The sequence below is a fragment of the Rhipicephalus sanguineus genome, chromosome 3 (assembly GCF_013339695.2).
Source record: "Rhipicephalus sanguineus isolate Rsan-2018 chromosome 3, BIME_Rsan_1.4, whole genome shotgun sequence".
In the NCBI taxonomy this organism is placed as follows: Eukaryota; Metazoa; Arthropoda; class Arachnida; order Ixodida; family Ixodidae; genus Rhipicephalus; species Rhipicephalus sanguineus.
The window spans coordinates 186,061,187-186,205,365 of NC_051178.1; the positions used below are offsets into that span (position 1 = coordinate 186,061,187).

General features: G+C 44.8%; 3 protein-coding genes across 3 annotated transcripts; 2 read left to right on the top strand and 1 right to left on the bottom strand.

Annotated features, from left to right (window-relative positions):
• The first annotated feature begins 8,298 nt into the window (after positions 1 to 8,298).
• Positions 8,299 to 69,061, top strand: LOC119387830 (sterol regulatory element-binding protein cleavage-activating protein-like). Its single transcript, XM_037655359.2, is given in 29 exon segments — positions 8,299 to 8,565; positions 14,737 to 14,887; positions 19,107 to 19,129; positions 19,132 to 19,220; positions 23,551 to 23,708; positions 24,211 to 24,348; positions 25,698 to 25,774; positions 25,904 to 26,018; positions 28,023 to 28,210; positions 29,633 to 29,759; positions 31,679 to 31,827; positions 32,469 to 32,563; positions 34,425 to 34,523; positions 34,741 to 34,853; positions 36,593 to 36,746; positions 41,446 to 41,548; positions 41,755 to 41,968; positions 44,806 to 44,945; positions 45,690 to 45,928; positions 47,274 to 47,389; positions 48,044 to 48,274; positions 48,840 to 49,089; positions 52,735 to 52,820; positions 53,416 to 53,501; positions 54,534 to 54,664; positions 56,081 to 56,161; positions 62,037 to 62,249; positions 66,279 to 66,341; positions 67,621 to 69,061. Coding segments are annotated over 28 exon segments (3,807 nt in total). The 5' UTR covers positions 8,299 to 8,565; positions 14,737 to 14,738; the 3' UTR covers positions 67,801 to 69,061.
• A 17,622-nt stretch (positions 69,062 to 86,683) lies between these two features.
• LOC119386185 (neprilysin-1) lies at positions 86,684 to 89,140 on the top strand. The gene has a single exon (XM_037653523.1). It carries the CDS (start codon positions 86,684 to 86,686, stop codon positions 89,138 to 89,140), a length of 2,457 nt encoding a protein of 818 aa, XP_037509451.1.
• Positions 89,141 to 108,908: 19,768 nt separating this feature from the next.
• LOC119387831 (cyclin-dependent kinase 5 activator 1) lies at positions 108,909 to 114,120 on the bottom strand. Its single transcript, XM_037655360.2, has one exon. It carries the CDS (start codon positions 113,966 to 113,968, stop codon positions 112,847 to 112,849), a length of 1,122 nt encoding a protein of 373 aa, XP_037511288.1. The 5' UTR covers positions 113,969 to 114,120; the 3' UTR covers positions 108,909 to 112,846.
• Between the last annotated feature and the right edge of the window lie 30,059 nt (positions 114,121 to 144,179).

A 144,179-nucleotide genomic window follows, 5' to 3' on the forward strand; every position in this document is an offset into this window, starting at 1 on the left:
TTCAGCTCGAAGTCGATGAATATCTAGCTGGAATATTGCCGAATTCCAGCCGGAAACTGACAAAGTTCAAGTTGAATGTTCATCCACTTCGAGCAAAATTATTGAACCGTAAGTCTTTCAAGCTGGGATTATTTCAGGTTCGACAATCCAGCTGGAAATAGAACTTTAACAGAGGAGCCATTTAAGGCTACCGTCAGTCCGTGAGCTGCGAACAGAAATGATCATCGTCATGAACCACCACACGCTCTCTTCGTCCTCTTCTTCATCGCCGTCGTTTTCTTCAACTTCTGCTTCGCTCTCAGAACACATGCATCGATCTCTCCGGCTCGGGATGCAATAACTCTGAGGGGTGAGACAACGAGTACACAGAGAGATAGAAAGAAAGAAAGAAAGAAAGAAAGAAAGAAAGAAAGGAAGAAAGAAAGAAAGAAAGAAAGAAAGAAAGAAAGAAAGAAAGAAAGAAAGAAAGAAAGAAAGAAAGAAAGAAAGAAAGAAAGAGAAATAAAGATAGAGAGAGACATTCTAGAGGAAAAAATTTCTTAGCGAGGCGAGATTCGAACCCGCGATACCCATGATCCGAAGGCGACACTCTAGCAGAGCATAGCATAGCCTTGTATAGTATAGTATAAGCAGTGGGACGGGAAAGGGAAGTGAGGGTGAGGAGGACGGATGTGAGGGAAAGGACGAGGGATGAGAGTAAAGCACAGCATAGAAAGAAACCGGAAGAGGAAAATAGAGAGAAAGAAAGGCAGAAAGAGAAAGAATTAGAGAAAGGGAGAAAATCAAAGAAAAAGAGCGAAAGAAATAGCGAGAAAAAGAGATAGAAAGATAGTGGAAGCGAGAAGTACAAAGAGAGAGAGAGAGAGAAAGAAAGAAATGGAAGAAAGAGAAAGAACGATAGAAAGACCGAGAAAGAAATAGAAACAAGCAGAGACAAAAAAAACAGACACACAAACTGAGAGAATAGACAAACAAAAGAAATAGAGGAACAAAGAAAGAGAAAATTTGCAAAACTTAGCAAAAGACCAACAGCCACGACCACTCAGGTGCCCATCAGTTCCGCTGTCTCTTAAACATTGAGCCTCCAGTGGAAGCTACACTATTTCTTTATTTTTTTTTATCTCGGAATCCATCGCATGCCTACAAGGCCTAGCACTTCCAAGACCATAAGGGCATTGGCAATGCATTGTGCACAGGTGCTGTACGTGTGTTTATTTACATCGTTACCTTTCCGTTCTCGTCTCGGAAGCCTCCCTTGTTACAAAATGGAACACAGCAAGTTTCAACAATCCTTCACAACTTACTGGCATAATTCAAAACGCGCTACTGAAGCGTCGCGCTTAGGCAGTCGCAGGTAGAGTCACTGTATATGCTACCTTTAGGTAGCAGAGTTGCGCATAGGTCCGGCTAGCAACCACAGCTATGCGGTGAAGTCGCACTTCGTTTTTGCAGGCGACATGCCTACCGTGTCGCCGATTAATCTGTCTGGCGTGTCGAAGACCGGCGGTAAACATTGGCTGTCGATGGCTAGTGTTAATTCAGTTCGCTGCAGCGGTGGCGTCGAGAAATAAAAAAAAAATGGCCCAAGCAGCAGCTTCTCCGTAATGCATGGTTGCTAGCGGCGTTGGAAGACAGATGCGCAACTCTGCTACCTAAAGATAGCATATACAGTAACTCTAGTCGCAGGCAGTGTCGTCTGCTGTGGCGGCCTAAACATGGCGGCTTGTAGTAGTTCGCGCGCACGGCGCTTGGGGCGCCCATGCGCAGCGCCCGTGAAAAATGCTTACAGGCCGTAGAAGAATGCTTACAGGTCAGGCAAATACCGGAGAATTGGCGCAAATATAGAATGAACTTAATCTATAAAGGCAAGGGAGAAAAAGATAAGCTTGGGTCGTATAGAAAGCTAATTACATCGGTACTATTGGCCGCGAGATCGAGCGGAGTCACCGCCTGGCGGCTTCTGGCTGAACCGCGCCTAGTGTGGATTGCTCCATGCGTCGTCTGCTAGCCACGTTGTGTTTGCATGCGCGCGTACGTCATGCAGGTCCTCAAGAGGCGGTTTGTTCCGTTGCGTTAGTGATGATTTAACCACTCGTACGGATGCCTAACACGATGTAAAGAAGCATTTGGCCTTGACCGGCTGTATATGTACTGTAATAAGATCAGTGAGTGCACTTGTCGAGAGTGCTGTGTGTGGTCGTCGTATCCTCCGTTCACGAGAGTCATATCAGTGTAGGTTCCGCTATGTGGTCCAAGCGCACTGCAAAGTGCACTTGGCGTTGTCATAAAGATGGGAAGTGTTAAATCTCATGTGAATATAGCCTTTTAGCGGCTCGGTGATAAAAAAAGGCTCTCATGCACTTGTGCGTTGTGGTTAGGTGTGTAACTTCGGCACTGTCGTTTATAGGTTACGCGACGAGCTTTAGTTGTGCACGGTCCTGGTCCCACTACAGAGAAATATTTGTCAAGTCACGTCTGAATCTTGGGTACTTAAATTGTCCCCTAAAAAGAATAGAAAATGTAATGACACGGAAACCACAAAACTGAGTTGCCTTGCGCAATTTTTAACTTGTGGCGAAATTTATACAAAGACACCCGTGTAGGTATGCGTTAAAGAGCCGTGATGGTCAAAATTAATCCAAACGGCGTTCTTTAGATTCATGTCGTAGTAATTTCACGCGAAGCCACACCTTTTTTCCTTTACATTACCTTGAGCGCTTATGTTGCGTTGTTATAGGTTGACGGAAGGCAGCGGACATTATTCGCATGAAAAGCATACTTTGGTCCCCTGAAATGCCCGGGTCTTTGTTCCATTACTGTCGTGCAAGTAATCAATCGAATAAAGTTCCGTGCTGTACAGTTTACCTTTGTGTACTGTTACTGGAGTAAAAACAACCTGGTGCGTGTTAAACGTCTCCGTAGCGCTAAAGCGCTGTCAGCCACGTAGCTTTCCTCAGTAAACCTATCAACTGTCCTACATTTCATGGAGAACTGAATAAGAAATGCGGATGAATATTTGAGCACGCAGGGCACAAACTACTATTTGAACTCATCGTGAAGGAATACGGACTTTCTTTTTGTTGGGGATATCCAGATGAACAAGAAGTAAATACTTAATTCAGTCGCGCTACAACAGTGCGTATAGTAGGTGGAACACAAGCTAAACACGTGCAAATAAAACAACAAGAAAACATCATCCATTGTGAAAACGCCGACTGTTGCCGAAGGCGAGCAACCTGTTCGTTGGCAGAATGCCCTTTTCTCACAAGTGATAGTAACGTTCGGCGCGATTCGTGCATTAATTCGGGAATGAAGAGCGCACATATTACCAGAAAGTTGCAGTCAACGCATTTTGTTTGCCGGAAATCGGGTCAGATCGCTCACAACGAAGCGCTGTTGTCTGCGTTTGTGTACGCGCCGACAACCGCCTATCCACACTTGCGTGGCGACCGTGCTGCCACCTGTAGCCCGATCTCGCGGCGAATACAGGTTGGCGATGCAGGCAGTAAAATTAAAAATAGAAACATGGGCAGAACATAATGATATTTTGAGGGAAGTTCAGAATGGATTTCGAATCGGTAGGCGGTTAGATGATAACCAATCTGTTCTTACTCAGTGTATAGAAATATCTAAAATACAAAACGGGCCTTGTACGTGGCTTTTCTAGAAACCACAGGGGCATACGACAACGTTAATCGGGAAATTTGGCGTAATATATTGAAAGCGGGCATAGGCGACGACTGTATAGAGCTTTCGAGGTATACACACCGAGAAAATACAGTTTGCGTAGAATGGGAAGGAATAAGTAGCAAAGAGAACGTTGGTATTAGCAAGGGGCTTACACAGGGATGTCCTTTGTCCCCGCTGTTACTCATGCTGTACATCGCGAGGATGGAAAAAGCGCTAGAAGGTAGCAACATTGGTTTTAATCTGTCACGCAAACCGGCCGGCGTGATTATTCAGCAGAAGCTTCCAGGTTTATTTTATGCTGACGATATTGTGTTATTTGCGCGGACAGTCGAGATGATATGCATCGGCTGGCGGATATATGCGGAAGGGAAGGTGAAGCTCTAGGACTACGATTTAATGCAACAAAATGTGGATTGCTGGCATTCAATGATTCCAATGATCAGGCAGTGTCAATACAGGGCCAAGAAATACCGAGGGTAAACGAAAAGGAGTACGTCGGAGTATAGGTAAATGAGGGTGGTAGGTACATAGAGATACAGGAAAAAGCCTCGGCAGCAAAGGGAAAGAGCAATGCTGCAATAATGAAGCACGTTTATGGGAATACAAGAGGTACCAGGTGCTTCGTGGTCTGTGGAAAGGTGTAATGGTTCCGGGGCTTACATTTGGGAACTCAGTGGTGTGCATGAGGTCAGAGGTGCAATCAGGACTTGATGTGAATCAAAGGACTGTGGGACGCCTCGCGTTGGGCGCTCACTCCTAGGAAGACGATAAATGAGGGGGCGATACGGGATGGGCAAGTTTTCATGTGAGGGAAGCTCAGAGAAAAATGAGGTTCGAAGCGAGGCTAAGGAATATGAAAGAGAGTAGATGGGCAGAGAAATTGTTCCGTTCTTTGTATAGGAAGAGCGTTGACACACATCGGAGAAAAAGTAGTAGGAGATTCGCCAGCTATGTCACTCAACAATATGCGAGGGATGGAAGATTGACTTTGTTCATTAAAATGGAAGTGCCACCATTTCGTTGCATATACGGCTGGCAGTGTGACCGATATGGCAACGAAGAGCGTTAAGCGAAAAGTCAGAGATGCGGGGAGAGGATTTACTGGATGGCAGCGATAAAAAAAAAAAAACGGTTCTGAGTAAATAACGAAAGGGCAAAAACGAAATAAGGAAGGAGGCATTTTACGATAATTCAATGGGACGCGCTTTACTCTTTGAAGTGAAATCGGGTTGCCTTAGAACGCGTAATTCTAAAGCGAGATTCAGTAAAGGAACAGAACAATGTACATGCTGTGGGGAAGCTAAGGAAACGACGGAGCATGTTCTGATTGAATGTTGAGATATTCACCCAGGTGTATGTTTGGGCACGAGCCTACATGAAGCCTTGGATTTTAGGGACAACAATGGAAAGCTGAACACGGAAAGCTAAACAATGGAAAGCTAAACACAGAAATAGGTAAGAGGCGGTTAGAATATTGGTGGCAGAAAACTAGAGATACGACCAAAATAAATAAATAGTGGGAAAAATACGTACATTCTGCCGTAAGGAACAGAGAACTGGGTTGTGAATTCAAAGTAGACAGGGCATTAGGCCAACGTAAGAAGAAAAAAAGTTTTTTTTCCTTTTTTTCTTTCTTTTTTTTTTGTCAAGCCTGCAGTGGCGCACATGTCATTGCCGCTCATAGCATCCATCCATCCATTCACCCATCCATCCATCCATCCATCCATCCATCCGTGGAGTGAAACGTCAATAGTATTTATTTATTTATTTATTTATTTACTTATTTATTTATTTATTTATTTATTTATTTATTTATTTTGTAGTCTATGAACAATCCTTGATGGACGTGTACATACGCGCCTAGGGCGTGACGAAGATTCAGGTTTTTTCCTTCCATAGCACTACATGACTTCATAAACCTTTGTAACAAACATTAATGTTAATTCGATTGCCGCTCTCTCTTTTCTGTACTTCTATTAAAGATTTATAACGCAGCTGTACAAAGCTCGCGAGGAATAACCTCCCAATATGGTGAACTCCTAATATTGGGTGAACGCAATATGGTATCACTCAACAATATGCGAGGGATGGAAGATTGACCTTGTTCATTAAAATGGAAGTGCCACCATTTCGTTGCATGTTATTATTATTATTATTATTATTATTATTATTATTATTATTATTATTATTATTATTATTATTATTATTATTATTATTATCATCGCCCGATTTCTCTACTATGTGCCACATCAAAGATCTTCGAGCTGGCTCTTCACAACATATTGTCTTTTAGTGTAAAAAACACTGATTCCTAATCAACGTGGTTTTCTCGCTGGCCGCTCAACTACCACAAATCTTGCTAGTTTCATGACGCAGACCTCCACATTTATTTCTCAGAGAGGACAGGCTGACGTAATTTACTGTGACCTGAGCAAGGCTTTTGATGTAGTCAGCCACACACTGATTATGGTTAAACTTGCGCACTTTGATGTTGACTTGTCAGTTGTGAATCTCCTGCAGAGCTATCTGCTCAATAGATATTGTTATGTAGCCGTAAATGGCCAAACGTCTTCTTTGTATAAAGTGACTAGTGGGGTCCCTCAAGGGTCGGTATTAGGCCCACTCCTATTTTTAATTTACGTTAATGATGTTTCTTTTGCCATTCGTAATTCTTCTTTCCTCTTGTATGCCGATGACATCAAGATTTTAAAGGAAATTCATTCAGTTAACGACTGTCGCTTGCTGCAGTCAGACTCGCGCTCTTTTTCCGAATGGTGCAGCGGTAATAACCTTTCTCTGAATACCTCGAAGACAAAATTCATGTCTATCACTCGCAAAACATCTAGCGTGTCATTTCAATACTCTGTCAATTCTGTGCCGTTATGCAAGGTTATGCAGTGATCTTGGTGTTGTTGTTGACAGCGCGTTAAACTTTTCTTCTCACGTTAAGCGTGCTGCTATGCGGGGCCTTCGTTCTCTCGGATGTGTTTGTAGAATATCTCGAGAATTCAGGTCTCCCATGACCCTACACAAATTGTACACGGCAATATGTCTTCCGCAACTTGAGTATGCGTCCGTGATATGGAATGGCATTGCTCAATCCAGCGGTAACACCATTGAACGAGTCCAGAAAAAATTCCTCAGCATATATAACCATCGCTTTGCTAAAAATGACTCTGGATCTCGTTCAAATACTGCTGAATTATTATCACTACCATCACTTCACTGCCGACGAAATCGCTCTGATCTCTTATTTCTTTACAAGCTAGTCCACGGTGTCATATCCTGCCCTTTTTCGAATTCCGCGTAAGTTAACCAGAGAGAACAGACCGTTTCATGTACCTGCCTGCTTCTTCCAACACTCTACCGTTCACAGAATACAAAGTCTCTATAATGTTAATTTTCTTGATCTTGACGTTTTTCATAGCCCACAATCATTGTTTTTATCCGAGCTTTGCACTGTTTTGACATAGTGTGGCACAATGTACAAAGTCTTCCCTTCTCAGTCTTTCCACATATATGCAATCTAATTGTATATATGCAATCTAATTTTTTATTCCCCGTCAATATTTCTCGTGTTGTCTTATTTTACTCCTCCCCTTTTGTGTTCATTTCTCTTTGTGTACGTGTTTTTTGCTCTTTTTATTTCTGAAAACAGTCTGTATTGTATTGTTTATTTTTATTGTTTTCTTTTTGCTTGCGCCAGCACAAAGACCTTACGGTTGTTCCTGGGCACGCTAAATAAATGATTGTTTGATTGATTGTTTGTTTGATTGATTATTATTATTATTTATTAAACTCACTGATTGGGCCAGTTGGCATGCAGTTATCATTAAAGGAAGGCAGTGCGCGAAAAGCAAACACAGTGTGTGAACAACAGAAACACAGCTAGTGTTTTTGTCGTCCACACTCTTTCGTGTTGTATTTTTGTGCGCTACTTCGCTTTTCAAGCGTAACATTGTCAATGTCACCGCGCTGAATAATCGCTGTCCGATCGCACACACCTCTACTGCCTTGATAGGAGCAAACAGTGAGTAAGATGTTCGTGGGGCTGGTAAATTAGCCCAGCGTAGAATGGCCGATTCAAATAATTATGCGATTTCGCACAATGTCAACTGTAATCATTCACATGTTTTATTCGTGTCTCAGAAAATGTGTCTTTCATTCTGGTTGAAATCAATTAGCGTATAACCACGTGTATTGCAGAGAGAGAGAGAGAGAGAGAGAGAGTAAGATAACTTTATTTATTACAGCACTGCGAACTCGGGCGGGTCCTTTCGTGCGGGGCGGCTACTGCAAGCATGGAGGACTGCAAGCGTATCCTCAAAAGACAATTTGAATTTACCGCCAATATTTTTTAAAATAAATGCTGTCAGAAAACGTGCGTTTATAAATTTATTTTTATATAGTATTTATGCGATAATAATTTTACATTGATAATTAAAAAAGAATTTACAACATTATTTATTGTTTTGTTATCGTAAGCGACAGCAGCGCTACATAAAGTGCAGCGGAAAACCTGCACAATAACTTTCTCAGAAGTTGCGCAAGGGGAACTACCGTATGATTATTTGTCGCGTTCATCTCGTTCTCTCCTCGCCAGGAGGCGATTGTGCGAAAAGCGTGTGCGTTTCTGCGGCCGTCATGTTGTTGGTGCGTTGCTTTCGGCTAATGTCGCTGGTGAATCGTTTTGACTCGTTAAGTCACACATACGTGAGCAGACATTGAAAAATAAGCGTAGACTCGCAGTGTCGATTTTGATGTGTGTCTCTAAACGGCGACGTCGTCTACAGACTTCGAGTGTTGTGCCTTGCGGCGTACTCTTGGCGAGGTGAAGCCACGAGCGTCGAGGGAAAACCACGCATCGTGAGCGAGGTAGTGTATGTGTGTGTGAAAGATATTCGCCGTGATGGTGGATTCAACCTTTTTTTTCACCGCTGACGGCGTTTATATGTTAACGGAGCTTAGACTTCACCGTGATATCACGCTGTGCTTCGTTATCCGTAGATCGCTTTACGTTTACAACTCTCAACCCTCGGTTATCGCATCCGCGGCAACTATTACATCAATCAGCGTAAACAACAGCACCCTGCGTTTGTTCACTGTGCATATCTTGATGCCGATGTCATTTCGATATCAGTTGACTGCGCTAAACAGCCCGCACACACGCACACACACTCAGCGTGACTTGTGATGCAGGTGTATGACCTGGCGTTAGCGTGCTCTCAGGCACCAATTTACGAGGATGCGTATCATCGAAAAGGCGCCGGTTCGAACATCATGAATTTGTGCACTAGTGCGTGCAGCATAAGCAGCTTGTAGGGTAGCAAGTGTGACTGTCACGCTTCTTTAAACACCCCTCTGCGTTAGTTATATCGAGCGTGCACATCACTCCAAACGGCTGCATTGCTTCTACTGACAGAATACAAAGCTGCGCCCACGGCTCGCAGGTTTAACGTTAAGTTTTAATGTCGAATTGTTTGACGCTCATCGCGCTACCGGTGTACCATACGCGGAAGTTTCACTTATGATAGTGGTATAACGTTAATTTTAGATGTTGAATTTGTTTATTTGCTTGACGGGCTTCCTCATGTGATCAGTAATACGAAGTACCGGTGCACCATGCGCGGAGGTTTCACTTTACGACTGACAGTGGAAATAATATCAGTTTTATTAAGTTACTGGTAGGCATGGTAAACCCTCGCAGTGAATGCACGGTTGCCTGGACGACAAGCACATCGCACGCGCCTTCTCTTTCGGCAATGTCTACCTCGGTTTCTTTTCTCTCTCTCTCTCTCTCTCTCTCTTTTTTTTTTTTTGCTCCTCCGTGTAGACGGACGCGAGCCGGCAAGGATATGTGCCGGTAACGCCGAGCCGTTGGAGCAAACCCCTTTGTTCCCGTGTGAGCAAAACCGACAACGTTCTCAAATCTCACTACGCGATGCGAGACCCATGTGTCGGGGCTGGCAGGACGCCTCTGCCGTCGGTCTAGCAGTATTCGGGCCGTCTGTGCCTTCGAGGTTTCGTTCGTAGGCAGCATGGGCAGGGGTTTATTACTGCACCTGAAGCCCAAGTTACAACCGCAAGTTGGAGGCGGACTGTTTACTATAGGTATGAACGGAGTGTAGCACTCAATGCTGTATACCTTTAACTTATCAAGTAATTGCTAGTCAGCATTGCCTTGGGCGTGACATTGGGACGTGCTTACAGGAGGCTTGAAATCTTTGATGCATGTATTGAAGTTCACTTTAGCTCGTCGGTACCATTTAAATGTATAGAGATCACGACGCATTGCTGTGCAGAGTGGTAAACAATATGAATCGACCGGTAAGTCTACAACACTGCAGTATAACTAATAAACCATTGCAAAAAAAAAGAAGGTTTAATAGCTATAGTGTAGAGTTGTACACTTACCAGTCAAAACAACATTGATAATTGCATGGCTGAAGCCCTTAGAGACTGCGGTAGCAAATCAAGAAAATTGAGCCATCTCGGGTTGCAGAAACTGCCAAAGTTGCACAATAGCTTTAGTTTCTCTCTCTTCACGAGTGACATGCTTTCTGCGGAATCTTGTTTTCTGATACACTCATTGTGTGCTTCGGTTCAGTGACACCTTGATATCTGGGGCAATCACATGTCAGCAGTATCTACAGCTGCCATTCATTGCGTGGTAGGCTGACCGCGGAACGGTGAGCTGTATTCCTTTAAAAAACCGAATGTGCTCAAGAGCTCTGTCACGTTTGTTTCTTTCACTCCATTGACTTCCGTAACTCACTTGGCATCATCGTGTGATTTCAGAAGTGATCCCTTTTGCCATATTGCTTTTAGAGGTTTCTGCCTTTTGAGCTACTTGTTGATTGGGCTAGTCAGGTAAACATATACATTAGTTGTTGGTAGGTGCCTGTGATCGTGGCATTACTACCACTTAGCAAAATTGTCGACTCCACACTTAAGAGAGGACTTATCATTCATTGTTGTAGTGAACCATCGTGATTTCGGCTGTGTATTGTGGCATAGAAGGGAAAAATTACCCGACTAGCAAAAACGGACCCGCTTACCTGCCGTTCTCATTCATTAGTCCCTAATGTACTTTTCAGAGACCTACATACAGACAAAATAGGTTTCCTTTTTATTTTGCACTGCTTGGATTGTTGTAATGCGTATTACTCATAGTATTGTAATGCGTATAGTGTTGTAATGCGTATTACTCATAGTACCAATGATACTTGCAGAGCACATTCCTCTTGGTTTTAGTTAAAGTTGGGGGAAGAACAGACTTTCAACTGTGGATGGCGCTTTAGAATATGACAGACTTCCGTTCATGGATGAAGTTCCGCAACCACATTTTTTTTCCTGAGGCACCATACTGCCCTTAACTTTGGTCATTTAATCAACGAACTAAATCATAGCTAAACTTATCTGTGGCCTTCACAAAATTGTGTATTAGCTTCTCCGCAGCCTACCCTCGTGGCAGGTTCTCATTTCCCTAATTTTTCTCTCGTCAGCATAACAGTAGGGCAGTATACATCTCACCGGGTAGAGACTTACACTAACATATGCATAAGTGTTTTTATGCGAAAATTCATATGTCAGTTTAGGTTTTCTCAACCTCACAGAAATGTCCATCCAAACTTGTACATTTGTATAGTGCGTCTGTATGAAATGGCTCCTCTGTATGAAATGGCACTCTTCTGTGTAGCGAATTTTTGTGAAATTGCGGAAAATTGTTGCCATGTAGCTTTTGAAGGCATCTGTACTATCAGCTCAATTTACGCTTGATAATCTTTTATTCTATTTTCTGCATCAACATCAATTATACCTGCAGCATTTTTTACTTTTCTTTTGCAGCTGCTCTGTGCAACATCGAAATAAATGAACTGCTCACGTGGAGCATGTACAGCATTTGTCAGAATCGAGTTCGGTCTTTATCTCGAGAGGTCTATTTCATTTCTGATTTGTTGAATTTCCGTCACTCCAGTAATGTGTACTTACACCACCTGCATGCATGCACTTCTTGTACATACAGGCTTGCATCCTACATCTTTTGTATACTCTGTAAGGTTCAAGAATAATAAGCACTGATGTTGTCAAGTGGTCTGCCTGATTTTTCACTGTAGAAGTAACTACTGTGCATGGCATTAATCCCGTAGATGTCGAAATTATCTCTAGGTTTGAGATTTAGCCCAGGATACTGGTATTTATAGATTTGGCACTTAGAGATACTGGTATTTCTATTGAGAACAACTGCTCCTTGTTGACATCAGCAAAGTCCCCTCCCCCACGTCCCCTCCCCTCTTTATTTTTTGATAGGCTGCAATAACTTTGTCACAGTCATCCATTTAGTGCCTTCTTTTGTGTGCTTTTCCTTTTGAGTAGTTTAGAAGCTCTGTTTGTAGCGCGTGCTTTAGAGGAAACTGCTTATGATAAAACTTGCTACACGAGCTTATTCGACTTGGGAAAATATGCGTGTGGGTGGCTGTCTTGAAATGGGTTCATATGTCTTATTCATAACATAGATCTGAACATAGAAAAAAAGTTTAGCTGTACTTAATCGTTTCATGAACTCTTGGTCCCCCCCTTTTTTTCTTCACTTTTAAATTACGTAGTACTTTGCACAACTAAATGAGTCCAACACAATTAGGCCAGGGAAAGGCAGTCACTGCTTCCATTTGAAATGCACTGAAAGCTTACTTTCAAACTGTTGTGTGTGAGTATAGGCCTGTCAATGCCGTTGTTTGTTACTAGCGTTATCATGCTGCCAGGGGTTTTCCGGTGATTGTACTGCGTTATGCAAAAACGGGAAACTGACTGTTTTGCTTGCCTGCATCACGCTAGCTGATGTAGTAAGTTAAAAAGAATGCTTGAGTGGTCACAATAACGAGTAGTACTTCATGTTCTGTTTTGTTCAGTCTGCTGTAGTACAGCAGCAGTTTCATTCCCTCTCTGCTAGATAGGACACTTTGATGAGCTTACTTATGGAACATGCCGAGTTGTGCATGCAATGGCATTTGTGGGTCCATGGAAGCATGCTCGATGGTAGCATTTAATATTTCTTGAAACTTGTGGGTTGCTCCAGTTTTCTTTGGATTTTTATGTGCTCCACTCTGCTTACAAAAAACTTGGAGGATGCTTGAACTTCACCTTCAAGAGTAGAATGCGATAGCGTGATCGGACCCCGTGCACGTCGTTTTCTCAACTGCTAGCCTCAACCGTGCCGCAAGGAAACAAACGTCTGTGCATGTAACATTGGCCGTGTCAAACTATCCTAGAATGCCTACTGCAAGTACAGTTGCACAGTGCCCACTACACCATAATTCTTCCTATTGTAAATCAGCGAAGGGTAACAGGCGAACCTACGGAGCTGCTCACTTTGTTGATGCTTTTGCTGATGGTGATGATTAAATATGTTTCAGTGCTTTATAATGAGTGGGCATTTAAAACACCCACTCGTTTCGCAATTCTCATGTTTTGATGCCTGGCGTGATTCTACACTTCTGCTATGGAATATTACATGTGTTAATGAACAAGACATTCACGTAGTGATTTTTTCGAAGCTGTTTCAAGCAATAGCGTAGCTCTGCGGTAGAACACCTGCTTGCCATGCAGAAGGCCTGGGTTCGGTTGTCATTCGATCCAAAGATTTTTATTATTTATTTAATTGGCATCTTTCTCGATTTTTCGCTCGCGAACAATGCTGGGCCAAGTGCAGTTCGTTACATTGTAGAGGGCATCCCAAAGCGACCGATTTAATGGTTGTGGCGACGTACATCTGCATGGTGATTTTTTCCGGCGTTTAAAGAAAGCCCACGAAATGTGAAATAAAACCACGTGGCTGCGCTCGTGTGCTACTGTACTGCAGCGCTGTCAAATGTGGTTCGAGCGAAACAACGAGCACGCAGACTTTGGTGAAATGAGTGGTCGCAGCTCTAGGCATCGGCTTTACTGCGCATCAGCATTTTTGACAGCCGCACACGCTTCACATTAATGTCCTTTACAAAAGAGCTAGCTTTAGGGGAGGAATCATGTTTATCCCAATTTTTATAAAACTTGTTTGGCGGGCAAGAATCGGAACTTACCAGGGTTTACTCAAAAATGAAAGACCCTAGTTTTAGGCCACACTGAGGAAGAACGGCATTCTTATCAGATCATAGCTTGAATGAAGCATTTCATTAGCAGCACTTTTTTACAAATCATTAGTTACTGTCTTAGCAGTGTTTTTGTACAAGTATTTTTGTTTCTGAGTGCACTAAGAATGCTTTGCATTGTTATCCTCAAAAGCATGAATGCCTGCATAGATATCTTCCAGGCTTCTCCCCTTTCTCTAACGGCAGGAATAAGGCGCAAACGAGACGAACACAAGAAGTGACAGTAGGCGTTCGTCCATGTCACTTCTTGTGTTCGTCTCGTTTGCGCCTTATTGCTGCCGTTAAACATGCACCAACTAGCCCAACAAAAAGTTCTACTTGAATTCCCCTTTCTCTGTCTGTTTTGATAGCTTTTTTTTTTCGTCTTGCTTTAGTATACACATTTTTATTCGGAAATATGAGAAAAGGAAAGTGCGCTGCTCAAGCTGGCAGATTCTAACTTGGGCACTGTCAGCTGCCGTCAAGTGGTCGCGCCCACTTTCTCGAGTCCCATCGCTGGATGACCCTGAAAGCTGCCCAGTATCAGCAACAGTCTGTCGCCCAGCTTTCCATTCCTGTTCCTCTAGTCTTCGCCATCCTAAGGAAAGTAGCGCAAAGCTTTGGATTACAGCAGAGCATAAGTAACAATGTGATAAGACGGGCTCGCTGTGGAGAGAAAGATTAGATTTACTACAATGGGTGACCGGACAGCCAAGCTGTGAGGGGGGGAGGAGAGACAGGGGGGAAAGCTCGATGCTGTCGCGTCTAAGTTTAGAAGACTTAGTGGGAGCCGCGGCAGGCGGACTGCGTACAGGCAGTGCGCGTGGTGGTACAGGCAGCATGGCTCCACTGTCGTGTTTCTATGCCGTGAGAGACGGCAGGATTGGACTCGTGACATGCCAGCGACGCATCTCCCTTCCAGCCATGCAGGGTGTCCAGGTGACATCGTCGCCAGCCAAGTCTTACACCATCAAGGACAGGATTGCCCAAATCTACTACAAGCATGGCCTCTACTGCTCCAGCCACCCACTCACGCTCATCATATTTGCAATCTTCACCTTCATGGTGGCCTGGTGAGGCGTTTTTGTAGCATTTCTATTGTGAATTGCATGTTCTTATGAGGCAAAAAAAAAAAACATTTCATAGTTAAACGCAAATCATTGCATTAGAATTTCGGCTGTTGTCCATAGGTTATGGCCATCTACTGCTGCTACATTTCGTGTCGTAGAATTTTCTATTGCTCAAGTGAGACAGCGTTCAAAGTGCATTCATAAATATATGTTAGAGGGATTGAAAGTACAAGATATGATGATAGGTGTACCTCAGTCAACTATTTATTTGTGACACCTTTCAGAAAAAAACCATTTGTGGACTTGCACTGTGTTTTGGGCCTCCTCCCCTGTATCTGCTTTCCTTTTCCTTTTTGAAGTAATAATATGTATGCTGAGAACTTGCAGAAAAATCAGCGGAATTGGAAAGTTCTTTATTTGTAATGACATCTAAATGTATCAGTATTGTCTCACAATCACAGTTCTGAGAATTGTCTTGACACTGAAGAAAATTCTCAGATAGACAGTTCTTCAATGCCTCCTTAAACTGCATTAACTGAACTTATTTGCCTGACAAGTGTCTGCGGTATAATGTCAGGATGCACAGATGCTACTCCACAGAGGTCATTGATGGTGGTTGCATTGATGATGATGTTATTGTTGACGCCCATGTGGTTATTACCACATGTAATTGACTGTGGCCCTTAAAGGAAAGCTTATTAGAATGTTTAAGTTAGTAGCTGCATACGATAATTCAGATTCCTGTTGAAATGTGACATTTTTAAAATTATGAAACATTTGTGTGATAGGAAATTAAATATGACCGAAGGGAAAAGTATGATTGTTTACGGGAATAAATCACGTATAAGTTATTTCTAGGTTTCTTTTCACAAAATACATTTCAGCAAATTTGCACTCTTGATCTTAGTAAACAGTCTGAATGAGTGGTGTCATTTTACTTAAACAGGATTTTTTTGCTTTTTCTGCAGTGCCTGTTCTTGCACTAAGGAGATGAACCACTTGCATCAGACATGTTGATGTTTTCGTAATGCTTTATGCATAACCACACTACCAAGCTTTCCAATGCAGTGCCTAAATTTGTAATGCTCGTGTGCGATGTGCTACAAATGAGGCATCCATTTGCAATGAAACTAGAAACTGGCACGGTAGCTGAGTGGCTGTGGTGTTTTACCTCTGAGCTTAAAGTTTAGGAATCATTTCCAGATGTGTCAGCCACATTTTAAAGGAGGCAAAATAAAAAAAATGCCCGTACACTTAGACTTAGGTGCACATTAAAAAACCTAGGTGGGCATATTTAATATAAAAACAGCTACAACAACATGCCTGGTATGCAGATTGTGGTTTTAGAAAGTAAAGCTCAGTACATTTGCAGTATGCAAAACATATTAGCCCTTGGCTGAATGGCTTTTAGGTGACGTCTTTAGACCTGGTACAGGACATGCAACATGGCAAATAATCACAGAAGATATCTCGACAGAGCAGTAGTGGCATCCCTAAAAGGAGGTCTGAGAAAGCATGAATGATCACTATCAAAGCATATATTTGATGTAAAATTTTTGTGGGCTGCAGAGATGTGTCAACACCCACAAAACAGAAACAGAAAGAGACTGGTGTCATTCACTGTGCTTCTGTTTCATATTCAAACAATCTGTATTTTGCTGCCTTTTAATTGTGCATTTTAGCAACTGCTTTGCATTCCACACAAAAAAAAGAAGATTTGTTGAATGAAATGACTCATGAAGAAGCAGTCTATAATATTGCAATGAGCATACATATTAAAAAGAAACATGAAAAATAACTGAGTATAGCCCAAGGGAAAAAAGAAAATTATCATGACTAAATTGTACATTTTTACAAGCAGGACAGAAAATGTCAATATTAATTAATGCTAAAAGTACTGGCCACCCCATACAATTTGGAATGTGCTCTGTTAAACTTAATGCACTGACAAGAGGGCTCATCTGGGAACGATAAATCTGGGAATGCATAGTAGCTATCTGTATGGAAATTTACCGGAGGACAGAAAAAAAGCCTTGCTCTGATATCTGTTATGAAGTTACTGATAGGCTATACAGTTGGATGCATCCGTTGGCTTGGTTTGCCTCATACACGGTGCAAATAAGGTTCAGTAACGCTGCTCGTTTTGCATTGCGCACACTGGTCGATTAATACAGGTGCTGTTATTGCCACAGCTGCAGTCATTCTCTGGCATGAATGGCGGTTTCTTTTCATTGCTGCACTTATTTTCACAACAAAAGGGAATAATATCAGCAAAAAGTTTGTCAAAGGGTGAAAGAAAAGGCGAGAGCTTAATTATACAGAATTTAACATAATTCACTGTAAGGGGAGGCACTAAAATAGTGATCAAGCACTTGTAGCTCCAATTTAATGCAAAGGCCTGCAATTCACTTGTGCACAAAAAGGCCCATTGCATTACATTAGTCACTTACTTTTGTGTTTATTATGACGTGGAAGAGAAGTCTGGTTTCGCTTTTTTTAACCTGACTGTGCAGGATCTTACATCTGTAGAGCGAGATGTGTTAGCATTCAAACACCTATTAAACTTGCTACAAGTACCCCGTCATCCTTTATGAAAGGGAATACTTTCTACAAGTACATGTAGGTTAGCCTTTGAGTAACAGATACCTGCGCTTAGCACCATGTTTTTTTTTATTTATTGAACTGAGACAAATTTTCTGCTGGGCTGGTTTTAATGACACCAAGGCGCTCCCCTTAGCAGTAAGACTGCCCTGCACATGCAATTGTTTATTCAGTAGAACTTAATACCTAGATAAAGCCTAGACTAGATTACGCTTACCTTGGTCCAATGAATTGCAGTAGGCTTTCTGTGTGACACGGGATTCACAGAGAGATAATTAGTAGGTTGAGGGCTGTTAGAATAGTTAATACTTGCGACATGCTGTTTAAACACAAAGGAAGACGCACAAAAAAACACGCGTAGTACACAAGACGAGCGCGGCTTTTTATGCGTCTTTCTTTGTGTTCGAACAGTGCGTTGCTACTCTGGTCCTTCTGGCTGTTAGAAGTCTGTTGGAAAACAAAAATAAATTATGTGTGGGAGAAAAAAAATCTAAATGATGCCTATCTAGGCAACAGCTATTGCTTCACATGAAAAATTCGGACGCTTCTCTTAAGCTCTCGATATGCCAATGGAATTTTAAGTGTTATCTCATGCGCATCTTAAATGACATTTGCTATATAATACATTTTTAAAAGAACTTTTGTGTTAGTCTTTTCTAAATATGTAATAAGAAAGTGCCTACCATCATTGGAAACCTGGAACTCTCAGGAATGTTCTTAGTTCTTGAAAATCCAGGAAAGGGATAGGCAGATTTCCATCCTGACAGCCTTCAAAAGGAAAATTGGTGCATAGTGTTTACAGCAATGCTAGTGGTAAGCTAGAATGAAAAAAAAAAGTTGTCAACTTAACCCGGGCATCCCGCACGTAAATGTGTATTTTGCTGGTTTTGCGAGTGTGAGCCTGACTGGGTTGATGGAATGCTACAAAACCCTTGACTTGGTCAAGCCCTACATATTTCATGTCACTTGGCTTACAGTGTGCCTGTAGTACTTGGTAAAAATTATGGGTTGACTCAGCAGCTTGGCAAGCTATAAGCCCCAAGTTTTTGTTTCTGTGTTTCAATCTCAAGAGTCATATGTGCCACGGAATTTTTATTGAATTTAGCAATCACGTTGAAAAAATTGGGAAACTTAAAAGTGCCGATGAACTCGATGCCTCGGATAAATGTGTGCATTCACAGTAATCCAATGTAAACAGAAGCTTGACTTCTGATTCTTTTCAGATTATGGTGCCCTCAAAATTCTTGAATACTGTACATATACCTAGGGCTTCCCTACTTTTTTTAGGGTAGAAGAGACTGGAATCTGTTAACATCCATAAATTGTTGGTCCTTTGTCAGGAAATAAGATTTTTTAAATAGAAAGTGTGTGGTTCAAAGCTGTTTTTCTGAAGGTAAATTTCCCAGTTAAGAAGCTGATTTGATTCCTGAAGTGAAGTTCTATGCATGGCGCAGGAAGTCGTCCTGCTGTTTTTTTGCCATCTTTTCTGAACATCAAACATTGCACAAAACCTTGCTCAACAAAGACCCTTCTTTCCTTGTGCTTTGTTCCTGTTAAGCAACTACTGGAACGAAGCTTTCTTAGTTTGTGTTCTTTTTTTCTCTTTCTGTCTGACTTTCAGCTACCCGTTGTTACACATCCCGCTACTGGGAGCTCTTCACAGCAGTTTGCCACACCGATCTCAGTCTACAGCGCCGAGCTCGACGCCGATTCTCAGAGAATTGGCCCTCGTTGGGTGAGTTGAGACAGGGGCGACCTGTCCTTTTGTGTGTGTGTGTGTGCCTTCTTTCAAAGAGTATTTGCCGTGGGTACATAGAAGCAGCCAGGAAAGGATGATGACAGCCACTTTGTACACCAGCTGTATCGTACAGTTTCATTTTTAACACGTTTCTCTGACAGTTTCTGAGCGCGTATGGGCCGTTACTCTTCGCTTTAATGAATGCTGACGGTTCTATTCAGTGATTGGAAGTTAAGGGGTTAAAGGCATGTGCAAAAAAAGAGCCGGAGTCAAGTGGCCGTTTTATTTGTGTAACACAGAGGCAACGATTGAAAGATGCAGGTGAATGGTTGTTGCGTTCATTGTGTTTTTGCTCATGGATGCCAAGTTCTGCATAGTTGCTGCATGACGCCAGTTATGTAGCACAATTGCACATACGGAATTGGTTCAGGGCTCTACCCTTGGATTGCACCACTGGTTTTCACAGTTGGCAAACGTTATGCAGCAGCATTTTCGGACATTATGGCTCATTTTTCCTTTATATCACCGTCGCACTATTGCGTATATATCGTTCAATAAAATAAATGTGCACGTCGGGAACTACCTCATTGTTTGAGCGGCTGTAATTTCAGGGAAGCTTTTTGATTAAGCTGTGTTTGATTACATGAGGGCTAGAAGATTACCCCCTTGACAGTCACATTAGTGCTGGAGTTTGCGTTAACTAAGGGAAGAACGCTACATTCTGGCTGTAAAAATTTAAAGCAGATCATGAAGGTAGTTTCCTTGGAATACCTGCTGGATGCTTCATATTACAAAAATGAAGACAGACATGCCTTCTTGCTTGCAGATTGCAGAGCTTGGCTAACTTGTGAATTACTTTTGCCAGTAAACCTCTTTGTAATATGTTTTACCAAACCATTAAATATGAGTTGAAAAGAAAGCAACGTTTTTGTAAAACGTATGACTTGAAAGCTGGTGCAATGTGTTACTGTTGTCCCTTACAGAACCACTGTACTGGCTGGCAGTTCTCTCGTTTTATTCACCAGAGTTTTCAACTATTAGACCCCATAATTAAACCTCTGAGGGTCGGTGTTCACTCCAGTTCTGCTTCTGCTATCGCTTTCATCACTGTACAGTCACGCTCAGTATGAGTTGCAACACAGTAGCCATTGCTGAAGCGGCCCCAAGCCTGAACGGTATCCTGGCAAATGTCAAATTGGTTTAGGCAATGCCAGTCACTGAAGCAGTGTCTACTTCAGTAATTTTTGCTATGTCGGCACCACTTTGCAACGTTGGCACCATATTCAGCTCAGAGAACATGTTGCAACTCATATTGGGAGTGACTGTACATGGGACAGAAATCCTTTAATTACAAAAACATGTCTCATTACCCTGTTTTCACCAGATACTGCGTTATATGTGCTCTCAGTAATGCCCTCTTTGTTTGTTATGTATAGAGATAAATGGAGGCATACCTTCTTCGCAAAGCAAGGAGAAACTTTCCCTTGAAAGGAAATTATTCCTGAATTCTTTATGTGAGTGGTATGAATGTGGTTCTCTCCAGCTCATCCACAAGCAAAGCAGATGTATGGACTTGGTGAAGGTGGAGAGACGTGAACTTTCATGTAATCTTTATTGCCTAGTGGTCATGCTCATTCCTGGCAGTAATAGGAGTTGTATGAATGGCTCATGGAGTAGCAATATCTTAATGTTCTTCTATCAGACGGGTCACATTAGAGTTTTATTTGTTTTTCGTGACTGAAGGATTGAATTTTTTTTTTTTTTGAGTGAAGCACGCCTTGTTACGTCTGCTCATTTCAGAGGGCTGTTGTGGTGCATCAAAGAATGAGCACACTGATGTAAAAAGTAGTTTCCTTTCACATTAATTCTTGTTTCGTATTGTAGAAGCTCACTAATGATGTTTCTGTGATTGATGTTGTTTGTATGAGAACTAGACTTTAGCAACTCGCTGAATGGGAAATCGTATTAACGAGAAATGCAGTAGAAATGAAAAAAAAAAACTTTGCCTGTAGTAGTGCTTTGTGTAATCCTAACAGGCAGCAGCATCCATTTTAATTTGGTTGTCCTAAATCAGTTAATCCATAAACCTCACAATGACAGTGCCTTATTATTGGTCTTTCCTGCTTTCTCACATCCTTGAGAGTACTTGGTAATAAATTTAATTAAGTTGTAGCCACTGACAAAGTTAAAATTCTCTTTAGTACTTTCATCAAGCACACTTAGCAAACTAGCACTTCATGCCTGTGCCCCTGTAATGTGCAAAAGCAGTCACATTGGCTCAATCTGTCTCCATGGCCGGAGAATGTGTAATCAGCACCGTTTCCTTTCCTTTTTCTGCCTTCTTAATTTTTATCCATGAGTTGAAGCAGGAAGATTAGAGTTTTGTTTGGCTTGTAGTATTGCCTCTTCATTGTGTACTGATAAGACCTTCGTCTGACCTCTTCTGCCATTTCCTCTGAGAAACGCCCGCTCTTCCCCCCTGTTTGTGTCACTGATAGTAGAGCAGTGGCGTCAGTACAATCACCTCTGGGGAATTTGAACCCTATGCTTGTCAGGGTTGTCGGTTTCTTTGCTCCTTTTTTTTTCTTCCCCAGATCTCTTTGTTATGCTGTATTTTATTTCCCTCAAGTGCTTTGATTTCTTAGTTTCATAATCCTCTCCAGTCGGGTTTTAAGTCTGCGAGACTGTGATTGTTGCTCGGAATTTTGTTTCTTATCCAAAAAGCGAAACACGAGGTGGATAACGCAAATGTAACTCCTACATTGTCGTTGGCGCGATTAGTATTTCGTCTCCGTACCTTTTTGTCTGCCCTGAGTGTTACCGGGACTGAGTGTTATCGTGCCTTTAGCCCTCACCCCTTTGGTTTTCTGTAAAAAAACTATCAAATGTGTGAATAAAAAAATAAATAAAATAAAATGCAGGAGTAACGTAAATATCTTTTTTTTTCTTTTTTTTTGTCCTGACTCTCCTCCTGTTTCTGTGTCTGCAATTTGTTGCACACATCTGTGCATGCGCTTTTGTTCGGATGATTTACTGTTGTTTCAGTTGAGGGATTTGAGGGATGCTGTGTGTTCACTTGTGAACGGGTAATGTTCACAGTGTGAACGCCCTTTATTGAGCACTGCTTTCCTCAATTTTTGCAAATGTCTTTGAACACTTGCCACACCTCAGTTTTTATTAAACTGTGGTCTTCCCATTGCTATCTGAAAAAGTTTGTTTTTATTACTGCACTCACTGTAGAGCATCATTTACTTGCGTACTGCCCCATAGTGTTATTTTGTGCTTTGTGGTACTGCTGTCGGGTTGACTATTAAATTGTCCACAGCCTTAACGTAGGCACGAAGTGGGGAGGGAGGTGAATCTTATCTACTAATTGAAATCTTATCTACTAATCTTATCTACCATGGTATTAGCTGGATTGTCAGAGTGGAAAAGGTTTCGTCATTGCTAAATCAACAATCAACAAAAAAAGTTAATCACCTTGCGACTGTTAACTTCAGTAGCGGGCAAATAGTAATTTTTTAAACAATGTTGAACAGCGGCAGAAGTGAATCAAATTGGACACTTTTAGAATGTTTTTCACCATTATTATGCGGTGATGTTCAAAACCTAGCATTCGCATGACCAAGTTCTTGCAGTTGTATTGCAAACTGTGAAACATGATTATTGGAAGCATAACTGGACAACTGACAAATAACAGTTTATTAGTAAATTTAGGACTTATCAGACATGTGATCATCCATTATGAGAATGGAGTTTAGAGATAGTCTTGTGGGCCAGTTTGTATCCGTGTGTATCTCCAACACTTAACTGGAAGTGGGTCTAATGCGTTGTAATTATTGAGCAATAATATCACCGTTTTATCTGTAATGGCTGCTGTTGATGACACAACTGTTATAATATATTGTGTTGCTAAGGATAGTATTCAGACTCTGTCTAATGATATTCAGATCATTTCTAAGGGAACACATGGGGGCAGTATCCATATATAGTGCCAAACTGAGGACTGAATTCTTAGAGGGAATAGAATAGGGTGACATTTTATATGCAATTGTAATGTTTCGAATACTCACACACCTCAGAGTAGCTTTAGTTCACAGTGAAATGAGCTCAGAAAATATTGCATAACAGAGTATTCTGTGGACAGTAAGAAGTAAAGGAAAATGAAGTACTTAAAGTAAACTAAAGTGTGCATAGCCTTTACCTGTTAATGGCCTGCAGTGCCATAACTGCTCATAGATGGCACTCTAGCATATATAGTAGATTTTTATTTGACATCCCTATGTAATCATCATGGGCCTGTTTGTTGAAACGCATCTTTGTTCAGTTCCAGGGTCCACCCGTGGCATATGTGCAGCAGGTAGTGGTGAAGGCAGCTGTGTCACCATGGCAACCAAATCTCCTGCTTATGGATGCCTTCCGCTCCCCACTTGCTGAATCTTTTCGCATCACAGAGATTGTGGGGAATCACCAGTTCACGGACAGGCAAGCAAGCTTTTAGCAGGGACCTGTCGTGGTTGCTCAATGGTTATGAAATTCTGCTGCTTAGTGCAAGGTTCTGGGTTCGATTCCCAGTTGTGGTGATTGCATTGCGATGGAGCAGTGAAGGAGAAATGCAAAAACACTTGTGCACTTCAATTTGGATACGTAGCAAAGAGCTCCAGGAGGTCAAAATTGGGCCAAACTTAAAGCCATTCTATTGATATCATGCTTGTCACTATTACAACTGGCAGGCATCCAACTAAACTCCGACTGATCGAGAAAAGTTCTTCCCAACCAGACAGTCCTTTGTTAGATGTTCACGCTTAAATTCACATATTTTCATGGTGTTTCAAGTCAATGTTATATATTTAGTGAGAAACATAAATGATCAGGAAAAAGAGGGTGAAGTTATTGTAACTATTGCTTATAGTATAACCGTTTCTCCATTATCTTTCTTTCCCCTTCAGAGGCTTGCGTTCTTAATGTTCTTTTCATCACATTGCAGCAATGGAACAAAGCACACGCTTCAGGACGTGTGCCTTCAGGTGTCCGAGCCTAAGGACAAAGTGGCTGCGGCCTCACTTCCTCAGTATGGCTGCCTCGTCCTGTCACCTACATATGTCTGGAAGCAAGACTACAATACGTGAGTACCATACTCAAAGGCAGTTGTGTTAAGCTTTTAGGAATAGTGCCCCTCCACTTGGCTGGTCAACAGACAGGGTTGAGTGCAACAGGTCTTAAACGTTCATGTGGTGGTGCAGCAATCTTCGGTGGTGCAGCAATCTTCGCTAGTCATCGATTCTGTAGTTTACCAAAAGCAGAGGAAGGGTGAGGTGTCTGTTTGTCTTTAGTGATAGTACAATAGGATATCAATAGTGAACTTGTGAATTAGGAAGTTCAAAAATAGTGTGGTATGTTCATCGCATGTTCTAGCGCCTTACGCAACACTGAAGTCCTGGCCACATGCCAGGGCTTCACTGAAATTCAGCCTTTACGAGGATCTGTCGCTACCACGTACAGCTTTTAGTACATGTTGTAAATATTCACTTTTTCCTTCTGTCCTATCTCATCATCGTGCACCACTCTTATTTTTTTGCTCTGTCTTCCCTCACTTGGTGTGTGTGAGGTGGAGCATGAGAAAGGCTGTACACTGCAGATGCGTCATTGCATGTAGCGACACATTTCTTTCTTATCTCTGAGTATATAGGTATCTGTCATTTTTATCAGCCAACAAAGAGATAGATAGCTGTTGCTCCATCTCCACTCACCTAGTGCTGTGCATACACAGCAGGACATGCGAGAAAAATTACTGTCTAGATGTTCCGATGCGTCTAATAAGTGGCTGTGCTGAATGGGCAGTGAATTTCTCTATTATCTCTTAGTCTATTCATTTTTATCTATCGTCCACCGAAGAAGACAAGTGGTACCATAAGCATTTTTGTTTTTATATCTTTATATTTTTCCTTTAGCTCGGTAAAATTGCTGCCTCACATGGTCGATATGAGCACTGGCAGGAATTTTTTTACTACACATGTTGTCATCAGCTATGCTCTCATACTCAGATTTCGACACTCTTTTTATTTTAGCAATTTCATATAAGTGGCAACTCGAAGCTTTCACAAGCAGAGCAATGTGTTCTTTAACAGCAGCATGCTTAATTGCTCTGTGTTTTGCACACATTACATAGTTCACCATTGGAGCATGAACGCGCACACTCCTCTCTCTTTCTCTCTCTCTCTCTCACACACACACACACACACACACACACACTCTTTCTCTCCCTGGTGTGTGCTAGGGTGTGTACGGCGGGGTGATGTGCAATGGTGCGTACTATGTATAAGCAAGGTTCGGCTCCTCCCGACAAAAAGTTCTATTTTCTCTCACTTTCATTTCTTATTTCATTAGAAATTTTACATTTCATTTAAATACTATGGGATTAGCGTCCTTTGGGCCTTACTTGTATAGTGATTAAAATGGGAAATCACTTTGCAGTTTCCAGCATGACAGCCAGCTTCTTATGAGCATCTTCAATCAGAAGGATGAGACATCTAATTCATACTACCTGAGAGGTAAGGACCTTTATTGTTTTCCTTTTTTATGGGTATTTCAAGTAGTATTTACATTATTGCTCTTATATTTCGTTTCATTATGTGGTCAGAGTGACTTCGTTTGATCCTGTACTTGGTTGCTGCTTGCAGAGATCCTCTTTGGTGTCCCCTGGAAAGAGACCGGTATAAAGAAGTTCTGCGTGCGGAACAGGCAGAGGGTCATTACTTTTGCCATCACCATCGTCCTGAACAAGTGGGAGCCCAGGTAACTTAGATTCTACCTCATCCCTTTCCTTTCAGCCTTTGTATGAGGGCCCTGTGTTTTGTTGAGATGGGGGCAGCAGGCTTTCAAAAAATTGTCAAAGCTTGCACTAAGCCACGCAAGGCTTGAAACAATGAAACTGGACGATTCTCAAGATTAATGTGGTTGCTTCTAGGTTGTTTCTAGGCCTTAGCTAGGTGATGTAGGTTATTTCTAGGCTGCTTCTAAGTTGTGGCTAGGCTTTAGCTAGGTGATGCTAGGTTGTTTCTCTGTTGATTCTCAGCACAGAGAGGTTTGAATTAAACCACAGACAGTCACAGGCACGACACGGATGCCCAAACACTAGAGAGAGAAACTCGCGCTGAAACCAAGTTTTCGCACCTCTCATAGATGTATGGGTACGTCATTATTGGCGTAGGCCTTCCATTGCTTCGGTGTCTTCTCGCAGCCGCCGTTGCCTTTCCCGTTACCTACCTAGTATTCTCTCGTTGTACGTACTCAGGGTCTTCGGCTCACCGCCGTCGCTTCGCAGCCATTTGTTGGGCTAACTGTTGCCTTCTTCATTTTTAGTGGACCAGGAGCTATTTGCTAAACAGCTTTGCTATTAAAACGAATAAAAAAAGCATGGGAGTGCAGCCCTTTATTTGGTGTCTCTGCTCACTTCAGTGAATTTATAATGGCTAAGCTACAGAAATCAGTACTGTAGAGCTAAGCTCCATGCAGAGTAGCGAAAGCTACTGATCCTGCCAGTCAAACAGAAAAAAAACAAGAATGAGAAGGGCTCTCGCATTGCCCGCCTCTCATAGCCTTCTGTGTGACACTAAGTGAATGGAGCTGCTTCACCATTTCCTTTTCTGCAACCCGCAGCCAGTTCGCGTTACTGACGGCTGACATAATCCATAGCCTTCATGTACTGCAGGGAATTGGTCAGATGGAATATTGAATTGGGGCAGATAAGTGGCAGTGCATAGTAACCTTATACCTTATGTATAAGTAACCTTATACAATGCCAGTAGAATACACAGAAAACATAACACATACAATGCGCGTATGCGGCGTTGCCTGCGTTCAATTCACCACGAGGGCCCATCCGCCCGACCCGCGGAATCGTACGCATGGACCCTGTCGAGAGCTATCCGACTAGGCACGCTGCCAAACCCCAAAATAGAGCCGCCGCTGTTTCCTATGCACCAGCCTAACCTCTCTCCCACCAGGCGGCGCTGCTGGCACCACCGCGCCAACGGCGCCAACCTTACGCCACACGATCACGGCACCACCACATGCTTGGTGGCTGTTAAAGCTAACTGCGGCTAATCCGTGAGACGCGCATGCGCCATGAGGCGAAAACAACTTTACAGGGGGTGCCAGCACCCCCACAAATGATATTTTTTTTTATAAGGACTTCATCCATGCACAATGCACAATTGTCTAACTGCTTTGTTGCTGCTACTGCTGCTTACCAAACTTCGTTTGCCAGAACATTTATGGATTAAGTTATCTTTCTTGCCACCGAATGCATTGGAGATGCCTGTTACTGTGAAGCTCTTAGCACTTAGAATTTGTCATTTGGGATATACCTTGTTATTTGGAATACATCGGTTAGAATTTCTGTCAATTTTTGTTCTCGGTTGAATGCATTTTCCCATAGTTTTCGGCTGCCAAGTTGGGATGCGGCTTTAACACGAGTTTATGGTACTTCATTATACAGGTCATTTCATCGTAAAGGTAATTCACCCTAATGCTCACAATATAGCCAAGGCGTAAGGATTCCTTCGTTACACATGTAAGTTCATCGTAGTAGATGCGTTTGACTGTGCACTGCTGCTTTAAAAAAAAAAAAAACATTTTGTGCAGAGAAAGCACAGGTTCCATTTTTAGGTCGTGTAGGATCCAAAAGGCTTTCAGTGAAACCCGGAAATATGATCAGTAGCGTAGCTTTAGGTATCTTTGGTTGCTTCTGAGTCTGATGCGGCTCTCATTTGTTCTGTGTCTTGTCCTTTTGCCCAGTCTGGTGCACTCCCTTGAAGACAAACTGCACCAGGCGTATCCAGGTCACTCACACAACTCGTCATCTAAGGACCGAGATCAGCAAGAGATTGTTCATGTTCATTTCCAGTACCAGCACACACTGGCTGAATTTGTGCCTCTGGGCACAATCTATGTCATCCTGTTTCTATACATCTACTATTCCGTCCGTAAGTACACACCGCAGTCATGCTTTACTTGTACAGTAGAGAGTCGGTAAGCAGAAACCACTAGAATGGAACGACAGCATCTAAGTTGCTTGGTTTTACAAATGCAAAAAAGGGGATTCGTAATTGAAAGCCAAAATTTTCACAACTATCTGTAAATGGAACCGCAGTGGCAAGCTCTAAAGGATGTTTACCCAAACAGGCACAATCTGAAAGATCTCTTTGTGAAACTCATCTTCTATCCTGAAAGCCATTTCTAATGGTCAGTGACAAAGACTTCAGCAGGCGAATATGTGAAAGATTTTTAATACAGCATGTACAGACCTGGACAGCTTTGTGGCATGCCACTCTTGCAACACGGAGGAAATCTAAATACTACATAAAGTAAAATCTTTGTAAACGGAAATTGCTTAAACGAAATCGTTACTTAAACAGAACAACTGCTTCTAATGTAGTTGGTTTTGTATTGGGGTGCTGCACATCTGTGCATACCTCTTTGTAAAAGAATCTCCTGTGAAATGGAATGCAGATTATCCTAGTCCTATCAGGTTCATTTAATGAGATTCTACTGAACAGACAAGTGAAATTTTTTTTAAGTATTACAGGTGCACCTTTGACTGCGTGTACAATTGTGTGTTGTTCAACCATCAGTTAGAGCAAGAAGAGCTATGTTGTTTTAATAGTTCATCATCAGATTCTCAGAACCGAAACTAGCAAAGTTGAACCAATCTCGTCAACTGGGCCCCACACTACAGGACAGACAGCTGCTATATCCACTTATTTGTGCATATCTAGCAATGTTAAGAGGGTACAGGACAGACACTGTTAGACCTTTACACATCTTTCTCAGTAAGCAGAACCTCTGATGATTGTAACATATTTTGCTCGTCCCTTGATGTTCCATTTCACAAGAAATTCTCTCTCTAAGGTTATGAGTAATGAATTTCTTTTTCTCCCCTTTTCCTTTTCGACAAAGTTCCTTAAATACATTTTTAATTTGCTTTATAATTTAATATTTGTTGCATCTCGGATAGAGTAGACGGATCTGCTTTGAATGAGTTTAGCTTCCTAGATGGAACATTTAACTTATTTATAGAGTCCTCGAACATTTGGGAATTTGGAAGCGATGCTGTTTTTAAATAAAATTATTACCTCAAGAGGGATAGTACACATGAAATAGCACAAATCGATAACTCCTCACTGAAATTTTGCATTCACTTAAACTGCCATGAAATATCTGTAAACCTACCTAAGGTCTACAATTTCCTTGGATATGACATCTGTGTGCAAATTTTCTGAATGTCTGACAAGACACCAAATAACGCAATGCTGCTTTTCTTCACATTGTTTTAGCTTTTCGGTGTAGTCTTTTTTTAGTGTGAATGTAAAAGTGTATTTTTTCCTCTCATTCTTTTTGTTGTGTAGGCAAAATAGAGCTGGTGAAGTCCAAGTGGGCGATATCTGTGAGTGCAGTTCTCACTGTGGTTATGTCACTATTTATGTCTGTTGGACTCTGCCTTTGGTTTGGCCTGAACCCTACGTTGAATGGAAGGTAAGTATGTTTCGCCGCATTGTCATGTTCTTGCATTGCCATTGCAAAAAGCTTAGGTGAAATTTAGCAGTTCAAAGTTTTACTTGTGCATTTATTTGTGGACTAGGTGAGCTTGAGTCAACCACCAATTAACTCTCTGAAAACAAGGCCACATTGGCTGTGCAGCTACTCCAAAAGTAGACCAAATCAAGCAGAATATTGCATCAGAGGAAAAACCTACAGTGTTTTTTTTTTCAGGTACAGGCTGCACTGTTGGTGTTGTTCCATATTTTTATTCATGTTGAAGACATTGGAGAAAGCAATGATAAATTGATCATCATTGATTGCAACTTGCTTTCTTGCACTGTGATGTGGTGGTATAGGTTTTGAACTGCCTTGCTTAAAGGGCCCCTCACCAGGCCACATAGCAAATTTTAGTTAGACGCTGGAAGTTGTTGTGTGCCGAATGAAGAGCAGTATGCCGCAAGAATTTTTCAAATCGGTCCATTACGAGCTGAGAGAAACAATAATTTGTTGCGGCGCGAAACCATGATGCGGGGAGGCGAGTTTCAAACCCTTGCCACTCGCCCCGTGAAGCCTTAGCAAGCCAAATCCCTTCCCTGCCCTCTTCACTTGACACATACGCATGAACACGTCATGCGCATGCATCGTCACGTGCGCATGACGTGCCCAAGCCAGCCCGAGCACGCGAACGGCGTTGCACGGCCGCTACCTTTTTTTTATGTAGCGGCCGTGGGCGTTTTGTCGGCGTTCTCTGTGGTGTACTGCCTGTTTCTGCGGGACGGGCATGAAAGTTGAGACATTTGTACGGGCACGAGAGTGGCGGTATCGTGAGCCAGTGCCGCATTAACATTTACTTGGACGCGGTAGAATAAATGAGCATAATGAGTGCTCGAACGCGCCTGGACATTACTTTCGTTTCCAGGGCTGGCGTCTGCTCGATGCGCTAACCGCGGGGACACGAACGCATGGGAAAGGGAGGCACATTAGCCCCGCATCTCGCTGCAATTCACGAAAAAAAATGAAAAAGACGCACACATTCCCTTTGTGTGTCTCATTATTTCTATCAAGTTTTATTAATGTATTCAAGCAACAAATTACACAAACTACACATGTCGTGTCAAATAATTATCGCAGTGTCACGTGCTACTGTTGGCGACGTCAGAGCACAGTCGTCTACATAGAGGAGCGACGTCACAGCACTACCATCTACGTAGGGCCATTGTCTCATGTACGCCATCCCCTCATTCTCTAAAGCGTGCGCCCGTTAGAGGAAGGGCAAGCAGCGTTCACCTTGAAATTTGACCCATTTCCGCGGCGCGTAGCGTTGAAAATTTTGGCAGACGTGATCGTGAACGCCCAGTGTATGCATTGCGCTCGTTAGCTCAAAATTGTCAAACCTGGTGAGGGGCCCTTTAAGGATTTACAGGAACGTCGAAACTTCATTTTCACCTATGCACATCTAATAGACTTGTGAAATGCAAGTTTGTGCATTAAATTATCGTATATTCTTCTCAATAAAAAAAACTACAATGGCACTGCCAAATTGAAAAATACTGAAACACATGAATAGTAATGGTGCTCATACCATAACCATGTTACTTGATGACAGATTTTCAATTTTGTTTCTTTTGCACTTTCTTTTATCGGTTGAGTTTCTGTGAATTCACTATGATGATACTGTCTTATCCGCATGTTCTAGGTTACAAAGAGCCTTTCCTAGCCTTTCATAATATTATATTATGAAAGGCTATGCAGTACATATTATTAATATGCGCTGCATTCACATGGGCTATATATGTACCACGTAGTTGCGAATGTATTAAGGAATTAATAAAATCTTCCTCGTAGCTTCTTTTAGTGATATGTCACATTGTTTAAGGTCATAGTGCATTAACTAATACCTCTTTCTTTGACAGCCCTCTTGTATCACCACGGTCATCCTGCCTCCCCAGTGAGATCCTACCATACTTAGTTGTTGTCATTGGCCTGGAGAATATGTTGGTACTAACCAAGTCGGTAGTGTCAACTCCAGTGCACGTTGGTGCCAAAGTTCGCCTTGCTCAAGGTGAGTTGACATTGATTATGGGGCAGTGACCATGTTTAAAAATTCACCCCGTCTTACCCTACATGAAGAAACTTTGCTGTATCAGCTATGAATACAAATGCTTATTCATTCCCGATTGGAAGGTCAGAGTGCCGAGTGCGAGACATACTACTGAAGAAATCTCGGAACACTCTTCATAATTGGATGACTGACTGCTCTTTGTATTATGTACTTTGAGGGCAGTCAACTATAGTACAGTAGGGAACGTTGTTCAAGTGTTAATAAAGTGCAGAAAAGAACATGTGATCTGGGAAAATGTACTACTATCTCTACTTACTAAAAATGATGTTGTTCAACTAAAAGGTGATGCACTCTTATACGTAGCTAGGTATTGGACTATGCACAAAATAAGGCTTGTACTTTCACTGACAATATAAATTGTACTCATCTGCTTACAAACCAGTGTCAGGTAATGTGCTGGAATACACACAGGGACAAAGTTCGCTCTATGACCGTGAGCACTTGCCATAACATAGTTGGCATGATGAGTGCTGGGAGAGTGAAGTATGCGTGCTTGTACCAAAACAAACATTCCACACTTCTCCTCACATAAAAATTTCGACTGTTACTCTGCTTTTGTGAACTCTCCATTCTCAATTTAGGCCTTAGCAAGGAAGGCTGGTCCATAACCAAGAACTTGCTCACCGAATTGCTCCTGCTGACCTTTGCTTTCCTGACCTTTGTTCCAGCGATTCAGGTGTGCATCCTTCCTGTTTCTCTATATCTTGTTTTAGTTTTTATATTGAGTTTTTTCTTGGAATCAGTGTAGTCTGTTGGATATTACAATAATAGGCTTGTCTGGTGGCAACATTAGTCACTTGAAGAGGTCCTAAACAGACATTAGCAGTGTACAGGCAACAGGAACTTATTAGTATTTTTCATGTTCTACAAAGGAACTACCTCATTTAGATGTTAAACTGCCCCAATTTTAGCCTCCCTTCATGAATATCTCGAGTGTGATACCCCGTTATGAACAGACCTGTTGTGTACAGTACACTGAAGCTGAATGATTACAGTACATTACGGTTTTTTCATGACATTTAATTTTTTTAACCACACATAAGCAATCGCACATGTTATTGAACATGCTACAGTGCATGCAACGGGCCAAGAAATTGTAAAAGCCAACAAGATATTGCTTGTCTTGCACAACATCATTGACAGACAGAGCAGAGTAGCAGCAGACTCCGAGCAAGCACTTTTTCAATCTCCTTTCCCTAGAAGCATAAGCATTTGGGCTGGTTGGTTTGTGATTTGCATAGAATAGGGCAGAGAGGTTGGACATAAGAAACAGGCATTCAGCAGCGCTAGCGACTGAACACTATTGCGTATCCCTTTCTCATGTCTTGTAACTCTACACTGTTTCTTGTCAGGTTGTGCTCCTTTCCCACGCAATTTTGGGACGGGGAATGTGTGTAGCAAGGCGCCTTGCAAGGAGCAACATTCTGCTTCAGTTTTTTTTAACACGAAAGTGTTTTATGCCGGGCTCCACCAAGACTTCAGTGACGTATTTCCGTCACGGAAATGACGTTGAAAAAATATACACCATCAGATGGCAAAGGAAAAAAGTTCCGTCAACGGCCATCGAACCCACGATCGTTCGGTCCGCAACAACAGATGCCGGGCACGCTATCCACTGCGCCACGGTCACAGACTCTAGAGGCTTTACAATCGCGCCTTTTATATCTACCACTCTCCCGGTCGGCGGGGTGGTGTTGCCCTCTGGGAGCGGTAAAGTAATTCGTCATTACTGTGGCCTCCGCGATTAGCACCTGCAACGCGTTACACGTCCGTCCCATTCGGCGCGTTTTCAATAGAAGTTCTTTGTCAATGCCTTAACACACCGCGAGGTGGCGATTTTAGCCCAAGCGTCGTAAAAGCGTCGGCCTCGCTCATAGCTCTGCGACGCGCGTCTGCCTCACCTGGCTGTAACACCGCGTTTTCCGCTCACGCACTCGCCCCCAGAAAAATCGCGGCTGGGCTACCGGGGCGGCACGACGCGCTTTGCGTTTCCCTCTAGTCCGGCCGTGGTGTTCAATCACATTTTACATGCCGCGGGATGGCGACCACATTCTGCGTCCAGCATGCGACGCTCTTCTGGCTATCACACCTCGTTCTCTGATTACGCTTTCACCGTTGACTACTACAGCTACCACAAGGGTTTGTTTAATCATTTAGCATGGACGTTAGTCGTCGGGATGGAGATGTATACCACCAATCATCAAAGTGGGTGCATACACGTTAAACGGTGCCATAGCTGCCAGACATCAATATACATTGTGCAAACTCTCTTATATCAATGTACAGTAAACATTCACTTACTTCTGTAAGGGCACGCTTTACTTTCGTGTTATTCCAATTCTTATGACGGAGGGATCAACCATGTTTTTCAGCATATTTACAAGATAGCATTGTTAGCATGTCTGCAATTCAGTATGTGATTGGGTTGAACAGAGTCGGCGTGTATGAATGATAGCATGCAGAGTGTTATGTTTGGGAAACTGTAGACTAGCACCCCCCTTGTTTTTGGTTGCACATTATTTTGGTTTATCTTTCAGGAATTCTCAATGTTTGCAGTCGTCGGTCTGTTGTCGGACTTTTTTCTTCAGATGGTCTTCTTTGCTACTGTGCTGTCAATCGACATCCAACGCAAAGAGGTAAGGTCTCGCCCAAAATTTGCTCATACTGAATATGTCAGTCCTTTCTTTATAACTTAAATTTCTACCGCATCATTCTTTCATAAGTCCTGACATTATGTCAGTTAGATTAGAAAGCTAGGAACATAGAGATAATAAAATATGGATCTAGCGTGTGTGAGAAGGAAGCAAAAATGATTTTGAAGTAATTATGAATCACCTGTTTTTCTCCTTGTAGAAGTCTGATTTGAAAAAAGGGAAGTCGGAAGCCTCAAATTCGTGGACGGATGATGATAAAAACATCACAAACAATGATGGCAGGAGCTCTGTTGGTGTACTGTACAGATCTCGGTAAGTTCAAAGTTTGTGTTTTTGATAACAGATGGTGTTACACCATAATCTCCCTTAATTAGTCAGATGGCTTGTACTGTCTAGATGTATTGATCTGCAACAGCAAAGTGTGGGGCAGCTATGAAAATTAGAAGTGCCTCAAGAGGCTGTTGCATGAGCGATAAGAATCCGCTACAACTTGAACTCAGTACATGTCTTTATGTCTCAGTTTGAAAAAAGCCTTCTTTTTACTAAACCTTTGCCAGTGCGTGAACATTTGTCATCTTATGAGTTGAATAAATAAAGCTGCTCTCTGCTATATAACATAACATTCATGAGAACTAACAAACAGTCTAACCAACGAAAGTATGGGGGATGTTACTTGTAGTAATTGTGATATAAATCAGAAGAAATTAAAGTGGATGAAAAGATAACTTGCCGCGGGCAGGTACCGAACCTGCAATCTTCGAATAATGTGTCCGATGCTCTGCCTAGAGCATTGGGCGCATTATTCGAAGGCTGCAGGTTCGGTCCCTGCCGGCGACAAGTTATCTTTATGTCCACTTTGATTTGTTCTCATTCATATCACAAATACTGCAAATAACATTCCCTATACGTTTCTTGGCTTGATTGCCTGTTAGTTCTCATGAATGTTGTGTCCAACAAACAAAAACGAGCCCTTAAAATTTCCCTTCTTTCGTTCATAAGATGATAAGTAATTAGAGGATTATTGATGTTAAGTTCCAACGGCTAAAGTGTAAACAGAGAAACAAAAATCACGCCATGTCCACGGAATGAATGATGATAAGTGGGCGAAGCTCGAGAGGGGGAGATCATCGGTAAACCGTAACTCTCCCATGAAAGTTAGCCCATTACATCATTAGAAAGACGTAGACTGTGCGTATATTATACAAAATCAACTTTTATGTTGTTCTTGTTCGTTTGTTGTTTCGTTTCTTCGTTTGTTCTTTTCATTTCGTCGTTGTCATGGCGGCTGGATTGCGAGGTCCCTTCATTATGATGGCTTTATGGTCCGTGAAATGAAGCGAGAGAGGTTCTTGTACTGGCTGCAGTGGGAAGTTTGCGAACACTACGTTGAAGTCCCCAACCAGCACAAACGGACGGTTCTTGTACTTGTTGTCGTAGTCACGTAACGCAGCGTCTATAAACGACTTGACGTCCCCGATAGACAGGTTGGGTGCGAGGTACACGGTCATGACGGCGACTAGCAGATGGTGACTGAATCGGTGGACCGGTGTTTCGACGCGTGGTGGCGATTCCGGGCTCGATTGTCGGCTCCGCGATGGAGTGCCAGGCATGAAGCTTACCCCGCACCTCCACCAGTGTAACGACGTGGGATCGACGAGGACACAGAGCACGACAAACAAACACGCTTTATCGATCAGAGAAAGAACTGCAACGTCTTCTTCGTCCCTGCGCTGGGCCAAGAACACTCGCGCTGCTTCGTTGCCATCACCACTGGCACATACGCACGGCATAGGCAGTCACGTATGAGCTAGGAGGGACAAACCCACGGCTCTAGGAGCTTCGCCCCTAAAAAGTATTAAATACTTAACATAATTTGTCAGTAGGCAGCAAAAATGAAGTCTGACATCGTGCTATTTTCTTTATGAAATTTTAATCACTGCAGGAAGTTTGCGTAAACAGAAGGCCCTCGTTCGTCATTTGCAATAAACCATGGTTTTTAAAGCACAGTTTGTCAATCAATTCTTTACATTTGCTCCCATTTTCTGTTGCAGGCGTTCCGATGGCATTCCTGTGATGCCATATGGTGCGGGCCGAGCCATGTCTAGGGTGTTTGCCACGCCCACATCTCCGATTTTGAAGCTGCCGAAACGGCTTCGTTTGGTCTACTTCTGGGCTCGCATGCGCCTCATTCAGAGAGGACTCATGGCAAGTTAAAAATTTTTACGTGGCTTATGAACAGCCAATCTTGTCTTCGACTCTTCACAACATTTGGCCACACTCTAGTGAACAGATGCTAGACACAAGAGCATTGCGGCAAAAAACAGCAGTCACAGGCACTTGACGTTCACTTGTGCCAACCACATAGACACATCATGAAAAGAAGTAGCAGCCAATTTCTGTTGTCGCCCAATTGAGTGCAGTTATACATCCGTAAAAATATCAGATTCCACAAGATATTGGATTAAGTGTGCTAGATCTAGTTTCAGTATTACTTTGAAAAATGTTCCTTACTGCCAACGTTAAAATGTATTGGTGCCATCTGGTAGGTGGCTTTATGGCATCTCAGGCCTAATAGCCTCAACAACTGACAAGTGATCTCAATAATAATGAGAAAGCATCACTGGTACTCATTGTGAAATGTGACTACCGTATTTTTCGGTGTATAAGTCGCGGTTTTTTTCTGAATTTTTCGTCGGTGCGTCTTATACAACGGTGCGATTTATATACATTCAAAATTGGGTTGGATGCCGCGGCATGGGTGGCTTGAATACTGCGGCCAGGCTGTTTGCGCCGAGCGAATGGTGCTTCACCATGCGCCGCCTTCTGCCGTGCACAGAAACCACATTTCAAAAGAAAGTAAGATTAACGGTAAGTTAACACCCTAGAAATAACGCAGCTGATGTAGTTTCGCAGAGAAAAAAAAAAATAATCAAAGCGAGGTGACAACGTGGAGGTATTTTTTAAATTATAAATTATGGAAAGCAAGTTTGGATTTCAGAGCCGCTTCCTTTGCCGTCACTTCCGTCCGCCATAATGTCTTCATTGCACTCGCTGTGTCGCTGTTGCTGCGCGCGTCGCGTGTGTTGTGTGTCGCAGCGTAGAGCCAGTAGAGCCTCGCTAACCATGGCGCCACATGAAAAGTAAAGTCGGCGAAACTATGACGCCAAGTTCGAGTTGCGCGCAGTTGAATTTGCTGAGGAACACGGAAACCGAGCAGCAGGGAGGCAATTCGATGTCAGCAAAAAAATAATCCGGGACTGGCGCAAGGCCAACAGCGTCCTCCACACAATGAAGTCAACAAAGAAATCCAAGAAGGCACGCTGGCCGGGCCTCGAGCGTAGTCTGCGCACGTCTGCGCATGTCTGCCTGCAGTACTACAACCAGAAGTAGCTGCATTGTTCGTGAGCGACTCGGAGGGAGACGGCTTCGATGGCTTTGATAATGATTAAACGCCACCAAGCTATCGCAATAATAAAGGTACTTCTGAAAGTGTTGTTTTTATGTATGTTCAGAGGCGCTCGCACGCGTGTCTGCCAACAGCTGGAAACGTGCAAAAGCGGCGGCCACCACAAGCATGCATTTTTGCAGTGCATTTTTATGACGCGATACTTTAATGTCAGTGGTCGGATGAGCAGGTGCGTCTTGTACACTGGTGCGACTTATATGCGTTTTTTTTTTTTTCCGGAAAAACTGCCATTTTGAGGGGGGTGCGACTTATACAAGGGTGCGACTTATAAGCTGGAAAATACGGTAAGTAGTGGCTAATATTACCATGCGTATAGCAAGAGTGAATGGGTATAAAAGTGGGTGATTCGGGTGCTGCCATGTGGTTATGCAATTGCAGTAACTGGCTGAAGCCAGTGCATAGGCTTCTTCAATAGGCGAAAATTTTTGCGCAACGAAAACTGGTGATGCAGAGGCTACCGCTATAGATCGTCCTGTGTAACTGTCAAATTTGTCGGATTCACTTGAATGTGGCGTGTATCTAATTGAGCTTGCAACAATAGCCTTGCTGCATCTCTTTTGTTTCCTACATAAATTGCAGATTGTGCTGGTAAACAACACAGAAAACTGACGAAAATGAAGAAATAAGAAGGCACAGCGCGACTGAGACAAGGGACGAATAACACACACCACACACGAGCGCTTGTGTGTGGTGTGTGTTATTCGTCCCTTGTCTTAGTCGCACTGTGCTTTCCTATTGCTATGAGCATACTCGCCCAGATCATAGTCTTACTGAAGATGAAGAGTGGCACAAAGAAGGCACATGCGGTGCTGTGTTCTTTGTACCTCTCTTTGTCTTTGTTGGTTTTCTGCTTTGTTTCCCTGTAGTACGATGAGTAACCAACAAGCACACCTGGATGCCTTGCAGATTCTAGGTTGTCTTTCAGAGACTGGCAGATACAGCTGCTTTTCAACATTTAACTAGGGGTGTGCGAATATTCGAAATTTCGAATATTTTTCGAATAGTGTTTGCTATTCGATTCGATTCGCACTGGAATTTTACTATTCGAACTATTCGAACTTCCCAAAGACAAATACAGTCAACGTCAGATTGAAAGTGACCCCTACAAATTTTGAATGCTTCACCTCAGTACACCCTCGTATTGCGGCAAAGCTGCCTTTCAAGCTCCGTTACGGTCGAACTTAGCCAAGACGCAACATTCGATTAAAAGTGGTCCCTAGATTTTCAATATGCTTCACCTCATTACACCCCCGTATTGCGGCAAAGCTGCCTTTCAAGCTCTGTTACGGTCGAACTTGGCCAAGAGACAGTCAACGTCCAATTGGAAGTGGTCCCTAGATTTTCAGTATGCTTCACCTCATCACACCCCCGTATTGCGGCAAAGCTGCCTTTCAAGCTCCGCTACGGTCGCAAATGTACTAACTCAAGAAAACGCTGGTTCCAACATCGAGATGAAAGATGTGGCAGAGCTGGGGGCTCAATTAATGCTGTTTTGGACCTGAAATTTGGGCAGGAAGTCCGAAAAATCGGACGCCGAAGCTTTTTAGCATCCAAAATTTCAGATGTTCTTATATATCGACGTCTAAAAGGCAGATTTGGAACTCCGGACTTGAAGGGAGCACACCCTTGTCCGCCACATCAGTTGGGCTTCCACAGAAGTTGAAAGAGGAGGAGAGGCTGAAGAAGTGGCATCTTTGCCTATCACGTGTAAAGTGTTGTCGGCAACACTTTGGTTGCAGCAAATCATATACATAGATACATAGATGCAATTCGGCCTCTACATTGCCTCATTCTTGATAAGACAACTATGAAACACCACCCCGCCAGCGCTTCATCAACCCAGCAAAAAGAAACACTTTCATGTTGCTATCTCATAAGAACATACTTAGGGATTCTCTGCAACTTTGTTCTGTAATTACACTTCGAAGTATTCGAAAAATGTTTGAGAAATATTCGAAAATTATTCGAAAATTATTCGATTCGATTTGCACTCAATCTTTATTATTCGAATTCGCTTCGCACCCGAAATTTTGCTATTCGCACAGCTCTACATTTAACCCCTTGAGGGTCGATTTCTTTCGCCAAATGCGACACGCCAGGGTCAATTTTTTAAATTGCTGATTTAAATTTATCAGGTGAATTTATTTCAGGAAAAAAGTTATAAATTTTTTAGGGTGACCATAAATTGACAAAAAATAGTTGGTGTTGTTAAATACACATGGTTTATTCATGAGTAACACCAAGATAAATTATTAAAAAAAATCTATACGACTGTTAAAAAATTATGCATTGCAATAAATGTCTGTGTAGTTCACAGACGTGCAAAAATAAGTGCACGAGGTTGTGTCAAGTGGAAACACGAAGGGGGGGGGGGAGCCACTTTTGATCCAGTCAGCATCATCTCGGCGTGCACGCTACTGAGATGTTGCTTGCTCATCAACATCTGAGTCTTAAATCGTAAGTAAATCCTCGTATGACGGGCTGACATTTACTGAATCAGATTCCGATTCGGAGGAATCGCCACTAGACTCACTTGCAGCAGAGAAACCGGCGCACACTTCCATAGCGCAAGCAAACTGCACGGGGGAGGCACTGAAGAAAACTGTGTACTAGTTGTGAGCGCATTTGGAAAGCAAAAGCAAGTCCCAAACCTACAATTATAATTAGTCTTATCGCCAACAAGACAGAAGTGGTTTTTGTGAGTCCCCGAAACAGGAAGCGCAACCACAGTGGCATCGTTTGTGTCATTCAGCGTCTGCATGGAAACAGGCGTAATCGTGTACCAGAGAGCAATAAACGAGCAAGTAACAATCAGTCGCCTTTTAAAAGATTCTAAACCAGGTAGCCGTCAATTTTTGCAGCCACAACAAAGGGGAACCGGCCGAAGGATGAAACCGAAACTAGCTGGCGCACCGCTGTAGTAAAGCATTAGAAAAAAGCAGAGAGACATCGACACAAGAAAAAAATTCCACGTATTCCCGCAGTGTGGCAGCACATGCCAAGCAAGAGAAATGATCGAAAAAGGCGCACATTTTTAGGATACAAGCAATGGCGTACATGTACCCCCGCCCCCAAAAGTTTGTAGAACCCGAAATTTCCGAGAAAGCTATATTACCACTTTGTCTGAGAACATAGCCTCCAAATATATGTTCCATTCTGTAATAGTACCTGTGACCTATGCATCTACCCGCTAGGTTAGAAGCGCCGTGCGCTAACAAAGCAGAAAGTCGCATTTTCAGTGGAGCCCACGTTCCGTAAACATTTGTGGATGGGTGTACGTCTTTGACTGTCTTGTGGCTGTTAGTGGATAACGTACATGTTCGTCTTTGACCTCGTATGCACGGAAGATTGCCTCGTATGCACGGAAGCTTACGCAACACTGGCCCCTCTTTTTTTCAACTTCTTTACTTTACTTAATTTGTTTTTGTTTTCGTTCAGCTGGGCCTGGTTGTCTGGGTTGTGGTACTTATCCAAAGCATGGGAATCTTCACGAAGCTCACCGACAACACAACCAATTTGGGCCCCAACATCGCTGACTCAGGTTGGTTATCATTTTTTGAAAATGTAGTTGTGAAAATGCTTGTTTACCAAGATTTAGTGTGAACGCGATGAGAAACAGCAGGTTGTTAAAGTTAGTTTGGAGCCCTTTGCGGCAGTAACTCTCACAGCTGCTGCTGCTGCAGCTGTATCGCTTTCCGTTTGTTGAACTGAATCAATGACTGAATGGATCAAAATATTCCGGTGCAGTGCACCCTTTCATACAGATGCTTACTGGCCACAATAACTCTGAGGAAGCCTTGGAGGATGCCGTGACATCGCAGTTATCATCATCGAAGGAGCCTCTGCCCAGCCACCATGAGAATGCCAACTTGCACCATACTAATGCACGGCTCTGGGAGGAACTGCCAACAAAGCACTGGACCACCCTGTTCGGCTACTACAACATTTCTGTAGCTGGCAGGTAGGTGACCTGAGAGTGAGCTGCAAAGGGGTGCATGGGAAGCTCGAAGCGGTACACTTATGGCAATGAATTTGTTAGCACTGGCTGTACGATCAATGAAGCATAGTGTCTTGCAGAAGTGACTGTGGGCATGTAATGCTGAACTTTAAACAGACACTAAAGTAAATCAATGAATCAGTTTAGACTGATAAAGTATTATTCGGAAACTACTTTCATTAATATAGCTGTACTAGGTTTATTAATAAAAAAGAAAATGACGGTCAAAGTTACATTCTTAATTGTCACGCCAAAATCTTTGCACATGAATGTCGGCGTGACGTCACAGATTTCAGTGTTTTTCTGTATGTTGACCACAGTGGCCCAAAAATTGCTGAACCTTGATACAGCAAGCCTCTGGTTCCCTCATAGGACAATGTACTTCATTTTTACTGATTAAGAACTATGTAGGCCCTAGTAGATGTCAAAATACATAACAGCGAGTTGGTGTTGGAACTTCAAAATGGCGGCACTACTTGAATATTTTTTTCCTGCATTTTCTCTCTTACTAAACATCTTCTCGCAGTGGGAGTTGAGCTTTTGGTATTGTGAAAATGTAATTTACAAATGCATGAAAAACCATTTTTCTCTTTAGTATCTCTTTAAAAATTGAAGCTTTTACTGGGCACACTTATGCCTGCAACCAATACGTATAACTCTGCAGTGAAGGCAGCATTATTTCTGGATCAAATGGTGCATTTAAGTCTGTGAGGAATTTAGGTTTTTGGAGCCATTATTGTGCACTGTGAAAGTTTGAGAATGTGCTGCATGCATTTTGTACTCATGATATACTCATGAAGTCAACTTAAGCGGACTCGAAATGGACTGCCATATTTCTTCAGTCCACTTTAGTCTTGTGCATTGAAAATGAAAAGAGAGGGAGAGAACAAACCTTAAAGCCTCTATGGGAAGGAATCATTTGTACATCCAAGTTGTTCTTTAAAGCTGTGACTTGAAAATGTTTGTGCACTGAAATGTGAGGCAGAGCTAATGTAAATCTACCTTTTAGTATAGCTCGGCATCATGGTCAGCTGTACAGCGCTATTTTGAAGGTTCGTGAGCCTACTGAAAAGGTGTCAAAATTGATTGACTGCTCGTTGGGTAAAGCCTGATGGCGTAGTTTCCTACAGTATCCATTTACAACAGTTGCTTTGGGCACATGAAATTCTGCACAAAATTGTGCACCTGGAGAGTTCCACAACCATTTTTGTACTGCACTGAAGGCCAGTGTGCATTGGTGGGCTTGTCACCAAATGTCAGTCAAACAGTCAGGATCCTGGATCCTTGCTTTAAAGTGTAATTACAAGTAGGGGTGTGCGAATATTCGATATTTCGAATATTTTTCGAATAGTGTTTGCTATTCGTTTCGATTCGCACTGGAATTTTACTATTCGAACTATTCGAACTACCCAAAAACAAATACAGTCAACGTCCGATTGAAAGTGACCCCTTCAGATTTTTAATATGCTTCACCTCATTACAATGTCGTATTGTGGCAAAGCTGCCTTTCAAGCTCCGTTACGGTTGAACTTTGCCAAGAGACTGTCAACGTCCGATTGGAAGTGGTCCCTAGATTTTTCAATATGCTTCACCTCGTCACACTCTGGTATTGCGGCAAAGCTGCCTTTCAAGCTCCATTACGGTCGAACTTTGCCAAGACACTGTCAACGTCCGATTGGAAGTGGTCCCTAGATTTTCAATATGCTTCACCTCATCACACCCCGGTATTGCGGCAAAGCTGCCTTTCAAGCTCCGCTACGGTCTCAAATGTACTAACTCCTGGTTCCAACATGGAGATGAAAGATGTGGCAGAGGTGGGGGCTCAATTAATGCTGTTTTGGACCTGAAACTTCGGCAGGAAGTCCGAAAAATCGGAAGCCGAAGCTTTTTAGCATCCAAAATTTCAGATGTTCTTATGTATCAACGTCTATGAGGCAGATTTGGAACTCCGGACTTGATGGGAGCACACCCTTGTCCGCCATATCAGTTGGGCTTCCACAGAAGTTGAAAGAGGAGGAGAGGCTGAGGAAATGGCATCTTTGCCTATCACGTGTAAAGTGTTGTTGGCAGCACTTTGGTTGCACCAAATCATGTACATAAATACAATTCGTCCTCTACATTGCCTCATTCTTGATAAGACAACTATGAAACACGACCCAGTGCTTCATCAACCTAGCGAAAAGAAACACTTTCATGTTGCTATCTCATATGAATATGCTTAGGAATCCTTTCTAGCTTTTGTTTCTGCAATTTCGCTTCGAAGTATTCGAAAAATATTCTAGAAATATTTGAGAAATATTCGAAAAATATTCGATTCGATTCGCACTCACACTTCAATATTCGAATTCGCTTCGCACCCAAAATTTTGCTATTCGCACAGCTCTAATTACAAGTGATCATAAAGAGCCACCTTGGGAAAACTTCATTCAGATACGTAACAGGCTATTTGCGTAGTTTTTTAAAAACAGTAATTCGAAATTTTTTTTCCTCACTTTTCGTTCCACTGGCTCCCAGTTAGCAGTTGGCTAGTAGTTAAAGGCTACAGAAGTGTAAAATGATTGTGGAGTGCTCCAAGCCCTCTGCAACGTTGCCTGTATGAGAGCTGTTTCTAAGAATGGCCAGCAAGCAATCTTCTGAAACTTATGTTGTGAGAGCTCTTTTTATACAGCTTCTTCGGTGCATCGTTTTCTCAGATAGACATATATACATCTGGAACATATAATAAATACTGTGAAGTTGCACTTGCTCTACATTTCCGCGAATGCTGCAGCTAATCTTTGTGCTGAATGTCTTTTGTCCAGATACATAAGCATTCTGCCACCCATCTTCCTGTCCGTGCCAGTACCGGCCAGTAAGGCTGTTGAAATGCGACATGCGGATGACCACAAGACTGTCTTCCATACTAACTGGCGTATCATCCCCAACATTGATGCAGAGCAAGGTTGGCATTGCTTGTGATCATTAGTGTGGCTGATGTGTGAAACCTGAATCTATGTAAACTAGCAATGAGAATTATTAAGTCTTGTTTGACTGGAAAAAATTCTAAGGACTCAGGGTATCAAATCTCCAGAAGAGGCTAATTTTTTCATTATGCAGTTCGTGCAACACGCTGTGTGTGCTAGTTATAGTCTCCAACCTTATTTATAGCACATTCCATGCTTCTTTGCAGGCAATAGAAAGTATCTTTATTTGTTTGGTTTTGTCCATAACGTGGGTGTATTTCAATGAATATGTCAATGAAGAATGGATTGCAGGAAGTCTTTTTTTTATTGTAGTCAAGACTCGTTTTTTGTATTTGCTCTTTGGGGCGTGAATATATCTTCAATGTTGTGTTTAAAGGGCTAAAATATTAGGCTAAGGGGAGGCAACAGAAAATATTACCTCAATACCTTGTCATGATTTGTTCGTGATATAGAAATATTGAAAGTGAGGTTCTAGTGTTGGTGCTTCTTAAAAGTATATGAACCAAGTCTCAATATGTGCTGCAGTGAATAAACCAAGATCTGTCTTTAATGTACGTAAGCGGCTCTTTTCACATTATCAGTGGACACTATTTTACTCACAATGATGCTAGTATTGATGCTGTATTAACGGGGTAACATTGCTGAATTGATGTTCCAGCATTTATTTGGCATTAATGCCACTTTTCTCCATTCTGGCTCCTCCCACAATTTCTTGCCTGCAGAAAATGCTGTCAACGGCCTGATGCATCCGGCAAGCCGTGCCGAAGCTACACTGGTTTTGGCCCTGTCCATTCCAACTGTTCTCTTCATCGTGTACCTGTTTGTGACCCTGTACCGATGCATGTGCTCACGCAACTATGCCGAGTGGAGGTCCAGTTGGTCCAACCTGTACCAGTCCCGAGACCCTGACACATTTCTCGTCATGGATACTTACCCCATCGAACTGCAGGGACACAGCCAGGTAGCGCTACGTTGTTATCGCTTGATACAGTAAACCCTCATAAGAATCAAGTCACTTTATTCATATTGCTTTTATCAATGTGTGGCATGGTCCCTACCTAAGTGTGTTCATTTGGATTGGATGATTCGAGCCCATGGGCCGTGGGCTCCACTTAGGTCGAAGAATGAGCTAGCAAAACTTTGGATATAGAGGTGTCCGAAAAGCAGTCTGCCGCTTGTTAACTGGCAGTCTGCTTTTCGCTGCATGAAAAACAAATGAGCTTCAAGATTATGAGCATTAAATTGCAGGGTATGAAGGAAAGAAGGTGACTTTTAAGGACTCGTTTTTCTTTGTTAGACACAATATTAATGAGAACTAACAGACAATAATGCCAAAGAAAGTATAGGGGAGGCTATTTGTAGCGATTAGGATATATATGTGAAGAAAGTAAAGTGGACGAAAAGATGACTTGCCGCCGGCAGGGACCGAACCTGTGACCTTCGAATAACGCGTCCGATGCTCTACCACTGAGCTACGGCGGCGGTCATCAGGGGTGTAGCCAAGGGGGGGCTGGGGGGGTTCAATCCCCCCCCCCCCAAATTTTTCGATTTTGCTTGCCTATATATACACGCACACATACAAAAGCACGCACAAACATACATAAAGTATGGTTGAACCCCCCCCCCCCCCCCCCGCCCCCCGAAAAAAATTTCTGGCTACGCCCCTAGTGGTCATCCTCCCGTCCACTTTATGGGGTATATGTGTGCATTTTAACCTAGGAGTGTTAGTCAGCGCCGATCGCAGCCATGGCGTCGAGTGTGGAACACTCTTTCTGCATGTTGGCGTCACGTAGCACGTAATCTTTTTACGAGCCGGCAGCTGACCAATAATCCCTCGCATACTACCTGAAGGCATCAAGTCTGGTCAGCAGCTGGCTCGTAAAAAGATCATGTGCTACGTGACGCCAACTGGCAGAAAAAGAGTGTTCCACACTCGCCGCCATGGCTGCGATCGGCGCTGGCTAACACTCCTAGGTTAAAATGCACACATATACCCCATAAAGTGGACGGGAGGATGACCGCCGCCATAGCTCAGTGGTAGAGCATCAGATACGTTATTCGAAGGTTGCAGGTTCGGTCCCTGCCAGCGGCAAGTTATCTTTTCGTCCACTTTACTTTCTTCACATTTATGTCCTAATTACTACAAATAACACCCCCTATACTTTCCTTGGCATTATTGTCTGTTAGTTCTCATTAAATTGCAGGGTATGGTAACTCCTGCAGAGGAGCTTATTCATTTAGTGTCTCTCAGTTACACCTGTAAATGCGCAAGTGCAAACTCCAATGTGGAGCCCACATTTTTCCAGGAAATTGAGTACATCATTACTGAGGACAACACGATAGTCAGCACTGATCTTGGAGGTGACGTCAGGATCTGGGACTCCAATACTGGAGAGTGCATCAACATCCTGAATAGAAGAAGGCGAGTTTTTCAAGCTGTTCCCCTCTTGTTGCACTGCCAACTTACTTCTCCAGGAATGTTTGAGTAATTTCATAAGTTTTCTCACAATAACGAAAATCAATGTTCATTTGAGTATATACCTGTGTAGCTACAAAGCAAGGTCATATAGCTTTCCTAAATTTCCATGCATTCCTAGAAGAGTTGCACCCTTTCAAGTATGTCTTTGCCACACAACAGTAATCTTCAGCTGGCTTGCTTCTGTTTCCTTGCTCTAATGCCTTGCGTGGTAGTTGCAAATGATGAAATGCTTGAGTGTTATCAGCGTGACGTAGCATTCTCACTTGGAAAGTAACAAGCACGGAGTCTTTATGAAAGGATATGCAAGCGAGCTCGATGGCAATTATTGTTGTGTGGCAGAAAGGTGCAACCGTTTTTAAAGAGCATGTTAAGAAGTGTTTGATGGTGTAAGGAGTGTGTACTGACACTCTTTTAGCATTTACATGCCTTGTAATCTTGTACAACTGCAAGAATTTGCTCATTTCTTTTTGCTGTTACACACACCTATTGAATGTTGCTAGTGATGCTCGGAGACCTTTCCATTTGGCTGCAGATGTTGCTTTCGAACTTCTGGCAGCAAGAATTTGTTCTTATTCACTTTTGGCCTGTCCTTTGCAGAAGCAGATTGAGAAAACCCAAACAAGAGAACTACACACTGCGTGCAAGTGGCAGCTTCTCTTCAGATTCCACGTATGGTTCGTCGCCCACAGATTCCTGCGATTTCGGCCTCAGCAGCCAGGTTAGCCGAGAGCATCCACCTGAATTTTTTGTAGGACAGAGCAGCCCAGCTGGCCTCTCGCCTGGCGTTGCACCCGAGGATATTCGCAGCAAGGGATACGACTTCTCAAGGTAAGAACGGCACGGCGTGCTATGTATATCTAAGTGCTCTTTGCTTGTGTGCTATCATTGTGACACATGTGCATTGTTGGGATATTATTGGCTTGGTGCAGGATCTACCTGAATATACCAGTTTCTTCACTCAGGGAAGTGGCTTACGTTGTTATCTAAGACTGTAGTGATAACTTCTCATTCATCTGAAGTGTATCATAATTGCTTTAGGTAAATCGAACAGTCTGCAATAACAAGGAAAGGGATAGCTTTTCTGTTAAGGTGCTCTCACACAGAGCAGCCAGTGGCCTACATTGTCTGCAAGAGCGTGTTATTGGCAGTTCTGTCGATAGCCATTCAGCTACACATTCACTTTGTGTAGCATAATGCTTGTTGTTGTTTCCATCTTCCAGGGTAGTTTAGTAGCTGTAGTGTTGTGCTGCTAAGCATGAGAGCTTAGCAGTTCAACACTACAACTACTTTTAATTTTACTAAATTGCTTATGACAGGGTTATCATCAATGTGAGTGTTGTACATAAGAACTGGCAGCTGAAGATAATCTCGTCTACTGTTTTCATGATTGCAGGTTTGTTACACCATACTTGCAAATGCCTTCATCACCACGAGAAGGTGATGATCGGGAGTCAGCCATGCACCAAATAACGGAGTCACCGAGTGCCGGTGATGAATCATCTCTGGTGACGGCAGGGGGAGGTGATGCATCTGGCAGGGGATCCAATCACACTGCAGCAGCCAGCGTAGAGTTCCAGCCTATCTGGTGCATGGGCTGCTACAGCCATTGGCTCGTCGTCGGGTGCCAGAATGGCCGCATTGAGGTCAGAGCGCAGGTCTTGCCTTCTTGCATGTTGCAGATATTAGGCAGAGTTTAGCTCCTGTACAACATTTGTATGGCACAACCAAATGAATCCAACAGACAGTTAGGCCTGGGAAAGCATAGGGGATGTTAATTGTTGTCTTTAACTGTATTGTAGTAATTGTGACATAAATTGAAATGAATAAAGTGGACGAAAAATCACCCTTCGCGTAATTCGAAGGTTGTGGGTTCGGATCCCACCGACAGAAATGGTGATTTTTTTGTCCACTTTAATTCAGTTCAACTTATGTCACAATTAGTACACCATAGTTAAGACAACAGTTAAACGTCCCCTATGCTTTCCCTGGCCTAATTGTGTGTTGGATTCATTTGGTTGTGTCTAACAAATAAACGAGCCCCTCGAACAAAAAGTTCCCCATGAATGGTATGGTGTCTTGAAGTGGCCATGTGCAATGCGTGGGTTAAAACAGATTGATTGCACTGCTTATAAAATAATGATATTCTCACACTTGTTATCCAGATAGGAAAATTCAAGATTGTTAAGTTCTACAAGGTATAGTGTGCAAGCTATGCTCAAACTTCGTCTTCACGTGTGGCTTCTCAGCAGTGCACTTTCGCTTTGCCGTGATAAAAAATTGTAAAAATAAAAGTGTGCCACATTGCTGTAGGATTGTGCTACGCTTCAAATGACGCCATCAGCTACGCTTCAAGAGACGCCATCAGTGATAGTATTGATTAATGAACGTACTAGTACAAGCGGAATTGTTCCTGAAGTCATGCTGGGTTATACAGTGAAACTTCACTTGAACGAACTTCAAGAGACCCCAGGAAAAGTTGGTTAAAGTGAAAGTTCGCTGATCTGGAATAGCTATGTTGCAACTTGTTATCAGGAACTAATGAAAACATCAGTTGTTGAAATGAAATTTGAGCCCTTTTATTTGCAATGCTGCTTATTTGAATGGGAATTTCTGCTTATTAGGCATGTTTTGAAAACTGTAGGAATCTTTTGCTTCACCGGCACAACGCTGTGCTGGGCAGCGAAGGACTCCACTTTTTCCAAGTACATCAGTGCTTCTTTAGCTGAAATTCTTGGTTCTTCCAGTACAAGGGCTACCGTATTTACTCGATTCTACCGCGCCCTCGATTGCAACGCGCACCTGTTTTCCGCGACCAAAAAGAAAAAAAACGTACAACATCGATTCTAACGCGCACCCATTTTTCGTGAGAGAAATGATCAAAAGTACGTAGGAGTCCACCTTCGCACATTCAGAAGAACAGGTATTTGGGTTTTAAAGAACTAAAGTTTCAAAAAAAGAAAACACAAAGTCAAACGGCGGGCCTTGCCGCTGAAACTGTCACCACTACGGCGGCGATGCGAGTCGCATAATGGATCAGTCTTCGTCGCTGTCGGACAACTCCTTGTCGCTGTCAACGCTCTTCGAGTTCGGCAAACCGGCCCTGCTTTTGTCCACAGAAACTTTTTCATGAAGCTTTGCTGTAAAACAATCTTCTGCTTCTGTTAGCGCCAGTCTCGCACGCACGTTTCGGCAACTCCGAACGACCGCGATGCGGCCCGATTTCCGTCCGTCTCTGCACATGTAATAACTTTTCTTTGAAATGCGACATCGTGGTGCACTCGTCGAGTATTTGGAGGGGGCACTTCCATGCCGCCGATGCGAATGCAGAACGAGATGACAAACTCCTCAGCACACGTACGAACTGAAACAATGACAGAAATGGCCGAGGCGCGTAGGAGGCGGCAATTTTGAAATGCCGATGGCAATACGATAACCGTTTTTTCGGTACTCGATTCTAACGCGCATGCGATTTTACGACTCGTTTTGCCAAAAAAAAGGTGCGCGCTAGATTCGAGTAAATACTGTACTTTTTCCTCCTCCTCTTCTTCCTGAGGTAGGATGTTCACTACAATCTCTTCTGTAGAAAAAGTGGCGCATGTCTGAACGCAAGAGTCACCGGTGACATAGTCCTCAGAACGCAAAGCACTATCTGTACCCAGTACTTCTGACAATTTCTGATCAATATGATGTGGGAGGCATAGGATGGTGTCACAACATATGTTCGTATAAGGGAAATGCGCTCTGCACTAATTTCGTTAAACTTAAACGCCTAAGCTTTGTGTCCAGTGGTGCTTCGGCAGGGGATTTACAAAAAGTTTGTACAACTGAATAGTTCGTTTAACTGACGTTTGTTCAAGTGGTATTTTACTTATTTCTTTGAAAGCTTCAAAAGAACCCCTGACACCAAAATTGAAACCTCAAGATGTTCCGTGTTGTTTGATTGTCCTCTATATGGGGGCACTTCTGGCCAATTATTAGTGCCAGACGTTAGCTTTAAGATATACTTTAATTTCGTTTTAAAGTAAGCGTGAGTGGTCATTTGAGTTGGCAGCACTTCGTGGCATCGCCACTCGTATGACATAGACCGAGGCCCCGTGTGACGTTCCATGAGTAAAGCGAGTATTGTTGACATCAGAGAAGATTTTCGGGGCGCGCACAATACCACGACTGGCAGCTGCAGCGAGGACTATTGTTTGTCACCCCTCTCTCTCTGTTGTCGGGCTGCTCTCAACATAGTTCTGGCTGCTTTGGCCAGGAATGCTTTTTCTTTTTCCTCAGAAGGACGGGGGGAGGGGGCATGCACGCATCATTTCATTCTTCACTGCGCGCGGGGCCCCGATTTGAAAAATGCACTTTCAACGACACCAAAGCTTGAGTGCACGTGATCTTGGGCGCTTCCCCGCCGTGGGGCGCTAGTTTCTTATGGTATTTAGGCGGGCGTTTCGAACTGACGCAAAATCTTTTCAATTAACGACACTAGCACTAATTATACGATGCTTTAGAGCATTTACGATTCAATTTCGGGATTACCAGACACAAAGCTACAAATTACAGTAAAAAAGTTTCAAACAAAACTTTCGCTGTCAGGAGTCCTTTAATGTTCATGTTGTGCTCTTAATGGAGCAGACTCTCTCTTCTTCTTCTTCTTCTTCCTAGAAGTTTGTCATTTTCGGAAGGTGAATTAGGTGAATACTACGAAGGTAGTGGTTGTGTGCAAGAAATGTAGCCCTAATGCATTAAAAAATGTTGCGGTGGCTCAAGTTCGCAGGTAAAATGCTGTGACAAAAGCATTTTCAATTGAATAGACAGTTGCGTGACATCTTGTTCAACATTTGTGACAAGTATGATCGTTCTAGTCACTGCGTACTACTGCAATGTTTATACTCCATTCACCCAAATGGCACATCCACTCTGGACACATTGTTCACCCTCCCTCTACCTCAGTCTAGAAGTTCCAGTAGACTTGTGTGTCTGCATTCTTTCATCTAACTGTATGTTGGTTTTGCTGGTTAAAAAATGCTGGGGCACTGACTAGCCACATTCTTCCTGCTCTTGGTGTTTTCTTGCCTAGATTGACAGCTCATGTTTCAAAAAGCACAGATAATACATTGTCATATTGCACAATAATGTAGTATGAGTAGCAGCCCTCTTGAACTCTTAAAGTAGCCAAGATAAATAAAAAACAAATATGCCACTTAGGAGGTCATAGACACTAGGGCCACTCAAGTCTCATTGTAGGCAAAAGTTTGATCGATCCCCCCTCCCCCCTTTTTTTTTCTCTTCAATAGCTCTGGCACATGCCTACAGGTCGCCTCTGTGGTGTGTACACAGACAACACGGATGGAGTAACAGCGGTCACAGTTTCTGGTCACAGGCAAGATCACTTTTGATTTCCCGATGACCTTACTTTTACTCTCATACTATTTTGTTAGCATGTTTTAGTTAACTTCTACATGATAATGTGACAACAGCTCGTTCGCTTACTGACTCTGCTTATTTTTTCATGAAAGGACTCCAATATATCATCAAGTGCGTGTGCTTACAAGCCAGCAGGCCAATATGTAATTTTTGTGAATGCACCATCACGGAAGTTAAGCCAACATTTTTTTTGCTAATATTAGAAGTTTTGCACAACCGTAATATTGCCCAAAATTGCTTGTTGGGCTTCTTTGTTGTGGATAGTGTAAACAAGACTACTCTTGTTGAAGGCATGTGTTAATGGAGTTGCTTCGTAAGTTGATAGGAGAGGTTTCAGGTTGATACGTTGAGTTTGACAGGTTTCTTGGAACCCCAAAAAAAGGTGTTGAGTCTGTTGACAGTACCCAACGGTTTGATGGAACCTTACCTGGAAGTTGCCGGATGGCATCGTCATTTAGAGCAGTTAATTCTTGTAGGAAACTTGTTTGCTAAAAACATACCTTGCTCCATTCCTTGATTTTGACCAGGCAGATTGTGGCTTGCATGTGCAGAATCATCACATCAAGAATAAGTGGCATTCTGGAGTGCTGGCACCTTGAAATGTATTGTGAACGGCGATCATCTGATGTGGGAGGAGGTGAGAATTGCCTTATTTTCGTTTTCTTTTCCTCTTGTGAAATGCAGTAGTACATCATTTTCTATGTTTCTTGCAAATTTTGGCATTAAAAGCATGCCTTGCCTAGTATGTAATTGGTTATTTTAATAAACGTGCCATGCAGCACTCCGCTAGCAAGTGACAGGCGTACAAATATCAGAAATTTCAAGTATGGTCAGAATTTTTCGGCTTCAGGTCAACGTGTACTGAATTAAAGAATTAACATTAAATTTATTGGACTCTTCTGAGCTTTTGTGATGTCACATCACTTTGTGCTTTGTGTCAACACATCAAGGCACATGTTTCTGAAACATGGGTGGCCTCAAAATCAAAAGCATTTGAAAACAATTTTTGTGTTTTATTATTGTCCTCATCGTAAGCCTATTTACGCCCACTGCAGGAGCTAAGTTTCTCCTAGAAATCTCCTGCCATGTGCCAGGTTATGCCTGCAAATTTTCTGATTTCGTCTGACCACACAGTTCTCTGCCATCCTCGGCCTATTCTCTAACTCTAATAGACAGTCAGCTATGTACCATACTCATTCAACCATGCACGTGACCTGCCTAACTCCGTTTATTCCTCCTAGTAACAACTACAGCATATTGGCTACTTCCTTTCTTTCTTTAATACGCAGTGCTGTATTTCTACCTCTTAACATTATCCATTCTACTGCATTTTGTGCAGTCCTCACTTTCCAAGCTTCTTAGTCAGCCTCTAAATTTCTGCTGCATATGTCAGCACGGGCAGAACTATAAGATTATACACGTTTCTTTTTAAGGGCAGTGGTAAGCTGCCTGTCAATATATTTTAATCCCTACATTAGGTATGCATCCTGACTCATTTCTGTCTGACGTTTTGGAAGGTAGCTGATTTCAAATATAGGAGGCAGTGTCAGCAATAATGGGGAAGATATAGATCATGGGAGCAGTGTGGCTTGCAGAATTTTACGTTGGAGACTTCTTAAGAGTGACTTCTAGAATTACGTGTAAATTTACACTCTCTGTTATTTTTCAGCTTGGGAGAATGGAGATGTTCAAGCCAAGTTGGTGTGGGTGAACAGTGTGCGTGCACACACTCAGCCCATTTCAGTAGTGTGTGTTGAAGGGGGACAGATAGTGACTGGCAGCCTGGATCGCCTGCTTAAGGTATGCACTTTTTGAACACCTCCTTGTTTTTGTAGCAGGCCTAGAGACGTGTGTGCATTTTTCTTAACCTTTTGAGCATGGACTCTTTTTCTCAAAGTACAGTAAAACCTCGTTAATTCAAAGTCACTGGGACTGTGAAAAACTTTCGAATTAAGCGGGTTTTCAAATTAACGAAACGTACAAAAAGCGGGATGCAAGGAACTTTGAATTATTGAAAGTAATCAGAGGTGGTTGTTTGGCCTTCTACTTTGCGGCTCCAAGGGTTGTTTTCCAGCAATACCCGGTCCCATTTTTGCCGCGAACCCGGGAAAACGGCGGGCCTCGCTGCTGTCAGCACAAAAAAAAAGAAAGAAAAAAAAGAAGTGGTCAGCTGAAATGCGTGCCTGCGGAAAAAAAAGGCATGCTTCACTGCAGCACAGTGGTGACACACGGGCAGCATGTCACCTGCTCCTCGCAGCGTCAGCGCGTCATGATGCGATCATTCGCCCATTCTTTCTGGTAAAATAAAGAATATGATAATGGCCAGTGTGACGGAATCTGCAATGTGTTCTGGCTGGAAAACAGGATCATTGAAGTTTTCGAACTTAGTTTTCGAAGTAGGCGTTACAGGCAAGTACTCCGCCAGCAGTGCAAGTGCGCAAATTGCCATAGCAACCGCCAATCGGAGGTTCGCATACATCATGAATTCTGTCAGGTCGTCCTTTATTCTCTTTTCTTTTCTCAAAAAGAATGGGTAAATCATGACGCGCTGACGTTGTGAGAAGCATGCGACATGCTGCCTGCGTGTCACCGCTGTGTTGCAGTGAAGCACGTCTTATTTTCCGCAGGCACACGTTGTAGCTGATCATGAGACCGCATTTTCTTTTTTTTCCTTTATTACTTTTTTTTTGCGCTAGCACCAGCGAGGCTGGGTTGCTTCAACTGTCACTCATTAATATCGCCACACTGCATTGCCCTGTGGCTCCTAATGGCCGTCGCTTCCGCAGAGTTGCGGCGAAATCGGGATCGGGAATTGGCGCATGGCACCCAAAGTTTTCGAATTAACCGGGCTGGCGCTGACCGCCGCTTCAAAATATCTACTCATATTTACATTGCAAAATACGGGACCGCAGAAACCCTTCGAATTAAGCAGGATTTCGAAATAACCGAGTTCGAATCAATGAGGTTTTACTGTACATCCACCCAGTGTCTATATTTTAAAATCTATTGATTTTGGAATGCACGAAATGACCTGTAAAAAGCATTTCAGCCAACATTATGCCTCTTTGTATGCATTAAAACTAAGTTCAAATGCCAGTCTGTTTAGGGATCTTTATTTTATCTTTGCCTACATATAGTATGTTGGTGAATTACAGTAACAGTGGTGACTTGTCTGTACTATGAACGCATCTGATTTTTTATTCATGGGTTACGCAGGTGTTTCGCTGTGACACAGCCGTGTGCGTGTATGCACTTCATGGTCATTCGGGAGGCATCTCTGCCATTCACGTCGAAAAGGTGAACATTTCTTGCACAATGCTTGGTGTCTCCTTAAAGGGCCCGTAAACAGGCTGCGACTTTTTTTTACACCCCCCAAACAAGCTCGCTAATTCGTACAGTAGACCGCGGCGATCACGTTTTCCGAATATTACAGTGCTGCACGTTGTGCAGACCCTTCATTTCGAAAAACAATTCCCGCGCTTCTTTCCTACGCCTGACCAATCCTCCTCGTATGCGCAGTGATGCAAACTCGGCGATCGGCGAGTTGACGTAGCACTGAGCTCGTCGATTGGTCTAAGCCAGGTCTCAACAAACAGTAGTCGAGTTAACGTCAGTTCCAGTTTCCACCCACCGCTACGAAACTGCGCCTTGTTTCTTGGCCCTGCGGTGATACGGTTTCGGCCACGCAGTAACGCAGCTGTCATGAGTATGTTCCCCGCACTGCATGGCACCTGCACGCAGTTTGCCTTCGACATGAGCAACACATGGAGGAAGCGTTGTGCTGTTGTCAGCTGCAAATCGAGCGGAGAAAGGGGGAATCTCCGGCAGCTCGGACGGGTCGGCCTTGCGGCAAGCTGGGTTCTCAACGCTTTTCTCTCGCGCCCCTTCGTCGTCTTGGAAAGCAAGCACGCATTCTTGCTGCATTGTGAACTGTCACAAACGTTCAAAAATACCGAAAACTGCCCGTCAAGTTGCGGAGCATGTGCGACAATGTAAACAATAAACAACCAAGAGCTGCAGCAAGCGGAAGTGCATTGCGACTGATCCCGCTTGCCGATGACGTAAATTGCTGACGTCGTGTCACGTTGCCAAAGTGGGCGGAGTCACGACGACGGGCTATGCCTTCCCCTCCTTGTGGCGGAGAAGGGTGGCGAGGCAGCACGAACATTTGAAACCAGCTGAAACGGATGTTCTAACCCCTGTAACTTCCTTATTATAGCACGTATTCGCAAAATTATTGCGGCAGCATGTTCACATAGCAAAAGTGCGCATATTTCCCTTCATTACAATTTTTGGACCTCAGGGTTGTTTACTGGCCCTTTAAGGGGGGACGTGGCAATGAAAACTATCTTGGTTATTTATGGAGATAAAGTGATGAAATTTTGCATGCAGATGTGATATGTTGTGCTGATATCATAACTGAAGTCGGTTTTGAGCTATCTGTTGTAGTTGTTGAGTTACAACACTTGATACTCTCTCATTGTCATCCCAAAATTAATTAATGAATTAGACATAAGTTCGTCACAATTTTTGCATAAGCATATTCACAAGGGCCCGTTCTGTGCCGTAAAGCTATTGGTTTATTTTTTAGTACTCAAATAAGCACACAAAAAAATTTTTGACATTTCTTGTACTCATTGTCTTACTACAACTTTTACAAAAAGCCAATTATAAAAATCTGTATGGCGTGCAGACAAATATGGACAGCTTTACGGCACTCACCAATGTTTCAGGATCTAGTGCAGAAAACAGAATGGTTATATCTTTATTTGTTGAGAAATGGCACAGGGATGACTGATAGCAACTGTTCAAAAAATGAAAGCTGAGAAAATGGAGCTCCAAGAAAATGGAGCTAAAAGCTAAAAAAAATGGAACTCAGAAGGAAGCTGGTTTTATTTTTCATTGGAGAAATGCAGCTTTGTGGCTATCTTGAGCTCTATCTGTCCTCTTTATGATGACGCCAATAGGATGGCATTGTGTCAAGGGAAAACAGCAGATTTTCATTTTCTAAAGCCCAATTTTCTCATCGTTTTTGATAACAGCACACTAGTAAAATGTTTTTTTTTTTCAACTCCTACTGCTTATTTTGGTCTAATATTTCACCATGACGTAAAACATGGTCTGAGGATTGCAGAAAAAAATAAATTGAAAAACTGAACATTTTAACGAAATTTACCATTCCCATTGCCACGTCCCCCCTTAAATGAATACTGAAGCAAAACCTGAAATTTTACAAAAACGCTGAAAATTAATTCTCAGTGTGCGATTACATCGAAAAGGTTGCCACTTAGTGAATTTTTCAGCGGGTGGTTTTATTTTCAACGATTTCGCAAGCGTTTACGAAGTCGCCCAGCTGACACAAGTTGGAAGGCGTGATGTAATGACACCCTTGTCAAACAGCCAGCTGGCTGGCTGCATTGTGTATTTACTGCACAGGAACTGATTCTCTCAGCCTTGCAAAGTGAAATGTGTTAATTTCCCTCTTTTTGAACAAAGAAACAGTGCTAGAACAGGACGAAGACAAGAGGACACAAACACGGCACTGTGTTTGTGTCCTCTTTTCTTCGTCCTGTACTAGCGCTGTTTCTTCGTTCGAAGATCAGTATGCAACAACCAGTCCAATTCAATACACTAATTTGCCTCTATATGGCGGAGATGGTGAGGTGTCAATTTTGTGCCTCCTTTATCTTCCATGTTCACTGACTATTCAAGACATTCTGGTGCCAAGAATGATGATGCTGATTTGATTTCTTGTCTTGGCAGCAACACCTTGATTTAAGTGTAATGCAGTCATTCCACTCCTGCGCCAACTGCACCAAAGTGCGCCAAATTGAATTTACTGCGCCATTCTGATAAAATCAACGTAAATTGCGCCAAACTGCGCCAGAGTCTCGGGTTAGGGTGTGTCTATCACCGACAATCGCACCGCCGGCGCGTCAGAACATGTTCAGCTTTATCTTGGGGCCGCCACAGTCACAACCACGGACCAAGAATTATTCCGCCGAATAAACAGTGCTCGCGCGAGCGTCCCGATCCATGACGCCATGATCGGTGCCGACGCAGCTTCCGTTGTGCAAGTGGGCTCGACGGCAAGATGCATCCTCCGCAGAAGCTCGTGACGCGTAGGACAATCGACAGCGTGAAAGTGAGACAGCGATTCATCGGCGGGCGTTGTCTGTTCCAGAAACGCTGCTGATAGCTTGTTTCAGGAGTTGCAAGGCTGGTAATTGGAGCAATGTTCAGTAATAACAACTCGCGTGCCGCTAGAATGTCTTTCCGTTCTGTTTCTGGACATCGCGGAATGATAATTGGGCAAACAAGCAATAGATATATGGAGCAATGTCGAATCTTCCGTGCTTCACGTCCACGGAATATCACGTGAACGGTGGGAAGGCGTTGAAACTTTTCATCAAATACTTATCTATGGATCTTCATCCAGAGGAGCTTTTTCGTAATTTTCTTCCACGGTTGGTAATCGTTCTTGCGGTAATACCCCCTGAAAGGCCCTGCCCTTTTGAGTTCGTGAGTGTTTGGACCCCAATTCGAATATTTTGCTTGTTCTTTTTTCAAGTGTCATCTCATTAATAAAAGAGTGACTCCTGGTCGGAGAAGCCGAAATTCTGTTTTACTTTGCGCAGCTGTCAGTAGCCCGCCGCTGAAGGCCCCGGTGTCTGAAGTCCCACTGTGAAGCGGTTACGCTATGTTATATGTCCGCCCCTCGCTTTCGGTTAAAAAAATGAGTTTCGCTTAAAGGCGAAGAAGTGAATGCGATAGCAACAAATTGCGTTGTTATACGAAGTAAGGCTAGCAGCTAACTTTTTTGGATACGATCTTGTGTAGCTCAACAGAAGGCAGATTTAAGAGAATACGGCCGCTTCAGTGACCGAAGTTATTTTCGAGCTTTCAGTTGTCTATACGTGAAGTAAGCGTTGCTAGCACAGCAAGTTTACGACCCTTCTCCTGATTCTTGTCGAGATAGCGCGCGCCAGCGACCGCGTCCTTCGAGCGACGCCGCAATCCGCTCCCCCCCCCCCTTCCACTCCCGTCCCTTTATGTTCCTTACGAATGACGGGCTGAACGTTTCCTCTCTGCTTGAAGAGCAATCGACGGCAGGCGTCGCGCGCAGGGTGATGTTATCGCATGGGCCCTCTGTGCGACGGAGACGGCCGGCACCTTTTATCTCCGCTTCAGCCGCATTCGTCGCCAGCGCTCGCGAGCTTTTACACGCAGTCAGAACATACGATGCGCGGGTAGATGTTAGCATGCGCGGGGTGATGTTATCAATTTGGATTTCATACTGAAAATGACGGCAATAATGGCGACGGCAAAAATCCGTGTAGGGTGTGCATATAATTGCTATTGCAATAAAAAAAATAATAATTATGGCAGCTTCGCACTAGTAGTGCCAAGCCTGAAGGAAGAGCGGAGCTGGGTGGGCTTGCTTGTTTCTCTTTTTTTTTTCTTCCCGCTCTTTCTTTCTCTGTATTTCTGCTTCTTGTTTCTCCTTTTTGTATCAGTTTCTTTCTACCTGTACTATTCTTTAATTTTCTCTTTTGTGCTCTTCCTATCTTTCTTTCTCTTGCCTTTCTCTCTCTTTCTATTTATCGCTTCCTCTTTCTTTCTGCTTCTTTCTCTCGATTTCTGTCTTTCTATCAGTCTTGCTCTCTGTTTTTTTCTCTTTTTCGTGTCTTGTTGTTTTCTTCTCTCTCTTTCTATGTCTTTTTCTGCCTTTCTCTCCTTTTATGTCTTCATTCCCTTTATCTTTCTCTTTCTTTCTGCTTCTTTCTTTCTCTCTCTCTCTTTCACGTGTTTCACGTGCTCCACTTCGCCGAGCAGAGTTTTGGTTTAATGCTCGCACCTGCTGTACATGGTAGTGGGGTTTGCCCAATTCCTGTCGCGCATACTCACTTGAGGAGTTTTGCATGACGGAGCACAAGTTACCGATAGTTTAATCAGCTTCACTGTTCAAAAATGAGGAGCCATTCGAACCTGTAAGCTGGACGCGACCAGCGAAGCTGTTTAGCGCACAGCACAGATACGAAATGGTGGACGTCAGTTTGGTATGTTAGGCTAGGTTGTTAACGTTCAGTACGCATTATTTTTTGCACTGCTCTCTAGAGGGCACTAGGGAATGCCCTAGCTGTACGCAGCTTCACTGTAAAAGGAAAACGAAGTTTGTGATATCAAGTAGTACTCTGTTGAATGCACTTTCGGACACTTTCACGGATGCTCGGCTTAAAGCAGGTCTCCATCTTCCAGACAACCTGGTGTATGTAGGCGATAGTCTGGAAGCACTGCGAGAATGCTCTTGCTTCAACACAGAGAATCCTCAGAGAGAGAAGGGATTGTCGGAAGAAGTTTGCTTTCTGAGCTCAGCTAAGTGATGCCATGTGGCGCTCAGCAATGCAATTGATCGAGGAGAAAAAGAACCTAGCCTTTGCCTATGAGTCGTCTTAGGGGAATGCGACAGTGGTAATCTTTAGCATTGAGGCACTGTTGTATGTCGCGGCGTTTGTCTACCACTTCTGCTGATAATTACGTAGATGTATTCATAGTGTTACATCATAAAGTACAATTTTAAGTGTGCGGTATTTTGTTTGTTTGCTAGTTTCGAAAAACAAATCGCTCAACAGGTTATTCGAGAACACTCAAGTGCATGACGTCCTTATTTTGGCGTTATCGAGTGAAATATGCAGTGCTCCTGAGGTGATTTTCTCTATGAGATTTGCAATGAACCAAAATATTTTTAGCTCTTCATAAAGCCCCATAATTATTCAGGTACTTGAATGTAAATGCAACTTAATTGCTTCTCCATCGTACTCCAGGATGTGAAATTTTGCTCCAGAGTGCTCCAAGATGCAAAATTAGCTGCTCCAATGTGATCCAAAGTGGAACTTTTCGCTGCTCCAAAGTGCTCCAATATGAAAATTTCGCTGCTCCAAAAATTGCTCAAATCAGAAGTCCTCGGTAGCATCACTGGTAATGCTTACGGGCTGACAGTGTCCATGTACGTAACCCCAGGTGGTGAAAAACTTTTAGCACTTTTCTGCAGCATCCACCTCAATGAAAAACTGAGCTGCACAACATTACTTTATTGATTATCTTAGAGATGATGTTCTTAAATGGCAGGATACCTCGTGTCGCACAAAATGTCACATTCTTCCTCATGCAGCCGGGTGCATCAACAGCAGTGAGCGGGTGTCAGGATGGTGTGGTGTGCGTGTGGGACCTGATGACCGGCACGTGTGCCTACAGCCTAACGGCACACCGTGGGTCCGTCCTTTCACTGCGCACAACTGGTCTCTATCTGCTCAGCCTGGGATCAGACTCTCGCCTGCGCATCTGGGACAAGAGCCAGGGTCATCTGCTGCACACCCTTTACCAGGCAAGATTCACTATCTTTGTTTGGCCTTGAAGAATGCCGCTTTATTTTTTCAGCTTTCATAAAGAGTTCTTGCAAAAGATCTTGCCTAAGGTGCAGAATGTGTTTGGCATTAAAGGGACACTTAAGGCAAATATTACGTCGACGTTGATTGTTGAAATAGTGGTCCAGAAACCTCGTAGGGGTGCTACTTTTGTGCCAAGGAAGTGCTTATTTTGAAATAAATCACGTTTTAGTGGTCCGCATCGCGTTATAGCACTTCAAATCACCCACCTTAAAGCGGTCTTTCTGACGTCACTGTTGCCGTGCCCAACATTGCCTGCCTTTACTGCGTAGCGGCGTGCACCATTCAGGCATCTGGCACCATCACATGCATGCAGCATTTTGTCGAACTTTCTGTGAGAATGACTTTCAAGAGCGGGCAAAACACATGCGGCAGTACATGATACCGAAATTGCCACTGAGACGCGACTGCGTGAGCGAAGCTGGGCACTGGCCGAAGCACAGTTCGGCAAAAACAGAACCTTTGAACCACGCGTGCCATTCCCCATGGCAACGCCAAAGAGGTTCTTTTTTCCATGAATCAAACAGAAACAAACAAGCAGCATTTTATTATGTCTATTGATTAGAGCTGTGCGAATAGCAAAATTTTGGATGCGAAGCGAATTCGAATAATAAAGATTGAGTGCGAATCGAATCGAATAATTTCGAATAATTTTCGAATATTTCTCAAACATTTTTCGAATAATTCGAAGTGAAATTACGGAAAAAGTTGCAGAGAATCCCTAAGTATGTTCTTGTGAGATCGCAACATGAAAGTGTTTCTTTTCGCTAGGTTGATGAAGCGCTGGTGGGGTCATATTTCATAGTTGTCTTTCTTATCAAGAGTGAGGCAATGTAGAGGCCGAATTGTATTTATGTACATGATTTGGTGCAACAAAAGTGTTGCCGACAACTTTACACGTGATAGGCAGAGATGCCATTTCCTCAGCCTCTCCTCCTCTTTCAACTGCTGTGAAAGGCCAACTGATGTGGCGGACAAGGGTGTGCTCCCTTCAAGTCCGGAGTTCCAAATCTGCCTCGTAGACGTCGATATATAACATCTGAAATTTTGGATGCTAAAAAGCTTCGGCGTCCGATTTTTCGGACTTCCTGCCCAAATTTCAGGTCCAAAACAGCATTAATTGAGCCCCCAACTCTGCCACATCTTTCATCTCCATATTGGAATCAGCGTTTTCTTGAGTTAATACATTTGCGACCGTAGCGGAGCTTGAAAGGCAGCTTTGCCGCAATACGGGGGTGTGATGAGGTGAAGCATATTGAAAAATCTTGGGACCATTTCCAAGCGGACTTTGTCTCTTGGCTAAGTTCGACCGTAACGGAGCTTGAAAGGCAGCTTTGCCGCAATACGAGAGTGTAATGAGGTGAAGCATATTGAAAATCTGAAGGGGTCACTTTCAACCGGACGTTGACTGCATTTGTCTTTGGGATGTTCGAATAGTTCGAATAGTAAAAATTTCAGTGCGAATCGAATCGAATAGCAAACACTATTCGAAAAATATTCGAAATTTCGAATATTCGCACACCCCTACTATTGATGCATGGGAGGTTCTTTTTTTTATTGCAGCTAGTTTGATTACTAGTGATTACAGTGCAGACCACTTATAACGTAACCGCATATAGTGCAGGACCGGTTATAATGCGGTCTTTTCCGACTCCCGTTTACCCTCCCATAGAACCGCATGTATACGCATACCGCTTATTGTGCAGTCCCCCAAGATGAAATACCGTTTATAATGCGGTTGCGGGAAAATATTTCTGACAAACGCGGTAGCGAGTGCGGTTCTCAAAGGAGGTACGCCGCTGGGGAGGGAGCGACGAGGTCGTTACGAAGGGCGAGGGCACGTGCAGTGAACGAACGAGGGGCGGAGGGAGGAAAAAGACCGTGGCAGCGCTGTGCGGGCTCGCCGAGTGGGGAAGGATGGTGGTTGCCTAGGCGACGGAGTAGCCTTTGCACCGGCGGCGGCAAGGCTCCGCGGCCGCTTGCCGGCAGCGCGTTACGCGTGGAACGTACGATCGCGTCCTCATCAAGTGCGCTTTAAAGTAAGTTTCCTGTCGGGAAAAGCGTCGTCGTTATCACACTTGCTACAGATATCGCGTTTGCTACCTCGTCCGCAAATTGAAAAGTTTTGCGGCTTCATGACGCGAGCTTTCGCCTTTTCTGCCAGTGCGCTGACTTAAACGAGCTTGGCGGGCTTTTGTCGCCGTTGATCTCCCGGCCGCGAACACAAACTTCGTATCACGCGCGCTGTTCTTGGGTTAGTGCTTGAGTGTGATCTTTTCGACGTCCGATCTTCATGTTGTCTTGGACAAACTTCCCACAACACGCTGAACCGCACGCTAGGCCTAATCAACGTTGGTTGCTTTTCGGTAGCGGTCGCGGGCGATAAAAGTTGCGGTTTGGTGCGTAATCAACGAAACTTTTTGCGATGGCTGCACTTGAAGGGAAGAGAATCATATCGTTAATGAAAACGAGGGCATGGTTGGCACATGCAACTCTCGAATGGTGGTTCCGGATTCGATTGCAATGTCTTGGACATCGCGTGCGCGCCCGTGAAATCGAACGATCGGTACCGCTCAGCACGTGAAATTTCGGTCGCGATTCGACATGGTTTCTGTGTAATCCGCATACCTCGAGGTGGCCTGAAACGTAGTCGGCGAATTTCCGCGATGGCACTTTGTTTTGTTTGCTTTTTTCCCCCGTGTTCATTTCGTTGGCAATGCGGGTGTTTGGCGGTTAATTTTTGAACATTCGGTTGTAAGCGCCCCAAATCGCATATGTCGATTATCGGACACGCGAGGCTACATGCTCAGCACGTTTTGCGCAAGTGCAGCCTTTGAAGAAGGTTGTTTTGGTTATAGTGCGGTACCGCTTATAGTGCGGATATTCGCGACTCCGGCGACTTACGTTATAAGCGGTCTATACTTAATTGTAGTCGGATGCTCTCACGTCATTGGGATCATTTCCAAAATATCCCACTCATGGTGCACGTCGTGTGATACATTTAGCTTAATTTCTCAGTAAGTAGGGCACTGCTGTTGATAATATTGCCGTTTTAGACGTCATACATTGAGCTTTCACTGTGACATAAATTGTTATTTGCTTTTAGTGTCCCTTTAAGGAGCACCTCCTGGCAAAGTGCTTTGACTTTTTTGAGTGCTCCTTGTACTAAGAACGGCAGCTTAGACTAGTTGGTGATTTAGAATCGACATACTATTTGCACAGCGCAAAATGAATGAGGACACATGAAAGGACATAACACATGTGATGGTGCCTGTGTTGTGTCCTTTCATGTGTCCTCGTTCATTTTTTGCCATGCAAATATGTTGATTGTACTAAAAAGTTTCAGCAATCAAACACTCTGACTGCCATGTTTTAATGGTCTTCTTTTGTTGTTCCTACAGATCTCAATTCTGTGCGCTACACCCACCCGCCAGTAAAGCCCACTAATCTGTGCCCATCATCGTGTTTAGCTTTTATATCTGCATGACCTCATGATCATGGCATCATGTTGCCTGTTTTGGAGGCCATAGTATCAGTGCAGTCATGACATTTTATGCCACCACGTGATGTCACTGTGTCATGATAAGATTCATCAGCGCATCCTCCCACGGAGCCATAATATTTGTCTTGGAAACATGAGCCTGCCATCTCACAGTGACCTTTTCTTAGTAGTTTTGGAAGCAGAAAAATAAAGTAACAGCGAAGCTACATGTGGAAGAACAGTGCAAAAAGGGACACAACAAGAGCTACATGACGAAGCACTTTCTCGGCACCTAGTCTACTAGCCGTAAAATATTTTTCATGTCATGTTTCCGTATGAGCATTGAGGCCATTGCCTGCGTAACTTTATCATTAACACATTGCATGATGAGTTTGCAGTTGTAAGAAAACCAGAGATGTAGCTTTCACTGATTTTGTATAGCACTACATGCAATCTAATAAGTTGCTTTCTTTTTCACCACCCATAGGCAAACACATTGTGCAACACAATGGCGCTTCTCTCAGAGACCATCGTCATCACTGCTAAAGAAGTAAGTTCAGAAATGCAGTGCTTGCAGAAACTGCTCTGTATATGCTTAGACATATTCTCTAAGCTTGTTGTCATTGTTTAAAAGAAGGTAAAGAAGGATATTAAGTTGTGTTATATTTCCAAATAATGCTTCTGCATTAGCAAAATGGCCAATCATGCCATGCATGCAAGCATGCTTATTAGCCCTGGTTTGATTGTGTAAACTCAAGCCAGCGCGATGGCTCAGTGGTTACGGTGCGCACCTGCTGACCCGAAAGATGTGGGTTCAATTCCAGCAGCGTTAGTTGCTTTTCAGTACAGGCAAAATGCTAGAGGCCCATGTATTGCGCAATGTCAGTGCACATTAAAGCACCCCAGGTGGCCGAAATTACCCGGAGCCCTCCACTTCAGCATCTTTCATAGCCTGAGTCCTTTGGGACGTTAAGCACCTGAAATTGTGTAAACTCATTCACATGAAAAGTGATTTGACATGTTAGTGCCTGTGTCAAAAGAGCTATAATTGCAATGGTTTGGCATTCTAGAGACCTGCATGTTAAATACTGGGCAAATTCATTCATCAAGGCCGCAGTCCTGTTCACTAGGTACCGTATTTACTTGATTGAAACGCGACCATGATCGTAATGCGAGGGGTGGCTTTTCAATGCATCCAGTAAGAAAAAATAAAACCACAAAAGTAACGCGAGGGGCGACTTTTTGTTGCATCCATTTCGGTATTCGATTGTAACACGGTGGTCAACTTCAGGTAGCAAAAATTTGGAAAAAAAACTCACGTTATGTTCGAGTAAATACGGTATGTTAGCAAGGTCTGTCAGTAAGTGAGGAACATCTTACACATGAAACAACAGGAAGATCGGCGCGCTGTAGCAGTAACAAAAAGCTGTGGTGATACAGTAATAATGATAGATGTTAGGAATGAATAGACTTCTATTCCATAAAGTTTTACCTGGCATTCTAGTACGTGTTCGTTCTCATTACGATACTTTAGGATTACCTCAAAATGCTAGGGGCCTGTGTACTTTGATTTAGGTGCACGTTGAATAACCTCAGGTGGTCAGAATTTCTGGAGCCTTCCAGTACGGTGTCCCTCATAATTATAACGTGGTCTTGGGGGTGTAAAACCCCAACAGTTATTAATTTGGCACTACCCCAAATGCTTGAGGAGAACTACTTCTTGGCCTAGTTGGTATTGTTTACTGTACGACATTCTGGGCCACTAGTGAAATCAACACACATGCTTACCTGTCATACTATTTTCCTGTTCCTACACCACTCACTTGCAGGATCACCTTGTGCTGTGGGACATAAACCAAGGCGAGGCAGTGCAAGTGGTGATGCTGGGACCGGGTGACTCGGGCGTGGCTGTTCACCAGGTGCACTGTACCTCGGACGCAGTGGTGTGTGACTATGGCCACAGCCTGTGCGTGGTCTACTTTCCAGCACTGAGCACCAAATTTGACTGATAGACTGGAAGAAAAAACCCCTTCGCCAAAGATCTCGTCATTAAGCTGGAAACAGCAGACAGTGGCCACAAAATGTAGACCAGCGTCGACAGGCCACGCTGTCAGCATGAAAATCGTATTCCACCTTTGCACCACGGGCATCGCCTCATGGCGGATGCCATGGTTGCCTTTTTTTTCCGCCTGTGCGGAGCCATTATTGGCAGGCATGTACTGGGAAGCCAAAAGTCGCAAACTTGCCGAGAACGGCTGCGAAGTGCAGGACAACGCACCATCCGCAAGAGAACGACATTGACACCGCTGTGGCCACTGTTGGTGTGTGCCATGTGGACAACTGCACAGCACACGTTGCCGTCTCGTTATTTAGTTTTTATGCTGACAGTGCAGGTTCTGCCTTCCTCACTGTTCCGGTCTCACCTCGTGCTCATAAACTGGTGCTGTCAGTGTCATTCTCACAGATTTCTGCAGTCCTTTGTGAGTGGACCAGGCACTGTCAACCACTGCATGTGTTGGCCGCCACCATAGGTATCACCGTCATCTTTATGTATGTGGCCTAATGTGGCCCAGTGTCATCGTTGTGCCGGTGTTTGTCCATCGTGCATCTGTGGACAGCAGTGAAATGAAACTGCACTCGATGAACGTCGACTGCTCTTGAAAGCACATCAGAAGCAAAGCTTTCGCCGCAGTTTTTGAGTTGCTTGAATAACGGCAGAAAAAAAATTATGTTTGGTCTCATGAGTGCTGATAGTCTTATATGAAAGTGACCGGGCATGTAAGGCAAAGCCTCCATTTCATTTCAGGGTTTGTTGAGGTGTCGCATAACGCAAGACTGCAGCTCATTGTGTTAAACACCGGTGCTGCCATGTCAAGCCTCAGTGAGAGTTGTGCAAATTAGTGACTTGCCTGAAACTGGAAGTGTGCTGTTGTGGAGTTTGGAAAACTCAAGCCTACCGCAGAAGCAGCGGAGATACTGCTTTGGGCATTCTACAGCTCGTTTAATTAATACTTAACGGTTATTTCATCACATCTTTCTTTTTTTTTTCTCCCTTGGGGTGGTTCAGTTCCTTCGCAGACTCTGTGTGCCGAGTGCTTCTTATGAGAAGACTAGCGTGCACTAGATTACACAAGTAGCATTTGCATGCTGCAGCTACCATTTACCAGGGACCTTGTTTTTAAATGCATTTGTGTACTTGTTTAGAATTTAGTGTGCTGGTATGACCAACTTATTTATTACTCCTTCTCACTTTCACTTTGTTGTTTTTAGAATGAGTTTGTCTTGATTCTATTGAATGGAGAGTGTAGGTACTGTATACATCTCGTGACCAGCATTTGTGCAGTGTAAATACATTGTAGCATACCTTTCTTGTTTTATTCCAACTGTGATTAAGATCTATAACTAAAGCTATTGATGCACTTATTGACGTGTGTGGTTTTCATTTCACTTGGATTTTATGTTGTCCCTAGCAGATGTATTATGCTTTTGCAGGCCTTCTAATGTCCTATTGTCATAATGATTAATGCACATCTGTATTACACCTCCTCTTGCCTTTTACCCACGATCACAGTGTCTTCTGTGGAAGTGATTTTACCAAAGGGCCAGCCACTTTGCAAGAAATCCTGTTGTTTGCTTTAAATGAACTGCAAATTTTCTGTTCATAATAGCATTGGAATTACAGTCGAATGCAAAGGATATCACAAAATGCTAGTTGTATATATTGGTAATTCAACATACAAGATATAAACCCTAGATAGTATGCTTTACTCTACTGCAGTTAGTTCTTTCATCTGCTTGTTTTACCACATTACACAATTATGTTGCAGTGAAACATTTTGCAGTGTTTTCATTATTACGTAGTGTATATGAGACCCTTTCTGCACGAGTCAACCATATTTTGAGATTTACGCCTTTCTCATTTTTTGTCCACAGCATGTTATTTCCTTTGGATTCAAAGCCTGGCTTGACAACATCACTAAAACAGTGCTATTGTTTGTTGACACAACTATTTCCAATAAAGCGAGACATGATCGCTTACTGGAGAAGCACACTTGCGGGGCTGAAGTGCAGCGCAGCATTTCATACGAAAAAAGTGATGGTGAACATTTTCAACATACGCTTAACAGTAGAGCTGTGCGAATAGCAAAATTTTGGGTGCGAAGCAAATTCGAATATTGAAGTGTGAGTGCGAATCGAATCGAATATTTTTCGAATATTTCTAGAATATTTTTCGAATACTTCGAAGCGAAATTGCAGGAAAAAAAAGTGTGAGTGCGAATCGAATCGAATATTTTTCGAATATTTCTAGAATATTTTTCGAATACTTCGAAGCGAAATTGCAGGAAAAAAAGTTGGAGAGGATTCCTAAGCATATTCTTATGAGATAGCAACATGAAAGTGTTTCTTTTCGTTAGGTTGAAGCGCAATGTAGAGGCCGAATTGTATTTATGTACATGATTTGGTGCAGCCAAAGCGTTGCCAACAACACTTTACATGTGGTAGGCAAAGATACCATTTCCTCAGCCTCTCCTCCTCTTTCAACTTCTTTGGAAGCCCAACTGGTGTGGCGGACAAGGGTGTGCTCCTTTCAAGTTCGGAGTTCCAAATCTGTCTCGTAGACATAGATATATAATAACATCTGAAATTTTGGATGCTAAAAAGCTTCGGCGTCCGATTTTTCGGACTTCCTGCCCAAATTTTAGGTTCAAAACAGCATTAATTGAGCCCACACCTCTGCCACATCTTTCATCTCCATGTTGGAACCAGGGTTTTCTTGAGTTAATACACTTGCGACCATAGCGGAGCTTGAAAGGCAGCTTTGCCGCAATGCGGGAGTGTGATGAGGCGAAGCATATTTAAAATCTCGGGACCACTTCTAATCGGACGTTAACTGTGTCTTGGTTCAAGTTCGACCGTAACGGAGCTTGAAAGGCAGCTTTGCCGCAATGCGGGGGTTTGATGAGGTGAAGCATATTGAAAATCTAGGGACCACTTCTAATCGGACGTTGACTGTCTCTCAACTAATTTCGACCGTAATGGAGCTTGAAAGGCAGCTTTGCCGCAATATGGGAGTGCAATGAGGTGAAGCATAATAAAAATCTGAAGGGGGCACTTTCAGTCGGACGTTGACTGTATTTGTTCTTGGGAAGTTCGAATAGTTCGAATAGTAAAAATTGCAGTGCGAATCGAATCAAATAGCAAACACTATTCGAAAAATATTCGAAATTTCGAATATTCGCCCACCTCTACTTAACAGTATTCATACACATATGCGCATACTAGTGTAGGGCTATGCTTTTGCATAAGATTACCAAGGGGAGATTACAACTGTTCGATACAGCTAATTTGATGTACATGGGTTTCATATACCCTAATTTGAATGTACATAGTTTGCCTTTTTCGTTTTACTGCAAAAGTAAAATTTATATGACTACGTTGAGGATGGGGTCTACTAAGCAACCCTTTTGTACAGAGGACACTAGATGAATGAGTAGTGGTCCCATTTTGTCTCTGGGTTAGGTAAATAAAACTACTTCAATTTTCCTAATTACTAGTTGTAAGGGCTTGAATAAGAGTGTGACAGAGGGGCAGCACAGGAGGCTAATAGAAAATTTAAAAGCGCCATCTGTGGGGATATCTGTAGACAAAGATTCACACATATTATCATTCCCGATTCTGAACCAGCACACAAGAGTACCGGACTTGATGCAGTTGGAATGCTTGATGCTGTTATGATGCAAAGCAGCTCACTGCAATGTGCTACTGAGGCATCGAATCTGTCGAAATGTGACTGTGTCATAAGTGACACTCTGTCACCAACAGTTGATTTTTATGAGGTAAGGGAAAAGCGTAAGTGGCTAAACCTGTTGAAGACAATGTTTTCCTGCACTGCTTCCACCCAGCTTCTGCAATGGGGCATGATGATGCAACAATTTGTGACTGAATCCAGCTGCCATATTTACTCACAAACTGCTAACACAGGCTGATGTTAGCTAACACTGGCTTGTGGTGGCTAACTGGTGGCCACTGGTGGCTAGCCAATATTGTGACGGCATTATTCTCTTCATTTGATCTCACTTTGACAATGAAATTCAAACATTTTTTTTAAGACCAAACAAGGCCGTGAGCATCACCTGCTGATTATTTGTAATGTGCTTTGTGTGCTGTCTCAGGATCGGGAGTGGAAAAGGGTAAATTTTTGCCAATGAGTATTTCAACAGTGAATGATGCTTTTAAGTTAACAAATTGCTTTGGCATCGTGACCAAAGCAAGTGCCCTTTGGGATTACTGCCATTTTAACTTGCAATCGGTGCCAGTAATCAAAGGAGTAAACTTGTTAAGCTTAATTAATGAGCAGACTGGGACAGTTATCCATTTATTATGCACCATACTAAAAAAAAGTATCCTTGCACTGTTATTTCCCCAGGGATCTTTTTTCATATTAAATTGGGAATGCTATTTCATCATAACGCAAACCGAAAATGAATTTTCTCGATTCAAAATGACTTGCACAGAATGCTAGCTAGATGTTTGTCATACAGTGCCCATTTTCAATGCGTTGATTCAAGCAGACACTGAGATTATATAAAGGTTTGATGTCGATCACTAAATTTTTATGACAAGTGAACTTTTTTTTTACTTTGGGTTCTCATTGGATAATATTAAGGGAAAGCGCTAACATGTATCAAGGGCATGAACGAACACGATGCAGTGCAATTCACTTATAACATTACTGTCACAGCTATAGAACCGTTGTGAGAAATCGTTATTTTATCAGGACTGGCCTTTGAACACCTAGCAGAGACATTAAAGAAATTTTCAATGAAGCTAAGCAGACTTACTGATGGTAACACTGAACCCAGCTTTTGGAATACAAGTAAAGCATTGCGCTATAGTCACTTAAAGCCCTAAGAAAAATGTAAGCTGTGCTCACAGCCATCACTTTTCCATCCAAAAACATTTTGTATAGGTGCTTCAACCAATTACATCGTCATTTCTGTGACAGCAAGCACTCTTTCACGTAAGATAATTTCATCATACAGATATATGCTTGTGGCACTGGTTTTACATTGAAGACTTGAACGTTCAGGCAAACTTGACACTGATGCCTCCTCAAAATAGTATTTTAGTCAGAAGTGACACTCTTTATTTTTCTATGAACCTAGTAGTTACATTAGCAAAGAGAAAGCGCCTAAGCCTTGAACGAAAACCAGATGGAATGACTGTTTTACATAGGGAAAGGGCAGGCGCACCACGGTTCTGTTTGGCGCCTATATTTTTTCTCATAACACTGTAGATGTTCAGCAGGTCATAAAGTGTAAGATCAGTGCTTACGTGTAGAGCAGACGGACGATTTAATGAAATAACTGTTCGCATCACACTGAACACTTTGCAGTTACCCGCTACATTGAAGATTCGACTTGGGGCACCTTCTAGAATTGCTTCATATTATGTCAGTGTCATTTAATCAATTGAACAGGTTTAATAACATAAGACTCCTTGAATCACTGTTTCCAGAAGGATGTAGAGATCACGTGAATGTTGCATGGCCTCTTAGCTCCAGTACATGGGGGGAAGCAAGAAAACTATGCTAGTTGCCGATGCTACTTCAGGCAAGGACAGAGCACCTGTGGATGTGAAGCCTGCAGGTGCTCTGTTTTCGAACTGCTCCAATAGTTAACAGATTTGAAAAATTAATTTGGTAAAACAGTTCTTGGACAGTGCCTTGCAACTTCCAACGCACTTAAATAAAAAAATTTTAATGGGGCCTGGCAAGTGTGTGATTGGTACAAGCTGTGTATTAATGTGAAAGCATTGTATGCCCCACGAAACAAAAATCCTCTGTCTGTCAAGTGAGCCACATTGTCACTCAGTGGTAAAGGAAGCTGCCATAACCAAGCAATGATTTAACATCGCAAAAAAGTGATGATGTCATCACATGCTTTCATGTCATGATGTTACGTGATATGCTCAACAAAATAACGGTTGTTCCACCGATACACTGTGCTTTCACATTCAATACAAGTAAGGAGGCTTAGGTGCCTTTCTAAATTTTTGTCTTGTGTGGTATTAATGAAAGTGAATTGCACTGTAGGGTAAATGATTATCCATCACATATTAGCAACTATGTTTGTTCACTGGTAAAAACTGTGTCTACTTTGTTAAGTATGTTGGACAGAGATGGATATGCAGGGCCTACCTTACGTTAACATGGGTTACCTGGTACTGAGATTGTGTGTGTTTCTTTACCAGGTTTTTCAGCGGTATGTAAATTCGGGTTGATAGGATTATCATGTGCAGATTTTGTAATGTGTAGACACTGCTTGGGTTGCCTGCTGTGTGAACTGTATGAACAGGTAGTAGCCCAGCATCTCTCACCCGTGCAAAAGTTGTATGCATTGTTTGTTTTGTTTTACATTTCTCTTTGCGCGATCATACTGTTGCACTGCTTTTCCTTGTCTGACATGTATAATGAGTGGGGTGTGTCGTGGAATCTTGTGTCTGATGTATTAAGTGCATGATTAGGAATAGGGGTTGAGTGCCAAGGCATTGTTCATTCACTGCTGTTTGATAAAGCATGTGTCCTCCATATGATAAATGTGAAAAAATTGCAAGCTTTCGAGAAAAAAAAATTAAGATAAGCCTGCCTGAAGGGGGTAAGGAGCCATGGTATCTGGTGTCCAATATCGTTATTTTGTTACTTTGATAAATAGGTCTTTGTATGCTGGATGGCCACTTTTCTTAATTGCCCTAATTGAACCTCAGCATAATGAACACTAATGTAATAAATTAATCATCAGATATAACAAAGTAAATACGAAATTTGGTTGCTCTTCATTTAGTGATCTCAGTTAGTGCCCTGCTTTGACAAAACAATAACCTACTCATAGGGCTGTCTCTTATAACAATACATTTTATTTCTTTTTTCTGTGCCCAGAAGTATGTAAACTTGTGAAAATTTTAGGATTTCCAAGAAGCACATCATATGTGCCTGGATACATACAAGTCATTTAGTGGAGGAAAATAAGTGAATCTTGGGACTTAAGATGCAACTCCCGGTGGCGTAGAAGGGACTGTATGTGGAGGGAAGCCACTTGGAGCACCAGTGTTTCGTGTGAATTTTTCCAACATAGTACATACAACAGGCAACATTTGACTGTAGTTGCAGCATCATTGTACGTAGGTTTAACTGTAGTATATATGGGAACATCATGGAACATAACCTGCAGCTGTTACCTTTAATGTTGCAGTCCGCATGAATGCAGGCCACGACAGAGTGCCTTCTCATGCAAGCCGCAATCTACAAGTTGGAAAAAGAAGACACAAATTGCCATCTCGATGATGTTATACATAGCTTTCTGTATATTGTATTTGCAGTGCAAAATCTATTTTCTTGTATGACATTGTATGTATATAGGTAGTAGCACTGGATTTGCATTGTATTGAGGACGTAGCACTTTTGAAAGGCTGACTGAAGCAACTATTGAGCTATGCAGATGTGTGATTCTTGTTTTGCGAGACACATTTAGCATGTTTTTTTTGTGTATGCATGTGTGCAACTACAGGGCATGGGTGCAAAATGTGAATTCCTTGCACGCTGCATGGGCATTTTCAGCAGATGTTGCTTCCCACGTTTGGCACTTAGACTTGTACCACATAGTAATTCTTTTATCTGAGAAATGTCAAAAGTCTTGGGGGCTTCATCTCTAACTTGTGGTCTAAAGCACTTACAATGGGCTAATGTGCACAGAATTTAAACTAAATTTGAGAATGAAAGGCTTAGGCTACGAATGAAAATGCGTGATCAAATGATTTGCAGTACTGCCTTTATGGACTTGTAGTTTTTTGTCTATGGCAAGGGCTTCATTCACTCTTCCTGTTTTGTATCATTTGGGGCTCACCATATAGCATTCACATTGTGAGCCTGTGTGTGTTCCCGATGTACTGAGAACATGATTGAGAAGTTTTAATCTCTTATGATATGTCTTGAGGCATCTGTAGTTCTTGATTTTATGTAATGTCACGATGTAGCTAGTGCAGCCTCGTGTTGACCATGAGAAGTGTTTTAGTGGTAGTGAAGTGCATAAGTGGCCACGTGATAAAGACCCTTGTGCATAGTTTGTGAAGTTCAGTAGGTGGTGTACATTGATTGCTACGAGCCTTTCACCGTCACTTCATTCTTGTCCACAACTTCACTGTCAATTACACCCATGAATCCTGTGTATGAGTTAATTTAATTCAGCGAGGTACAGTTTTTTTTCACTGACTTTATTAATTCACTGAGCACATCTTCCTAGCAAGCGTTTAAGCTGCTGATGACCTGTAGCATTGTTTGCCTTCGCCCCAAGCGGCTCAACAACATGGAGGTTGCATGAAATTTGCACTGACACATTGGTTGCATCGTTGGAGAAAGATATTTTGCTGCAGTGTATTTTTTCGCATCTCATCATGGCAAGACATCAAATTGCATTTCTGCAAACTGGTTTTTTTACTCATAATAAATTATATATATATATATATTATATGCTGCAATGTTTGTGTGATTATATGGTGGGTCATTCCGCGCCAACTGTCCCAATCTGGGCGCTCGACAAAAATCAGTTTCTCTAAAAAAATCTGAGAAAATTACGCACTTATAGACATTAGTTCTACAATATTTTCCCAAAATATTTCGAGCGGCAAAAATTTTTCGGGCACATGAGCGCCACTTGAACTTCTCGATATGGTGGAAAACCAGGTACGAAAGAAAAATTAGCTATAAATGAACCGTTTCACTCATTCATTCGAAACTTGCTTTTTTGTGTTTTTAGAGCATCGCGCTTTCATTATAGGACAGTTGCTTAGAGTAGCTTTATATTTTTCACTCCTTAGCACGTAAGTAAAATTGAGTAAATTGCAGTGCTTTCGGGAATTTTTTTACAAAAGACGACTGTAGACTAAATACATCAATTATTTTTATAGAACTCTCCATAAAACGTACTCCTAAAATTTCCTAAATCTCCTAAAATTTTTGTTTTGCCTGTGTGCGGTGCACAGGCTGTAAAATAAAATCCTGAACTTGGAAATGACGCTACATTGGCCTATGTTCAGACGTCTGTAGCACCCTAAGGTGGTCCAAGAAAAAATGAGCATAAAAGCGCATACGATTGAGAATCATAACAACTTCGTCCACAGAAAGTCTAATCGAAGTAGTTTTTGTTTTAGTCAAAAGAAGTCACAGTTTCGCCGCAAGGGCGAAGCAATGAATGCGATAGCAAGAAAGTAATGCTATACGAAGTGAGGCTCGCCAATGGATACTCTCAGTTTGAACAGCGCTCCTGTTGCAAAGGCGGCCGAAGCAGCGAAGGAAACTAGCGTGCTTCAAGTGTCGAGCTGTGACACTTGATAGTTCGCGCTCATCTTCTGTTTGTTCGTTTAGCGGCGTCCCTTGAGCTCGAGTGACCTTCGTACGCTCCGTAACATGAGCGCGGACATCACGGTGAAAGCTCGAAACATCCCTCTTCTCCTCACCACGAGAAAACCGCGCGAGCAGACAGCGGAAGGGCAAGGTTCTCCCTGCGCAAATATAATAAGAAGCGAGTGAGCTCGCCGGCGACTTTTAAATGCGCCCGTCGCGCTCCTCGCGCCATCTCGCTGGTAATGAAGAAACGCTTATAAGCGCAGGCCGTCTCTGAGTCCGTCCAGCAGTAAGGGGTGTGTATATAACGCTCGCCGTTAGCTACGTGGATGATCTGCCTTTCGTGGCGTAGTGGCTAGCGCCACTCGCTGTGCTGCAAGAAGTCGCTGGTTCGATTCCGCGCCTCGGAAGCATTTTTCTGAATTATTTTTCTTTGGGGCTTTTATATATATATATACATACTTATACATATACCGTGCATGACGGCGACGGCAAAATCCAGCCGAGACTGTCCATATAATTGCTATCGCAACAAAAATGTTTTGAAGTTTAGTCCCAACATTGCATTATTTTGCTATGGGGGCAATACAAGCCGACTGATATTACTGCATAAAAAAAAGAGGTATTGTATTCGTAGCACATGGTTTTCAGTTCCTTTTGTTAGTACTTTATAATGTATAATACATATCAAGGAGATGATAAAAGAGGTAAAAATATAGCAATACAACTGGCTTAGATGCCGAAGCTCCCCAATAATGAATCGCGTTACAAGTGCAATGTACTTTATGTACAGGTACATTGCGGAGCACCCCGTGGGCAGCCGTGGCACATGCACGGCACGTGGCCCTCGAAATTATCTGCCGACGCCCTCGCACATGAAGTCAGTCAACTGTCGCGTCCGCTCGCTGCGTACTTGGGGCATAGTGAAGGAGAGAAAAAGTGTTACTGAGCGGCTGTTGAGTGGAAATGTTAGGAAGTCCTCTTGTTTCGCCCTAAGTGGGTGGCTCTCTCAGCTCAGAAAGTCGTTAGATAACGTAGCGGACAGCACCCGATCCACTGCACTTCGATTGATCATCCAGACTTTGCGCCATTAGCACCGCCATCCCACGTTTATTCGACAGCTCGTACACAACATTTGTGCTCCTCTCGTAGTTCTGTAACTTGCAAGCGATCATCGTTTGTGACACGAAAGTGTCAATTCTCTACTGCAGGGAAGGATGGAAATTATGTTATTCTGAGTCCTGCGAGTTGGTGGGGCGGGCCAATGGCCCATGAGTGCAATATTTGACTCACCTGTTTATGGAAGCCTTGGCTACACATCGCAAACGTTTTCTATGTTAAAAAAAACTCGGCAGATCCCACGCATTGTGGGACTCTGTTTCATGCAAAGCAGTCAGCGAGTGGCTATCTATGCTGCAGGGGCGTATCCAGGGGGGGGAAGGGGGGCACACCGGGCCCGTGCCCCCCCCCCCCCGAAATTTTTTTCTGCCATGGTATACAGAGCACAAAATGACACTCGACCACGCTTACCTGCCCGGATCCCACGTCTGATCAAGAGCGTGTCCACCCCCCCCCCCCCCCCCCGAAAAAAATTTCTGCCTACGCCACTGCTATGCTGTATTTTTTCGGCTTCGAGTCGAGCATTACGAGGTGGATCGACGTGTTTTTGTAAAATTAGTAGTTATGTGCACATCGCGCGCTTACTAGTCACGCCAATTACACTGGCGTTGAAAGGGTAATTATGGTCTGACGTAACGTCAACACTCACGTTAGAGCACAGACGTCAGTTTTATTGAAATGAAGCGCACGCTACGGCGCGATTCACATTTCGCGTGCGACGCTGTGAGTGTGAATATCATAGCTAGCATTCGTTAGTGTATTGCTGCGGGGTCGAGCAACGCCTGATAATAGCTTGCGGAGTCGTAGGAGTATATATGTAATGTTTATTCGACTGTTACAAAAGCGGAGCCATACACTGGAACAAAAATTGACGTTAAACCGACATGACGTGTGTATCGCAGAAGTGCATAAGTAATGTTTATTGCCTTGTTATATAATTAGATAGCCAGCACTGCAACCACAATTGACGTTGCACCGACACGACTCTTACATATGGTCTTTTTCCAAAGCAGTTTCAAGACCTGGCGTAGCTCTGAGGTAGAATAGTCGATTGCCACGCAGAATGTCTGCGTTCGATTCCTGCTGGGATCCCGATTTTTACTCCTTGCATTTGTCGGGTAGGCGGCTAGAGGGGTAAGTACGTAGATAGAAACGCTCAAAGTGTCTTTGGTTTGCCAAGAAATGCTTCGTATTAAAAAAAAAATGAAGAAGCTTGCCGCGCAAGACTTGATAAGAGCGAAGCTGGTCGATCCAAGTAGGAGGCTATATCGGCTAATATGCTAGGTCACTTGGCCAAGGCTAGGTTTCAAACTTGGTTTAAGCAAGGTTATGGTGGCTAGCATAGCAAGGCTATTTTTCAGCTATTTTGGCTCTTGATGATGATGATGATGACCTTTATAAATGGCTCACACCCACTCTGGGGGATTGGCCAATAAACGAATAGTTAATAGGTAAAAGTGGTCACATGTGAAAATGAATTATAGAAGGTTAGAATATATTATCAATGCTAATTTAAAAATTCAGAATCAAAATCGCCCTGGTTCAATTAAGAATTTTTGTACAGTGGAACAGACATCCCGGTGACAATGACCTAATGAGGAGGCTCCCAGGGATAGAATATTCGAAGTAATGAAATCCAATATAATACGATTAAACGCTGCTTTGAGAATGTTTTTCCTCGGTAAATTGAAGCGGTTACACGATAAGAAATAATGTTCAATTGTTTCGTCCTGGTTACAAAACGAGCAAAGAGGGGAAGGAGCCAGACCAGATCTACGCATATAAAAGTTTAATTTAGGAACGCAACATCGTAATTTAGTAAAAATAACTTCATCTTTTCTTGTTAAACAGAAATTCCTACGCTAAGGGAACAAGAGGTGTCGATATTCGTTTAAATGAGTGACTAATGTTTTACCGGAATCTTGAATTATGGCACGCCTTCTAAATCTGTCACGAATTATGAGTGCTGATGTGGGGATAATCAATAGTATCGGACCACTGAGAGCGGCTTTAGCCAGAGTGTCCGCCATTTCGTTCATTTTTATCCCTTTGTGTCCTGGTACCCATATTAATCTGATTAATGTTACGTGGGAGGGAACAAGAACATGAAAAGTACGTGATAATTGAGAATCACTATGTGCAGCGAGTGCTGAACACAAAGATAACGAATCTGTAACTATGGCCACTCTTGAGGTTGATGGGCTCAGCTTTCGCAAAGCCATAATCACCGCTAGAAATTCCGCCGAAAACGCTGATAAGAAATCAGGAAGTCTTAATGAGAATGACCAGTTGAATGTCTCGGAGAAAATACCAATGCCAGATTTTTCTTCGGATTGTGAGGCATCGGTAGCTATAATATTTGTTGTATTTATCCCCTCTAAATGCTTTTGTAGTAGTCCGTTTAATATCTGGTAAGGCAAATTTTTGGCATGATTTGGATATATATCGTCAAAAATGATTTTAAGATTGTGCCTTTCCTTGTCAATGGAAGGAACTTCACTCAGTTTAACATCTAATGGTCCAATAAGTGCTCGTACGTAACCGACCTGTGGTGTATGAAACCGAGGCCAGTAAGATTGAAAAAATAACGCTGGGTGAGACATGAAAACAATTTTTAGCTTTATAGGGCATTCATACATCTTTAGGAATGTTTGTACCGTTAGTATCTTAAATCTGCACAAAAGAGAGGGCAATCTTGCCTCTAAGTAGAGGACATTATTGGCTACGAATTTCGGTAATCCAAGGCATAACCTTAGGGCCTCTCTTTCCAGCAGTACAAGAAGACGCAATTTATAAGCTGGGGCACCCGAATATAAAACACATCCGAATTCTAATACTGGGCGTACGTACATTTTGTATATCATAATTAGTGTGTCCCTTCGCATCCCCGATCGACTGTTGCAAAGTCTTCGTAGGATTCCTAGCGCCCGTACTCCTTTCTTTGTTATGTATTCAATGTGTGTATGCCAGAGGAGACGAGTATCATAAATTATTCCCAGATATTTTACCGAGTCCACCTGTGGTATGTTCTGCAGGTTGCAAGTTAGTGTTATATTAACTGGGTTATCCAAAGGAAAAACTATCACTGCGCTCTTTGAGACATTAAGACATAAATGGATAGACTCTAACCAATTTTCAATGGCGCACATATACGTTTGTAAGCGAGTATATAGCGAATGTATATCAGTGTCTGACGCAAAAAATGCTATGTCATCTGCATATACGTATGTGTATACACCATCATGGCTGGGAATAGCGCTGAGCAATACATTAAAATGAAGAGGCGAGGTAACTGCTCCCTGAGGAACCCCTCTTGACTGGCAATGTATACCTGAAGAATGACCTTTTAGTGAACAATAAAACTCCCTTCCAGTTAAAAACTCACTAAACAACCTCACTATATAATTAGGGATATCACGAAATTTTAATTGATCCAATAATATTTTATGTTCTACACTATCGTAAGCTTTTGAGATATCCAATGTTACCAGGGCTGCTATTTGTCTGTGACGGCGCGCTAATTTGATTCGGCTCTCCAAATCCACATGTGCATGCCAAATAGAAAATCCAGGTCTAAAGCCAATTTGGAAGTGGCTGAAAACTTCCTTATCCTCTACCAATTTCATTAGACGAGCATAAAGAATTCTTTCTATTAATTTAACCAGATTAGAAGTTAGTGCAATCGGCCTAATATTGTCAAGGATGTATCCTGCAGAGTTGTTTTTAAGAACTGGAATTATTTTAGCAATTTTCCAATTAGAAGGAATCCATGAGCATTTGATAGAATGATTAACTATAGCTAATAAAATATCAGGGGCCTCCCTGAAAAGGATTTTTAACATTTTTGTAGTGATTCCATCACTACCTGGACCGGAATTAGGAAGTACTTGCATTACCGTGGCCAGTTCAGTCATTGATATCTCGTTATAATCATCACTCGGTATTGCAACTTTAGTGTATGGTGATAGTAGAGATGAAAATCTGCTTTCTAGACCATTTGCTATATCTTTTAGCATTTGCTTAATTTCTTCGTCAGAGTACACCAAAGAATCTATGTTTGGACACTGAAGAATTTTCCTACTACGGAGGAATTTGAAAAGCGCACTTTTATTTTTGGCTTTAGATAGGAAATCATAATGCTTAGTGTCGTAGTCATCCTTTGCTTTAGATACTGTGTGTTTAAATATGGTTCGGAAGAATTTATAGTCACTCCAATTTTTCGGACACTGGTTATGTAATAAGCTTTTCCAGGCAGCTTTCCTTCTTTTAAAATCGCGTGAACAATCCGAATTCCACCAAGGGTTGAACAAATTCTTTTTCTTTGATTGAACCATAAATTCTGACTTTTTTCTAGAATTTTCCAGAGCACTACAAATTATCCTTGATTTTTGTTCATCAGAAACACCGGATACTGAAGAAATTGCAGATATCAAGCAATTCTTGAATATGCTGTAGTTTACAAATGTATTGGTTTGTTCAGCTGCGAATGTTACTGGGCGGGCAATTTCATAAATTACTGGCAGATGATCAACCACTATTGGTGGCACTGTCAATAGTCGACGAATATACACAGGGAGTATTGCTAGTAAATGTTAGATCGATTGTATAGAGCAGTTCAGGCCTCTCACGAATGTACAAGATCCAGAGTTTTTGCAAGAAAAGTTTTTATCTAATGACCAGTTCCACAGCCGGTTACCGCAGGAATCTGTCTTTACACCCCAAGAAATATGATGCGAATTAAAGTCCCCAGAAATCAATATATCACGCCCACAAAAATTTAGTGCCCTGTCAAGAAAGCTAGTACTCTGAACACCGCAAGAAAAATAAGTGTTTATAATATATATCGGAAAGCACCCGGGAAGGACCATCTCTACGGTTAACATTTCACAGTCAGGATCCATAATTTGAAAAATAATTTTGGCCTTATGACATATTTTACCTGAAATGAATGTGATTAGACCTCCACCTCAGTAGGTCGGTCTAATCGAAAACACCGGTACGACATTAAATGAAAATTTTTCTCATTAGTTAACCAAGTTTCTTGTAATAAAATTATATCGGGATTAAATTTATTAACAAGACAATATAGGTCTACAGAAACTGATAAAATGGAGCGGCAGTTCCACTGAAGCACTTTCAACGACCCTATGGTGAAGAAAGCGCAGCAGTAGAAATTGCCTTCTCTAGTATACTTTCTTTCAAAATGGATTTATGCTGACTTTTCTTCGATTTCGATTGAGGTAGAGATGACGAGTCCTCACTGGCAGACGATATTGCTCTCTTTTGAGCCCTAGCAATATGTTCTGCATCTGTCATTTCCATATCGTTGATGGGCTGGTTCTCAGAGATAGGAGGAGGAAAAGATGAGCTCGTTGATGCAATACCACACTCAGAGTTGGGTATCTCATTTCTTTCCTCGTTGGTACACTGTGTAGGTTTAGTGTTCAAAGATGTTACAGAGCTGTGACCAGCGGTTTGCATGGCGGCATTCATTGTATCCGAAATAGCCTGTGAAATGCTGTCTCCCAGGTTCGCCAATAGCTGGTCCATAGCCTTCGCTACTGCCTTCTGCACAGCTGCTTCAATAATTGCAGCGAGGGAGTGTTCTGGGACTGTATTATGTTTAGAAGCAATTCCTGCATAACCAAATGCCCTTTCTTTCACAGTAATGATTGCTTCTCTCCTAGAACAACGCCGTTTATCTATTATTTCCAGAATCTGTACTTCCTGGGCGCGAGCTGAACAGTTGGGAAAATCAGCGGCATGATCTCCACCACATAGGCAACACCGCTCATCTTTTGAAGTACAGTCTTTTTGGGCATGGTCTTTCCCACATTTGCAGCAGTGTTGGCCCGATTTACACCCGCCGACACTGTGACCAAATCGCCAGCAATTATGACACTGAAGAGGGGGCGGAGCTAGCTGATCTACTCTGAATACCAGTGGCCATATCTTAATCTCGGAAGGGCATGTAGTTCCCGGAAAAGTGGCTATAACTGACTCAGTAGGCACCCTGGTATTGTAAACTAGTCTATTACAGCGGTAAACTGCAATAACACCAGCTGCCGCTAATTTCTCCAGTGTTTTCTGAGGAGTTAGATTAGAATCGACACCTCTTACCATTCCCTTGGTGCAAGATAGGTGAGCAGGAATGATTGCACTCACCGGAGTTCTCGCGAATGTGGAACATCTGAGCAAGTCAGCAACACAGGTCTGCTCTGGCGATCTACACACGATACCTCCTCGACCGAACTTTCTCACATCCGTGATTGTATGGTATAAGGGAGTGGCAGCATGAAGCGATTCCTGGATAGCCTGAAGGTTGTTCAGATGAATGGAACCTCCGCTGGATGGTACCAAGGCCACCGAGATGCTTGTGACTCCACTGCGAGAGAAAAAATCCAAAGGGAGGTCATTAGATGGAAGAGATGCCGTCCAAGGGGAGAAACCCCTGCCAGGAGAGTTTTTAGACATCGGCCTCAGCTGACGCTTTCCAAACTTATCAGTGAATACGCAAGAATGCAAAGGAAAAACTCTACTAGCACTCGAGTCTTAGCCAATCTTGTCTTGTCTTGTCGCCTAGATCTTGGCTCATACCCACAAGGGGGATTGGCCACACTGTACTTTATAATGTAAATGGTTTACACAACGCTTGCTAAAAAATAAAAAAAAGAGAGAAATTAGATAAGAACTCTAATAACATTCCTTAAAAAAAAAATAAGTGAAAGGGGCAGAAGCTTTCGATAAACCATAATATATAAACAAATTAGTAAAAATAAAGAAGGGGGTCAAAGAATTGGATGTAACTGGCGGTACCACTAGCAGCGTATCCTTCCGGTTGCCTGAATGAATTTATGTAGCGTTGACAGAATAACACTGCGGCCCGCACCCAACTGACTGGCTCCAAACGATAAAAGGGTGGGTGTATCAACTGCCAATCCGAGCATGCCAATCGGTCTCTCAAGAATTATTCGGCGCAGTGAGGCGAAACGGCGGCATGTGAGAAGAAAGTGATCTATTGTTTCCGGTTCATTACAAACTTCTTTCTCTTCATGTCAGCCGCTTTCTTGTTCAAGTAGGCTGGGTCAGATCGCCGCCGCTGATCTCGTTCTCGCTCTGCAGCACATCGAGCCTTGCGATAGGCAGCATCTTCTTCGGGCATACGGTACTGCCTCGGACGACCCATGGCTACAAACTGCCTCAGCACGACACGATCTTTTATAACGGTCCCGAGGACATGCACATGCGCAGTAGGTCTACTTATGACGTATTAACTGACGTAAACGGTTGCTAGGCAACTCTTTTATTTAAACTTGGCGCGGTTATACTTGGTCATTTCGGTAGCTTCGACGCGGCTCCTCCGCAGCTGTTGCTATGCATGGCGCATGCGCGGCTTGACATGACGTCACATCAGCTGTCGCGGTAGCTAGGCGCGGCTGGTTCCGTTGCCGAGCGCGGCTTGGCGGCGTCTTCTCCGTTGCTACTGCTCGGCGCATGCGCTGCTTGGCATGACGTCAAACCAGCTGGCGCGGTAGCGAGGCGAGGCCAGGGGGTGCGCAGCTGTGGCGGCGGTGGTTGCTAGGCAACAGCGTGGTGAGGTTTCTTGCGGGGAACAGCCATTTTTATGCCGTGCTTAACAGCTTCGCTGTTAAAATTGTTGCGGGAACCCTTTAAGGAGCCACTCTTTTGCCCACCCAGTATTGAATAAATTGAACTAAAAGCGGTTAAGGCTTTCGCCTTAACCCATATATGCCCAGTGTCCTACATATAGGACGCTTCTTTGATGCACTCTAACATCGCTATTTCTTTAGCTGATGACTAGCGCCACCTACAGCACATCAAGCAGGCCTCATTCTCAAAGTGTGCAAGCCAAGACATTGCTTGCTTTTCATGCTGCCATGTGCTGACCGCTTTGTCGGGGCAAACGCGTGCTTTGTGCGAAAGACGCCATGGAGAGGAAGAAGTGCACTTGAAATGACGACCGCTTTCTCCGGCCAAACGTGTGCTTTGTATGAAACACGTCATGGAGAGGAAGAAGTGCAATGTCGGTGTGCACGTGAAATGTTTCAAGGCTTACCACACCCGCACATAGCACCCATAATGCCCAGTGTCCTATATGTAGAGGACGGCTTGAAAAACAGTGTTGCGTTTACCTGGCAGTAAGTAAAGAACTTGTGCTTTCTTTTGAGGGTAGAAGTACACTTTTTCTGAAAAAAAAATTTATTTTGTCAATTTTTCTGAGTTTGGGCATATATGGGTTAATACAACTACAAGAGCTAGGCGCGAAGAAAAAGTGAGGCACCCGCTCGCGCTTCTTTTGCCCTAGTGCGCGCATTGCGCGTGTCCTCACTGTCCTTATTTCTGAAACCATCGCGATGGCCGACGGCAGCAGTAGTAGCAGCACGCTACCCAGCAAAGAACAGGTCCAGCAAGTGAAGCAGCAGAACAGGCGCAGTACCGAAGCATTAAGCAGTTTGGCACTACAGCGAAGTAGCGTTGTACAGCCTCGCCGCAGCGCCTGGTCTGCCCTCCTCTGGGGACTCACCGTCGCGACCACGACGCTCCTGCTTGTTTCCGTCGTCATCACCGCCTTCGTCACGACCACGCTGCTCTTGCCTCGCATCGACGTCCGCAGCACGTTCGGGCAAAAACCGCCGCCACTGCCACCGCCACCGTCAGTGTCTCTCAGTGGCGTCAATGCCCCGCCATTCAGCGACCGAGCGTCGTCCGCGGCATCATCGTTAAACAATAAAGGACTCCGCGGGGCAAAGACGCACGAGACCAAGCCCTGCGACTCGACGGCATGCGTCGAGCAGGCACGAATATTGTTGCACCAGATCGACTCCAACCGAGACCCCTGCGACGACTTCTACGCGTACGTGTGCGACAAATGGGCGCAGTCGCGCCCCTTGACTCCAGGCGCAGAGCGCCTGTCCGTGGACACCGTCATGGTCGAAGCATACGCAGAGTTGTTGGCCTCGGCGTTGCATGACAACGCTAGCCGCGATTTTCCGCAGCTGCGTTTTCTTGTCGACCACTGCGTGGACCCCGAACCAGTGCTGTTTGACAACCTGATCGCCATGTTCCTTGACGCGACCCACTTGCGATCATGGATGATGCGCCCGTCGTCGTCGCCTTCGCGCCGGCAGCCGTCGGCAGCCGAGGTGTCGCGCAAGTTCGGCCTTGCCTTCCGGCAGCTAGGCGTTGACGCGCTCTTCAGGCCGTTTGTCGTCAAGGGCATATCGCGTGAGAACAAACGATTCGTGGGTCTCGAAGAACCGTCGACGGTGCTGCTGCGAGCGCCGCTTGAGAAAGAAGAGTACGAAGTGGTACGTGCTGGATTCGCTCCCCTGCTGGCCTTATTCCAGAACCAGACGGAAGTGGATCCTCTGCGCTTCGAAGAACGGCTCTACCGAACGCTGCTGCAACCGCAGCTGGATGCCGCCGTACTTGCCAATGGCAGTACGGTCAGGGTGCGCGACCTGCCCGCGCTGAGGAACTTCGAGTGGACCAGCTTCCTGCAGAGCGTTTTCGGGAAGGGGATCAGACCTCTAACTGCTCGAACCTACGTCAAGCTGGCGTCTCCCGAGCACGTACTGAGACTGACCCGTGACGACGAATTGATGCGCTCGTCGCAGGTTATGTTGGGGTACTTGCTGTTCCGCATCACCATGGCGCTGTCGCCGCTTCTTGGTGGTACCAAGTTACGGGACCAGGTGGCTTCGGTCAGCTGCTCTCGACATCCGCAGTTTGCGCAGGCGCTCACTTCTGCGCGCTACTGCCTCTGCTTGCTGAACCGATTCGAGCCGAATCTGCCTTTGCACGCGACGCACAACTTTTCCCGGGCGCAACTGTCCAGAGGTGATGGCGACGACGTCGTCGAAGACATGGCTTCTACGCTGCGACTCGTACTCATCGAACACGTGCTGGTGCGGCTCGCTCGTTATGGCAGTGGTCTGAAGGCGAACCTCTTAGAGAAGCTGAATGGCGTCTCGTGGGAGCCTCTGGCGCCGCGTGGCCTAAACGAAAACGCGAGCACGCTGGCCGCATTCCTAGACGGCCTTTACTTGAACAACGCGCGCACCTCGACGGCCCAGTTCTTTTACACCTGGATCCGAAAGTCGCTCGAAAAGCGGCTCATGGCGCACATGACCTCTCGCGCCTCCTTCCAAGGTTGGACGGGCGGATTTCTGAGCGCCGAGGCTCACATGGGGCCACCTTACAATCGGCTGGAGATACCGTTGCCGGTATTCGATTTGTCCCTCAAGGACGATGTCGCGTTGCGGCCCCTCCAGATGGCCAGAGCCGCGCCACGAGTATACCGGCCCATGTTTCGCGCCATTTACCACTGGGTCTTCAATCTCGAATTCGCCGCCACCAGTGCCGAGCGGAACGCCGGTCACAGCCTAGTACAATACTTCTCCGACCTGCGACTCTGCCTTGAACACCAGTACAGTTCGCTGTCCGGGATGGAGAAGATTGCGCAGCTCAACGTTTCGAGAACTTCATGGTCCGATCTGTGGGATCTACTGTCGGTGCGCCCTGCTTTGGACGCGTTCCTGCTGTACGCCGGTCGTGTTTCGCCAGACTACCGGCTCAAGCTGCTCGAGCGCTGGAACGCCAGCCAGCTGTTCTTCCTGTACTACGCGGCCAACTTCTGCGACAACAGCAACCGGAGGTTCTTGAAAGAGAACGCCGCCCGCGGCCCCAACAGCCCCGCCTGGTACCGTGTCAATGGGCCTCTCCGCAATACTCCAGAGTTTGCGATGGCTTTCGGCTGTAAGCCCGAATCATTCATGAACCCAGTGCAGAAGTGCGTCCTTTCCATCTGAGGAATGGTGACTTGGGGCTCCAGCGACGAGATCGATGGAAGTTTCGATCTGTGGGATCTCATCTCTGTACGCTCTCACGGATATCTTATACTGCGCGTTGTTTCTCACCTAGTTTGTATCTGCGTATGATTGCGTTCCAAACATTATGATTTCGTATATTGCACTCATTAACGACCAAGCTATGAGTTACACATGTAATAAACGTTACTTTCATGATGTTGTAGTGAACGTGTTATCGATATGCTCAACTGTATGTTCATCAAATGGCACCGAATAATTTTTATTCTTAATCTGTCTTGTACATTTCCACTAATCTCGGCTTACAGACGTTTAGCGGACCGAGAGCCATACAAATCGAGTGAAAGCATGACAGTGCATGCATATATTTAATCAAAGCAACTCGAGTAGTGAGTTGATTAGCTGTAGGTAATCATATGAAGATAATGCAAATTAAGCGAGACTTAATTAGCGGTAATTAGTGATTCCACATTAGCGAGACTTGAGTAACTCGTCATAGTTAATTAGCGAACGTTGGACGTCGATATAAAGGGCACGGTAAAATAGCCGCACCATATGGCTTTTGCCATCGAGCCATCTTAGGCCAATGCAAAAGGGTTTTTCCCCCTGTGACTTTTTTTGGTTCCCATTTACTACCCTCTATCCTGTCTTCGACTTATACGCTCTACATATTTTTAGCTTTCTTTTCCCCTCTTTCTAAATACGAGGCAGATGTGCCGTTCCCCATCTTGTCCAATGTGCCTCTGATGCCCTTTATATTCCTTGAGAACGTGCATGTTTGTTTTGACATTGTGGATAATGTGTACGCCAGTTTCGGAGTAGGAGGGCGCCGCAAGCAACTTTCTATGTTTGGGATTTCGCCCAGGGCGGTGGCTCCAGCGTAGACATTGGAGCTCATTCATCACAGTCAACATGCTAGTGGGAGAAGATACATCACTTCTTAGCCCCATAAAGTTCGCGGAGAACGAGATTAGGCGAGATGCGAGTCCCCTGCTGCCTTAAAAAAAAGATGCTCCTAACGAGTATGGTCATCGTGTTGTGCAGTACGCACGGTGTTTTGTTGTATATACTATTTAGCTTTGCTTTTCGTCCATACTTCGTGCGCGACGTCGCTTACATCCGTTCCTTTCTGTTGGTAGGCCTTAGACAGTAGTTGCCAGAAGGCATGTAGAGATACAACGAATGCAATGTGAAACGGATAACAAACACGAAAGCGCATTAAAAGCGAGGCATCAAAGACATTGCGTTTAAGTGCTATAAGTGTACTGCTCTTGGAACTTGGTATGTGGGAATAAAAAGCGAAACAGAAAACGGGAAGAAAGGCACGTATACCGCACGAGTCGATTGGCGTCGTATACTGTTACGTCATTCTTTTAGTGAAGCGGATCCAGAACCACATTTTCAAGTAATCATCGAATGACCTCAGTATTGGAGTATATTGCCTCACGAATCGATTGCCCTAAGAATTTCTCGAATCCGCCAAGATCGAGTGGAGTTAAGATAGATTTGTCGCACGCTTGAAGCGCTTTCTGTCCTCTCTCGTCCCGACGATCGCGCTGGAAGCTACGCAGGGAGGAACGGCACAGGAAAAAGAAGCTAAGTGAGCGTGCGTAATGACCTTGAGCGCGTGTGACGAAACGCAATCGCTCTTTCCCGTTATGATTCCTATGCGCGCTAGTGTGGCTACCATGTAATGTTATCAGACTATGGAGCGTGGCAAGAAGCGCATCTGATCCAAACGCCGCTCTTGATTAATGTCGGCCATTAGCCAATAGCATGCTATCTGCTCGTCTCCAAACAGCTTGCGCCGGCAGCTCCGAAGAGAGTGAGCACACGCCTCTGTATGAAAAGAGGACGCCTGAGAAAATGGCAACTTCGCGCTCTGCTTGTAAATTCTCCTTGCCGTGCACGACTGCAAGACTTGGCTGAGCTGTTCATAGCAGTGTCTGCTTCCCGCGGGATGTGTTTTATTACCAAGCCCGAGGTGTGGGCCATGACCCCATGAAATGGGCGTGTGAACAGGAGGGTAGGAGAACAGGAGGTATAGAAGAACAGGAGGTATAGAAGAACAGGAGGTATAGTGAACCACCGCGGCTGAAAGCACATTCCGTTCTCTAATGGTTCGAGTAAAGTATGAACGCCTAGACGCTTCAGTTTTTCAATAATACTCTTTAAGCTTTCTAGTCCGGCCGGACTGGGTAGATCGACTACATCTTTTATCTTCGCATAGATTGAACTTTGATTATGGCCGCTACAGTATGTATATATAAACTGTTCACTTGCGCACGTCGCGTGACCTCCTGGCGTCACGATTCTAGGCGTTGCTGCCGGGCTTCCGCCTTCCGCGTATATCTATACGATCGTTGTTCAAGGCGACCATGTTACGGTGAGCGTTCTGGCGTCGGACGCCGCTCTTTTCTGTTGTTTTGTTACATCGCGTGCGTGTCGACAATTTGGGTCAAGTTACGCCACTGCGCGATATGAAAGGCTTCACGTTGGTGTTCAGTTCGGGCATATACCGTGACGTGCGTTTCTTTATCTTTGCTTCGAGCGTGTATGTAAAGCTAAGTATAGGACACACAGTGGCTGACGCATGAAACTCGTGTGTTTCGCTTGCAGTACGCGGGGGTCTCGTGGCCTGCACGCTGTATAAAATGAGTATTCTCGGCGTAATGAAGGGCAAATCTGTCGCTTGCGCTGCGAAGGCGCATCGATGTCGTGGGCCGAGCGCTATTTCCAAGCTCATATAGAGCTCTATATTCTCGAATGTCTGGCTTATTTTCGGTCGCGATGATCGCATTTCGACGGCGACGAAATGAAAGAACACCTCTTTTCTTAGACTTAGGCGCGTGTATAAGAACCCCAGGTAGTTAAACTTAACCCGGAATCTTCCGCTACGGCGTGCCTCATAATCATATGGTTTTGGCATGTATCAAATCAAATCTTTATTTCCACCGCCCACGTAAGAACACAGAATCTGATTTTGGGGCAAATAATTAAATGGGCATTGAAGAGAAACGTTGGGTGCGCCTTTTAGGCAGTTATATAAATTGGCGCACTAAATATCTTGAATAAAAAAGGATGGCGAGTCTTGTCAACGGTATTTTTAGGTTTCATAAGCGAGAGATTACGAAATAACGAGATACTACTGCCGGCGCTGGGCACTGACAATCAGCTCTCCGGTACCGTGTCCCCGCTACGACGTGAATATACTATATATAGCGTCTGATGTGTGCTATAGAGGTAAGCGCGTTATCCAGCAAAGTAGACTTAAATCGCATTCGTAAGTGCGCCGACACATTTGCCTATCTTTAAAACAGATGATATAAAACCTTCCTGAAAGGGTTATCTAATTATTTATCCGTAATTAACTTACTTATTGCAATGCTACATGTGTGTACGCAGTTATGTTGCCAAGATAACATGATTATTTGTACCTTTGAGCTAAACCAACGAAACGCAGAAACAGAAGTGACAAAATGCAAATCAAATAACGCGTACATTTATTTTAAGAAAAGAACCATCTCTGAATGACGCAGAATCTATACGTGCTGCTCCTATGGAACAGTTGCACTGTATTGGTCACAGGCCCCACCTTTCGCTGCTCATTATCAGAACATTAACTGCTTGGCGTGGATGCGTTACCGTTACTTTATACTAAACTATGATGCAAAACAGCAAGAGCTGCTATGCGCCCTTCTTTGACATTACGCCGGCTCGTGTGAAGAATTTTCGCACTACTAGTAAGGCTGATTAATGGGACCCTGGACCTCCTGATATACGACACTGGTGCTACACCACCTTAGCCGTAATTTATTACTAATGTATTTCTCCCTATATTAAGCCTCCTTTAGTCATTTATTTGCCTACGCCTTGTTGTTTAATCTCGCGAACCACTACACACCTCCGTTTCTTTAATACAGGCTATTGCTGTCGCTGCTTCACGCTTTAGGTGAGATTTGTGTAGCTTTTCTTCGTGCATTCTTTGTTCGAAAAACGACGTCATTTTCCGCAGCAGCGCTATATACCATTTGCGCGATTAGACGTCAGAGATGTTCCAGGTATAATGTCCGCTCGTGCACGCCTTCATTCTTACGGATCGATTCTATGTGCTTTCCACACCCTTAAGTCACCCTTAACTTTCTCATTCATATTTGATTGGCAGCGTGCGTGCGCGCATAGAGAGCTGACTTCCGCAAACACGGGCCGTGCCCGTATCTAAACGATCGTCGCCGTTGAAAATTATCCGTGAGCTGTTCCGTTTCAAAACACAGTTTTGTTTTAACGGGGTCTCTGATGACGTCATCGAATGAAGAGAGAGAAAGTGAAAGAGAGAGAGTGTGTGGGCTGATGATTGACGGCGCCGGTGAGACTATATATTATATACATGCACACACACACACGCACACACACCTCTCCAGCCCACGCTCTTCTTTTATCGCGTTTCGCCTCGACTCGATCGAAGTCGCGACCTCGTAAGACGACCCGACCCACATGTCATGCTGGGTGTGTTATGAATTAAAAACGACGACCCGACCCGGGCCAGGGCTGGCTATTGTATCTAGGTTGTTGCGCTTAATGTAGACACTCGAATAAGGTTTCGTCTGTACGCCTGCTCGTGTTCGCTACATCGTGTATTGTAAACACACTTTCCTGTTTTCATCTGAAAAGGAACGAACCGCATATTTTTCTTTCTTGACTGCATGTTATTGCGCACGACTCCACTAACGGGTGAAAATGTTTAGATATGAAAAAATAAAGCGCTTATTTCTCTATCTTTTTCTTTCACCTTTGAAACTGGAACAGATTTCACTTGTGTCGGGTTATCGTTCTTTTTAATCGAAGCGGTTTTGTCGCCTGTCAGAATACTCGTTTATCGAGGTGACACGAGCCTCGTGTCGCAATTGCAAGGTGCCATGGGTACTCTAGCTTCGTGAACCTCTGGTGACAGTTGTAAGGAGGGAAGGAGGAATCGTGTCCTATTTTGTGCTCGAGCTCGTAGGATCGAAAGCCAAAATCAAATGCCCTTTCTTGGACGTATTAGTAAAGGCTTTTTTGGCTGCGAAGGAATGGGCGAAGGATGGAGAGACGTGTGGCTCGAGTGGGCACAGGTTTGCGTAAGTCTGGAGAAGAAGCGAGAGTCTCACGCTTCGCCCAACGTGCCTACTTATACAGGCGAAGGAACATTTATGAAAGCCTTTTACGTGGCCCCAATTCCGCCATTTCAATCTCTTGGTCGCGTAAGGCGAGTATTTATTTCGTTACGTCACTCCAGTTTGTTACGTCACTAGACGAGACGCATCCCAAACCCGCGCAGCAACACCACGTGCCTTCCGTTTGAGACGTATAGACCGAGCCGGTAGTGGAAAAGTTTTCGGAGAACGAAATTTGAGAAATAGGTAAATATTGACGCAACCTTCCCCACTAAATCTTGAAGCCTGTGGTGCATTGTGATGGTCATTTGCAAAAAGCATAGACATCGCTTCTTCGAAAGGGGATTCTTTATCTACGGTCAGTTTTCCACGCTCGTTAGAATGTTTGGTGTAGTGGGTACCAGTTAAAGCAGACTTACATGGAGTTGCAGGTCATGGAGCTTCAGTACATCCACTTAGAAGAAAAAGATGGCGCTTTCGCCGTCGAGTCGTCTTAGGCGAAAGCATAAGGGACCCTGTGAGTTTTTCAGACTGACACTGACGATGACAGTTTCCCGCAACCGCAACACACCATGTTTTGGTCTGACATCTTGTCTGTTTCTTTTAAAATTTATTTCCCGTCACTCCGTGTGTATCGTTCAGGGAATTCGAACCCGCGTTTGTTTACTCGTACGCGCCGCATGTATTAATGATACGATACGGTAGGCATAGGCGTGCGCAGGGTTCCCCATCAGGGGGGGGGGGGGCGGGGGTTCATCGCAGCGCCCCCCCCCCCCCCCCCACCCTACTAAGTCAATGTATGGGGCAGATTTTGCGCCCCCTCCCTATCTGAGATGACTAGAAGGGTCAATGTATGGGGCAGATTTTGCGCCCCCCTCTTAGGTGATTAGGGGGGGCGGCCGCCCCCCCCCCCCCTGTCCCCCCTGTGCGCACGCCTCTGACGGTAGGGATGCGGCTGCTTGAGGCACGTGTATTGGTCGAATAAGACGCGCACATGCAAAGGAAAAACGGAAAGCAAGCGCTGAAAAAAGAAAACAAAAAAAAACTATTGCGTTTTCACATTGAAACGTGGAAGACACCTTGCGGGGCTATTTCTCTTCTTTGTGGCAGTGAACAAGCGCTAGTTTTTCTTACAAGGACACAGAAAGACGTGGCAGGACGGCGCTGTCCTGCCATGCCTTTCCCTGTTCTTGTTAAAAAAAATTGTGCTGGTTTACTCTCATAAAGAAGAAAACAATGAAGGCAGCTTCGCACTGGTGCTGCCAAGCCTGAAGGAAGGGCGGAGCTGGGCGGCCTGCTTTGTTTATATATATATATATATATACATATATATATATATATATATATATATATATATATATATTATATATATATATATATATATATATATATATATATATATATATATTTCGCTCTCTGTTTCTCGCTTTCTCTTTCTTTTCAAATTTTTTCTCTCTCTTTCTTTCTTTCTTATTCTTTCTATGCTATGCTTTACTCTCTGCCCTCCTCCTCACGTTCACATCTCTACCCCTGACCCACACTTCCCTTTCCCACCCCCTTGCTATACTATATACTATACGAGGCTATGCTAGGCTCTGCTAGCGTGCCTGGATAGCAGAGTAGTTATGATGCTCGACTCAGGATCGTCCCGGCTAGCCAAGAAATTTTTTTCGCCAAGAATTTTTCTATTTCTCTTTCTATCTCTTTCTCTCCCCTCTCTCTCTTTCTTTCTCTCTCTTTGTACTCGTTCTCTCGCCCATCAGAGTTGTTGCACCCCAGGCCGGACAAACTGGCGCACGTGCTCTCGGAGCGAAGCAGAATATGAGGAAGAGGACGAAAAGGAAGGAGAGGTCGAGCGCGCGCCGGTTCATGATGATGATCATTTATTTTCACGCGTCACGGACTAATTGCTACCTTAATCAGCCCCGCTGTTAAAGGTAGATGGAAAGAACAGTGGAGGAATCAGTAATGAGTTACTGCTAAACTATTTATTTCTAAACATATTCTTTCATCAAGCTAATTAATTTCATAAATAAGGCACCGCTCGACTTATGGCCGATCCCCCGGGGTGGGTTGCGTTTAGTATCTGAGGAACAACCAACTAGCCAGAAAGAACAGGAGCAGATGGGCGTTCAAACTCTTAATTGGGGCAAGTTGCCGCGCGCAGTCGTGTTGCTTCTTTTGTTTATGAGCCACTCACACAACCATGCGTGGACACGCTAACGACCTCCTTGTTCGAGGTGTTCGTACGGGCACTCATTGAGGGAGGATACGCCCTTTATTACGGACGTGCGTGGTCGCGTTTAGGAGAGCACGCACTTATAGCACGCCATATAGAAGGCGTCACGCTGCGGAGTCGCACGCACCGTTTCCCCAACGAGCACCGATCGCCCCCGTTAGGGCGCCGTGCCAGGTCACCAGACGGCGTACAACACTGTTCTCCACGCACCGGCGTAGGCGCCGGCCGTCCCGCACTTCCCCAATCGGACAGCGCTCCCCATCCACGCGTCAGGCGGAGACGGCGCCAACGTCGCTCTTCCATTCTTCTCCCCCACCTCCGTTTATTTATTATTAATATTTTTGTGCGCTCCGAGCTTGTGCCGAGAACAAGGCGGGGAAAGGGGGTTGACAGTGCCGCCGGATCGAATTCCGTCGCCGTCCGCCCAGAGGAGCCGTTGTGCGCGCCGAATGCAATTTGTACGGCCGGCCTCCTCCGTGGACCGCGATGGGTTGATGCCTCCCTGACTTGTTCCAGGCGTCGTGCGCGCTTGGGCGGGCGTGACGCCATATGTGTACCCAGAGGCGTAAACGGCGTCCGGGTAGCGCTTAGTGGAATGTATGTGTGGCGCTGCTTCGAGAAGAATGTGATGGGAATGGCGTGTACGGGAATCTAGAAATGCTTTTATTTGTGTTTATGTCACGGCATGCAAAAAAAGTAATATGTGTGCGCTTCTGATTGTGTCAGAATGGGGCTCATCATAATGGGTGCCTCGTGAAAAAAAAAAAGTTTTTTCATTGACTTGTTTTAAGCGGCGCTAAGATGTGAGAATGAAAGTGAGAATGAAAGAAAAAAAATAAAGAAAACAAGAAGAGAGAACAAAAGATGAATTGGTAAATGTGCGTGAAGTAATTAGATATATTCAATAATGAAGGCTTCTTGAAAGAAACAAACAAGCGTGTAGAATAGTTATTGAAGCATGTTTCCTAGCGCTCACTTTCCCTCAAAACTATGATGTGCCAACAAGCCCATATCGCGTGCCCTTGGCGTGTTTAGAAGGCTGACCCTGATATGAGCTCATAAACCCTTCACAATGTGTTCACTGATGACGTTCTAATAGACGCCGGCCACCACAGTGGTTGTTGCCTGCTCACTCTAATACTAGATTGCCTTCTTTGTTTGCGGTTATATTTGCGTCTCAACGTTATTTTATGATGTATTTGGTGGTGTCCTCATCGAATACAAGAGTTCTGTGGTTGAGAAACAACTTGCTCTAGTTTAACGGCGCGTTCTATACTCACGCAGAATGTGAAACCCAAACATGCATAAAATGAGCGACATGGAGCAATGCATAAATGTAGCTCAACCTGTCTTCCTTAAGAGTGTCTGTACAGAGAAAAGAGCTCATTCGTGCGGTTAGTGAGTTTTGACCTGCTTATATCGGTGGTGAGACAGTGAGTTTTGTACGCTGAAATTGCCATTTCAGACTACCCCAATATAAATGGAAGGGCGAATGGCAGCTCACGTCACTCTCTGCTGGTCGTATCACGTTGATTTATTTTGAAATACGACGGCAACCAGTGAACTCATTTTGAAAAGGGCTGAAACGAGCGGCGGTGAATGAAAATTCAATGAGCACGCATCGTTATACTGATCGACCTCCATCGAATAAGCTGGGTTTTTTTTTTCTTTCATACACGGTGACTTCGATTTAGGTATTTTTACTTGAAGTATAACAACTAAAGCTGCTTTAACAATGTCAGGGGGGCACTCCTGATAGACTGCGCAGCCTTTATGGAAGACGCGCCCTGATAAGTGCTCGGCTTAGAGCACGTGATTAGCTCCTCATCTGCAGACACATATGGCTGAAGTATAATGAGCCGATAATTGTTTCCGCCGGAAGACAGTGCGAAAAAGCAGAAAAAAGAAAACTGTAACGAAATGCACGTGGAGGGGCTTACGTTGTTGACGGCTGTGCAAAAAAAAAATAATAAAAAATAAAAAAGGCCCTTCCTCTATACCGGGGAATTGGGGGCAAGCGAAGCTTGTCGTATGCGTGCCTGATCTACTGCTTTTCTTTCTTTCTTTCTTTCTTTCTTTCTTTCTTTCTTTCTTTCTTTCTTTCTTTCTTTCTTTCTTTCTTTCTTTCTTTCTTTCTTTCTTTCTTTCTTTCTTTCTTTCTTTCTTTCTTTCTTTCTTTCTTTCTTTCTTTCTCGTTGCGCAGTGCTCCCTCTTAACTATTTTCCTTCCTCCATGACGGGGATTGGACCTTCACGTCGTTATATAGCAGCGCCGCACTTCAATGGCTACTGGCAACAACGACGGTTACGTCTTCATATCGAGGCAACAATGAAATGCGGCAACGTGAAATGTCAAGGCACCTCGATAACATATCAGATTGCCGTAACAGAAAGGGCCGATCACCGACAAGTCCACGATCGAGAGAGCATCAATTATTGGAAAACGGCGCATATACAAATATGCATGAGGACCAGCGCACCTTCGAAAGCCGCATTTGTGTGCCCGGCCGGCGGCGGATTTTTCGCGCACAAGACTGCCGCCGCGGAAATCTGTAACTCATAACAAGCTTCGCTAGAAACAAAAAAAAAAGCAACTTGCAGAACTTCTTTGGTCGACGCCCTAGTTGAGTCGTGATACGCACGGCGGAGACATTTGAATCTTCCGTGAACGAGTAACGACGACATCGAAACAAAGAAGGGAAGGGAAGGACGAAATAAAGACAGTAGATAAATGAGGGCACGAAGCCGTAATAGTGGGGTAAGTCACCGGGTCAAGGTGCGTGCGCCACAAAAGAGATAAAGCACGACGTATGCACAGCACACGTAACCGGGGGAGGCATGTCGTGACCGGTGCCATAAGACGGGTATTATGCTCGCGAGCGCGAGACGGGCACTAGTGAAGGAAGTTCTATACGCCCACGACACAACACAGAGGAATATATATATATACACACATACACACACGCGCGCGTGCCAGGGAAATGACTGATCGAACGAAGCGTGAACGGGAAAGGAGAGGCAACGGTGACGTCGCGCCTATACGCGATTGATCCTCTCGCAGAAGGTGCCGATAGCGAGTAACTTCACGCGAGGAGGAGAAAGTAACGGACAGGTAATAGGGGCGGCCGTTCGGTCGCCGGTGCGAGGCCATCGATCGGCGCCTACGTCACAGCCGACCCAGCGGCAAGCGAGCGCCGGTGGCGGTGAACCAAATTGCTCAATGTCGTTTCAAAGTCAGCTGTACGAGCTTCGCGTCTCCCGACGTCACCCTCCATCCCTTTGCCCGAGAGAAGCCGGTTGTAGGTCGCAGCGATATGTCGTGTCTCGGTTTCCGTCGGGTCACCGCGGCTTTGTTGCGTGCGTGCTGCAGGGGCAGGTGATGTTTCTTTGAGCGCTATGTGGAAAGTGGCCCCGAATATGCGCTGTGTGCTTTGATTTAGACAGCTGGAGAAAGGCTATCGAAAACGATTCGATGACCTCTTTTGTACTGCAGAAATAATATAGCGCAGAAAAAGAATAGGGTATGAGATGAAGACAGGACAAGCGGCAGGATGGCGACAGGATAGCGCTTGTCCTGTCCTTATCTCGTCCTCTGTTCGTTTATTGCGCTATGGTTTGTGCAGTACGACGCTGTACCAACACGGCCATACTTCCTCCCTTCTGAAGCGGACCTCTTTCGGCCTTGATTAGGTTGCTCCGAAGTGTCCTTTCTTGTCTTTCAGCCGGCGGTTTGTTCAAGCCGCACGTGCCGCAGAGTAAAAGCGCTGCGTGTAAGCTCTATCAGTCGATTAAGATTTCTTGCAGTTCCTGGCGGGCAACTTCGTAGCGGCTCCTTTAACATACCAAAAATTTTGACACTAACTTCTCGGGTACGCTTTTCCTCCGTAGTTCAACCCTTGCGCCTTTCACCTTTAATACCGAGCAAAATGAACTTGAAGCAAGGTACTGCAAGTCTCTGTAGATCTATATAAGGCATTGCTATGATCTATCGGTCACTAGGAATATCCGAAAGAGGGAACATCTCTCATTCGGAATATCCGTACCTATCCGTGTCTACCTCGAATACGATTCACCCTCAACGGCCCTCTTACCTCAAAAAGTAAACTGCTGCGCGCCTCGGCCTTCATCTTCAACATGACGGCGGCGGCGCCTTCAACTTCCGATGCCTCACCGAGACGGTCCTCAGGTCATGGCAATGATCAGCAGAAGCATGTAGAGTCTTCACGGCCTCAAAGAGGACAATAACCTCCGACTATATATTTCAAGACCTCTTCATCAACCGACTGACCTACGCTACATCCTATCTTCCCCGAAAACCCGTGGAACTCAACAAAATTGAAATTCTCCTGAGGAAGGCCTACGCGCAGTCACTGGAGCTTCCCCCTTTGCCCCGAAGTCTTTCACAGTGCTCCACACTGCACATTATATATACCAGTGAGGCCCGCCTGACCAGTCAACGAAAGAGAGAGAGAGAAATAATATTCTTTAATGAAATTCCCGGAGAGGTTAGCCTTGTTTGTCGCCTGGCTTGCTACTCCAAGTGTTGGGTGATGACTATGGTATATACAATGATCACATTTACACCATATATACACAAATAGTACGTACAGTCACAAACGCACATATATACATAAAAAGAGTAATTCACAAGCTTTGGTTAAGCTGAGTGTTCCTCAAGAACCCCAACAGCGCTTTTGTGTTGCGCATCGCACAACTGCTGTCTTGCCACGGGCCGAGAAGGTGCCGCAGCTCCAAGCTCGAGCCGCGTTGCAAATGAAGTGCTGCCTTCAGAATCTGTCGTTCGGCATCGTAACGGGAACAGTCGCAGAGTACGTGCTATATGGTGCACGTGGGTGAGTCCGACTGCCTGATCTTGTGCTTGAAGTAAAGTGCATCGTTCACACGTGCCCAGAAAGCTTTTCTTCCAACTTGGCTACGTACTCAATCGTCGCTAACTCGGAGCCCGCCTCCATCTGCATCACACCCTCGCATATCAGAGAGCGCATAAAAGTCGCCCCTATTCTGCGGATTATGCATATGGAATTCTAGACCACGGCGCTCTCGACTGAGCTCGACAAACGAGATTAGGCAACCTTTATCCAGTACTCCGCACGCGGATGTCACCGCCAGCTGCTATCACCGGGGCGACACAGCCAGCGTGATTGACTCCAGAGTTCGTGAGATAGCGTCAGCCTCGTTTTTGCACACCAGTGTCGATGGGTTCGAGGAGAGAGAGAGAGAGAGAATAAGGATGAAAGAAAGGCAGGGAAGTTAGCCAGGGCTGAGTCCGGTAGGCTACCCTGCACTGGGGAAGGGGGGAGGGGGAATAAAAGTTGGAGAGAGGAGGAAAGAAAAGTCACTGTTGCCATCGACGTAACGGCATTTCTGCGCTTGACATCACAGGCGGTGAGTCAGTCCCGTGGCTGAAACTAGAGCAGCGCATTCGTTGCTTTATGCAAGTTGTATGCGCGGTCCCATGCAACCAAAATCTTGTTGACGGTGAAGCCATGGTGGTGCTGCTAGTGTTCTCAAGCAACAGACTTCTGAAGGCTTGCGAGAACTGGAGTGATGGTGTCCAGCAGTTGCAACACGCTTCGAGCTATCGGTGTCTGCATCTTGCTCAGCAGCACACGAATAGCACTCACTAGGGTGTTGACCATGCCGACAACTTGTCTCTCTTCGTCCGTCAGTTCATGAGGTACCGATGAAGTGTCACTTACTGCCGAAGTCTGATGTCGCTCATCAGGTGCATGCAGCTTTGGGAGTTCAGGCCAAGTGTCACCTGCATTGCAGCTGGGTTCGAGGAGAGAGAGAAAAAGAGCAGAGGAAGACAGGGAGGTTAACCAGAAGTTTGTATCCGGTATGCTACCCTGCACTGGGGTTGGGGAATAGGGGGTTGAAAGCGAGAGAGAGAAAATAAATAATAAGAAAAAAACCAATCACAACCACACATACACGAGATCGTTCCGCTCAGAGGCGCTCTGACAGGCCAGAGGATCGCAGGAAGGCTAGTAGTAGTAGGAACCCAGCTTGTAAAGCTGGGTTCGAGGAGGAGGAGGAGAAAAAAAAAAGAAGGAAAGGCAGGAAGATTAACCGAGTTCGAGGAAATCGCCATTAATCGTACGAGCTGGAGCAACTCCATCTTCACAGCGTTTCTCGTGCGAGCACGACGTACGTAGCTACAAGTAATTAGAACTAACAGGCAAGAAAGTCAAGGAAATTATAGGGGTATTTAATTTGTAGTAATTACGGTCTAAATCTGAAGAAAGTAAAGAGGACGAAAAGGTAATTTGCCGCCAGCAGGGACCGAACCTGCGACCTTCGGATAACGCGTCCGATGCTCTACCACTGAACGACGGCGGCGGTCATCTTCCCGTCCACTTTATGGGGTATATATGTGCATTTAAACCTAGGAGTGTTAGTCAGTGCCACTAGTAGTCATGACGGCGAGTGTGGAACACTTTTTTTTCTGTCTGCTGGCAAGTTATCTTTTTGTCCACTTTACTTTCTTCACATTTACGTCGTAATTACTACAAATAGGATCCCCTATGCTTTCCTTGGCTTTCTTGTCTGTTAGTTCTAATTAATGTTGTGCCTAGCAAAGAAAAAAAAGGTGCCTTTAAAATTCCCCTTCTTTCGTTCATTCATAGCTACAAGTAGATTTATAAGGTACGGAGTGCATTCACTTTTGTGTAGTGTGTATGGTTTCTATCTATCTATCTATCTATCTATCTATCTATCTATCTATCTATCTATCTATCTATCTATCTATCTATCTATCTATCTATCTATCTATCTATCTATCTATCTATCTATCTATCTATCTATCTATCTATCTATCTATCTATCTATCTATCTATCTATCTATCTATCTATCTATCTATCTATCTATCTATCTATCTATCTATCTATCTATCTATCTATCTATCTATCTATCTATCTATCTATCTATCTATCTATCTATCTATCTATCTATCTATCTATCTATCTATCTATTTTACACTACTTCAGACTATAGTCTAGAAATGAAACATCTTGCTCTGACACAACTTCTCCAGTCGATGCATTTTGCAAGCTACGCAGTATCCTCCATTTTCATTGTGGACATTTTCATCACCTTTGCTTCGCCTTCGCGTTGACTGAACGTGCACGCCACAGCGTCGGGCCGTCTGTAGAAGAAAAAGCCACGCTATTTCCACGCGCGCGTTCGTCGAAATTAAAGCGTCCGGATAAGCACACAATAGGCGGACCTTACCTAAATCCCATTAGAAAAAAAGGGTATCTCTTCCACGTTATTTCGAGTCTTCTCTGTTCTTCAGACGGTGAGTTAATGTTGACGCGCATGCTCTGTGCAAACAGCGCGATTTGCGAATTAACGCTTCAGCGGGAGCGCGGCGGGCGGCTTGCTCTCGTGCGGACCAGGTAAACACACTGACGAACCCACGTTTCATCAACGAGCACACGAAACAAAGCCCGCTAGGCGTCCGCGTACGCATGCTCAGGGCCCACGCAGGGGCTTACGAGTGGCTCTTAATCCTCACGTTTATCCGGCGGCACGTTTTTTTGCTCGCCACGGCTCGGTTGGCCGGCTGACTGACCTTTTTCTGACACCCGCGGGCGACGGTTGCGGAGGCAAAATGAAGTGAAGTTCTGAGAATATTTTTTTTATAAAGGCCGCCTGCTCTCATTTGCATAAGCCACGTGCTCTGTAACGGTCACGCGCTTTCTGTCCACTTCAACTCTCGTCACACCAGGCTGTTTGTGAGATTACTGCCTTACGCAACGCTGTCAAGTCAGCAGCACACACGTGCGTTCTGGACCTTGACATTGCCTCTGGCATTTCGGAGCTGTTCTTTGCGGTATTACCTCGACCTTTTGTTTATATTGCGTGTGTTTTTCTTTCGCTTCTTTTTTTTCCCGAGAGACGCGGCCACGTGGGTGTTGCGTTTCCGCAGAAGCAATATAAGAGCTCGAACGGCTTTTGCGCCGAGAAGCCCCGCTGTTGTAATTGTCCCAGTGGAAATCGCCGTTTGGGAAAGCTATATCTCGCGGCATCCCTTTTTCCAAATCCTCGCCGCCGATGTTCCTCCGTTTCATTCGTCTTTCGAATGGTTTCTTCTTCTTTCTTTCTTTTTTCTTTCCCCATTCTCTTGTTTTCGCAGCGTCGTTGCCTTGTGGGCAATGGCGTTTTAGCGAGATTGCGTTTCAGCCAGTGTCTGGAAGGTAAACATGTGTACTTATTTGTGCTGCAGCCGTAGGCGGGCAAGCCGCAAAACCGCTGAATATTCTAGTACTTCAGCTGTCAGTACTTACACTTTTATATCCCTTTTACTTATAATTACTACGCTGCAATTAAATACTAGAAATAATGTCCCTTGCACTTTCCTTGGCTTTATTTTTTATTAGCTTCATATGAATGTGTCTAACACAGCCGAGATTTATAATCAATTTTAATTCCCACACAGTGTAGTGAGGTAGGTGAAGCGCAATAGGAATGTATAGAAGGAAACAAGTTGGTAAAGGTTAAAAAAACGAGTTATCATTTATATGTTTGTGAATTGTTTCAGATGTCAATCAACTAATTATTCAATGAATTACTTCAATAATTTCGAAGAATTAAGGCGTGAATGAATGAGCGTTGCTATATGCAGCAGGGCGTTAGTGTGCAACGGCAAAAGAACGCAGAGGCTTTGTCGGGAGGTTTGGTGGGGGCATGTGCCTTACTAGCATACGAGAAACAACACATCTGGCTGTAACGGGCGCAGACAACATGCAGGAAAGGTGGTCGAGGAGAACGGGAAATTGACCGCAAGGCGTGTGCAGCATAGTACGAGAAGAAACTGGGAGCCTTCAGCTCTGTAAAAAAAAATTTAAGCAAGGTGCGTGACCGGGCTATATAGTTGGTATTCCATAGTTACGTGAACCGCGCAGGAGAGACACAGACACTGGGACCGACGAGGACTGGCGCTGTTCACGTAAATATAGATCTGTTAAAAAGAACAAAAAAAAAACGCGCTGCGTATTTACTAAATACTGAACGGTAGGCGCACGCGAGTTTCAGTGTGCGTTCAGACGCTTGTAGGTAACAAAACGATTTCTCGGTCACTCTTTTGACGCGGTGTGATAGGAGAGGTTTACCACTCTGGATGGCACCAGCTACTTTTTTTCTTTTTGCTTAGCAAACGAAACGAACAAACAAACCATTGTCTCAATATGTGTCACATATAGAGTGACATATGTATAACCCACTGCAAGCGGTCGGTATACGAACGCAATGTTTTGTGCAATCGTCAGACCAGAAAAGGTAAACATGTTAAGGAGGTGCATATATAAGCACAAATATACTGAATCTTCTGTAATGCCTACAGAAGCACTGTCACGCAGGTAAATACGAACAACGTAAGTACACATTCATTACACAAAGCTTAATACCTTGAAAACATAACAAGCGCATATTTACACCAGTAACCTGCTTTTTTTTTTTCAGAAGACACTGACATTTGATATTCACCTCGATGCTCGTATTTTCTCAAGTCATTTCAGACCACTAAAGCGTTTTATTAGAGCCCGCTGTTGGCCATGGATCAAGTTCTGTTTTTTTTCGAGGTTAGTGGCTATCCATATAAAAGCGATAATTTTGTTCTCGATGTATATTCCGTGCAGATTCGTATTTTGAGCACTTGAATAGAAGATGGTGCTTTAACACCAAATCAACAGCGAGTGTGTGATGCATCTGCGTCCAACTGTGTCACAGCGTCACCCGAAAGCTTCCATGCCACTAAGGAGGGGTGCGCGCTACGCTGCTGCTAGACAGTGCTTCTTGAATAATGAGCTGCTCTGAAACTTTTACAGCGAAAGCTGTTATGAGATCATTTCACCGGCCGTTTTTGGCGCCGTAGTTGTCCGCCGCCGCCGCCGCCGCCGCCGCCACGCCGCCGCCGCCGCCGCCGGTGTCCGTAACCAGTATCGCTCGAAATAAGAAAAAAAACTAAATAAGAAAAAAATTCCAGGCTGGAACGAGGTTCGAACCTGGGCCCTCTGCGTGGGAGCCCAGTATTCAACCTCTGAGCCATGCCGGTGCTTGAAACTGCTTTGCAAAAAGGCACTATACAGGCTTCATGTCGGGAAGGAACCACATTAGCATATGCAATATAGCGTGGTAGAAGAGTAAAATAAGCACCAAGCGTCGCACAACGCTAATTCTGTAACCAGGCGTCACACAATGCGAATTGCGCAACGAGTAGGTTGTTGAATGCTTCCAACCCATTACAAAGGGCTCTGCCATAATTCTTCATCGTCATCAGGCACAGCATCAACAAAGTGCGCATAATGCCTTACATGCGTTTAGCAGGTACCAACGGCTCTCCGTAGAATGACGGAAAAATGGCACAGTGCCTGCCTGCTCTACTTCTGAAAAATTACAATGATTTATAGCGTAGTGGGTTCCTCGCAAGTGCACTTGTATTGGTTGCCAAGGAAGCCCATAAGCGCATGATCCACTTCCTCGGGGTGTCAGTAAAATTACAATGATTTATAGCGTAGTGGGTTCTCGCAAGTGCACTTGTATTGGTTGCCAAGGAAGCCCATAAGTGCATGATCCATTTTCTCGGGGTCTCAGTAAAGTTCTTCGCCCCCCCCCCCCCTGTCTCTCTCCCACGTAACGTATGTTATACAGCATGACGGGAGAGAGAAATAGCGATTGGGCGTCACCCAATGCAAATTACATAACTGGTGGGCCGTTCAACGATTCCAACCCACTTCAAAGGGCTGAGCCATAATTCTTCATCGTCATCAGTCGTCGCGTCAAAAAGTGCACATAATGCCTTACAGACGTGTAGCTGGTGCCTCGCTTCTCCGCAGAATGACGAATAATGACTTAGTAGGTGCTTCCCAACTTCGCAAAAATTGTGATTTATGGCGTAGTGGGTACCTTTCTAGTGTACTTGTATTGTAGCCCCAAGAGAGCTTAACGGGCTCTAGAAACGCCGCTCTTCCAGCTTTCGCTGTGACTGTGCTGCGGTTTCAGCGCAGGCCTGGCATTTTTTTTTACGTTGAGATCGACTGACTCTATTATTACAAACTCTTTGACGGCGGCGTCAGAACATGTCGTGCGCGTGAAGTGCTGCGGAATGTAGGCGAGACGGGAAGCGTCGGCACAAGGACACCGCTCTGAGCGCTCCGCATTTCTTCGGGACGTTTGCCCAGAAAATGGGGGTTGCGGAACGTCGAAATCGCCGTGGTCGTAAAGCGTACTGAGGACAATGCCTTGTACCAAACCTCATACCGGGGTTGCTGGGATGTAAAAGGTCGTGCTCGGGTGGTCCACTATTGCGTCTCACGGTCGTCACCGTAATAAAACGCGACAGCGTTAGCAGGAATTGAAGGCTGACCTTCAAATGACACTCAAGCGTGGTTTCCGCCACAGAGCCCTAAACATAATCGTCCGTTAAGACGTCCGTTAACGATCATCTCTGCGTGGATGTGAAAAAAAAATTGACGTAGATGTTATCACGCAATCTTCTACTATTGTCCGCCGATGGTTGCAATAAAATGTGCTATTCCTAGCATACGGAAAGAAATCAACTTAAGTGCTGATTTTGAGGTACTTACTTAAAAAAAAGAAAAACGTTCAAGAGTATTATTTACTCTACTGTGGGATGGCAGTAAGCTGTACGTCGCTCAATTTTATCAGCTCTAAGCGACGTTAATAGACGTCATCGCGTTTCCTCTCACTGGAGCCCAGTTTGAGTGCTTAGCCAAAAAATAAAAGCGATTTACCAGCGAAGTGCCATGTGCTCTCCCATGGGAAAGCCGTGGACTGACTATTTTCGCGTGACAATACGTCCTTGCGATTGAGGCGATGCCTAACTCTATGCGTTTGCTTCTACAGTATATGTCCAACAGTTTGTAATTGAAATGACTTGTTATTACCGAAGACTGACAGTTGCAAGAAACAAAAAAAAAAAGAAGAAGAAAAAGAAATGGTAGAAATGGTTGCGCGACTTAGTGCAAACTTACCGCACTCTGCGTTGAGAATCAATGTAGAAACAACCAAGCATCACCTAGCTAAAGCCTAGCAACAACCTAGAAGCAACCTAGAACCTGCATCACCTAGATAAGGCCTAGAAACAACCGAGAAGCAACCAGATTAGTCTTCAGAATCGTCGAGTTTCGCTGTTTCAAGCCTTGCACGGCTTAGTGCAAGCTTGGGCAATTTTTTCGTTGTAGCTTAGAATAACTGTGCCTTACAGCATCTCGGGGGTCGCACGTCAACGGAACTTAGTGGAACCAACAGGGTAGGGCGCCAGTGACAGAAGAACAGAAGAACGACACGTGTGGTGAAAAAGATCAGAACAGTCTTTATTTTTTATCCAGCTGATATAGGTTTTGTACAAATGAGCAGCACAAGCTTCGCACGCAGTTCTTGGTATTCTTTCATCAGTCGAAGCTTCGGTGAAGACAAAGAACAGACAGGCTTAGTACATCACACCATTGTCCGTGAACACTTCTACCGGGTATTGTAACAGGTGACGACTTATGCATCGTATTGATGACTATGCAATGACTTGTAGCACTCGAGATAGAGAGAGATGAACTGTGACCTCAGCATTGCCACGCGACTCGCGTATATCGCGAGCAAGCACTATCAGAGATGGCAACCAGACCCCTTGTAAACGAAAATAACAACTTTCGCCTCTTCCTCTACTTCAGAACTGATGGCGTGGTTTCTTTGCATGAAAGCAATAACTTTCGAAACACGTTGTGTGGACACTGACGCCAGCAGATAACATATTGGCGCTTATTTGCCTAATCAAGCGACACAGGAACAACTGTTGTTACCTGTAGCAGGTAAAAAGAGGTTAAGAAATGAAATGCGATAATAGGCCAAAACTTATTAACAATACAGAGTTCAGCTACAATTAACAAAGTTGCCGAAAATGTGGACATATATGCATGACGTGCGGCAGATCGTGTTGAACAAGAAGCTGCAATAAATACAAAATTGGCACATAACTCACATAAGCGCTTTGTTACAGAAGACAGCAATACACGGGCGGAGGCTTGTACACATCTTGTGCGTGGTTGTTTCGTTAACTGCCCTCTTGAAATTATGCCGGAAGGCGGTGCTACGGAAAGCGTGCTTCACCGCAATAACAGTCTAAACGCGGCGAAGCACGCTTCACGTGCGTGAAGTGGAGGTGTGTAGCCAGCACTGAGCAGCGTGACACTGCCGACAAGAAAAAAACTTTCATTTCATGCCGGCACTTTAGACTTACAGTATAGTGTCTCTAAACATAATATCTTAGATTACCAACGCTCACCGGAAGTGACATTGCAGCTTGCCCTCCATTTGGCGATTACTCTAAGCGTTTTGTCGATGCCAGGGTTCTTCATAAGGCAGTCACTAAACGTGTCCCAAGCTGCGTTTTCATGTCACTGAATTCACTCAAGTGAATATAAGGTTCTCGTGTTCGCTGTTTCCTATTTTTGCTCCCTCTTTTTCAAGCGCAAATTGTTTTTCTAGCATATTCGCGAAATAACGTCATATTTTTCCTAATGTACGCTTGAGAAAGGTATGAGCACGTCCTCTTTTTCTCTGCACTGAAGGTATCGTTTGATATCAACTGACAAACTTTAACTAGAGGACAACATCGCACTCAGTGCTGGCTCGCAAAAGGGCCTGCAATGTCAGGCCGTACTGTCCTCGTTCATACCGCCATAAAAGACGAGCATCGAACAACAAAGAACAAAAAGATAGAACGTTGCAGAGAAAACAAGTTAAAAGTAGAAATAAGCATAGCGTCGTTTTGGGAGGAGACGCCATCTACAACGGTTTCGGTGAGTAATGCGCGGCAGGCTGCCACCGTGCTACGCATGCGTCGTACTCCGCAGGCGGCGTAGTGAGGACGCGACGCTGGGGGAGTCGACGCGATCGATACGCGCCTTTTTTTAAAATTTTTTCTTTGGTTCTCGCAGGGAAGCTGGCTAGTTCCGCGCAAGATGGCGGCCGAGTCTCCGCGGCGCCCCAGCTATGCCGCGACGTTTTCTTTGAGCGCCGCGGTGCTCCATAGGAAGCAGCGGGCAATGCGAAAGCGCCTCGCCGCGTCCTCATTGAACAGTTTTATTTACACCTAAAGAAACAAGGATCGTATAAAAGATATTCAGCTCGACTTATTCCCCGCTTCGTGTAACCGTACACGCTAACGCCAGCGTAGCTCTTTACTAAAAATAATGCATTGTGACTGCGAAATAAAGGACTGCGACTACAAAGTGGACGTATTTCTCCTGTTCCCGTATCACAAGAAACGTAGCTAACAACAATTTGTTGCCGTTGTTTTTCTAGCGATTGCTTATTGTTTATTTCACTCACCGAGTGTGTTTCTCTCGCCAGGAAAACAACAAAAGAAGGGAACAAATGAAAGCGTAACGGTTGCAATGTACGCACCCTAAAAAACGGCGATCTCATAAAATAGATATTATGTCATGGTTGTTTCGCAATATATCGTCATTTGAGCGTATTTGCTATTCTTCCAGCAGACTTCACCCGCTGGGTAGCCTTCGGAGCCCAATGCATGGGCAGAAGCGTACGCTTCAGAAGTATCGTGTACAATCTAAATGTCTCTCCTGAGACTTCTTTATCTGCAGTTCCTACATGCGATCGGCTAAGTTATATCAACGTTGGCACATCGCGTTTTCATTGCTTCATTGAAGCTTGCTTTGAGGTTCTGCAGCATGGTATCACTCCACTTCGCTTCCGCGTTTCTTTTTCATTGCACTAACTTTACGCGAGATAACGTGAAATTGAACGTAAATGAAGAGAGAACGAATGTATGATGGCTGTATCACCTAACGTATCGAGATTCATACTGATTTTTTTTGTTGCCGTTTCGTTCTTAACAATATTTGTACTGGTTACTGTTCTCTTTTCTTTCTTATCTTTTGTTTGCGTCACAGCAGAAGAAAGAATGCAATTAACAGGTCGTGACGAAAACATACTAAAAGTACTGATACAACTGCAAGGCAGCCGCGAAGACGATCGATACACAGACGTGCCCTATACTAAAATTGCGCTCTGGCTGTGACAAAAAGCGAATGAACAGGTTCGATAATCTCTCCCTCGCTCACTCTATATATAGGTGCTCCATCGAATGTGGGCAGTCTGTGAAACTTAGTTGGTGTAGAGATGAAATAGCGTACGAACGGAAACGATCGCCCTCTCACCTGTGGTATTTCGTGCGGTTTCTTCTGGGACAGCGTTAGTCAAAGGAAAGAAAAAAAAACGCATAAAAACAAGCGATAGAAGGCGAAAACAAGTGAAAGGAGGAAGTATTGCAGCATAGTCCCACAACAATGAGTCAGTCGTAACAACGGTAGCAGAGGGATGGAGAGAGCCGGGTGTCTTGTCGAGAAGAGAGCTGGGTGCGTGGACAAACTTCTCCAAGCTGCCCGCAGCGAGGCGATGGCGAAACGGTGTCTCACAGGCACCGCAGTCTGTCGCACAGTCGACCGCCTCGGCGGCCTTGAACACACGGAGCATTGCGCCATGTCCAGGCATTTCTCTCCCGTCCGATGTCACACACTCAAGAAACGGACACTGCGCAAGCTAGCGCCACGGTCGAGGATGCCTCCATCGATGCTCTTCGAACATTTCCACCCCGTTTCCGTGTGTTTTCTTTTGGCAGTTATGGCGAACGCTGCTCCATCGACGCCATTGATGGGTCCACGTATGACGGCCGTCCCAGGTTCCGTGTCTTCCGGTGTGCTGCAAGTGGTGTCGCACTGCATTCTTTTCCCGGAACAACTAAGTAGGGTCAACGGGGACCGCATAGCTAAAGAACAGGCTCTTGCCTCAACTGAAATGTGTGCAGCAAATGAACGAATGGAGACATCATCTGCGGAATGCAAGATGTTCGTTCTTTGCTTAAGTGACCCGCTATAGCGTAACTTTCTTCACGACGTTTCCTTGCACTCCAAATAAACAGTAAAACCAAATCACAAACTTGGGTCCAAGCTCATCACTCTTAAGCCGTACTTGTCTTCAAAGTTGAAGATAGGAAGGTGACGGAAAAAGCAGCAGTAACAGGGACAAAGAGCTTTTGATCAACGTGCGTCGAAAAATGAAGGGCAACACGACGTTGACACAGCGTACACCGGAATCACCACGGCGCTGAGGTGACGGCTTGGACAGAAGGACGGGTGCTGGCCTCTCCCTCTGCCGCTCGGAGAGGACCTTATTTGGCGAAACCTTGATACTAGAGTGAAGAAGCCCCGTCGATGGCGGGGCCGTGGGCGGTCTTCAACAAACGCGCGCCGTGGTTGCCGTCGACGTCGCCGGCTGGGGTGCACACGCCTTGAGCTCACTGAAGACTTCGGTGAAGAAGCCCGGCTCGCTGTTGATGCGCAGCATGCTGGAGCTCAGGCTCTCGATGATCAGGAGGCAGCGGTCCCAGAATTTGTCCCGGTTCTCGTCAACAAGGAAGGGCTTTAGTGGATACGATATCTCGTTGCCCATGTACGCGTACGACAGGTAGAGGCACGTCAGCACGACGGCCTGCAGCTCACGCTCGCTGGTCACGTCCTCGTCGACGAGCTCGCGCACAAGCATGTACAGGAAGACCACGTTTGCAGGGTTGATGAAGGCGATGTCCTGCCAGCCCTGCAGCAGCAGCGACCTGTCCACGGTTCGCAGCCAGAGAACTGCGTCTCCTGGCTGGAAGTCGCGCAGCCGCTTGCAGCGCTGCCCAAGGAACTCGCCCAAGCAGCGCAGCAGCTCTGACGTTGAGGCTTGGATGACTGTCTTGCGCTGAGGGCTACCACCGGCCGTTAGCTGCTGAGATCCGGCCGGTTTGGGGGGAGCCGGCCTTACCACGGCTGGCTTCGGTGGCAGGGGAGGCGGGGCCGGCTTGGCACTAGTTGGTGGCCGGTCGACGAGCCCGCGGCCCGTGCCCACGATGTCGAGGCCAAGGTTGTAGCAGGAAAGGGACTTGTGTACGTTCTTGTTTGGATCGACGGGTTCTAAGGGCTGGCGCTGCGCGGCCGCTGACTTGGTCTTTTCTGCCTTCTTCTTGGTTGAGACGTTAAAGTGCTTCCAGCTCAGAGCATTGATGAAAAGAGTGTGCTTCTTCAAGTGGTTGCCGCCATGGTGGTTCTGGTTGTTGTTGTTATTGTTATTATTGTTGTTGTGATTGTTGCCGTGGTGGTGACCGTGGTGGTAATGGTGGTGGTTGTGGCCTCCGCCGGCGTTGGGCGGCTGCGTTTGAGACGCCGGCGGCGCCGCCATCCTGTCCTGGTGGAGGCCCATCTTGGCGGAGTGCTGACTGTTCTTGGCGTTGTTGAGCTGCTCGTAGCTGTACAGGTTGTACTCGCTGTAGCTCTGCGGCTTGCGGTCTCTCGGAGAGAAGCTCAGCACGGTGCCCATGGTGGTCCCGCGGCCGATGTCGCTGCGACCTCGTCCAGGTGTCCTCTCTGCTCTCGAAAAGGCGATACTCGTCGTTTTGCGAGCGGTTATCGCTCAGCTAGCACGGTAGCGGCGGAGGCAACCGTCGTCCAACATGTCGTCCGCGCGCATTCTGGGCCCGATCGAAGCGGGGCCGATTCGTACGGGCAGCGTTGCCCAGGCGACGGTGGCAGTGCGCGTGCGCACAGCCGGCCCCTTTTCCGCCGCTGGACGTTGCGCCGAAGCGAAGCTATGGCGTCACCCTCGCCGCTGTATCGCAACGCTGCTGCTGCCCGTCTCTTCGCCAAAGGCGCCGGATCGATACGGGCGTGATGGGCGCTGAGGGAACCGGAGTGAAGGAAAAGAAGGAAAAAGGGAAGGGTAAAGCAGCGACTCCCTCTGGGATCTGTTGCTCCCGTGGATGGCTTCGTTGCGAAGCAGCCAGGGAGGAAGATGCGGAGTGTACCGAGCCTTTCTCCTGATCCCCGATGCCCCCCGCCACGTCCTCCTTAAAGTAAAACAGACGCCTGCCGTAGCCCGCTCAATAGTATGCGGGCAATGGGCGATGTAAGCATGCAGCGTGATGAGTCGAGACGAATTCTACTCTTTCATTTAGTGAGGGGCTGGCTTTTGGATCGTTGAACCTTCCGCGATTCTTTCCATGTATTTTGTGGGTGGTATGCCCATTTTAAGGCCGATGTTGTCGAACGACGTTTACTTCATTCGTTATATATATATATATATATATATATATATATATATATATATATATATATATATATATTTCATTTCGTCGTCATATTGAATCGCCTCCTTCGACCTATCCTTTTGGAATGTCTTCAGGCAAAATATTTCCAAAGCAATCCGGCCGAAACCGAAAGAGGATTGCCGGACGCTTTTGCTCGCTTGTGTTGACAGCGCTGGGAACTTATACGGCAGAAAATTTGAGCAAGCAACAACAATAAAATGAAAATATTGGTGCTTCGTTCCAGGAGCACTTTGTTCCAGGAGGAGAAAGAAAGAAAGAAAGAAAGAAAGAAAGAAAGAAAGAAAGAAAGAAAGAAAGAAAGAAAGAAAGAAAGAAAGAAAGAAAGAAAGAAAGAAAGAAAGAAAGAAAGAAAGAAAGAAAGAAAACAACCAAACTCAAAACTGCCCTTACAGTAAGAAAAATGACCAGGATAATGGTTTGTGGAGCGTGAGTGCATGCAGAGTCATAAACCACAACCGGGATCAACGGGATGCGCGACAAAGAACCCGGGGACACACAGAGAGGCCATTCGCAGATGTTTCCTGCTTTTCCATGGAAGCTTTCACGTTATCCAAGTATACGCAAGAAAACAAACGAACAAACAAAAACAAAGAATCAACACGAAGATATTTATGCACGACCGTTGGTCAGCATTGGCAAAAGGATTAATGTCCGAGAGGTAATAAACGACATTCTCTCCGACAGATCAGGCACCGCCCTAGGGAACGCAGTAAAAGACAAATTCGAGTTGGCTATCTAGAAGCGACCCATGCAGAGTTGCTAGGCATAACTCATAACGCAGTGAGAGAAGCATGAGACAGAAAGATAAACGTGCTAAGCATTTACGGGGAGTGATGAAGAGAAAAGGCTGCCGTTACCACGTTGCTGCAAAACGTCCGCAAACTTTAAGTTCGCCGCTCAGCCACGTGCGTTGGTGCGCATTAGGCTGAGTCATTTGCGAGCCCTTACCCGAGTTCGTGGATTTGGTGTAGTGACCCGAGTCCTTCGCTATTTGAGTATATTTATTATACTGAGGTGCGTGCGGCCGGAAAGATTAATTGAATTTCCTTTCTCGAATAGCGTGTGTAAATAGCGCGCCGCCTCTGCCGAATTTCGATCTTGGTTTCCATAAATCATGAGTCTTCATTTGCGCCAACTCTTCTCACCGGCTTGCTTTCAGCCACGCGTGTGAAAACTAGCAGCCGCAGAACTGGCACGGACGTAGTGAGACCCTAAAGGAAGCGCTTCGAGGTGAAAATGCAGTAGATATAAGCTGGTTCGTGCGGTTTTGTGTATTTAGCTTCTTTTTCTCTAATGGCACGCTAAATTAAAGAGTGCTCGCATAGCGGGCAAGCATCGGCGAATTGCTTTGCATTAATTAAAAGTGCTCATTTATCCATATCAAAGCTGCTCCTGCGACAACAGTGGTACAGTCGGCGAGGAATTACGTTTTTTACGAATGGCATTGATGGAAGCTTCTTTCAGACGCAGATTATATTTGCTCTCGTGCTTGGAAAATTTCAACCTCTCCTTAAACACATTTAATAATAAAAAAGGTCGGAGTTTTCAGCTCGTATCTGTATTCAAACACTCACCTATTGTCGCATGCATTAGGCTTAAGTATAGTTACTCCTGCAATATTTTTGTTGACGAATCAAGCTACAGCGCCTTATTATTTATTTTTTTTTGAAAATTAATCAGCTTTTAGCTAAATTTGTTTTGTTGCCACTCAAGCAGTCCCACCACTGGCTCTTTCTTCAAAGTTCTCCCTCTGTATGCACCTGCAGAACGAAAGATCTTCTCTTACAAATGATATTACACAGGAGGAATTATAAGACCGCGTTATCTCGCGAGTTTCAAACATGCAAAGCGGTATATTGTATTACGGCCAATATTCCATGTGAAAAGCCTGGATCTGTAGGTGAACGACGGCGCGATCTCGTTCTTGGTTTCATACTCAATGTGGGTCGGTAAGTGTTACACGTGCAGCACACGAAGCACTGCCCTTATGCAGCACGAAAACGCTGCTATAATTTACACGGGTCTGTTGACATGATATTAAATCACTTACTTCCTTTCTACGTCAAGTCAACGTACTGCACCTCGGTATTCTAAGTAGTAACGCCAAGCCTCGGAGCGCCTTAAATGATTTTCTACAGTACACCGTTTCCACCTGGAAAAGGAGAAGGAACAAAAAGAGGAGGCGTTCTTTGCAGTAGGCAGATCTACAGCCATGTTTTACAGCAAGAATGGATGGATGCTATGGGCGCCCCCTTTATAACGGGGCGGTGACATGTGCGCCGACAGGCCCGACATTAAAATAAAAAAAAAAAAAACATCTTTTTTTAAAAGTTGGCCTAATGCCTTGTCTACTTGAATTAAATCGATGTTAATGTAAAAAAAAGAAATTCACAGCCCAGCCTTCTGCCCCTTATGGCAGAATGACCTTATTATTCCCACTATTTATTCTTGTCCATTCTCTCTACTTTTCTGCCACCAATCCTATAACCGTCTCTTACCCATTTCTATCACGGACGTGTTCAGCTTTCCATTGTTGTCCCTAAAACGCAAGGCTACATGTAGGCTCTTTCCCAAACATGCACCTGGGTGGATAGCACCACATTCAATCATAACATGCTCCGTCGTTTCCTTAGCTTTCCCACAGCATGTACATTCTTCTTCTTCTAGTACGCCGCCCGCGCGCCACATGGAGGCGCTTCGAGGTGCTCCTGAAGTTCTTTCGTCATACCGCGTTGGAGTGTGAATGGTGAATTGGCCCATGGTCGATGCAGTTTGGATAAGCTGGTTGCGTTGGAATTTGGTCTGAAAATGTCGACTGTCATAACTGAAAATTTCGAACACGTCGCTTTCATCTTTGCAAAGGCGTGCCCCTATTTACTTAACAGCTCATGCTACCTCTGTTGCTCGACAACCCGGATGTGGAGGATGGACCATTTCAGACTTTGAGCTATAGGCTTATACTAACGCTGCAAAAGGAGGCCGCTGCTGTCATGACGAAGGCAGGTCCCCTTGTCGGAACACTGGCGCCAGCGGCATCCCCCGGTAACCCGCTTTCACAAGTACTTAAGTTCGTGGAGCCAAAGTATATCGGAATTATACTTTCATCCCGCGAGAAACGTGAACGTTGATATGAACGAGAATATGAAGGCTATGATGAACGTTTGTCGAGAGTATTTCGTAATTACGTTGTGATATTTATCACAACGAGAGCTCCCTTTACCACGTTTCACCTTGGTAGACTACTACTTACATGTTTTCCGTAACTGCGCATTTCGTCAAGTTTAGAAGTGATAAATCAAACGCGGGGTGCTAGCTGAGAAAAAAATAAAACGAAAGGAAAAGGAGAGGGAAGATCGCACACTATTGCTGATACCAGACAAATTTCGCGAGTCATCAACACCCCACGAGGCCTTGAACTGCACATGAAATAGGAAAAAAAAGACAGGTTATTGCTCTTTCCAAAATAAATAAATAAATAAATAAATAAATAATGTCAATGCATTTCGAGCGGGTTAAATTTGTTTGTCCCAATAACAGCGACCTAATCTTCCTTTTATCATTACACTCTTGCGGCTTTGTTTTCCTATACTACGCACTTGCGGCTTGCGCCACCGTTCGTACGCTCGCTGGAGCGCGTTGAATCCCCGTGCCTCGTAAATGCAGAGTGACTGTTAACTAAGTGCCCATTTTGTTGTCGTCGTTGTTGGCGAACGCCACAGAGCTTCACGAAACGGAGCAATAAATCCTTATTTGTACAGAACAGTCGCTCTCGCGCCTCCCGTAGCTTGCTCTTCTGTAATTGAGATCGATATGCCACTGACCCTAGAAAGTAGAAGCTGGCTAGCATCTCCGCTCAAGGTTACGGGAAAGCCCCCGTGCAAGAAAAGAGCTGCTTATATTGCACGAAGACTTACAGAATAGTATAGTGCCGCTGAAGTAGTCCAAGGAAGTTGGGATAAGGGCTTTGAGAAACACTGAATGCATAGCGTTCGGCTACCAATGCGAAAATTGCTGCCTAAAGTAAACGAAATTGTTCTTTACTTCCGCTTCAACACACAGGGAACGAGAAAGAAAAATAGCAGGCGGCACTAATGCTTGACTTAGGTGTCTGGTATATAGTGGCACTCGCACGTCGGCGTTCGTGTGGCCTAGTGTATTCCTTCGGTTACATTAGTGTTTCGTCGCGCTGCCCAAGCGGATCTCGGAGGCTACGTAGAATTAAGTGCGTAGTTTACATCTGCTCCGCCAGGAGTCGCAACGATCCTAGCTGCTCACAAGAAAGGCATCTGCTCTTTCAATTAAATCATTCGATTAATTTTCATTATTTATCCTGACAGTTGATTGGCCCTCACCTTAAGTAAATGTATGCTCCGATATCATATGTATACAACGTAACTCTTAACTTGGACCAAAACTATCGATTTTGTACCAGTTTTATTTTTTAGAAGACTTTTTCCTGAACATTCGGAAAACCGGAAGTGCTTGGAAGAGAAACAAGAGAGTCGCTCGGTGCTCGTGCCACTAAATAAAAAGAGTCAGTTCGGCGAAGTGAAGCCAACGCGGTCAAGGTGGTGCGCTTTGAGCGTGTGTGTATGAAAACATGAATGCGGCGCACACTTTGAACTTCCCAGCAAAGCGCAATTGCAGTATTGTAAATGACTAGGTAAAGAAGACAAGCAGAAAGCCCTAGCATTAGGCTAATACGGAACTACTCATGACACAATTGAACACATGCCCGTACAAGTTGCACGTAAATAAGGACATAATAAACAAAACGAAGCAAGCAACATCACAGTGCGAGAACGGGAAAGCGTTTATCACGAAGAGACGAAGGCACGAGCCTCTGTGTCGTTTCTTTGTCCGTCGTGTCGAATGATTTTCTTCATTTTGCAGCGGAGCTGCTAAGATTTTCGTTATGCCGGTTCGCGTCACCAGAAAACTATATCACCATCAGAAACGGGTGTGAGCCACAGAAAGCGGGCAATCCAAGTCGAATTCCCAATGAGGCTATGAAGCCAAGCTCAGGAAGATAGTGATTACTTAATTAACCTAATTAAGCCAAATTAAGTCTAAGTAGTGTTAATTAAGACCATAGGTCGGCACTGTAAGAGAATACTCACTCACACTCACTCACCCCAATTTTTTCAGCCTTCGCACTCACTCACGTTCATACTCACGCCTACTCACACTCATAGGCACTCACTCACGTTCATACTCACGCCTACTCACACATATAGGCACTCACTCACGTCCACCGGGCGCGTCACCCGTCATCAGAGCAGCTACCCTCCCGACGAGCCCAGCAGGCTGAGGACGAAGAAGTCGAGTCCTGGTGCGGCCACGCGAAAGAAAGAATGGTCACGTATGGTGAAATTGTCATGCATTACCGTAGGGCAAGATTGAAGTACCCACCCCCTGACAAGTCGCTAAATAAGCAACAGTCGACAACATGGCGATTATTACAGACGCGAACATTCCCTACACCCACGCTGTACAGTCGCATATACCCGGACGTTTACACACCACAGTGCAAAGCTTGCGGGATGGCTCGTGCCAACCTCGACCACATTATCTGGGCATGTCCCGCAGCGACACACACCACCAAACACAGCAAGAACCCTAAACTTAAGATTACCACGCCCGAGCAGTGGGAGGCTATGCTGCTCAGCGCGTGCCCGGATGACCAACTCTGGGCAGCCCGGCTGGCCGAAGACGCCGCCAAGACCCAAGGTCTGGCCGCCGCCTGAGGAAGGGGGACTCCGGTAGGGCTAGTCTCCCGGCCCCCGCCTCCCTTGACCCCAGCAAGGACAAAAATAAAGTTATGTCTCTCTCTCTCTCACGTTCATACTCACGCCTACTCACAGTCATACATACTCAATCACGTTCATACTCACACCTACTCCTACTCATAGGCGCTCACTCACGTTCATACTCACGCCCACCAACACCCACTGATGGGCATACTCACGCCCATACTTGCGCCCACTCACACCCACTGAAATTCATACTCACGCCCGCTCACGCTCATAGGCACTCACTGACGTTCATGCTCACACGTCACGACCATTGGCACTCACTCGTGTTCATACTCACGCCCGTTCACACTCATAAGTGTTCACTCACTTTCAGTAACGCCTCTCACACTCATTGGTACTCACTCACGTTCATACTCACGTGCACTGACTATCATACCTACTCACTCACGTTCACACGTTCACACTCAAACGTACACACACTCATAGCACTTACTCACGCTCTTACTCACATCTACTCGTACTCACTCACGTTCACACTCACGCCATCTCACACTCATAGGCACTCACTCACGTTCATACTCACGCCCACTTACGCTCATAAGTACTCACGTTCACACTCAAGGGTACTCACACTTATGGGCACTCGCTCACGTTTAACTCATACCTGCTCATACCCATCGGTACTCACCGGCCCGTTCACACTGGTAAGTACTGACTCACACCTACTCACACCGGTGCTCACGTTCATACTCACACCTACTCACAGCCATTTGTACTCACGTTCACTCATGTCTAGTCACTCACATTCATACTCACACCTATTAAGCTCGTATGTTGCTTTCATACTCATGCCTACTCATGCCTTCTGACATCCCTCGTCACTCACTCATACTCCCACTCACGCCTTTGAAATGAGTCTACTCATGAATGAACATGCCAAGCTTACCGCTCTACTCACACTCACATGCGGCCCCTGATGTCCATATTGAAGTACACTCCCGTTCAGAGATACTTGCGTTTACACGTCTAATAGCCCCCATCTTCGATCATTACCACTCACACCTACTCAACCTCGCCGGGTCTCATTCACATCTCTCTGTCACACTGGACAAAAGTTTTGTATGCATTCGCATCTAAGATGATCATCTCTCATATATTCTCGTTATATCCGAACGTGCAGATTTGTAAGTTTGTAATGGATAGTCTCAGGGACAAACCGCGGATGTTAACACTGGTTCAAGGGAAATGTGCTATGTATATGTAACATTATTTTTTTTAACACGAAAGTGTTTTATGCCGGGGTCCACCAAGACTTCAGTGACGTATTTCCGTCACGGAAATGACGTCGAAAAAAGGTACATGATCAGATGGCAAAGAAAAAAAGGTTCCGTCAACGGGCACCGAACCCACGACCGCTCGGTCCGCAACAACAGATTCCGGACGCGCTATCCACTGCGCCACGGTCACAGACTCAAGAGGCTGTACAAACGCGCCTTTTATATCTACCACTCTCCCGGTCGGCGGGGTGGTGTTGCCCTCTGGGAGCGGTAAAGTAATGCGTCATTACTGTGGCCTCCGCGTGCAGCACCTGCAACGCGTTACACGTCCGTCCCATTCGGCGCGTTTTCAAGAGAAGTTTAATTTTGTCAATGCCTTAACACACCGCGAGGTGGCGATCTTAGCTCAAGCGTCGTAAAAGCGTCGGCCTCGCCCATAGCGCCACACTAATCCAAACCAAAAATAGCTCTGCGACGCGCGCCTGCCTTACCTGGCTGTAACACAGCGTTCCCCGCTCACGCGCTCGCCCAATGCCACCTAGAAAAATATTCTAGAGGGCGCTGGCTCGCCCCAAGAAAAATCGCGGCCGGTCTAACCGGGCGGCACGACGGACGCGCTTTGCGTTTCCCTCTAGTCCGGCCGTGTGTTCAATCACATTTTAACATGCCGCGGGTTGGCGACCATTCTGCGTCTAATATGCGACGCTCTTCTGGCTATCACAACCTCGTTCTTTAAATACGCTTTCACCGTTGACTACTACAGCTACCACAAGGTTTGTTTAATCATTTAACATGGACGTTAGTCGTCGGGATAGAGATGTACACCAATCATCAAAGTGGGTGCATCCACGTTAAACGTGCTATAGCTGCCAGACATCAATATACATTGTACAAACTTTCTTATATCAATGTACAGTAAACATTCAGTTACTTCTTTAAGGGCACGCTTCACTTCGTGTTCTTCCGATTCCTATGACGGAGGGATCAACCATCCTTTTTTTTTTAATTTGAACATTATTCAGACAGACATTGTCTGGGATGAAGGGGCTAAAGGCAGATGCAACTCCCTGACAAAGGCCCCCCTACCCATACATTGCTCAGGGGATGTCATATGGGATGTCGGGACCGCGGAAAATTTGTTCAGATTAACCGAATGCCGAATTATCGAAAGTATCAAGGAAACAATAAAGTGTCTATTACATCAATGCATTCGCATTTTCTTGATGACCACTTAAATTCATGGTACATATCTGGCATAAAAGCAATGCAAATGCCGCAAATTTCTTCATTCGCAACTCCGTTCACAATGTGACCGCGGCTCAAGACAGCCGTGTCTTAACACTAAACGTGATCTGCCCCCCGCCCTTATTACGTACCGCCACCGCCACCACGCGCACGTGAAGATAACTTCTGCGCCGGAAAAATGATGGACAAATGATCGTTCGTTAATCGTAATGTCGCAACCGAATTTTATACCAGCATGCGCACTGCGGCTGAATCTCTTCACCTTCAAACAGCTTCCACTATGTTCGAGTTGCGTGACACTGCGCGCGCATTGCCCGAAGTCAAAACGAGACTACTGAGTGCCGCAGCCGCTGTGGACGAAAGTGTGGTCGCTAAATTAAGACACGATCATAGCGACCACGCAGTTCCGAAGGCGCGTGTGCGGCCTGCGCCCACAGTCGAAACGAAGCTGCTCGGCACAGCATCTGCTGCTGGATAAACCTGGCTCGCTAATGCACAATAATCAATGGCCATTACACAGTTCTGAAGCGACGCGGCGAAAACGAAACTATGCTTGTCGCAGCTTTGACCCGCAGTCGCCGCTGGCGCTATGGACGCGATCATAGATATATCACCCACGCAGGTCGCGTGCGCCGAGCAAAATAGAAGACAAAGCAAGTGGGCCGCAGCCGTCGAAGTCTTTGTCGCCAACAACGTGATTATGGCTAGATCGTGGACGGCGACCACGCCTTTATGAAGGACCGCAGCCGTTTGAGTTGCTCGCGAATGCCGTTTTTTCTCCTGTGAGTCGAGCTCCGAGTCGAACCTTGGATTGCTTGGTGCGCTCCGAGGATCGTCCGAATTAACCGGGTTGCGGGCAAATATGACCGAATTAACAAGAGTTTGATACCATTAAACAATGCATAAGCTTGCCGCGACCGAGAGAACACGTCCGAATTATCCGATTTTCCGAATTAGCGAGGGGCGAAGAACGACCTTTTAGCGTATAACCTTTCATTTTCGTCGACTGACCAAACAGCAAATGTATGGCGCGCTTATTTGCTAACTCCACCTTCACTGCTTATGCCAGGGGTTTAAAACTCACGTCAGCTAACGAGCCGCAGTCACGAAAATTTATTCCCGCAAGGGACAGGACACAATGACGAAGGTAAGAGCGGGGGGCGGGTAGGAATAGTTTGTACAAAATGTCAGGCCATGCATAAACATGTTCCGCCGCTATGTCAAGGACAATTTTTTCACCCCCGCCCCCGCCTCTCGCCCTGAAAGTGCATTGCGCTTTGCACGCTGCTCGACCAATATAGCTAGAATGCTTAGGTTTGTTTTGTCGGCAAACACAGTGAAAATCCAGCGCACATCTACGACGTCGACGAAGAAGCACACCACCAGCGCTGATCGGCCTTGTGCCACATTGTGATTTCTGTGCGCCACACCAGCGGCCGCGTTAATCCTTGGATTATGCCGCTTTGAGACATGGCGAGTTGACGCCGCAGTATGGACGTTCTGCGTTACGCCATAAAATGTGTATCTACTGCACTGAAATCGGTGTACTTCATATAATTATTCGTATTAAGGCGAAAGTCTTATATGCCTCATTAGTATGGACGTCTGCGTTACGCCATAAAAATCTGTATCTAGTACATTGAAATCGGTGTACTTCATATAAAGTTATTCGTATTAAGGCGAAAGTCTTATATGCCTCATCAACCGGGAAAAGTGACCATTTAAGGCCATGTGACGCTCCCTCCTAGTCCTTTTCCTTCGTCCATGTACAAGGCCAATCAGTAAACACACACACACACACACACACACACGCACACACACACACACACACACACACACACACACACACACACACACACACACACACACACACACACACCACACACACACACACACACACACACACCACACACACACACACACACACACGAGATCACGGGAAATACATCATCTCCTCATTATGCGCTCGTGCCGACCACCGCCACGGGACCGGCGAGGCTGCCATCGTTCGAGGCGGCAGAAGAAATGGCCATAGCCCTAGCAATACTCCATAGTCGGCAACGAGGACACCCTTGTCGTGAGTGACGCCAAGACGGCGGTCCGAAACTTTACCAAGGGATGGGTCTCCGTCGAGGCGGCGCACATGCTGAACGCCAGATTTGCGGACTTCAAGTCCGGCGCGATCACCACCAAATCTCTCAAGTGGTTCCCCGCGCATGTGGGAGAGCTTGGCAATGAACAAAGACGCGACCTCCCGTCGAACCACAACAAGCGCGCCCACCGCGTCGCGAGACTGCTAACCCGCCGCGATGCGGACGAAAGGGCCACCGCTTTGCGAGGACATCGTCGATGGCGAGGCACCCAAGGTTGGAGGACATTCTTCTGCGACGATGATAACAGACGCCGAAGCCTTACAGGACTGCATGGGCATCATGGTCACGTACTACGAGATCTTCAGCCACTACAGGAACACGCCACCCCACAAGCAGCTAGAGAGGTCTCAGGCGTCTGACCTGAGACGTCTGCAAACTGACACATTCGAATATCCCCGGCATCTGAACAGGTTGTGTCCGTCGCTCCACCCGTCACCCGGCTGTCCGTGGTGCGGGCACGAGACAGCCGACATGGCACACATACTTTGGAAGTGCGAATGCGGTATTCGCCGCCACTACCCGGACGAGGGAGTGTGTACCCCATGACGACTGGCTGAGCGGTGGCGAGCCGCCCTTCTCAGCCCACATCTAGTGGACCATATATGGGCTGTCCAGCGAGCCAGGGCTATCGCCGAGGACGTCGCACGATGTTCCCCGGACGCCGGCTCCTGGAGGCCTAGCCCGGGCCAGTGATTGCTCGTTGGACTCTAAATAATTTAAAGTTCATTACCTACCTACCGCATTATGCGCAAGGGTCAAAAGGTCATCGCAAACTCATAATTTATTAAGGTGAAAGCCTTTTATGTCTCACGCGAAGCACGAAAGGCTGGCTCAAAAATCTAGTGACCTCTCAAGCGCGAAACTGTGCGCTACCTTCGCCTTTGCGGCCTTCGTGTGAAAAAGAAAAAGCAAAGCGGCGCTTGTGCGATATAAATTGCATGGTAAAATAGTCGCACCCGATGGCTTTGGTATTCAAGCCGTCTTAGGAGAACGCATCAGGGGCACTGCGAATCTTTTACCTGGTTTCTAGGATATTCACGGTCCCTCGGTTCCTCCAAAGCCATCGTGCTGAGGTAGCCAAAACTTTATCATATTGTCGCGACGTCAAGTCAGAGGCCGTAACGCACAGAATGATCGCGTCTTTTTTTTCTACAATTTTTGCTTTTAAGCACATGTGAGAAGTCTGGGATGCGTGAGAAAGTATTATGAAAGGAGTAAACTTACGGAGCAACCCGACCTCTACGGACTACGAACTGGCACCGATACAGGTTGTCCTGTGATGTCATTTCCGGCTTTCAGTTTTCGCACTTTGCGGAGTATCAACGTGAAATATTTTCGCTATAGCCAAAGTAAACCGGCTAGAGACAGGCCAAGATAGATACAGTCAGGATCAAAACAAATTTAGGATTTTCCCTGACAAATCACACGATGCTTTAGAACAAGAAGAAAATATGGACGTGGAATGACGAACAATACCTTAACCACACTGATTTACGAAACAGCAATTTGAAGGTAAATCACGAAGGCAAGCATTAAGTAAATTCTCCAAAACTACAAAAAAATAATAAAGAAACTACAACGCGTCAGTATTACCAACTCCAGTGATCAAGTAGAATTAGTAGACCGTAGAAACTGGAACACCACTATGTTAGTTGGCTAAATCGTTTACTGTTGCTGAGCGCTCACTTATTTTCTCTGATAATATCTGGGTTTAACGCGCCAAAACCATGATACGATTATGAGGCGTGCCGCAGGGGAGAGCTCCGGAAATTTTGACCAGCTGGTTTCTTTAACGTGCACTGACATCGCACAGTACACGGGCCTCTACCACCACGCCTCCATCGAAATGCGACCGCCGCGGCCGGGGTCGAACCCGCGATCTTCGGGTCAGCAGCCGAGCACCGTAACCGCTACACCACCGCGGCGGACTCTTACTTTCTCTAGTATTAGCAAAAGGTTGCTCGTGGTGGTGTTGCACACGTCACCGGTCTCAGGAAAATTAATAGTCGGAACAGTGCTACACTCCAAGAAAAAAAAAGGTAAAAGGGGTCACGGCAACCGACTCTCTTCGGTAATTCATTTGACCCCTTTTGGAAGGTAGAATCAGAAAATGATATTTGACTTTTCTGCAAGAGTCAGTTGTCACTCTTGCAGCGCGTTTCGATCGGCTAGCATGTCGAAGACGCCGCCGTATGCATCATATACATCGCGTGGTCGCGTGGCTGCCTGCCGTTCGGCGCGGTACACGCAGTTCGCGTACGCTGCCTGGCGCGGCGCCGGGGCTCGGCGTCGCGTCGGCACTGGCTATGCACGAATGAAAGCAATTCTTTTCTGAGAAATCGCTTCAAAATTTGGTTTCAGAATAAGCACGACTTTGCGCCAACATATTCCGACACCCAAGCACATCCTCCGGCAGTCAGGGGCACGCCGTGAGCGGTTACTGACCGCATGTTTTACAAACCTAACCCATCCTTAAATACTCAGCAAACACATTCGAGTACGAGCACCCGAACGACACCCAGCGCGCGCGGACGCCGTCTACGTCGAGATCAGACATGTCATATGCTAGAATTAGCGCACATAACTCCCACAATCACGTAGCTCACTTGATTCTGTTATAGCGTCATCGCAGATGTTGGCGAACCACGAAAACAGCAAACAGAAACCAAGGAAAAAAGTGCACGGCGGCGACCGCAACAACGCGCGCCGTTGAAAGTCTCTGGCTTTTTCACCTTACCGGCGAGGCGTGTTCAAGTTCAAGTTCAAGTTCAAGTCCAACTTAAGTGACTAACGCGTGCATGCTGGAAGCATCCCACTATATCTGCACCTCAAACTACCGTCTTTAAGCCAAGAAAAACCATAATATATAGTGCGTCTAAGCTTTCTGTAGACGGGCTTTTTTTTCACGTTCCCACGCGCGGAAGCACGCTGCACACTCAAGGTTGATAGAAATGTTGTTATGAAGTAGACTAAAGCGCATCTCAAAACGACATCTTGCACCTTCAGCAGTGTAGATACAATGTGCGATCAGCAAAAAATGACCCTTGATAACTGTTTGCATCGCTCATTTTATGGGAGCTTGTACAGAAACGCGCATAACAGCTTTAGTTGGGCCTCCGCAACAGCCCCGCCGACGCAGGCTACTGTTGAAAATGGCTGCAGATAACTTCCGCAGAGCTGCTGCAGACGCCCAGCTAAAGCTGTATATATGTGCCTACGAAACCAGTACACTCACCGTTAACGGGCGCACGTTGTCCGTGAACGCAGCTCCATGAATATTCCGCCCTCCTAGCGTGACTTCGAGCACGGAGCCTGGCGTCAACGCCACCGAAGATGCGCATTTTTGATCGAACACAAAACTGCACGACAGGCAACTGACGCAACCCGCGCAACCGACGCAACCCACAACGCATTCCAAAAGACCGAGCAGACTGAGAGGGAAGGCCGAGGCGCGGTGCCAGCCCGGCTGGCTCCGTCGGCGAGGGAGGCGAGCCGCCGCGCCAGAACGGCGCCGAACGGCAAACGCGCGATACGTATGGCGCGTACGACGGCGCCTTCATCGCGGAAGCCAATAGAAACGCGCTTTAGGAGAGTCCCGTGACTTCAGCCCAAATGCTCTCTTACTCTCATCTACCTTCCAAAAGGAATCAAACGGACACCCGAAGAGAGTCACGCGACTGTGGCCCTCTTTTGACTTTTTTTAGAGTGTACTCAGTCACTCACACTAATAGTACCCTCATGAGTGCTCACTCACGTTCAAACTCAGGACTACTCACACTCATGAGCACTCACTCACGTTCATACTCACGCCTACTCACCCTCATGAGTGCTCACTGACGTTCACACTCACCTCCACTCGCACTCATGAGCACTCACGTTCATACTCATTCCTACTCACACTCATGAGTACTCACTCACGTCCACTCACACTCATGAGCACTCACTCACGTTCATACTCACATCTACTCACACTCATGAGTACTCACTCACGTTCACACTCACGCCTACTCACCCTCCTGAGGGATACCTCACGTTCATACTCACGTCCACTCACATCATGAGCACTCACTCACGTTCATACTCACATCTACTCACACTCATGAGTACTCACTCACGTTCACACTCACGCCTACTCACCCTCATGAGTGCTCACTCACGTTCACACTCACGTCCAGTCACAGTCATGAGCACTCACTCACGTTCATACTCACATCTACTCGCACTCATGAGTACTCACTCACGTTCACACTCACGCCTACTCACCCTCATGAGTGCTCACTCACGTTCACACTCACGCCTACTGACCCTCATGAGTGCTCACTCACGTTCACACTCACGCCTACTCACCCTCATGAGTGCTCACTCACGTTCACACTCATGTCCATTCACACTCATGAGCAGTCACTCACGTTCATACTCACGACTACTCACACTCATGAGTGCTCACTCACGTTCACACTCACGTCCACTCACACTCATGAGTGCTCACTCACGTTCACACTCACAACTACTCACACTCATGAGTGCTCACTCACGTTCACACTCACGTCCACTCACACTCATGAGAACTCACTCATACTCACACTCACGTCCACTCACACTCAGGAGTACTCACTCATACTCACACTCGCAATGCTCAAATGAGTGTGAGTGAGTGTGAGTGAGTGCACTCATGAGTGAGTGTGCCGAGCTATGGCGGTGGGTCATGTACGGACAACGGTACGACGCAGACCGCCTTCCAGGATTCGAACCCACAACGCCTTCCATACTCAGCAACGAATTAGTCCGTGCCACGTGGGACAGTTCTAACCGCATCGTCACAGGTCTGGTGGTAGTAGAGAGATAATGGTGGTATATATACCAAGCCTTATACTGTGTTGGCACAGTATACAATTAAAGGGGTGGTACCACCAAATTTGTGGCTTGCGCGTTCTTTGCTGTTCAGCGTTTCCTGTAGCTCCTGGAAGCATGATACACGCACCAAGATCCATGTATTCTCGCTAAATAATTTAATATCGCCTTTATATGGGGACAATTTTCGGTTTCGATTTCTGGGCGCCGAGGTTGTGCAGTGACGTAGCAGTGTAGAGGGGCACGTGACCACACAAGCCTGTGACTCACTTAGCCAGGAAACGATTGAAACTCGGCGAGTGATGCAACAACCGATGCTTTGCCGGTACGTACGTTGCAGAGGTGGCGGAGGTCCGGAGGTCACTCACGTCACTATAGCTATAGGCATTATACTGCAGCAGATCTGGTGTTAGGGTCAAGGCTTGGGCAAGTTGGTTCATTGTGCACAGAAGGGAAAACAGCGCTGAATTTTTGGACGAACACAAAGGAAGACAGCGCCTGTCGTCTCTGGCTTCTTTTGTATTCGTCCAAAAATTCAGCGTTGTTTTCCCTTCTGAGATCTGGTATGCAGTCGCTACAACTTTCGTTGCCCGTCCTATAGAGTTTCGTCAGAGTTGGCGCGCTAGCGATGGGTCTCGATCGGCAAAATGGGCATTTAGGTACACTTTGGAAGTGAATTAAAATATATTATAAACGTTTGCTGTGTCCGACCCTTCGTGTGGAGCGTCCTTGCATACAGAGGAAACCCACAACAGGCTTGTTATAGCCTCTACGTTTGATGGCACCACCCCTTAAAGGTCAGGGTAGTAGCCGGTCGAAGGTGTGTACTTCAGTATACACCTTCAAACACAGCGGCGAAGCCAGTGCCCCTACCAGTGCGATCCAGCTCTTTCCCAGTACGCGTTCACCAAAGTACCAGTGAATTCAAGCGTGTACTAGTGTTTCAAGTTCGATAGAGTGCCAAAAAAAAATTCGGCAGACCCACGCCATGTGGGAATCGGTTTCATGCGAAGCAATCAGCGAGTAGTTGTCTATGTTGCATTTTTTGGCGTTCAGCCCAACTTTAAGAGGTGTATCGAAGTGTTTTTGTAAGCGTAGTAGTTGTGTGCACATCATGGCCTACCAGGGACGTCAACTAGACTGGTGTTTAAAGGGTAACTTGTGGTCTTGCGTAACGTCAGCACTCGTTTTAGAGCACAGAAGTGAGCATTATCGAAACTAAGTACACTTTATGGCGCGACAAGGTGAATATCACGCGCAACTTTCGTTAGCGCATTCCTCTGGGGTTGAGCACCGCTTTAATATAGCTTGCTGAATAGTAGGAATACATATGTAATTTGTATAAGACATCTATGAAAGCGGAGCCAATACTGGAACCGCAATTGACGTTAACCAGGCATAACGCTTGTATCATAGGAATACATATGTAATGTTTATTGCTTTAATATAAAATTAGATAGCGAGCACTGCAACCGTAATTGACGCTGCAACGACATTACGCCAGCATAGGGTCTTTTTCCAAAGCAGTTTCAAGACGTGGCGTGGCTCCATGGTAGGATACCTGACAGCCACGCAGAATGCTTGGAATCGAATGCTGCTGGGATACTGATTTTCATTCTTTGCATTTGTCGCGTCAACTCTGCCGATGTCCGTTTTTCTTAACCCTACGAATGTCTGTTCTCGCCGTTCCTTGGATGAGGAGGAGGAAGAAAAGGAATGAAAGGCAGGGAAGTCAACCAGACGCACATCCGGTTTGCTACCCTACGCTGGGGAGAAGGGATTAAAAGATAGACGGAAGAAAGCGCTGTCAGGGTACATGTCCACCTGTCTATTGCGCGCCTACAGAGGATCGCTTAAGCCGGTTTATTTTAAGAAGAGCGTCAAAGCCCGCATGCGGAACTTTGGGAATCTGCAGCGATTAGATTTCAGTTAGCAGAAGAGTGGTTGGCTGACAAGGTTAAGCTTTGATTGGAGTGCACCTTTGAGTATTTGCATAGCCCATTAACGAGGTTGTCACTTGTGCGCATTGGGAGTGAACAGATTTGATTCTCGTCTCATGTTTTTGGATGTGCCGAGGGAAAATATTGAGTAGATGTGTAAATGAAAAAAAAAACTACTTATATCGCAGACTGTTTGCTAAAGCGATGGCCTGGCTGTGTTCGCCGCTGCAGATGTCGTCATTCTGCTATACAAAGACAAAACAACATTTCCATCTGTATTTATTCTTGATTTAATCTTCATCTCTGTCTCGTATGCTCCCATAGCCACGATGATTGAATTCGCCTGCTGGTGGAACGTAATTCACTGAAAATTCGGACTAATGAATTGCATTCTCAGAATATGAAGCCTTACGAAAGGCATGTCAGAGATTAAACGTCAACGCATCGTTATTTGCACGTTCGCGTTTAACGACGTTAGCTGGATGTTACAACACGACAACTTCATGACGTATGCAACAGTAAAAGAGAAGAGCTTGCCTTCCATTCCTTGAAGATCTGTAAAAGTACCTGTGCAAACGCGCATGTCTTCACAACATGCCGCTACTCCTAATCACAATGCGGCACGCACGCCAGTGAACACAACTATGATATAACACAACATTGCTACACAAAGCACTTGCGTTATACCACCGAGTAAACATGGGTTTGTAGATAAGAGAAAGTTAAACCATCACAGCTGTACTTCTACACTGCCAAAATTCCTTCGAGATGACACTGTGCGAAGCATCACATGTCATGTGGAACAACGAGCGCGACCACTTGCTACCTTTTTTGTTCTTTATTATCCTTATGGCTATCAAGCGGCGAGTAGCTTGGATGACTTTTCACGCCGGAACCTTACGTCAGCCATAAATGTCACGCATAACTACTTGCGACGTAATATTTCTAAGAAATTTACTTCTGAGCGGAGTGGAATTCCAAGATGGGACTCCGACCCATAGCCGGGGAAAAGAAACGAACAAACAAAGTCAGAATGATTGAATTCCCACAGCTGCCTTGAAGATGCCGTCTGAAAATACATTGCACTACAGCCGTACGCGTATTCCACTCCGCCTGTGCGACCGGGCGTATTTCAAGGGAAAAATATTCGAAAATGTTAACCTTTCGCGTGAGTTGCGTAAGGGCCTCGAGTAAACCAGGGACGACCCATTGCTCTCGGATCAAGTAGTTCCTCCTCGCATTTGAGTAACGTCTAAGGAATCGGAATTGTTTGTCACCGATGTCTGTGAAGTTCAAGGGCGCCAGTAATCTGTTTACAGTTTAATGTAGACAATGTTGACAGCGAGGAAAGAAAAATGCGAGAATTCGTTCAGAATTTTCTTGGCTTTGAATATGGATCAGAATAACTTAACCTATACAAGGGTACGCGGTATAAACACGGAGATTAACAAAGCACGTTGAAAAGAAGTCATCGTGAAATGGGAGGTGCAAACGAAGGAGGATGGGAAGAAGGATATATTTTATAATGGGAAAGAAGGATAGCTTATCCTAGCTACCGTATCTTAACTTCTCACGAAGACAGGGTGAATTGGCAAGGAGAGAGAAATATAGACATAGACGGAAAGAGTGACTTGCCTACCCTACAATGAGTTATCTATTGCACGACGGCCAATAGACGCGTGTGTGACTGTAGGCGCAGTCCAATCAAGATTCTTCGCAACACCCGGGGTTCTAGACACCAACTTCTAAACATGTATCATAAGAAACACATAACAGATAGTTTAAATCGCCTTGCTCTTGGTGAACAAATCGCCATGCTTCGGAAAGCTTCTCAATCAGAAACAACCTGCAGGGATACAGATTGCCTGCGGTAAGCGATATACGTTTCTTCGAACTGCGTTGTTATTAACGGATCCTTTAGTAAGTGTATGAACCATGTTTGTTTCTCGTCAGTGTCACTGTCATGTACGGCTGCTTAGGCCACGGGCGCTATATTTACATGCTACCAACAGGCATATTCCTTTTCTGGTCTCAGAAATATATTGGATGTGTGTGCCACGTTTGAGGCCTTTATGATAATCCCGGTAAAGTGCGCCGTTTTTGTAGGTTTTATCAAATGTGATTTTGACGACCATCTCATTCAGGAATTACACGTGAAACAAATAGTCATGGTGGCACAAATTTCACGCTATGCACGAGACGCAGTCTTCGTTCTCTACAGTACTGATTGTGCTGGACGCCGAAATACATGGCAGTAAGGGCCTACACTCTCAGAATCCATGTTTAGTACGAATGTTTGCATCAAGAGCTGCGAACGGTAGCTGTGCGGCATCTCACTGGTCAGGGAGTTCAATCACTAACAACTCAGTTAGGGTGTGTATCTGTTTTACCTTGCCCATCGTCGTCTTCGCGCCTTTTACCTCGGGTCAACCACTGAGGTTTCGAATGGGTAGACACCTCACACAGACCCGTCCCCAATACAATTAGCAAATTCTTTCTAAGCGTATCGCAAGATATGGTGCCCATAAAGATACCGTTTTTATATTTGTATGGAGCAAGAACATAATGTGCGTTGGACGGGAACTTCAGCTTGCGTGATGCTTGTGTGGCGTGGGCATCAATAATACAACGGTTGCTTTATAATGTTGTTTCAAGTTGTTAACATTAATAATCTTCATGCTTCAATGATTTGATATTAAATGCGAAGCATGTCTTAGCGAACCTCTGGCACGCTTTTGGCAGCGGTGCAAGCTTGCCAAGACATTTATCCGCGCGGAAGACGTCACGACGTGTAACGCCCTGAGAGTTATGAAGTGCACGTTTCTCAGCTCTTCGAGTCGTCGCAATTCACACGCAAGAGACGGGATGATGAAAGAAAGAAAGAAAGAAAGAAAGAAAGAACGAAAGAAAGAACGAAAGAACGAAAGAAAGAAAGAAAGAAAGAAAGAAAGAAAGAAAGAAAGAAAGAAAGAAAGAAAGAAAGAAAGAAAGAAAGAAAGAAAGAAAGAAAGAAAGAAAGAGAAACATTGCCTAGAACCCGCTGTAAGGAATGATACATGAGCATGTCGTTGCTGTCCCACCTGCCAAAGATGTCTGGATTACGTGAATCTAAGAGAACCAAACTGACGTGGGCATACGAATACCTTTACACAGCCTTAGAGAAACGAAGAACCCAAGAACGCATTACAAAAATCGAGTTCAACAATATTATACATAAACAAAAAAGAAAAAAGATTTGGCTACAATCTGAAAATTATTCTTTCTGATCGCGACCGCAACGCAAACGTAACTGAAATGCAATCGAGCCTAAACTATATATACAGCCACCTCTGTCATGTTGCCGTAAGAGATGCTTGGTTTAGAAATTCTCCGTAAAATATTTTATCACCATGGTCCGCGCAATGAACTCAATATCTTCTCCCAATTCATTTTCAGAGTGACTAGACAATTTTTTTAAAGATGGCATTCCACAGTGAAGCACATTTATATAGAGTCCTTCTTACGACGCGTGCGAAAGTGTGGATGAAGCATTCGAGATGTATCAATTAATGAAATGTTTTGCTAATATTGTATACAAAGACACCTTGTACTACTATTGTGCATTGTTTATAAGCTACTGCTGAATCTAACGCGTAGTTGACTCTAAGGGTCAAATACACGGTAATAAATAAATAATAAGGATAATAATAATATCTGGGGTTTAACGTCCCAAAACCACGATATGATTATGAGAGACGCCGTAGTGGAGGGCTCCGGAAATTTCGACCACCTGGGGTTCTTTAACGTGCACCTAAATCTAAGTACACGGGCCTCAAACATTTTCGCCTTCATCGAAAATGCAGCCGCCACGGCCGGGATTCGATCCCGCGACCTTCGGGTCAGCAGTCGAGCGCCATAACTACTAGACCACCGTGGCGGGGCAAAATAATAGAGATTTATTACAAGCTCCAACCGCAAGACCAACAGTGAACCTGCGCTATGCCCCATTCTGCCTTTCATGTTTGTATTATGAAAGCCGTGCCAATTATAGCCCGCTCGAAGCTTGGTTTTTTTTTTTGTGCTGATGTAACTGTTAGGGTTATCGGACAAAAACTGAAAGTTCGTTCTTGGCGTCACGGAAATGAGCGGGCGTGATTGGCTGGGGTATGTACAAATTCTATCTTGGTTTAGACAATACTAGCCGAGCCCCCACACACTCGCAACATTTCAAGACCGCACGCAGTGTGAAGGGAGTCTAAGCTTCACACAAAACTATGAGCGAGGTCGCGAAAATATTCCCCTGAAAAGCAGGAGTGGTGTGGAGGCTGGCCCCCTGCAGGTCCCGCCGCACAGCATCTCGCGGGGAAGCGAGAGCTGACGTGACGCTTTCTGCAGGGGTGCAACGACCCCGGTTGTGTCCGACCAGGGTTCAGACTACATCGATCGTTGCTGCAGTCGACACAACGGTCGGACACTTTACCAGCTCGAGTGGCTGGCATTCGAGCGAGCAGCCCTCGGGCAGGCACGGGATCGCTCCTCTGGCCCCGGACCATCAACCACCATTTCGCAGGACAGCGTGGGCGCTCACACCGACTCCATCGGCGGTGGGTCACGTTCGGACGATGGTACGACGCAGACCGTCTTCCAGGATTCGAACCCACAACGCCTTCCATACTCAGCAACGAATTGGTCCGTGCCACGTGGGACAGTTCTAACTGCATCGTCACAGGTCTGGTGGTAGTAGAGAGATAATTCTGGCATATATACCAGCACATATAGCTTAACTGTGTTTGCACAGTATGCAATTAAGGTCAGGGTAGTAGCCGTTCGAAGGTGTATACTTCTGTGAAAACACAGCGGCGAAGCCAGTGCCCCTACCAGTGCGACCCAGCTCTTTCCCAGTGCGTTCACCGAAGTCCCAGTGAATTCAAGCGTGTACCAGGTTTCCCAGAGCGATCAAGTGCAAAAAAAAAGCATTCGGCAGATCCCACGCAATGTGGGAATCGGTTTCATGCGAAGCAGTCAGCGAGTAGTCTATGCTGCAATTTTTGGCGTTGAGCCAAGCTTTACGAGGTGCATTGAGGTGTTTTTGTAAGCGTAGTAGTTGTGTGCACACCATGGCCTTAGCAGGGACGTCGACTGCACTGGTGTTTGAAGGGTAATCTGTGGTCTGACGTAACGTCAGCACTCATTTTAGAGCACAGAGGTGAACAATATCGAAACTAAGTACACTTTACGGTGCGACGAGGTGAATATCACACGCAACTTTCGTTAGCGTATTCCTCCGGGCTCGAGCGACGCTTTATTATAGCTTGCTGAATAGTAATAATGAGAACTAGCAGACAATAATGCCAAAGAAAGTATAGGGGATGTTATTCTCGTTGTAATTATAGGATAAAGCTTGAAGAAAGTAAATTGGACAAAAAGACAACTTGCCGCCGGCAGGGAGCGAACCTGCGACCTTCGAATAACGCGTCCGATGCTCTACCACTGAGCTACGGCGGCGGTCATCCTCCCGTGCACTTTATGGGGTATATATGTGCATTTAAATCTAGGAGTGTTAGCCAGCGCCATAGCATAGTGACGCCATAGTTGGCGTCACTATGTTGACCGCCCCCTTATGAAAATGTGAGATGAGTTCAAAAAGAAAGTCTAATGACTTCTGACATTTCAGTCATTTGACGCTCTAATGTGTCCCTTCAGAATTTTGTAATGTATTTGAAATGCCATTCAAAAACATATTGGCCGATCATTCTGATGCGTATTAACATGTGATAGTCTGATGCGGATTAACATGTGATAGTCTAGTGAGCATGAAACGACCGTTGACATCAACACTCATTTGATTCTCTAATGTATTTCTTCAGAATTGTTTTAATGTACTCATAATGTCATTCAAAAACATATTGGCCACCGTCATTCTAATGTGTCCTTATGAGTGACTTTCTTGTGAGTATGAAACATCCCGTTTGCAATGATTCTCGGCCAAGCTTGTGCTTCGTGGCCAATAACATTCATAACATTCCTGAAACAGAACTATTACAGTGCATGATAAGATTGATGATATGTCCGGATGATAGTACGGAATCACATATTAGTTGTGCCTGACAATGTGTTTGCTGGTTGATACACATGCAGCCAAGCATCATACGAAAGTGCATGTATGCACCTTCTACAACACTTGTGCTGTACAAAGACATTTCTCAACAAAAGAAAATGGATAAAAACATTTATTGACTGGGAAACATGCAGAGGTTAAATGAATGAAAAATATGGTGTACACCTGTCATATCTTCGTTTCATTTAATCTGTCTACTTAACATTGATGACAGATTGCTTTTGATGCGCAGGGTCCTTGTAGGGAATCCATGTATGGTGTATCCATGCATGTGTATCCTGCACGAAAGATCGCAGTAAATATATAAGAGTTGCAAAGAAAACTTTATCCAACACATCGTGCACCTTAGAACACTTAGATGTACTGCCAAGGCCCCGTGCAGATAGTTGACAAAAAAAACACTTTTGTGAAGTTAGAGTTAGTCAAAACTGCATCTTATATCGCATTTCCAATCGAAACTTTCAGCAAATCCTGTTAGAAAACAGGAAAACAACACAGAAGGTCAAGTCCAGCATCAAGTATACATTAATGGAGTTACGTCTGAGTCTTGTTTCTTTGATCTTAGAATTCCCTCAAAAAAGGTGCAATAGGTTCATGAGCAGGCGCAACATGTCCAAGCTTTTTGTAAAGATTGAAACAAATGCCTACCATAAAATATAAACTCGACCAGGCTCACAGGTAGAACGCTCCCATCTTCTTCTGCAAGCTGTCGTCCTCTTCAGTTCCACGAACAGGTGAGATCACCGGGTACATATGTAAAGGATACCAGAAAACATTCATGAGTTGGCGCACCACACAGACCTTACAGCTCACACACAATACATACAATGTATTCAGGCAAGTCTATGTTTATATACCAGCAAGGGCCTTGAATGATGGACTCAGATTGCGCTATAAGAACAGGTATAACCTGAGCAACGGCTCATGGCAGACAACTGTAATGGTGCCATTGCAAGCCGAACTTTCAGAAACTTATGTACTTAGTAAACACTATGTGGTTGGAGAACGCAGATTACCATATAGGTCATTTAAATGACGAAAATTACATCAGCTTTGCTACACAATATAAAATGCATAAATTGATAAAATAAGAGTATGTGTGGCCCATGTGCACACTCCATAATGCCGAGCTTTACATATTGTATTATATGATGAATTTGAGCCATTTAGGAAAGTAATTCTAGTCGTGTCAAAGCCAATCAATGCCTGGAATATGTTTGAATTTGTAGTGCTGCAAGCCATAAAAAAAACCGTTAACCACTTTTGTCAGCCTTCTGTAAACTTCTGCACACATAGTTACATATGAGAATTTAGATTTGTTTCCCCTAATATTTACTTCATAAAATTAAAGTAGCACTCTCACAATGAATGCTACATCTTAGTCGCACAACCTGCAAATAAGAGCGCTTTTTCAGTTTCATGCTGCCTTAAGAAAAGCTCACAAAAGAAACATGAACTTTAGATAAGCACATAATTGAGGTGTGCTTTTGCCACCCCAGCACAGTGGATAAAAAGCTCTTGGAACAGTGCTGCTTAACCATTACAACAACTTCTGTTAATATAAACCAGTATGCTTCAGGAAACAATATAACGACGAGAAAAATATTTCACATCATTTTTCTCAAACACAAATATTGCAACAAAAGGCACCTTGCCAAACGCAACTAACTGGCATATTTGTCTAGAATTGATAATTATAAACATGTTGTGCTACTTCAAATTAATGTACACATGGTGTTAGTACCAGAATATAATGTAATTCACTGACTTGTATTATCTTCAAGTGGGTTCACCCAACGCAAGTTCGTTCTCGTAGCAACGACCTTGCACAGTCAGATTAAAATCCTAACCATAGTGCAACTAACTTCTAACAAAACAAGCGCGGTGCAGTAGTCGCGGAGAAAGCACAAACACACGCCACTGCAGAGCACCGCAGCGTGTTTTTATATCTTCCTCCCCGCGTACTACATGCCAATTATTACTGAGTTTCCTGAAGAGTTACTTCATTTGTACCTGCATCATGAGAAGGCTAGGCGATGAACGTTATGTTTAAAGCAGTTCTATTTCCGAAGTGATAAGCCATCGTACAAGTAGCTTCAGGCGATGATCTCGTGCAGTATACAGCTGTAGTCGATTTCAATAACTTTCGACGACGCTAAGAAGTTTATTTACAGAATCACAACTGGGCTACAAAAAATCTTGCAAATTATTCTTCCTTCGGTTTGCGATCGCTTCTGAGCGGCGGAATCCAAGAACGGGCCACTTTCTCCTCTCGGTCGCGGCCCCGTCAAGTCTAGGGGAACGGGCCATGCTCTCAAGTACTGCAGTCCTCCCCTCCCCCCCCCCCCCCTCCGGTCCCTTACGCCCAAAAGGAAAACGCGAGTGCGGCCCTCCCTGCGACACATACATCGCGCAGACGTCCCCAAGGTCACCCAGCCCCCGGGTGAAGAAGCGGCAGCGGCGCTTTTGTGTGCCCCCTCCACCCTCCCACGCCAGCAAGCGGGAAGCGGGTGGGCCGAGCGACAGGCATTCTTGGAATAATGGAAAAACAGCCAAGGAAGAAGAGCGCCATGACAAGAAACGCTTGCGTTACAGAAGCGAGCGGAGTATCGCGCAAAGCAACGCGCCTTCATCCACCTGTTGCAGTTGTAGGTAGTGAACGCACATGGTGAATGCTTCATACAACCGTATAAAGTGCACAGAAAGCATTGAGCATAGCGTAAAACATACCTGTCTATCATCCTTCCTCTGGCCATCATCCCCGCAGAGTGAACACACCGCTCAGACGATCACACTCGGTTCCTGCGTAAAAGACGTCATGTAATGAAGTAACCTAGCTGTGTAATTCAGAAATATTCTAGAACTTACCAAAATCAGGCATCCACTGTGCACTCTTCAGCTTTACAGTCCACAATGTACCGTACACTCCACTCGGCGACAGTCTTGTAAAAGGCTACTGTACGTCCGCACTCGCCGTCAGTCACGAGACTAGGACCTAGATCGTCTTGGAAGGTACACTTGATATTGAATCACGTAACCAACGTGCATAAACGATAAACGTGGTAACGAAGCATTGTAGAACACAGCATGGCACACACACAAACCGCGCGCACCCGTCAAACAACTAAAGCGCCCCCAAGGACAAGGGAAGGCTACGGGGGCGGAGCTACTGCACATCTACTGCTCCGCGAAATAGTCCGGTTCGGCGCGCGTTTCGAATTTAGTTTTGATTTGTGAACCTTCCGTACCTCCTGTGACGGCCATTTCATTATTCGAGCGGCCACCGCAGGCTTATACAGCCATTTGCTAGTGAAATTCGTCAGAAGCTCCCTCGGCGAGTCGTCGGGAAAGCTGGAGGGTGACGAGCGCTCACTTGAAGACGAAGGCGCTATTTTGACTGTGAGGTGCACGTAGAAGGTGGGACGGTTTCACAAGTGCAAAAACGCGAAATGACGCTGCATAAATCAAAACAAATATAAATATCTCCTTGGTGCGCGCTGACCCTCTCTTCAAACAGCGCTCCGTAGAAAATAAAGCAATGTTGTTGTTTTTATTTTCACGCAGAAAACACAACGCAATTGTGGGACTATAATCTTCAACGGTAGCACACGCGTAGTTCGGCTCTCTAGCCTTCCCTTCATTGCCAAGTGTTGCAACTGCTTGCTTACACTAAGATAACTCCGTAAGTGGCAGTAGTGTCGTTTCACTGTACATAAAAAAAAAGTGTACTTATGGCTATTTTGACACCCATGTGTGCATGTTGGGAATGTGTTATGGCTGTTCGATTTTGTTATACAACTCTACATTTTGTTTGGGGAAATGGAAGAAGTTAGAAATGGGCAGTTTTCAAACTCGCATCCCAGACGACGGTCATCTCTGAGTCCTTACTCAAAAGAAATGCTTTTTTGTTTCAAGTTACTGCCCTCTCCCGTGGATAGAAAGAGGTAGGGATTATGATGGGAGGAGGAAATGGGTAGGATGTGATATAGGCGACACCCAACGTTGCACACAGAGGAGGTGAATGGGACAAGGAAGGAGTGAAGGGAGAGAGGAGTTGACGCCGTGGAGAACAGAAGAGAGTCGCGTGGAGACGACATTACGAGGGGGGCGGGGCGGGAGAACGTTGGGCCAAATCAAACTTTGCTTGTCGGCTGCGTCTGACCAGCGTTGCAACAGCGAGGAGAGATAGAGACAGTAGTTGGAGGTTGGGAAAACACTTGTCCGCGTATCTTTGCAACCAACACATCTGTTTTGGACATAGGTGTAAGTGCACCATGCATAAGAACAGTCCCAATTTTATCACAACAATAACGACCTTTTTTTTCTGTACGTCACCCATTGTTCACAGTTCCAATTCTTCTTCCGCCCCCCAACATTCTTCGCGACGCCGTGCTGGTAAATCCCCACTCTCCTCCGTTAATTTCTACTGGCAAATGGGCAACACCGGGCCCCTGAGCGAGTGTTCGCAGTGTCACTTGATCATATCTGGTCTATTTGCATATGTGATCGACTCGTGCCTTTTAAAAATAAGGAATGCTTACTTCTATATATACGGCAGGTAATATAATGAACCTTGCTGCGGTCGTCCACAATTTCTTCGAATCGCCGGTGGAATGGGGCGATATATGTAAAATATTTACGCATTCTACTGAAACACGATATTTGTGTACATTGCAACACACATTGTTTATTGCGTGTAGTCTCTGAAAGACGAACTTGTCTATTGTGATAAACTGATTTTACGGAGGCGATTAAGGCTATTTAACTTCTTTGTTGTGATGCGCGTTTTGACATTAGGAACGGCAACTGAAAGTCTGAACACTTCAGTCACCAGAAATTAAAGTGCACATGGTCATTTGACTCTCTGATGTACACTTAATGTTAAACGACATTAGGCTTTGCATGTCTAATGTCTGTCTAGTGACTCATTAGGAGCGCACTTAGTCGACATTAGACACTCAAGACTCATTTTCATAAGGGCCGTGCCCTTCTTTTACCCTCCTATTTCGATTGGCGTTCCGCAGTAACTTGGCGTTTGTAACAGGCTCACAAGCCTTTTCGCTATACTGAAATTCTGTTATCGATTGGAGCGCCGAGGAGTCATTGGCGTGGCCAGTGAAGGGGGGGAGGCGGTTTGGGGTGGGTTCAAGGCCCCCCTCTCCTACCACCCCTAGATTTTTGAATTTGGCGTGTGGGTTTGCGCACGTACAAACCCACACAAGAACGTACACAAAGTATGGTTACCCCCCCCCCCCTCCTCCTAAAAAATCACAGCATATCCACGGAGTGAATGATGATGAGTGGGCGAAGCTGCGGAGGTTCATCGGTAAACCGTGAATCTTCCGTGAATTCTGCCCAGTACATTATCACCGACGTGAGATCGGGCGCGTTTATACTAAAGGTTCGATGAGTTATGACGACTTGCAGCTCACTTTAATTTTACATGTACGCTGTGAATTTTCATTGTTTAGAAAACCATTGCTTTAGAAAACATCTGGCGTCTTTCGTTAAGCAGCTGGCGTCTTTTCGTTTTGCTTTAAAAACATCTGGCGTTCTTTTGTTTTGCTTTTACAAAACATCTGGCGTCTTTCGTTGGTTTATTTCATCAATCAACGGCGTTTTGAACAAAATTTTTTATTGTTTAATCACGCACAGGAGAAATCTCACCAGGCACTACCTTGGAGGTAAACAATGGCTGCTAATGGGAATGAGAGACAGAAGAAGTCGGCTTTTAGCTAACACTTACACTTCTACTTCTACTAACGTTTCCCTACTGGAACATGCCAATGGCTGCTAATGGGGAATGAGAGACAGAAGAATTCGGCTTTTAGTTAACGCGCACGCTGCGAATTTTTTATTGTTCAACAACGTACAGGAAAAATCTCCCCGGCACCACCTTGGAGGTCAAAGCGTAAGACTGGTTACGCACTACGACTACTACGACTACGACTACGAGGGACGAACGGGTGCCGCCTTAAGGAGCTTCGCCCCTAAAAGAAATTTCTGGCTGCGCCACTGCGACCTGTACACACACCAACAACAACTGTTACGCGATTGGTGGGTTGCAGGCCCGCGTCACGAAGAGTGTGTGGAGCGATTGGTCGC

Bases quoted from the DNA above. Each gene is read 5' to 3' on its own strand.
- LOC119387831 (XM_037655360.2), bottom strand. From the start codon at position 113,968: ATGGGCACCGTGCTGAGCTTCTCTCCGAGAGACCGCAAGCCGCAGAGC.
- LOC119386185 (XM_037653523.1), top strand. From the start codon at position 86,684: ATGGCCGACGGCAGCAGTAGTAGCAGCACGCTACCCAGCAAAGAACAG.